This window comes from Corythoichthys intestinalis, chromosome 2, assembly GCF_030265065.1.
Source record: "Corythoichthys intestinalis isolate RoL2023-P3 chromosome 2, ASM3026506v1, whole genome shotgun sequence".
NCBI classification, from domain to species: domain Eukaryota; kingdom Metazoa; phylum Chordata; class Actinopteri; order Syngnathiformes; family Syngnathidae; genus Corythoichthys; species Corythoichthys intestinalis.
Genome location: NC_080396.1, coordinates 31,863,057 through 32,007,235, shown reverse-complemented (window position 1 = coordinate 32,007,235; position 144,179 = coordinate 31,863,057). Strand labels below are relative to the sequence as shown.

The 144,179-nt window shown below is 39.7% G+C and overlaps 5 protein-coding genes across 14 annotated transcripts; 3 read left to right on the top strand and 2 right to left on the bottom strand.

Moving 5' to 3' along the window:
- The first annotated feature begins 42,389 nt into the window (after positions 1-42,389).
- Positions 42,390-53,822, top strand: znf740b (zinc finger protein 740b). 6 transcript variants are annotated; one of them, XM_057856977.1, is made up of 7 exons: positions 42,390-42,511; positions 47,101-47,253; positions 47,427-47,648; positions 49,837-49,962; positions 50,069-50,198; positions 50,365-50,483; positions 52,103-53,822. In XM_057856977.1, exons 2-7 carry the CDS (start codon positions 47,209-47,211, stop codon positions 52,274-52,276), a joined length of 816 nt encoding a protein of 271 aa, XP_057712960.1. In that variant the 5' UTR covers positions 42,390-42,511; positions 47,101-47,208; the 3' UTR covers positions 52,277-53,822. The 6 variants fall into 6 exon arrangements, with proteins under 6 accessions (XP_057712960.1, XP_057712994.1, XP_057712986.1 ...); XM_057857003.1 differs by lacking the exon at positions 42,390-42,511 and adding an exon at positions 42,733-42,929 and having other exon boundaries at positions 49,837-49,956; positions 50,081-50,198; XM_057856986.1 differs by lacking the exon at positions 42,390-42,511 and adding an exon at positions 42,733-42,929 and having other exon boundaries at positions 49,837-49,956.
- A 25,621-nt stretch (positions 53,823-79,443) lies between these two features.
- Positions 79,444-88,696, bottom strand: copz1 (COPI coat complex subunit zeta 1). The gene is made up of 9 exons (XM_057829965.1): positions 88,579-88,696; positions 86,418-86,486; positions 86,254-86,335; positions 86,069-86,160; positions 80,765-80,820; positions 80,617-80,694; positions 80,482-80,533; positions 80,367-80,405; positions 79,444-79,879 (listed from the first exon to the last, which is right to left on the bottom strand). Exons 1-9 carry the CDS (start codon positions 88,594-88,596, stop codon positions 79,832-79,834), a joined length of 534 nt encoding a protein of 177 aa, XP_057685948.1. The 5' UTR covers positions 88,597-88,696; the 3' UTR covers positions 79,444-79,831.
- Positions 88,697-96,108: 7,412 nt separating this feature from the next.
- Positions 96,109-103,417, top strand: nfe2 (nuclear factor, erythroid 2). 2 transcript variants are annotated; one of them, XM_057826571.1, is made up of 4 exons: positions 96,111-96,804; positions 99,068-99,143; positions 99,228-99,359; positions 100,159-103,417. In XM_057826571.1, the coding sequence occupies exons 2-4, from the start codon at positions 99,096-99,098 to the stop codon at positions 101,371-101,373; spliced, it is 1,395 nt and encodes a 464-aa protein (XP_057682554.1). In that variant the 5' UTR covers positions 96,111-96,804; positions 99,068-99,095; the 3' UTR covers positions 101,374-103,417. The 2 variants fall into 2 exon arrangements, with proteins under 2 accessions (XP_057682545.1, XP_057682554.1); XM_057826562.1 differs by having other exon boundaries at positions 96,109-96,804; positions 99,068-99,359.
- Positions 101,486-105,228, bottom strand: LOC130909764 (heterogeneous nuclear ribonucleoprotein A1-like). 4 transcript variants are annotated; one of them, XR_009061794.1, is made up of 12 exons: positions 105,062-105,228; positions 104,469-104,585; positions 104,250-104,396; positions 103,958-104,168; positions 103,786-103,875; positions 103,636-103,713; positions 103,387-103,437; positions 103,194-103,313; positions 102,989-103,120; positions 102,857-102,920; positions 101,708-102,688; positions 101,486-101,571 (listed from the first exon to the last, which is right to left on the bottom strand). XR_009061794.1 is itself a non-coding variant. In XM_057826585.1 (11 exons), the coding sequence occupies exons 1-10, from the start codon at positions 105,071-105,073 to the stop codon at positions 102,868-102,870; spliced, it is 1,011 nt and encodes a 336-aa protein (XP_057682568.1). In that variant the 5' UTR covers positions 105,074-105,228; the 3' UTR covers positions 101,486-102,688; positions 102,857-102,867. The 4 variants fall into 4 exon arrangements, 2 of the variants coding, with proteins under 2 accessions (XP_057682568.1, XP_057682586.1); XR_009061795.1 differs by having other exon boundaries at positions 101,708-101,773; XM_057826585.1 differs by having other exon boundaries at positions 101,486-102,688.
- Positions 105,229-105,705: 477 nt separating this feature from the next.
- On the top strand, positions 105,706-110,635 carry cbx5 (chromobox homolog 5 (HP1 alpha homolog, Drosophila)). Its single transcript, XM_057826614.1, has 5 exons — positions 105,706-105,890; positions 106,268-106,447; positions 108,604-108,826; positions 109,010-109,110; positions 109,821-110,635. Exons 2-5 carry the CDS (start codon positions 106,317-106,319, stop codon positions 109,960-109,962), a joined length of 597 nt encoding a protein of 198 aa, XP_057682597.1. The 5' UTR covers positions 105,706-105,890; positions 106,268-106,316; the 3' UTR covers positions 109,963-110,635.
- Positions 110,636-144,179: the final 33,544 nt, after the last annotated feature.

Below are 144,179 nucleotides of genomic sequence, written 5' to 3'. Positions count from 1 at the left end.
CTTCCTGCACATCAGGAAGTCCCACAGCGACATTCCAAAGGATGCCATGTGGGCCATGGGGAGAGATGGCTGTTTGAGGACCGCCCGGCCCATCTCCAGGTCTCCCTTGTCCTCTAGACCAACTCCAGGATGTCGGCCCTGTGTTCCACCCTGCCCGTGCGACCGTGTTGGGGTTGACGACCGCCATGATGAGCCCGATGCTCTGCTTCTTGATCGATCTGCGCACCAGAACCTTCTGGGTCAACTTGTAGCCGGCCTTGATAGACTTGTAGTTCTCCCACCTGGCCACCACCTTCCGGCTCAAGAATCGGGCCGTCCTAATCCTCTCAGGCTCCTAAAAAACATGTTGGTTTTAGAAAGATAGGTGTTTTAATTCATCTGTTTTATGAAGTTAATAATGTTGGCCATTTACTTCAGCCCCAGGAAACCTGGGCAGCACCATACAGCCGTTGTTGTGAAAGCTGCTGTAGATGTTCTTCCAAAGGTGCACGGGGTCAAAGTAGATGAGGATCTACTTGTTGCCGTCGGCGTAGGGGTTAGTGTAGGACCATGGTGTTTCACTCAAAGTTATTAGATTGAAATATTACATTAAATGAAACACGTAAAAGCTGATTGTTTTTTAATATGGATGCAGAAATGTCTAAAATAAAATCTAGAGATACAAAAACCGAAAAAACAAAAAAGCAAAACAATGAGCTTTTTCCTTTAAAAATTCATGTGAACAAATGCTTAAATCCCTGAATTCTTTATACAGTAGATATGGAAGGCAAACATTCTCCATACCTAAATTAAAAGCAAAAAAAAAAACGTGCAGGTAGCATTTATTTTACGTAAATACTGCGAATGTGCGACTCGTCTTTAAGTTCACTGTGGCACCGCCTTACCACAAGTCCACAACAAAGAGCTTTTTACGTTGAAATTGTTGTGAATAAATGCTTAAATCCCTGAATTCTTTATAGATATGAACGTAAAACAGTCTTGATTCTTGGTTAAAAGCAAAAAAAAAAACAAAAAAAAAACAGGCAGTTTGAATTTACTTTACGTAAATATGTCGAAGAATAATACTAGTCTGTTAGCTCTTTGTTATGATATTTATGCAACATTTAAATTATTTATCTTGCGTTGTACAGGTGTCCCAAAAAGTTGCCCAAAAAGCTTATTGAGCCATGGTACAGTACACGCTGTATTTTACCATTTTTATGGGGAAAAATCACAGCATGGAACCAAACAAAAATAATACAAAATGTTGAACCAATATTTGATTGCTACATATTGGGAAAATATTTCATTGCTCTGCCCAGGAGCAGAAATTAGAGAGGTGTTGAGGGTGCGACCTCACCCAGGCCTGGACCTGAAAGAGGCTGTTTGTACTCATCGCATCCGGGCCCTGTTCACATTTGTTCCGCCACTGGTTCTGCCTGTCACTATATGTAGCTGATCTAGATGTAGATTTACAAGGATACAGTACTTGTACTGGATGAAAATGTTTGGAATTTATTAAGTGAAATTGGCACATCAGTTGATCTCTCATGACACAATGGATAGGAAAAACAGTATTAATATATTGCAAAAATACGTATAATACAATCTAATCACAAAAATTAGATTATGTGAAAACAAATTTGATCGATGAAAATGTGTCTGGGTAAAGCCAGTGCTGGCTGTAATACATACTAATATATGAATTCCATTAGGTCATCAATAAGGAAAACTGAAATCGTGCAAAACAGCGTAACTTAATGGCTACCAAGGACGGCGATAAACTGGGGGACTGGGAGGGTTGGCAGTGATCAAATAGTATCTGTGTCAATGGTCGCCAATAAATTATGGATACAGCTCTCCAACGAAGATTACACATGTCACATACTGCATGTCTCAGTTTTAGCACGTTTTTGGCAATTATCTTCAATCACACAAGTATAAAATGAAATCCACACAAATGTCATGTAAAGGGTTCAAACATGACCTACGCATACAACATGTGACAATACTGTAAGAGCAGACCTGTGGAGAGTCCGCAATCTTTATGATCTCACTTTGTATAGGTCATTGTTTGCCTATTTCCTCCTACCCTGATGTCAGCAACTTCTCATCAGGGAGCACATTAAAACTCCATCAGTTTTACACACATACGCTCACAGGCGCACACACGTACACCTGTCTGTGGCTTAATGGCTGCAACGTCTCCATGTGGTGCTGCGCTCATCCCTCTCATTTTGATCCCGTGGCCTTGTTGGCACTGGCATTCAATTTAGCTGTCATCCAGGCGCATGCCTTACCCACACACTGAGACTACGTACACACACATGCACACGCACACACAAATGGATTTCCTGTCAGGGCAGTTTGAGACCAATCAGAGTGTGGTATCGGAGCATGCCCTGATGGGGGGCTAAAGGCCATCAAGGGACTGACACACACAATGAGCTACTCCCTTTAATCCTCGACACACACTTACGTGTATGCCAATTGTGTGTGTTTGTGTGTTTGCTTTCATCGGCGCCATCAGGATGTCACCCAATATGGCTAAAGCCAAGTCCCGCAGGAACTAAACTATGTCTACTCAGTTTTCACGAGTTCAGCAGAGTCCAGAAAAGAGAACTGAAAAGAGTGAGACAGTGGAAGTGAAGGGACAGTAAACGGAGACATGGCATGGACGGAGAGTGAGTGAGATGGATTAAGACGTTGCCATAGACTGGGAAAGAAGAAATAAAGAAGGGAAGAGGAAAACAGAAGAGTGGTAATATAAATCGGTATTTAAAAAAATTTTTTTTTTTTTTAGATTTGACCAATCAACCTCAACTATTGGTTAATTCAAACCGGGAAAAGGTCACAAAGTGATCAGGGAAGTCCAAGGATATAAGTTCAAACACATACTCCTACTATGAAAAAAGTTTTTAACACCATGTTTCAGATTGTTTAAATCATTATATCTGCTAATCAAAAACGAAATCCAAAATACTCACGCTTACATTTTTTAAAAAATATCTTTACAGCATAGAAAGTATTTTTCCATTTTTTAAATACTTCATTCTTAAACATCAGACTATTCTTTTTTAATATTTTCAATTAAATCGGGTCCGATCATGTCATTTTCAAAGTATCGGAATCGGCAAAAAAATATCGGACATGCCTTTTTTTAATGCATATATTTTTTTTAATTAGATCGTTTTCTAATTGTATTTAACGTTACAGACAAAATGTCTTACACTCATCCAGAGTCTTTAGTCTTGGCTTTAAAGTAGGGCTATCAAATTTATCGCATTAACGGCGGTGATTGATTTTTTTTAATTTTTTTTATTAATCACGTTAAAATATTAAACGCAATTAACGCATGCGCTGCACGATTCACTCACGCATTGTCGCATCCAGTCTACAATGGCGCCAATTTACCTATATATAGAGCTAAAAGGCAGCGTAAAATGAGTAGAGTGAATTTTGGCAGACTTTGGAGCCTGATTTTAATTGGCTAAAGCTTTAAAATCCCTCTCTCAATGATTAATAATATTCTGGGAAAGCAATATGTGGAAGAAAGGTAGTCGTTAATTTTTTTCTTTAAACCCAATGTTATTTCCTAACGCAGAGAAGATATATCAATTGGTGCCAATACGCACAGTCATGGTTGCACTTCCCATCATGCATTTGGGCAGAATAGTTAAATGGCTACAGTATCATTTACTGAAAGCTCAACAAATACACTAGATGGCAATATTTAGTCACAATATACAAAGTCACATTTATCCTTTAAGAATTACAAGTCTTTCTATCCACGGATCCCTCTCACAGAAAGAATGTTAATAATGTAAATGCCATCTTGAGGATTTATTGTCATAATAAAAGAATACAGTACTTATGTACTGTATGTTGAATGTATATATTTGTCCGAGTTTTATTCATTTTTTCTTAATGCATTGCCAAAATGTATATGATCGGGAAAAATTATTGGGAATGATTGGAATTGAATCGGGAGCAAAAATTTAAAAAAGCAATCAGCTCGGGAAATATCGGAATCGGCAGATACTCAAACTAAAACGATCGGGATCGGATCGGGAGCAAAAAAACATGATCGGAACAACCCTATTTTCAATAGTCCTTTCTGTGTGTTACAGCTTTATACGCAGGTGTGTGTGCATGAATGTGTAAGCCTCAAGTCATTCACATTTGTTTTCAGTGGTGTACTAAAAAGCACCACCAATAATAGCTGCAAAGCGATCATGTATCATCCTCATCTGTCAACACAAACAAATTCAATTAGAATTCTCATTAAGGGATGATCATTCATTTCTCACAACTCAAAAAAAGGAGGAAATGAACATCTAAAATCATACTCCGAAATGGCCTACATTAGCGGCCATGTTTTTTTTTCCAGGTGTGCATTTCTGTATATTTTTCTCACACAGGAGGAGGCCAGCATGGCTGATTGCTGGTTGACCGCAGAGCTATTTTAGGGTCCAGTTTAATTTGTGGTGATTGATTGTGATAATTAATTTGCTGTGGGTAGATGATTGTAGTAATTAATTTGCTGCAGCTGGATGATTAAGGGTTGCCCATGTCCCGTTGTGACACGCACTATTTGGCCGATTAGCACCATTGCGGAAAACAGACCTCACCCGTTTTCATAGCTGCAGCTGAAGCCAAGTACCACGCACAAAAAAAAGTTTTCAAGTATTGAACTGCTGTCTTTGTAAGCCCCATCACAACTGAACCCGATCACTAATGCTGCTGACTTGGTGCTGCTATTATGGGATGGATTCCCACTCACAATAGCCCAGCAATAACTAATAAGTTTGCTGTAACCTTGAACTGGATAAGCACAATCGAATATTCAAGGGTTGATGTCTTTCATGAGAAATGTCAACAAAGTTTGCTTCCAATAGCTAACTAATGGTTTATAGTTTCTTAACAAAAATATAATATATATACAGTATACAGGAAGAGCACATTTGCTCCCACGAAGATGTCACGCAGCCAAGTGAGAGAGAGAGCCAAAATAGCTAATCATAATAACATTGCAGATTTTCAGTTTAATTCAGCAGTCTTTAATTACACTGGTCAACAGTCAAATTTGTGCACGAAATATGAATACCATTTGTAGCTAAATTAAGGTCACTGAATGCAATGAAAGTGTCAGAATATTGAAATTGGCTCTAGTCTGCAAGTTAATTCAGTATAAATCAGGGTTCTTACAGTTTCTTAAGTTGAATTTAAAACTTTTAAAGACCTAATTAAGACCATCTTTTAAAAACTTAATACCTATTTCACAGCCCTATCAACCAAGAAAAACAAAATCTGTGAATTTGTGTTAATTTATTTCTCGAAAGTGGAAATGTGGAATGTGTGTGTAAGAATCCAGCATATTGAATTGGCTACTCACGCAACACCACCGCAGCGTAGACCACAGACAACAGGCCAAGTATAGTCGTTCTCATTAGCATTAGCATTTAGTGTGGCAAACGTTATCTTAAACTCTCAGGCAACCACAACTCTGCTTTCACGGTTGCTGTGGAGCCATACGATGTGGGTAGCTCCATTCTCGCAAATCCACTAGCAATCGTAGCTGGGCTGGGATGCAGGTCGGCTGCAGCACTAGCAGCTAGCTGGCTAGTGTAAGCTTCTGTCGCTTCGCTTACATTAGCAGCTTGCTGGCTGGCTTTAGCTTCTGTCTCTTCAGGCTTATGAGGAACTGGCTGACTTAAACAGACAGACAGAAAAATGCCAGCAATGGATGGAGTTTCTTTCCTCTAATGGAGGTCATGTGCTTGGACGATTTAGCATGGGACTCTAGTGCCTTCATGCCCATTGTACCCAGCTGATTTTTTTTTTTGGGTTGGTTTTTTTTTGGGGGGGGGGGGGGGGGGGGCCATATGATGCAAAAAGCCTCAAACACACTGCTATTCACTGGTTTGAGCCAAAGGCGAAAGGATTGTTTACTCAACCATGACTCGTTGAATTTACATTTACCCATCTCGCTAATATGAGATGTACGGCTAGGTGTAAAAAAAAAAATTAAAAAATAAAAATTGCGTCAGTGTAGTGTTGAGCATGACATTTTGTTGGGATTCCCATTGTGACTCGTCATCATGCAAGAATCCTGCGGTCGGGACAGGATGTGAATAAACTCAACCGGAGCGTGCAGGAGCGGTAGTGACATCGATCTGCATAATAATAGTGATCTTTTTCAGCTGGACGCACAGCACACCAAATTGAAAAAGCAGCCATATTTGTAGTCATCTTTCAGTGACTCAACGCTATTTTGACTTAGATAAGCAAATCAAAAGAACTACACAATATGCTTGCAATTTTGACCCGTCGCTGAGTGGCATTCTCAATGATTGGCTCTTCCGCCTCATTAATTTACTTAGGCTATGTTATTTAATAAAAATGACAAATGACGCTTTTGAGGAGAAATGAGACACAGAGAAGTTATACATCATAAATTCTAAGACCTTAAGACTTTTTAAGTTATTATTTCCCAATTCATAAATCCGATGCTTTTAAGCCTTTTTAAAACCCCGCCAGATCCCTGTTAAATGTTCTCAATGAGAATATTTTAAAATAGCCGTATAGAATTTTTCCTTAAGGACACAAAAGGCGATATATCCAAGAACAATTTATTTTAACCCTTTAAGGTCTGGGCCTATTTTGTCAGATTTTGCATGCCTTTGAAGTTGCCTTTATATTTCAAAGAATTGTTTACGATGGCCTGGTTTGGTCCCATTTTTTTGGGACACTTTGAACTTCATGTCCAAACTGTTGTTTCCTTCACTGACCAATTATAAATCATCATTTTGGGCACAAAAAGACCAAAAATTCCAAAATCGTTTTGTCAAAATTTTTAATATTGATGTCCAATTGACAACCAAACATGCGTAACGAACCGTTTTGAAACTTTGCAATATTTATTCAACATGTTAGGATGAACATTCAACCAAAAAAATTTAGAATAAATAGTCTTATATTTGACAATTCAACATAAACAACAGGTATAGCCATAGGCGTTTTTTGCCTTTATACATGCTCTAGTCAAAACAGGTTATATACAGCAGACCAAACAGTGAAGAACAGTGAAAAAATATATACCATCTAACACAAAAAGTGTTTAGAGGCCATCTCTTTATGAGTTTAGGTATTGCGGCCCATCACCTGATGAAAACTATGTACACACAATCAAGCTTCTTGAACACACATTTATATACACAAATTGAGAAGACTGATTGTGGGGGAAAAAATATATATATATAAAACATTGGGAAAAAAAGTTTTCAAAAATATTTACAATAAACAAGTTAAATTTTTTTCAGGCATGCCACTCCGAAAAGCAGTTTCGTCCTGGAATTAGACACAGGGCTACATCACACAGCCCACACTTCCATGGGGTGTCGGTCCTCTTTCCACCCTTCCATTTTCATTTCACTTTACTTTCATTGTCACTATAAATGTACATGAAAAAAAGTTAGTATTCTTGAAAATAATAAAGTATAAAATAAAAATACATACAGCAATAAATAATAATGGAAATCTATATGTATGACAATAGAAAGAATACCGTAGCTGAATATGTGCTACATCCCTAATCTTCATATAGAAAGAAGACCACAAATTATACTTTGATCTGATATGCACATTTTATTATGCACATTATATTATAAAAATATATACAATAATAATGGAAATCTATATGTATGACAATAGAAAGAATACCATAGCAGAATATGTGCTACATCCCTAATCTTCATATAGAAAGAAGAACACCACAAATTATAAATTCCTGCCTGGGATACACACAGTGCACGTACGACTTTGTTCTGATATGTACATTTTATTATTATATACACAAACACACACTTATATTGCATCAAAATTAACTTTGTCTTGCAATATCAAAAGAAACTTTCAAAAGAAACTTTTTCATCATAAAAAAAAAAGTGAGTTGGCTTACCTCTGTTCGTCGATGGCGTCACCCACGTGTTCAAATCCGTCACTATCTTCACTTGAGGACTCTTCCGAAGAAGACGATGATGACGAATTTGGACCATCCTCTTCCTCAAGTTGATCAAAAAGCACAATTGCTTGCGTTTTTAGTTTTCCGTTCATTCTCAAAGTCACACAAAGTCGCTGCTCGATCCAAACGGCCGTCGCTCGCCACCTCGCTGCTTCAGAACACTCCTCCCTCTCGTTCGGTGGAACCTCACACGGCAGTTATATTTATATAAAAAAAAAAAAAAAAACGCATTTTGTGCTTCCACTGTGACTTCGAAAGGGTTCGTTTGATTTGTGTTTTTTTCATGGAGCTTCCGTTTTGAAAAAGGACAAGAAATGATGGAAATATAGACATAAACAAATAATCCATGTAGCGTTTTAATGTTTTTTTGAGAGGACAATAAAACTATAAAACTTAAATGACAATATCTCACGTTTTAGTTGGTCGATTGACTTCAAATAATAACAAGAGTAAACCGCAACTTCCGCACTTTAAAACGAGACCAACCAACGGCATGTGGGTGACGTAATTAAAACGTGAGGGCGCTTCAAAGACGACGTGCGCTGAGGACGCGCCGGCGCGTCCTTCGACTCTCAAGGGTTAATGAATTGAACACGAGAAACTTCAAATACCATTGAATTATATCATAAACATACCAACTTTAGACTTTAAAATTATTGAATAAAATAATTATTCTAATTGAGCAAATCTCTTTAGAGACTTTCTCGAATGTTAAGTAGCAGTTCCGCGCATCCACCTTGATGTAATTTTTCACCTTGCTCTTCTGAAACTGCTCCCAATATTTTCATGCTAAAATAAGCATCGTATGATCTTTTAATTAAACGCGTAATGCCTCGGCGCTGTTCTTTCAGCATATGCACTCTGCAAATGTAGCAAAGATTTATATCATTTATACACTTACGTCTTCGTTCTGTGATTATGATAACCCTATGAAAGCAGCGTAAAACATTCTAAAGAACTAAGACAAAAAAAAAAGAAAAGAAATAGACAAAATTAGTAAAAAACCAATACCACATTTGAATTCCGTTGGTTCTAATTATCTAGAAATGACTGAAAAAAAAAAAAACTCATGCACTAACAAAAAAGTTTCTGTTTGTAGGCCTGTGTTATTGACTGCCAATTACACCAATAGATGTCTCATCCATTGTAAGTCAGCCCTCTCAGCTGAGATGGATTGGCTTTCTTTCAGCGCCAATGGCAGCCAATGAGTTAAAGAAGCTAAAGCTTGTAACACATGCATTAATGATTTTGAGGAAATGTTTTGTGCTTATATGTTTTCTCTTGCAATCAATGTTATAAGAAGCTCACCTATCAGTCAAATTCATGCTGACTTGTTCCACTAAAAATCAGGCGAGTTAGTCTTGTATATTAAGATAGCAAGGGAAATATATAATGACAGTTGTTCAATATGAGAGGAAAGTTCTCACGTCAGTCAAATTTGCAATACTGATTTGTTTTCCCATCGCAGCTCCTGAACGTGTGCAAGAAATTGTGTCGCATTTCTTCTGTTTAGCCTGCAGCACTTCAACTTTTCCAGTGCGACTAACTTATTCACAAAGGTACGATAACTAGTGAAAACCAAATGACTCTAATGTCAATGGCCTGCATGCGCCTGACATACTCTGTGGAAGTAGAACGGATTAAATCTTTTTTACATAATGTCTTAAATATATTCATTCTATATATTTTATTGTCATTTCTACGCTAGGGCCCTCATGTTCTTTCCACAGGAGAAGATATTAGAAATATTGCCGTTTCCATCCTTCATTTGCTTTGCAGTCCCCGTGGTCTGGGCAGGATTGGTGAGGTGGAAAGCTACTCCATTCAAGCAAATGAGACTTGCTGCTAAAATGAGAATGAATGGCTTCTCTAACAGCGATATTATGAAACACACAGCAATTGTGTTCCAGGCGCATTAGCAAGACTGATATGACGTTATTCGTCCGACTTGTGGAAACAATGAACTACGGCTAACATTATTAATCGTTATCGCGAATCTATTTCTCATCTGCACTATCAAATAAGGTGGGAGAAAGAAGGCAAGATATTTTTATTAAGCTGTGAAAGGCCTCATGGTGCACGAATATTCGCACATTCATTACAAAAGGATGGAGAAAAATGGGAAGGATAACAGGATAAGTCAATGGTGGGTAGCTTTTTGTCACCTTTTTGTATGGGAAATGTATTAATGCAGCAATCGGTGATGGACCTGCTTTATTGAGAAAGGGAGAAAATGGGAATTGGACTCTCCAATTTGCATCACTTCATCGCAGCTGTAAAATATAAGAAGTCCTCATAATGAAAAGGACAACGTGAATGAACATTTTCACAGGACTGCGTAGGGCATTCAACTCTTGAGGAGAAAAAAATATTTTGATTGCTGAAATGTGATCCTTCAACTGCAAAAGCCTGCTTTCATGAGAGACACTTTGACTGTAATTACAGAAAATGGTTGTACTTTAGTCAAATCCTGATTTCATATATTTTATGTTGAATATAGATATTTGTCACCATAACCTCTTTGAAATTACGATAAAATATGGACTTTTCCTTAAAAAAAAACAAAAAAAACCTGTCCCCTTCATTTGTTGCATATTTGCCTTTTTTTGGGGGGTGGGGGAGCGGGATAGGAGTATCTCATTGCGAGGGAGTTCACAAGCATCATTGACTTTTTTTGATAACCTCGAGTAATGTTTAAGATACACTTCAACATTAAACAATGTAAAGGAACCTTTTCTTTGACATTTACAATTTTGTTGGTTTGTTTGTTTTGTCTTAATTCAATGAACTTCGTGCTGCACCTCGTTTTTTGTGTTGGCCTTGACCAACTTGCGGCGAAAATTTAAAGAAAGACACACAGGGTTGTATTTTGGCAGATAACTGTTAAAACCTCGCAATGGAGTTCACAAGCATCATTGACTATTTTTGATAACCTCGAGTAATGGTTAAGATACACTTCAACATTAAACAATGTAAAAGAACCTTTTCTTTGACAGTTTTACTTTTTTGGTTTGTTTATTTTGTCTTAATTCAATGAACATCGTGCTGCTCCTCGTTTTTTGTGTTGGCCTTGACCAACTTGGGGCGAAAATTCAAAGACACACATGGCTCGATTTTGGTAGATAATTGTTAAAACCTGCCTAGAAAAATGACATCATACAGTCTACGTATTCCGACCCTCAGCATAGGTAAGCTAGGCTGATGCCTAGGGCATCATCAAGTGGAGGGGGCACCAAATTGCTTTGGGGGGAAAATTACTTAGGGAATAAAATACTGTTGCCACAATTCCCGAACATTTTATAACATATAAAATATATTTCAATATGCAACATATAAATAAAAATATTATTTTCAAAATGACTTAGAACATGACCTTGAACCCTGAAACTCTTGTTGCTCATGTTTTGTTCATGTTACGCTCTTGTTGGTAGTGAAAGGTTTGGAGAAGTGTTGCGCATCACCTCCCTGTGTTAGCTGCTAGCGCTATTGATAAATAAGTCTCACATCTGTTGCTGTCAATACAACATTCAAGACTGTTAATATGAAAAGGTCCAAGGCCTCAGGTGCTGCTTTTAGAAAGCGACAAAAGGAGATGGAAGGAAAATGGGCCCAAGGTAGAGGTATGTCCATTCTTGTCTTAAAAGTTAAGCATGAAAATAGCATTAGCTTCGTAGATAGCTTGTAACCCACTCACTCCCCCATTAATACAACTATTCAGTGGGGCAAAGCTCATTGGTTTTGTAATTAAATAATTACATACTCCATAACCTATAAATACATTTATATCAACATGTTAATTCATGTAATTAAGCATTGTTCTTTAATTGAAAAGGCAGAATTTATAACAACTTGTTGAAGAGGAACCATAAACAATGACGCATTAAAATTCATACAATATTTTAAACATTTTTTTTTCCCTAGCTACACCTTCGCTTAGGGCACCTAGTCACCCAGGGCACTGCACACAGTGGCATGGCACTAACTTGCATCGATGGATAGTTGCAAGCACACATGCTCCTCCCACTTGTCAGATGACATGAATAGGTAGTTATAATTAATAGGTGAGAAAATCACTTGCAATCTTGGAAGAGCGTTGGACGCCCCTAATTCCTTCAACACACTCATCACATGCCGAGCACTCTTGTTTAATGGAGCCCTCATATGGGTTATTGATTGGGCGGACCGCTGCTGGATTAATTTATTCTTCCAATCAAGCTTTAATTAATAGCAGGACGCTGGTAAGACCTCCATTAAAAGTGGTGGCTATTACTCACTGCAAGACAATAGAGAAAACCAATAATCCAAATAGGACCTTTGCTCTCTTGTCTTTATTCATGACTTTTTTCTAGTCAAACCAAGGACAAACAAAAATTTCTTAAATTTGAGGAAAATACAACAATACTAGCTCGTGAATGTGATATTAGAACAAAGACAAATGAAGAGCAAAGCATTAAAAATTGACAGCTGGAACATTTGTCAGCTTGCATTCAGCATACACAAATCTCACCATGTACCGTTTATGTGAAAACTGAATATTATACCTTCCTTATATGGGTGCCATTAGTTGGCGGGAAGTACTCAGAAACACAAACGCAACTGTTTCCTGTGACTGAGATGGGCTGTGAGCACTAAATGCGAGTGAGGCGAGGAAGAAAGGAGGGAGAATTTAACAATTAGTGTTCCTAATGAGATCAGGGTTATCAGATGGCTCGCCGGTCACGGATGATGAAAAGAACACTAATTCAGTTTGTCTCTTCCTCTCTTCCGCTGGATCTCACTGCTTGCAAAGAGATTGGCGGGAGACAAAAGAGATAGAATAACCTTTGTCAGATGCTCTCAATTATGTCTGTAGTGTAATTCTATTTGTCATTGGGTACAATAATGGTGTGGAACAGAGGCCATTAGGGAAATTGTACAATATTTGTTTATTTCAAGATGCTTAACACTCAAAATTATTTTTGGGTGTCCTTCCATGAAAAATTACATTAGTCTTTCTAATTTTGTACATGAAAGAGAGAAAACTGCACTTCTCTCGCTCTTACAGAGGTTTGCTTTATATTCTAAGTACTACATATGACTGAGTAGACCAATCATTATTTCTTACATCAGAGATAATTTCTGGAAAAGATTAATTTAACAACAACAAAAAACCCTCCCTCAGCAAAAAAAAAAAAAAAAAAAAAAAACACTTTGACTACTGTGACATATAACGTTTATTTTAATGTAAATCTTCAACAACCGTTGTATATTAGAAGCCCGCTGGAATAAAATATCCCACAGCGTTCCAAATCACTGCTCAAAAATGCTTTGATTAGGTGGCATATAAAGTTAGTTCAAGACTAAATCATCATCACGCATTGCAATCACCATTCTACGACTTAAAAGTATTTTCAATCAGTAAATAATGCAAGAGCATAAAAAAGTCAAGCTCTCTGAAGGTGTACGATAACAGTTGTCCCTATTCCTATCGCAATTTACAATCCAGTTCTCATCAATGACCTCATTAAAAGTGCCTAGTCGTTAATATTGTTTAGGAAATATTGCACTTAAAAGGAGCACTTAACCCATCTATCACTAATTCCCACAAACGAAAGCTACATAGGTAACTACGGTTCTATGACTCTTGAATGACCGCCGCAGCATTCCGTCACTCAGAATCCTTTGGCGGTCAGCAGGGATTATAATGGAACACTGCTCACGTCATCGCATTAGCAATGAAACATAAACACACACTTATCTTGCATCCATCAGGCCTTGTGGTTGGCCTATTTGAGGTCTCAGTGATTAGTTGGCCTGCTTGGCTGAATTATGCTGTTAATAAGTCACCACTTCTTCATGTAGCCACATCCAGACTGTTTCTGTTTGGCCATTTCTGGTGTCTTCAGTAATATTAACAATTTTATTTACATGTCAGATTGTTTTTTTTTTTTGTTAGAATATTAAACCCTAAGCAAAGGATTTGTATTTGTTATTCACCTGCTTTTAGGCTATAGCCCTCATCATCAACTTGTTCTTAAAAAAAAAAAACATCTGGTGACAATAAACGTAATGTCATAGGAAGAAAACGAAAGGCTGGAACAATGCGCCTTTACTCCCTACATTGACGTTCATTGCCAAATGAGCGACAGCTACACAGCAATTTCTCAGTGTGAACAAATCTAAACAATATGGAATGAGTAAACTCAGTAAATTATGCACATAAATGAAACTGTTCTGTATGCGTGTACACTGGTAAAGTGGTAGATGTTGTCCTTGCTGGGAGGATGAGGAAGTCTTTGATTATGCTCGCAGTCAGGCTTACTTCCTGGTTCTCTTTCTGAAATTATGCAGAGTGATATCACAATTTAAAGTAGAAGTACAAAACAGTAGTTGATTTGGAAGTGTGTAAACGACACCTTAGAAATTGTTAAATTAAGTTCAGTTCACTTGACCCGAACCTCGGTACATTTCACTCAAACTGTTTTTTAAAAAATCCTGCATATGTGGAATGTTTCATGACCTTATAATATTTAGATGATGTTTTGTTAATATCAACAGACAAGGCGTCAATTTATACAGTTTAGGTATTTCAATATGAATCTAATTAATTGATAACTATAATCTCGTCAAAAGTTTTCTTCAATCCCAGGCAATAGTAGGTGGTTTATTTACCTGACATGTTTCAGCGAACACTTCCGCTTTCGTCAGAGGGTCACTGATGTTGGTGTGACGCGTCCTTATCAGCTGATGGATGAAGGCGTGACTCACCTGTCAGAATGACACTTGCGGATCTCACTGGCCTCCTTGATCCAGCGCTGATGTTTGTTTTCTACGGTGCGGATGACTCTGGCCTCTTCCCAGTCCATAATGTGGTTTTCCCTTTTTGCAGTGATCGGTGATGGCTGATTTGTGATGTTCTTGTTGTGATTGTTCTTTTATTGCCCTTTTTTGTCTCATTATTGTCTCCTTTACACATTCCTTCTTGTGTTCTGTTCTGTTCTGTAAAAGAAAAGTTTTGACGAATTAATAAGTGTAGGCAAAATGAACTCAATACAACTGATAACTATAATCGACCATGAAATTTATCCACTTATTTTTTTCTTTTTATAACACTGGTCCACAAAATTTTGTAAAAAGGTCTACATCAGAAATAAAGATGGTGAAATCGTACTTGCGATGGTGACATGTATTGGTAAATAAAAGATTTTAGACACGAGATGGATATATCGGTGTGTCCCACCGCTGATGAAATGTGTCTACATTAATGTATTTTATCTACTTCCAACACACCAGGATTTACGCAATACATCAAGAAAAAAAAAAGCATATTATGTCAAAGCTCTTGCCTGCGCGATTATAAAATGAAATCGTAGATATATTTTTAGGAAGATACGTTTACTCAGGAATTAACCATTTCCATTTCAATTAATACCCATTTTTTCCAAAATTTCACTTGGATTTTAACATTTCAACCAGATACTGTATCTAAAAAAATTTAACTTTCAGCCACTGTAAGCATTTAATTTCATTTTTCATCTCAGTTATTAAAAAAAGTGGGACATTAGCAAATGTGTGCTTTTGCTTTGGAAAATAATGATCGATACTTTCCCCCTATTTACTTGGCATGCCACGGACCAAACCTGTGAATCATAATCACTTTATTTAGGATCGAAAGAATGATCAATTCTATAAATTTCCAATAGTGACTGCCATTCTCAATCAGTGAACACAAAATACAGTACAGACTTCCAACAAGCTTTGTTAGATTTCTGGATTATGAGCTATTGTTCCACTCAATAGAAGCATAAATCCAGTAGACAGGAGGCTAAAACAACAGAGTGTACTGTCAGAGAATAAAGGACCTGGAGTTGAATAATTGATAAAGATGGGTCGATGGTGATATGTATACATCATAGTTTCTTAATAAGATGCAGTATCATTTGAAGGTAGCCCATGAGAAAATCTATTGGTAATAGTACACTATTGATCAGCACATACATCTTGTTGAAAGTTGCACTGCGATCAACAAAATCTGTGTTGTTAGAACACACACAAGTTTCCCTCACCATAATAAAAAAATCAATAACTAAAATCCTCATAAAACCAGTTTAATATAATCCAATTCTTGATTCATTATCAACAAAATAAGGTTACATTCTTTACAAATCAAGTCAGAAGGTGTATAAACCGAATTCCAATGATGTTGGATACAATGATGAATACAATGATTCACCAATCATGTTCAATCTATATTTAATTAAATACACTAAAAAGGCCTGATAATATTAAAACTGATTAACTTTAACGGATAATTATTCATTTAAAATTTTATGGTTGCATGTCCATGTCCACACATAGCGGGGAATGTCGCAAAAAGAACTTTTTCTATGGTTTGGCCTATCATCCACACAGATGCACATTGTGGACATTAAATGGTAAATGGTGTTATACTTATAAAGCGCTTTTCCACCTTTCAAGGCGCTCAAAGCGCTTTACACGTATAAATACGTTATATTTCTAATTGTTTCAGTGTCCCAAAAACGTATTTATACGTCTTTTACGTTTTTTTTTTCACAAGTGACATCTCTAGGTTCTGATGCAACTTCGCTCCAAAGCACAATGGTCAAAATTCATTTTAAAGCAATAAAACTGGAGGGCAGTAGCGCATTTGGTAAGAAGTTATATGTCAGGAAACGGAAGTCGGAAGAAGCAAGAAGCGTGAGAAAAATGTGGAGAACGACCCAGCCGGAAGCGTGCACTGCCAAACCAGTACCCCCCCCCCACACACACACACACATACACAACATGCCCTACACAAGCTCCGGTGAAAATGGCTGGGAGTGAATGAGTTAAAAACGAGGGTTTTTAAAACTCTGCCCAAAGTGAAGATTTTCAAATTTTGCGTTTGATGTGTCATCATATTTACATTAAAAACCGAAGGTTTGCATTTTTTTAACAGTCAAAACTTCACTGCCTGCGACAAAAAATGTTCAAACGTCATAGATGCAGCCCGTGTTTACATTCAGGGACTGCCCTTACGCTCACGGAGGATTTGGTATCTTACAACATCACATATACATCGCGAATGTATTTAAGACATATATAATGTACATATAGAAACACATAAGTGACCACGCGCAATAGCAACCAGTGCTGTCATGCTAGCAGTTCATGAACATCTCACAAAGGGCTGAACAGACAAAATATAATCGTTGAACCGTTTTACTTTATTTCATTCACTCTGTGCTTGAATTCACATCAAGAATTGGGTGTGGATGATATTTTTCCTACAAACAATTTGGTGTGGAGGTTGAGTTTTTTTTTTCTTGACAGATGGGGCCAAATATGCGTTTTAAAAAAGCCCTGCTACGTGTGGATATGGCCTTGAGAAATTTGAAGAATGCTAATTAAATACCTGTTTGGAACAATCCACAGGTGAACAGGCTAATTGGGAACAAGTGAGTGCCATTTTTGGGTATAAAAGGAGCGTCTCTTAATTACTCAGTCAGTCACAAGCAAAGATGGGGTAAGGTTCACCTCTTTGTCAAAAAGTGCCTGATGAAATAGTCCAAAGGACAATGTTGTAAAGGATTTAGGAATTTCGTCACCTACGGTCCATAATATTATCAGTAAGCCGAGAGAATCAGGAGAAAGTACTGCATCTAAGCAGCAAGGCCGAAAAATGGATGCTCATGATCTTCCGGCCCTTAAACGGAACAGGACTACGAACTATGGAAGTATTTTACATATTTCATTTTGTCCCATTTAGTCCTCCATATTAAACAGGAATGCTATAAAGGGAATCACAGAATTGCATGAGCAATTAATCCAGAAACCATTGTAGGTAATAACACCGTCCACTGTGTCTTGCGCTGATGCTGGATGAAACTCTGCAGTGCAAAGAAGAAGCCATTTCCAGAAGCACAGACGTTTTCTCTGGGCGGTTCTGTTCTGTGGTCAGACAACTCAAGATTTGAAGTTCTTTATGGAAAACTGGGATGCCCAGTCAAAGCCTAAGGAGACCAAAAACAACAACAAGAAATTAACAGCACTTTCAAAAGTACACTTTCAAAAGACAGGATCTGTGAGGATATGGAGCTGTGCTAGTGCCGATGGCATGGATAACTTGCACATCTCTGAAGGCACCATTAATGTTGAAAGGTCCATACATGTTTTGGAGATACATATGCAACCATCCAAGGAATTTATTTTTCATGGATGTGCCTGATTATTTCAGCAGGGCGATGTTAAACCACATTCTGCACATGTTACAACAGTGTGGCTTTGAAGTTAAAGTGATCCTCTAGTTTTAAGACAAGTAATTCTTAAAAGATACATCTTAGTATAAGTTATAATAATTTGACATTAAATCCCTCTTAATGTTTTCGTTTTAATAAAATTTGTAAAATTATTTTAACTGATTGTTCGCCATGGTTGTTGACGTCGCAGTGCTGTGACGTCACAAATCCCGCTGCTAGACTTCAGTGTGTCATTCATTAGCAACATCTCGTCAGTTCGTCCCTTCCAATTTGAACCAGAGCAGAAAAGTGAAGAGCAGGACAGCACTGTCAGTCGTTCACAAGACGAGCAGCAAAGGCGAAATGCAGAGCAAGAAATTCCTGATGAGGCAAGAGTTGGGCTAAACTTCTGGTGTACTTGCGGCAAGTGCATCTCGAGCACAACGGAGCGAGAGAGCGTATGTTGTCGAGAACTCAGGTTTTTGTCAGCAGATCTTCAAGGTGAGTTATTGCGTCATCAAACTCATTCCAATATAATTGTGTAGATTGTTAGCATCCAGAGCTGTCGTATGCTTTACATACAGTACAGGCCAAAACACATTGGCATTCGTGCCTTTTTATTTTCTTGACCATTGACATTATAAACTCTCACTGAAGGCAATAAAACTTTGAATGTGTGGCGAGCTAGGGAAGGATGCGGAGTATCAAACCACGGAGCTAATCCGCGTTGTTTTATTGACATTTAGGCTGCAAGAAATAGCAATGTCTGTCTGGCATGCGACCCGCGGAAGGTAACAGTTATTTCCAACTGTTCCCTTCACAAAGTACCCCCCCCCCCACCACCACCACACAACGTGCCAACATAATTTCCGCCGGTGAATTCTGTTATAACTTGCTACAAATGCACACGTGTGTATTGTGTACTTAGAAAAAAGGTGAAATAACTAAAAACGTGTGATATTCTAGTATCTTCAAAGTAGCCACCCTTTTCTCTGATTACTGTTTGGCACTCTTGCCATTCTCGCGATGAGCTTTCAGAGGGAGTCCCCTAAAATGGATTTTGACTTCACATGTATGCCATTCCGGCGATGAGAATTTATTGCTTTATCAATGGGGTTGGGACATTTGTGTTGCATTGAATGAATTGCATTGGACGTGCTTTGATCAGTTTGAGTGGCAGCATCACTCATATTAGCTGAATACTGAACACACACTGCCTGATGAACTGACAGTAGAGGTGAATTATTAGCTTCCTCTGTGACTAGCGGTACGCCCGAAGGTTCGCCTCCCGCTGTAGCGACAGGAGCGGCTTGGGTGCTTAAGAGGGCGGCCAGAGTGTCTCGTCCGTCTCGCTTCATTGCACGCATTTCCCTCGATATCCGAGCAGGCTGAGGCTTCTTGTGCGAGAAAATAGTTGGAACAGCATTTGGTTTTAGTCTGCGCTTATATCTAGCCGCTCCGGTGAGTTCATTAGTTGTCATCTACTAAAATCCTCAAACGCGGTAGGAGAAAAATGGCGACAACAAAGCCTTGGTTGTTTGGGAAGATTTGCTTGTCTACAGGCATTTTCCCAAACCTTTCTCCTCTTCTTGTCAACAGGAAATTTGTGGAGACTCGCATCACTCTCCTTGTTTCCATTTGACTCGAAATTGCATCCATAAGCAGCACATCGTGGCATTTTACTTCGCGAGTTAAGCCAGTAATACACAGTTGTTGTACACACGCTACACGATTGGAAAAATATCATCTACGTCATCACTCCGCGTCCGCAGAACATGGCGCCAACTATCGGTCAAAATATGCACTAAATATTATAAAATATTTCCATTGATTTAACATTTTATGTGTTTCTAACGACATATTTTAATACAAGAGAACAATTGTGATTTATTAGAGCCTACATGTCTTTAAAATCGAGGATCACTTTAAAGAGTGCAAGGAGAACTGGCCTGCCTACAGAAGTCCGGACCTGTCTCCCATTGAAAATGTGTGGTGCATTTTGAAGCAGGACAACAAGGACCAAGGGTCGGCAACCCAAAATGTTGAAAGAGTCATATTGGACCAAAAAAAACAAAAAACAAATATGTCTGGAGCCGCAAAAAATTATGCCTTAAATACGCCTAAAAATGAAGGCAACACATGCTGTATGTATCTGTATTAGCTACTGTATATTAGCCTACTATCAAAATGACTTAAGTCTGCTAAATATACATAATGACCTTTCATGATTTAATGTTTATTTTCTGTCCAGTGCATTCAACGCACCATGTGACTATTCTGTTGTATGATGCCACATGAAGTTTAACTTCATTACAATATTGATGAATTGTTTCATTGCCACATGAAGTTTAACTTCATTACAATATTGATGAATTGTTTCATTGCTCTCATGAAATTATAGAAATGCAATAAAGAAATTCGATATTTGATGTTGTTTTTATTTTGAGGTTTCGAAAAAGAACAAAATGGAACGTGCATAACATGCCCGCATGCGCAGGAGCATCAAAACAAATGACCACACATGCTGGCTAAACGTCATTCGAAAGTGATCATATTTTGATTTCCGAAAAGAGGACACAAATAACATAAATAAATAATCGACTCTTTGATCTGGGGGTGTAATGTTAGGTATTTAGTTTCTTTGATATGGGGTGGGAACTAAAGTTCACCGTCGCAATTGACAGGGGCACTATTAAGCGTTACATCGGCTTATTATCTGATGAACACTATTAGAGTACAGACAACTTTTATCGATGGCAGGCACGCACTGTCCGTGCATGGCACGCACGCATACGGACAGTTTTCCCCAATTGTCGGCCGTGTATATATTGCTCATATGGAGCAGAGAGAAAACCGAGCATTCTCAGGCTTATCCTCAACCCATCTTATTTTTTCATGACTGTTGTCAAGCCTGACCCATCCCCAAAAGCCGTGTTCAAGGCAAGCTAGGTGCTGACGCACAGCTGCACTGCTACCGTAGCGTACCGTCTCTCTCGCTCTTTGATGAGGTAATTGCTGCATGAATTCCGATTTGGGAGACTTGACAGTTCAGACCGCTGCAACATTCTGGAAAAATGTGGCCCAGATCGACTTTTAAACCACATACGAAAGTGACCCAGATCAGATTTGAAATGGTCCACTTCTATGTGACTTGTCCCGTTCAGACCGTCAAGTTAATGCCTCACTGGAGTTGGAAAAACACGAAAAAATCAGATTCATGCATTAAGACCTGCAGTATGAACATAGCCTTAGTTCTTCAGAAGTAATGGAATCGCACTTTTTCTCTCACTCCCAACTGGATACTTGGCTGTCGGTTTGTTTACAATGGGTAATGACAGACATCTGCCCTGCTGATAGAAACGAGTGTCGCAGGCTATTACGCAAATCTTCGTTGACAGAAATATTGAAATTTAATATCTATTCTACACTTTTTTACAGTATTGGAAGACGTGAAAAATGTTTGTGTCATTTTTGTCCTCTTACAGATACCATATCAAAACAAAAAATACATTTCCCTCAACCAACTTTGTCCATTTTCAAAAATTTTTGAAAATGCTCCAGGGAACCACAAGGATGGCATAAAGAGCTGCACGCGGCTTTTTGCCGACCCCTTCCCTAGACGGTTGAACAGCTGAAGCTGTACATCAAGCAAGAGCTTCAACAATTACTGTTCTCAGGTCCCAAACGAATATTGAACGTTTAAAGGTGGTAAAAATGACCATGTCCCAGCTCTTTTGGAATGCGTTGCAGTCATAAAATTCTAAGTTGAATATTATTTTTATAAAAGACTGTTTATCTGTATTCAATTACCGTAAATATAGGCTGAACATGATTTGCAAATGATTCTGTTTTTATTCATGTTTAACTAAATGTCCCAACTTCATTGGAATTTAGTTGTAGTTGTAGTCCTTTAGTCCAAGTTTACCATGGCTCATGCTGTATTCAGTCAACCCCACATATTTTCAAAGATTTCTTTTTGAAGCCTTTGCCCCATGGATGGTTTTGGGGGGTTTTTGGTTTTATTTTATTCATTCGTTTTTTGTATTATGACTTACTTACAGCGCAGTTTAAATCAGCGGTGCCCAGCACAGCATAAGCAAAAATGGTTGGTGGCCAGGATCAACAGTACATTAAGCATATCTCCAGGTCCTGTGAAACTATGTGTTTTTCTCAGTTGTTTCTCAGTTGTTTGACCTCCAAATGTTATATGTTTGTAGCTTTTCAAGACTTTGGTGCCGGTCTCATCATGAAGGTGATGAATGATGGACAAAGGCTGATCTTAATCTTGTCCTAGTAGTGGTTGTAGGACATAATATTGGAAGCAAAAATTTAAGAGGCCATCTGCTTTGTCAATAATGACCCGTTTGGGAAAGCACTTAGGGGGAATCTGGCGCTACCAACATGTAGCAGCACAACAACCTTCTGCCATCCGCATGTTAAAACAAGTCTGCTTACCAAAACACTTGCAATACCCTAAAGAAAAGGAAGTTGAGAACTTGCGTTATAAGTTTATAACTTTATGATGAATTTCCATATCAGAACCCAAAAGGGCAGCTTCACAATCATGAAATCAGTTCGATTTCTATTTCTAAAAAAAAAAAAAGTTGAGTTGAACAATAAATATAGTGGTGAAATTTTGACACTTTTTCTCTAACTTCAGTTGAAGTTGTTCTATTTTTCACAGAATGTTAATTTTACAAAACCCCGAAGTTTTTACACTTATCATTAAAGCATCTAGTGGGGCATCACAATACAATTAGCCATAATACAGTATGTTAAGTCCACGATCACATATATCGGTATTGGATTTTTGGAGTTGGACAACATCGGGTTATCGGTTATGAAGTCATTATCAGACAATTCTAATCACGCCACACAAATATAAAATTTCCACAAATCGCTACCCACCCCTTTGGACCTCAAACAATTCCATAACAACAGAATGGAACGAGGTAATGTGATAACCATTCATTTGAATTTCAATGGAGAAAGATGAAGTGTTTTAGATTTTGAGCATGGCCACCAGGGCTGCTGCAACCCCATTGAGATTTATCCAAAGTGGTCCCTCATGATACAAGCTCACCTTACTAACTTTTCATGATATGAGCATCGTCATGAGAGAAAATGAGTCTCATTATGTGAGGAAATTTTCACAATACAAGCAACAAGCAAAATCCAGAAAAGCTTCTCTCTCGCTTGACGTGTCCGACTGCCTCGGCATCCCGGTGCATACAAGCTCTCTCTTTCGCTTTGTCTCCAACTGTCTCGGCGCCCCATGAGGTGGCATACGAGCATCTCGCATCAACAGAATCCCCCATCTGCCCACCTGCCGCTCATCTCATCCTCGTTGACCCCAGCCATCACAAACAGGAGCCGTCTTTGCCTGCTACCTAAAATGCTTTGCAGTGGCCTTTTGTACAAAGTTGTTAAGTATTACTTGTTTATTTTCTGTGTGTGTGGCTAAATCATTTGCAGTTTAATTTTGGAGCAAGGTGAAGTAAACATCGAAGATGCTTTGCCACAAGCTTCAACTGCTGGACCTACACTGAAAATGGTAACGTGGATTGCTGTCTGTGGTGGTGAGCCTTATGAGCGTCCATTCCTCTGGAACCCTTCCACATCATCAGCAGGCGTCTCAGGGTCTTAGGTGTTTCGCCCCTTAAAATGAACAACTCGCCTGAGTGGGGCAGCAAAGACTATTTAGGCTTCTCCAACGGAAGGGTTCCAGGTGTGGGCTCTCCTAAGCCACAGCCATCTTAAACTGGACTCAGCTGCTGCTGCAATGTCTCCACTTGCTTTCTTCATCTGCTTGGCATCCAAACCCATTCTCTGGAGAAAGTAACGAATGGACTTTGCTTCAAACCCTCGACAACCGACTCCTATGGGGAAAATGGCTGTGTGCCAGCCTTTTAAAGCTGCTTCATCGATCAGATCTTTGTATTTAGCTTTCTTAAGTTGATGGGACGTGTCCAGCCGCTCTTCCCAAGGCACTGTGAGCTCAGCCACTATAATGGTCTTTGTGCTTCCGGACAACAGGACCATGTCTGGCCGGAGAGAGGTTACTGCCACATCCTGTGGGAAAACAAGCTTCTTCTTCAGGTCAACTCTCATCTCCCAGTCAAAAGCACGCTGCAAGACGCACAGGAAGCTTTTAGATGCTATGTTAGTCTTGGAGGCCTTGCTTCCTTCCCTCAAGAAGGCTTTAGTTTTAGGCTGTTGCGTCTGCTTGTTATTGGCTTTGACTCGCTGTTGTTCGACCCAGTTTGCGATTTCAGTGAGGACCTTGTCATGCCTCCACCTGTGGCGTCCCTCTGCCAGTGCCTTCGGGCACCCAGTTAGAATATGGTTCAGTGTGCAGGACATTGCACCACACTGATTGCAAGATGGATTACTCTCCAGACCCCAGGTTTTTAAATTACTCTGGGTGGGTAACAGATCTGCCAACGAACGCAACAGAAAACTCAATTTTCTTTGGTCGGTGTTCCACAGCTCCCTCTAGGACAGCGATCACTCCTGGGCTTGTATCCATTGTGTCCATCTGCCCTGAGCTGCAAGCCCTATTGTCTTCACCTGGCGATCTTCTGCGGCTTTGCGGACTCTTTTTACCACGAGGCCTCTTCTTGCTCTGGCCTCAGCCTTGCTCCATCTGTTTTTGTTGTTGTGCCTGAGACCCAATCGCCCCTGGCAAACGACACCCACTATTTCTTGATGTTTCCAGTAGGATTTGGCCTCCATCAGAACTTGCTGGGGCTTCCACTTTTTCCCGCACTTGATGGTCTTACTTGAGTGTCTTACTTGTGTGCTGACTGCTCTTACTTTTGTTGCCTTGAACTCCTCAACAACTGATGAAACTGGCAGGGTGAGTTTGGAGGTTTTGCTATACAATTTCACTGCGCTGAAAGATGGAGGGACTCCCAGCCATTTCCGCAAAAGCTTGCTACACATCCTTCCCAATCCTTCCACTTGAGACATGGGAAAGTTGTAGAGCAAAAAGGGCCACTGCAGTCGAGGGATGATGCCAGACTTTAAACCGCCCTAGGAGCTTGCTGTGCTCGATAGCCTTGAGCCAGATGAGGAGTTGGGCTTTAGTTGTTTTAAGATTCCCACCATCCTTTAGGGAGCTGTCATAATGCTTCCAAGCATCGAATTCCTTTGTGCTGCATCGTTGGGATCTCCTTGCCTTGGATACTAAAGGTGTTTCTGGTTAGGTTTCCGTTTACAACACTGAGGCTTCTTGACTTTTCGGGGTTTAAAATGAAGACATGACCATGTCGCCATCTTTCCTAGAGCGCCCAGGACCCACTGCGTCCCCTGGATTGATGGGGTCATCACTGTAACATCATCCATGAATCCAGGCTGGATGTCTTGTCCCGTCCTCTGCTTTTGGGCCTCTACACTGTGTTTCTCCTGCCTTGAGCAGTAGATTTGTTGCTGCTATGAATGAACAGGGTTAACGAAATCGTGCATCCTACCATGATGCATCATACAGTTTAATTTTGGAGCAACAGCAATATGTGTTCACAACCTCACAATATAATAGTTTTTATTATCGTAATTTCCGAATTACAAGCCACTACTTTTTTCCCCTAATTTTGGGTACTATGATGCGGCCAATTTGCACATTTTTCTGACAGCCGCCAGGGGCGCTCTAGCATGGAATGTGGGAGCGAGACACGTGGAATATATGTGTCCAGGAAGACGTTAGTTTGCACTATTACCGGTGATTTAACTTTCTGCTTTGTGCATGAACAGAGGTGTGGGACCCTCGTCTTTGTGCATGAGTAGAATCGGCAGACCCGCATCATGGAAAATGCTAGAAGAAATTAAAGTGGCACTCTGAGTTGAATAGTAGGCTTTGATGACCAGCGGCGAGAGATCGTTTGCCTTGACTGGCCGCATGTGAAGAGCAGCTTTGCACGGGTCTGCCGGTGGATTCTGGCAGCGTGGAGCAGTGTGAAAGAAGTCCGCCATCACCAAGAGGTTTCGATGGGCCGGTCTGCTGCGTGACGAGGAGGACGGCACGGGCTTAGGAGTGAATTTGCCTCGTTATGGGAGACATTGAAGGCGACAGCAAAGGAGAGACTGAGTAGGTGCGTGGCGAAGTCTATCTGAGCCTATTCATATCCGACACTGATGGTGAATACTTCTATGGTTTCAGTGCATAGGGGGAGGATGAAGATTACTAACACGAAGACTTTAACAAGACTTTTATCTTTCTAATAACCAGCCCAGTTAATGCTGTACTGCTGTATTGCTGGTATGTAACTTCCCTGTCGCTGCTATATAACTGTCGTGCTGCTGGCGCTGTTTGAAAGAAAAATTTCGGTATGTTATTAAAATTTTGAAAACTGTGTATTCCTTTGTAAATATCTCATGTTACTATATGGGCATACGCGGCTTACAGACAGGAGAGGCTTATGTATGTACAAAAAGGTTTTTCCTTTAAAAATGTACCAGGTGAGGCTTGTAATCAGGGGCGCCCAATAATTCAGAAATTACGGTAACTGTTTTATTTCACACCATTAATGATAAAACTATGGAGAGTAATAACAGCCCAGATTTGCTGGAGACAAAAGGTGTGACAATTTTGCCGCACTGTGAAATAAATCTACATGTTGTGAATTTCTTAGCAATGAAGCTCTTTAATTATTTGTTTGGGAGACGTATGTATGCAAACAAGAATACTCCACTTGTATAGTGCCTTTTACAGACAGAGGTCACAAAGCGCTTTTCATGTTTTACACATTCACGTATTCATTAATACACCAATGGTGCTGCTGTCATGCAAGGTGCTGCCAACCCAGTGGGAGCAAACTAGAATTCAGTGCCTTGTCCAAGAACACTTCAACAGTGGGCAATCGTAGCTAGGAATCGAACGATGACCTTCCAGTCCTAGGATGACTCAAGCTAACAACTGTGCCATCTCTTTGCATTTTGTAAGGGATTATATGACATCTAAAGGGATTTAAAGATTTTAATCATCCTCATAATACAAGGGGAAAAACTGCAAATGTGTACACAATACATTAATGCTTCTATCATGAAAATTGACCATATGTAATGAGGTGCCCTTTAGACCACATGGGGGTCCAACACGCAGAGTATTCCCTGCTTATGCGGAACGGCCGCCCCTGACATTGGTCTCGCAACAAGGCAAACCCATTGTGTTCAGTTTTCTGCACATTCAACTCCTCCTAGATGGGAATTAGCTTTGTTAATGCTTCCTTTGGAGAAAATGGAAGGTGCTGTGCTTGAGCAGCTAAGTCCGGTCAGTCAACCATTTTCCCCTCATCTCTAACTTTGTTACAGAAATATAAAATTGCAGGGCATTAGGGCAAACACATTCAGCAGCCTTTTATTGAGAGATGCTTTTAGAGCAATCTAATTCCCCGCAAATGTTATAGCACTTGAACAGTCTGTGCACACACTCACTTTTTCAAATCTGACTGGACTACGAGAGGAGGAGACGGGTGGCACGGCGTTTATGATAAAGTGGCCTCTCAAATGGATCCGTCTGTTCCCCCCACTCCTGCCTTATTAAACAGTGAGAAAGAGACTGAAAAGCAATAGACAAGCAAGATTGCGAAACAGACAAATCTGCACCTCACGCTCATTTTTCCTTTGGCCATATTTCATTTAGCATGCTCCCCCCTCGAATGCTTCCCTCCTCTGGATGCGCTCTTCCATTGCTCTCCTCCCATCTCTCTGTGAATTATTAGGGATGAGAGGAAGTCATTCTCTGTGTGTGGTTATTAGTATTGATCTAAGTACCATTCAGCAGACGTTTCTTGCTGATTTGCTCACATTGGTTCTCCCTCTCCTACTTATACACATTGTGTAATATAGCCCCTACCCCTGCTCATCCATCTTTGCTTTCCAGGCCTGCCCCCGTCAAGTTTGGACATTATGCTTTGTCTGCTGTGTCGTAGTGATTTACTGAGGATCGTGGCTACTATTAATACTGCCATGCATATGCATACACAGACATACAACTATCTGGCCAAGACGATCATTAAATTTAAATCTGACTGGTCAGAGTATTTTATTGACCTATAAAAGATTGAATACACACAGACTTCATTCTTGCTGTTTGCACGCTCTGCTCTGGCTAATATGCATACATTTATTATTAAAGGATCACCTTTTTTTTTTTTTTTTAATTTAATTTTATTTTTTTACTACGAGGTGACTGAATCGGCTCACAAGGAAGAATGTGACACTTTGAATATGTTTGCAGGTTAACTCAATGGAATAATTTGAGTTCATATTTCGTCATCCTCGTTTCTCAATTTTGCAAGATTTTGTTTGTTCGTTCGGTCGGTCAGTTGGGAAAGCTGACACATTGTATTTCTGCGTATTGGTACTTCGGGGTTGTGAATTACTGTTTGTTTTATCCATTTTCAACACCACTTATCCTTGTCAGGGTCATTGGAGTCTATCCCAGCTGACTTCGGGAAAAGAGTTTAGGTTGGACTACACCCTAAACTGTTCTCCAGTCAGTCGTAGGGCACACACAGAGACAGACAACCATTTGCGAATGTACCACTGTTTTCTGTATATTCTACTTTATAAATTTAGATGCAATATTATATAGTGTTTTCTGATCACCAGGAATGAGAAGGAATTGTGACTGACTCAGAATGTGTAGGGGCAAGAAAAAAGGAAAGAACAGAAAGGGGTACAGTGCATTGTATATGACTGCATATTACACATAGAAAAATCATAACAATCGTCTTCATAAATACCATTTTATTGCATTTTTTGTTTTGAATAATTTCAAAATGATAGGCTCCAGCACACATGCGACCCTCCAGAGTGGTATAAAATGAATGAATGAATGAATGAATGAATGAATGAATGAATGAATGAATGAATGAATGAATGCCACAAAAAGCAAAGCACAGGTGTAGTTCGTTCTTGCGCTCTGAAATGAGGTAAAACTCCAAGCTGAGGTCACCTTTTGGGAACAGTGTTACAAAAAAAGACAAAAAAACACAAAGAAGATGCAACTAGAAGGGCAGTGGAGCACTAGTGGTCTGCCTCCCAGTCACAAGGTTCTTGGTTCAATTCTTGTGCAAATTCACTTCTGTGGGGGTAACAAAACAGAGCATCTAGCGCAAAAACAGCCACCCGTGTGGCTTGATAATGCAGCTGACCAATGACAAGACAAAGTAATTAAGCACGGTCAATTTCTCCAATACGCTCACACAAATCACTAACCTCAATCCTCCCAGTCCAATATGTCTTTAACTTTGGGAAATCAAAAGTTATTGACATGTCTGACCTGCGTGAACATGTCAACTGATCTGGGCTAATGGAGCGGCCGTTGGTGATGAATACACTTTACGCTTGCACCTAATAGCTCGTAGAGAGGATAGAGACAAGGTGAACAGATAGAGGGGGGCTGCAACCAGCCTTCCAATAGCTCACTGCAACCATCTTCAAGGGGCACATGGAAAAAGGTAGAAACAAAGACTGTCTACTGCTGTCTCATCTCACAGAACAAAATATTGTGTGAGATTGAAAATCCAGTCAGAATATGATAAACAGCATGTAGGAACGCTCTTTTGAAAACGGTTAATTTATTAAGATATCCATTAAGTTTGTACAGTGACTTACTCTAGTCCAGTATTTCTCAAATAGTGGGGCGCGCCCCCCTGGGGGGGCACAGAGCGATGCCAGGGGTGCGCATGTGACCTCGGGGAACATGCTTTTTTTAATTTTTTTTTTTTGCCGCACTGAAATAAAGTGTACTTGCACATCCACTCAGTGGGTGGCAGTGACGCTCTCATTTTCAGAGTGCGCGCAGTATTTTTGAACTAAGGAAGAGCACTCAGCACAAAACCAATATGAGGAGCAGTGGGCCGCAGCCGTTTAGGAAAGCCGTTTTCCAACCGGACTCACTCACGCAGCTTCCACTGTCTTCTCCGGTTGTCACGTCTCCGCCCGAGAAGTGCCATTTTCGGCTTAGGATCGTCACGACGACCGCCCTCACCTACTCGGCCGCTGAGAATGCGCTTTTTTTCGGGCCGTTTGCCTTTTAATATAGTGGGAAATGAGGAACGACCACTGTTTACTGAGTCTAAAAATTATTATAGCGGAGAGTCTGAAGCCAAATCAATTAAGACGCCACTTAAAGACCTCAATCTCATTGATAAACCGCTTGATTGTTTTTCAGCGAAAGCGTGCCGACTATTGCCAATTGCCACAATCGTTCCGCTTTGTCAGTGTTATATCAGTAAACCAGTGAGCACTGTGGTGAATCGCCACATTATCACCACTGTGAGCAGCGAAAATAAAAACGTTCCTTCTGTCCAAAGAGACTTTTTTTCTTCTTCTATTCAGTTTTGTTTTTTTTGGTCAAAATTTTTGGCATATTGTCCTCATGAGTGAATGTTTCTAATCAATTTGAATTTGTTATTATTGACTGATTTTATTACATTTTATTTTTCTGTATCAAATGGTCAAAAATGTACCTTGAGTGTATTTTTATAGTTTGGATGTGACTTTTTTTTTTTTTTTTTTAATTCAGGCAAATTGATGCGCGTCAAGTCTTTGTTACAAACAAAACAATGTTAATAAAGTTATACTTTATTAAAAGTTGATCTATGTTACTTTTTTTCTTTATTAGAAAAAAAGGACACAATGTTAGGCAGATGCGTATTTATATTAGTAATTTTATAGACAAATGATACTATTTACAGTGGCGGCAGAGAGTTTTGGGGGGGCGCGAAACATTTACGTCTTCCTTGGGGGGGCGCAACAGAAAATAATTGAGAAGCACTGCTCTAGTCATATGACTTATGTGTTTGGAGTACAACACAGTATAGCTGAGGAACGAACAGATGTGTCCTGTACAGTATAAGGCCACCTAGCTCTGGTTTTATTTGGCGTTGTCTTTAGATTTATTTTTATTTATTCCTTACAGGTTTCCTTTCTGGCTAGATGCATGTCAATTGGACCTCAAAACATCAGAGCAGCATAAGTCGTCGGTCCGCTCCTATATGTTTTATTTTTAGGTACTCAGCCACTTGCTAAGACATACAAGATTACTGTCTTCACATATTCAGGAAATATAAAAGCTTTCTTCTATACCTGTATGACTAACAGGAGAAAATGACCGTTCAAAGGAAAATTATGTTGCAGGTGTGACCAAGTACTTGTGTCCATAGAAGACAAGCATCCTGTGTGAACCTGCATGTTTGAACCATCACTCTAATGGACATTATTGAGGCACACTGTTTTCATTTAAATCTGTTCAGAACCTGACTCAGAGGAAGCAGAAAGAGCTTCACTTCTTAATTATTGACTGACGTTGATAAATTATTAAACCAATTGAGTGTGTCAAGTAATTTGTGGGTTAACTTGGAGTTAACCTGTTTTTTGTGGGTAGGTACACATAAACTGTAGTCCATGTTTGTTCCCCCTATTCCATTTTACTCGGTGCAATAACTCTCACTCTCTCAGAGGAGTGGCGTGTGATAATAATCATTATAATGGACCATAATAATTAACCATATTAATAATATGTTTTGCAGGTGACTATCTGTTATGGGCCAATGCTGCCGTGTATGCTCTCGCCAGTCAACCTCCAGCTCCTTATGAATGTTAATGATATATAGTTGCAAGTTAATCTGTCCTGGATATTAATTACAGTCCCCATTAACATTTAATAAATACTTATAGGTGGATTTGATGCTGAGGGAACTGAGAACCTTATCAGAAATTAGGCCTTTAATTGGCCTTCTACTGCACAAATGGCTTTTTAATTAGCGTGCAGTTATCATGTCTGCACCAACCACGCAGCCCGGGTTGATCACTACATGCAAATATGCCAGTTTCTGCTGAGTGAGGGCATATTTAATGGCCTGTGGTGAGCCAATCGTTGCATAATGTTTCACTTTTATAGCTGAGGGAGGCAAACTGTGGGCTGCGGGCTTGAATTTGACATGAAGTGATTGTGCACAGTCTTTAGCGTTGAGAGCTACTGTACAGTGGGGTAAAAAAAAAAGTAGTCAGACACCAATTGTGCAAGTTCTCCCACTTAAAAAGATGAGAGGTCTGTATTTGTCATCATATGTAAACCTCAACTATGAGAGACAGAATGAGAAAATGAATAAATGTCTGATTTTTAAAGAATTTATTTGCAAATGAAGGTGGAAAATGAGTATTTGGTCACCTACAGACAAGCAAGATTTCTGGCTCTCACAGAGTTGTAACTTCTTTAAGCGGCTCCTCTGTCCTCTCTACTCGTTACCTGTATTAATGGCACATGTTTGAACTCATTCTCAGTATAAAAGACACCTGTCTACAACCTCAGTCACACTCCAAACTCCACTATAGCCAAGACCAAAGAGCTGTCAAAGAACACTTGAAACAAAATTGTAGACATGCACCTGGCTGGGAAGACTGAATCTGCAATAGGTAAGCAGCTTGGTGTGAAGAAATTAACTGTGGGAGCAATTATTAGAAAATGGAAAATATACAAGACCACTGATAATCTCCCTCGATCTGGGGCTCCATGCAAGATCTCATCCTGTGGGGTCAAAATGATCACAGGAACAGTGAGCAAAATTACCAGAATCACATGGCGCGGCCTCGTGAATGACCTGCAGAGAGCTTGGACCAAAGTAACAAAGGCTACTATCAGTAATACACTATGTTACCAAAGACTGAAATCCTGCAGTGCCAGAGGTGTCCCCCTGCTTAAGTCAGTATACATTCAGGCCCATTTGAAGTTTGCTAGAAAGCATTTGGATGATCTAGAGGAGGACAGTGAGAATGTTATACGGTCAGATGAAACGAAAAATGTAACTTTTTGGTGGAAACGCAACTTCTTGTGCTTGGAGAAGAAAGAATGCTTAATTGCATCCAAAGAACACAATATCTACTGTGAAGCAAGGGGGTGGGAACGTTATGCTTTATGGCGGTTTTTCTGCAAAGGGACCTGGAGGCCAGATCTGTGTAAAGGAAAGGGTAAATGGGGCCAAGTATTGTGAGATTTTGACTGAAAACCTCCTTCCAACAGCAATGGCACTGAAGATGAAACGTGGCTGGGTCTTTCAGCATGACAATGATCCCAAACACACTGCCTGGAAAACAAAGGAGTGGCTTCGTAGAAAGGATTTCAAGGTCATGGAGTGGCCTAGCCAATCTCCAGATCTCAACCCTATGAAAAATCTTTGGAGGGAGTTGGAAGTGTGTGTTGCCCAACAACAGCCCCAAAACATCAATGCTCTCGAGGAGATCTGCATGGAAAATGGACCAAAATACCACCAACAGTGTGTGAAAATCTTGTGAAGCCTTACAGAAAATGCTTTGCCCGTAGTCATTGCCAACAAAGGGCAATAACAAAGTATTGAGATGAACTTTTGTTCTTGACCAAATACATATTTTCCACCATAATTTGCAAATAAATTCTTTAAAAATCAGACAGTGATTTTCTGGATTCCCCCCCCCCCCCTCATTTGGTCTCTCATAGTTGAGGTATACATTTGATGAAAATTACAGGCCTCTCTCATCTTTTTAAGTGAGAGACCTTGCACAGTTGATGGCTTAATACTTTTTTGCCCCACTGTACATGCTTTTTGCAATGTTTCACTTGCAGATATTTCTGCACCTGACAGAAAAATATTCTGTGGCAGTAAACATAGAAGAATAAACTCCCTGACTTTAAAATATGTAGAGTATATTTTAAAGCTTTATGTATTATACAAAATATGATCGCTTAAAGAGAATCAGAGTTTAAATCCATGGAATTGAGACAGCACCTATGATAGCCCTATGACTTGTAGCGCACGAACACGCTCACTGAAAAGAAACTCTCGGCGGATTTCCACCGAAGATTTTCCCTGCTTTCGCCCACTGGGAAGCATCGTGATCATCATTCTTTAATCATGCATCCATTTTCTCACACTTTCAAAATTCTGCTAAGACACAATTTTGACCCCATCACTTTTGTCCAACGAGAACTAGACAACTTTTCTTAACACCACCATTCGCAGTGTGCATACTTTTTATATCTCTTCCAAAAAAAAGAGTATGTATTGTTGAAGTCAAATTTCCGTGTCTGATCATTTTAGCGAACCATTTTGAATCTCCTAATACTGTACAGTCATTCTTCTGGTTCCACGTTGTTTATCTTTTAGCCTTTATGGTTGGTTTCCAATTTTCTGTGTATTTTTTTCCAGAAAGTAATAGAAATGTTGAAACACCCTTTTCAAATGGACACCATATAATGTGTGCATGATAGTCTCACCAACAATTAACAAATGTATAACTTATACCAGGGCATGTGCATTACATTTTGTGGCCCAGTTCCATAATGCTGTGGTGCTTTCATGTATATTTCATGTAATATTTAACTTGAAATGAATTTGGTCGTCTATAGTAATCTTTTTTTTCCCCTTTTTTCCAAGAACACTTAATATCATTCCATTCCCATTTCCTGCTGTGACAGAAGGCAATTTATGTAAAAATGAAAAAGAAAAAAATAACTGGTCATTTTTACTAGCAGCTAATCTGAGTTACATAGAGGTAAAACAAAATGTCGAGAAAAATGATACAATAATTCTACCAAAGAAGAGAAGCACTTAGACGATTGGGGAAATTCTGACGTCTCCAAAGGCCACTTAAGAAGGATGAGCGCGCCTCCTAGAGGCTGGTTTGACTTTACGCAAAACACAACATCTTGTGCTTGCTATTCTCTTTGAATGATGACAATGAACAGAAGTGTACATTATTTTATGCTTTAAAATGTGCTCCTGTCATGAATATGATTAATTCAGATTTATGTAACGTTTTTTCTCCTTTCACCTTATTATGTTTCATCTTTCAAACTTTTGACCATTCTGTTTTTGTTGTATTCTGCAGCACGCACACAAAACACATTGTGTCGTCCTTGCCTTTATAGTTGAAGCCCTGCAATGTCATGTGCTCATAGAGGAGTGGAAGGAGATTCTAAGGCAACCTGAAGAACCAAAAGTCTTAACCAAATGCTGGAATGAAATTGGCGACCTCACAAATTTTTAAATTATCCACATTAACCACAAATTTTGGACAATGATGTTTTTGGTTTTGTTTTGTTTTTAATACCTCTGAAGCAACAGCAAATTTACACTGACTACTTTACATGATAGCAAAACAATACAAATGAAACATAAAAAGATGTGATTCAATTTACAATAATGTGAGATGTACATGTCTGACAAGTCTGTCTTTGATGAGCTCTGATGGAGAGATGAGGTGAGAACTCACACGCACACATAAATTATTTTCATGCCTATGCACATGCCTTAACGGGGTTGTAAGTAACATTACTTATATTGTATGTACATTCTGTATAAAAATGGATATGTATCCTGCAGTACCAAAAAGATAATAGCACCTCTCATACTATTAAGCTGAGTGCAAACTCATTTTGGACCACTTTGGAGCTCCTCTGCACTCCTCTCCTGTCGTGATAAATGTTTAACTGTCTGCTTGCAGGCACCTGATGCTCCCCACCTACTTAATGTGTTACCTCTCTTGTGTCGCTCTGCACTTCTCTCCACTCCATTCCTGCCTCACTTTACTTTTCATATTTAAAGCAAGTCAAAAAAACATGTCATGTCAGGCTCATCCTTTCAAAGCTTCCCTGTATCAATTCTGGAAAGATGGGCATCTCAATGGTCATCACAACTTGCACTGCACAAACGAACATACACTTTTGATTTTGCTCAAATGATACAATGTTTCCGCTTGGTTGTTTCTTTACGTAATACAGGAAAACCCTAGTAGGTTTCATGTCCTTATTTGTCATATAAAGCAGTGATTTTCAACTGAAGGTGTACCATACCTACTACTCATAGGCTCCAGCACCCCCACGACCTTCTTGAGGATAAGCGGCACGGATGATGAATGAATGACTAAATAAATAAATACCACCTGGGGTGTGTAAACAAAGTATCATTGTGTTGATCTGGTATTTTCTCACACAGACTAACTCACAGGTTACCTTCCAAACATTTGGCAGTGCAGCTTTGTAGCTAACAGCTAACAAAAGTGAAACCTAATTAATTAATCACAGTTCAACAACAAAAAAAGATATATTGATTTTTTTTAAAAAAGGTGGGTTTATACAAATGTATGAAATGTGTTAGTCTTTGCATAATTCACCCACATAATTTTGCTAAGTTCATTAGGAATTTTAGGCCTCTTAAATATTGTTTTTCTGGTTCTTATACCAGACGATATGATCTGTGCTAATTTTTTTGTCTTTTTTGACCATTTAAATATTGGACTGTTTGGAAAGGGGGGCGGTGAGTCCTAAAATGAACTTTAACTTCAGATATTTTAGGTTTTGCCCAGATAATAGTTTTTACTTTTTTTAATTGATATAATTGCGCTATTCCAGGATGTACTATTTGATTCATTCATCCATCGAAATCGTTTTAATTTAATTTTCTTAGCTTTTTGGGACAAATATTGCTATATGCAATTAAAATGTGATTAATCAAGATTATTTAATTACAAAGCATCTAATTAACTAGATGAAATGTTTATCAAATCCCAGCCCAAAAATAACAGTAAAGAACTGGCAGCAGAGCTGCCATTATATTACTGTAAAATTACCTTTTTTTTTGTTGTTGTTGTCACTAAAATTTACAGCGTTGTGCTGTCACTAAAAAACACAGTATGTGACTGTTTTTTTTTTTTTAATTACTATACTGTATAACAACAGTAAAAAAAATTTTTTTTTAATGCAGGTGGTTTGCAATTACGCTACTGTAAATTTAACATTTTTACTGTCACTAAAATTTAGGTTTTTTACTGCTATTGAAAAATACAGCATTCTGTGTTTTAAGATTACTTTGGCAATACCTTAGCATCAACCGATTTGTTTATAAATACATTATCAGCCGTGATAAAATTGACAAACTACAACAAAATGTTCATTGTGAATTTAGAACACATCAACCCGCAATTGCAATGTGGAAAAAACACATCCCCCTAATGCTTTTTTAAATAAATTTTAACATGAATATAGAATCTCCGCATACAGACAGCATCTTCTATCTAAATTAAAAACCGTAGGCTTTTTGCTGAAAATTATGCAATAAAAGAACCAAGCATTCAGACTTGGAAGTATTGACTTGAAATTGACCACAATATAAGAGTTCAGATAATGAAACATAAAATAATCACAATTTGGGTTCATTATAACAAGAAAAAAATCTAAAATTTTAGCACCTGGAAAATGTGCTTTCTTTGTGGAGTACTGACAGTTACAGACAGATGAGCAACAAATAAGTCATAAATTTAAAAGCTCTCAGTCCATTCCCTTTGCATCCCCTAGTAATTTCCTAAATAATGTAATGTGGTCTATGAACAAAATATCCAACGAAAGGTATCACAAGCTCTGAAAATCAAAAGTCCTGACCTAACCTGACAGTGGTGTCCAAACTATTCCACATAGGGCCACAGTGGGTGGTGGATTTCATTCCTACAAAACAAGATGACATCTTTTCACCAATCTAGTGTCTCACAAGTGTAATCAGTTGATTGCAGTCAGGTGCTGCTTGTTTTACCACAAACTACATTGGTTAAACTGTCTGTGCTCGATTGGTAGGAACAAAAACCAGGACCCACAGCGGCCCTTGCGGACAGGTTTGGACCCATGATTTAGACCAGGGGTGGGCAATTAATTCCACAAAGGGCCGCAGTGGGTGCGGGTTTTTGTTGCAACCCATTAAGAGGAAACCTTTTCACCAATCTGCTGTTTTACAAGTGCAATCAGTCGATTGCAGTCAGGTGCTTCTCATTTCTGCTGAAACCGCATTGGTTAAACTATCTGTGCTGGGTCAGTTGGAACAAAGACCAGGACTCACTGCGGCCCTCGAGGACCGGTTTGCCCACCCCTGATTTAGACAGTCAAAACATGCCAGCATGAAATTTTCAAACAGTTGTATATATAAATCAGCAAGAATATCATGGATTCAGACGTTCTACCCTGTCAGGGACAGAGAAAGAGAATGAGATTGCGAGGGAGATATAAAGCTATGAGACAAGCTGGTGTATTTGTGTGTTGAATGGAATTGAATAATCCCACCATTTTAAATGAAGTACCACTGAAAGTCCATGAGATTTCTCAGCAGAATGGATACATGCGGGTTGACTATTGTAAACTTTTTTCTTGTGTCTCTCTTCAAACTGTGTAAAAATCAAGTTGTGTAACACATTTATATTACCAGAACAATAAAAAGCAGCAAATGTGTAGCTCACAATAGCATGACATTGAAAGGGTAGGAAACTAATTTTTGTTGAAAATAACTCACCTTTGGATGAATTCAAGACTGCATGAGGCCTCTTCTTGGTAGAAGGTGGAAAATAATGCAGCAAGCCCTGTCAAAAAGGTGGGTTGGATTCCCTCCCATATGACATGTACCTCGAGGCTGACCATCCAATGCTGAATACAGCTTCTTCCTGCTGTTTCACCTGAATTTTTTTTTTTTACCAGATTTTTGGTCCGTGTTTGAAATGATTTGCGTTGCGAAAGAAAATTTTACCATCTGTTACTAGTACTGGATAAAAAAAAATCCTTGTAATCTCTATGAACATTTTATTCTTAATGGTTTAGTTACACTAACTGCCTCTCATTTAAACTGCCCCCAAGATCAATAGTATCAGTTTTATTGTTACAAAATTGTAATTGTGATATAAATGTGTGCATTATGTTTAGCCTTTTGTCAAAAGGATAAACTGCTTTGTTTTTTATGCTCCTATAACCATGTTAAAATTGTTGGAATTTGACCCTTTAGCCAGATTGCCGGGATCACGCCGGCCAAAACGCCGGAACCATGCTAGCGCAATTCCAACGGCCCGGGTCGGCGCAACTGCAACAACCCGGCCAAAAAAGGCCAATCTCCGCGCATTCACCTTAGTTTTAACCCCTTCTGCTGACTTTGCTTTAAAAGCTCGAAAAAGGCTCCGAACACAAGTTGACAATTTAATTCAAGTTGACAGCATTCAGACAGTAAGGCAAAACAGCAAACAGACCCAGACGAAGAGGAAGGCTGGATCCAGGGTCACCAAATCACATGTCAACAAAAGATTTCTGAGAAAAGACAGCGATAACTAACTCTTTTGAAGGCTCTGGTGAGGCGGGCAGTGGCCCGGAAAAAGGGCGTGTTTGGGTGTTGTTTCGGGTAATTGTCTGTTGCAGATTGGGCAGAGGAATCCGTGCATCGCTGTTGCCAAGGCAACCAAAGTTGGAGATTTTGTCAGCCTCAGCGCAAAAAGCGCTGAGTGTTCAAATTCTCAGCGGTGGAGTCTTCTTGTTATTAGGCGTTCCTTGTGGCAAGACAGGATGTCCCGCCATTGTTCTGGACTGTCCATTGTTGGCCCCCAGAAAAGCTAATGGCGGAATTTGGTGGTCCAGACGTGGGCTTGTGGATGTCTTGGCCACCTGCTTGTATCACTCCAAAAGCGTCAATCTCGCTCAGTCACCTGCATGACATGCCTGTTGGGCTGCCGTAGTCAGCAGGCTTACTATAGTCATTATGCCCTTAGCTGCCTGTTGTCTTGGCGCTAAAAATTCCAATCACTCCAACTATTCATACTTCAAATATATTCTACTTGTTTTCTTAAACTATGATTTACATGCTATTTATTTTATATTTGGTGTGTTAGAGTAATGCAAACAGTCAAACAGTAAATATGGGAAAGGATTCTATTCTCTTCAATGTCAAAGGTGCTTTTGACATTGACATTGACATTGTTTTTCGCAAATGTGAAGATTTATTGACTACTTCCAAACAAGAGAAAGTGTAAACATTTAAAACCAACAATGCATTCATATAACAAAAGAAATCAGAAAATGTTGTTGCTTGCATTAGTGACATAAACATACCAAACAGTATCAGACAAGGGGCTGCAGCAATCCAGATTGTCCTCTCAATGTCAGCTGTAGTGGCAGATACCTATGACAAAGAAAGTAAAATACAAAGTTTACTCTTGTTTAATTGAGACATGGTATATATAGAATATATACATTTTTGTTTTGTTTTTTAATGTAAACTTACATATGCGAGAATAACTATTCCTGGCATGAGCTCTGTGAAATGAGCCACCAGAAGCTGGGTGACAAAAAAGGACAGCTTGACATCTTCACCCAGAGAGAAAACTTCCTTGAGTCCTGCATTGGTGGCTTTACTCTTTAAAGAGTTCTACAATGCCTGTACGATACCCTTCCATGGCACCCTCAAGTGTATACAGCAGAGGAAAAGCTCAGAGTGAGAATTTAGCCCTTTCTGGGTGAATAGGTATGGCCACTTATATTTTATCTATAATGTTTGGTGATGATAGAGCATTTATGTAGTACTGCTGCAGATTGAACGTTTTTTTTCCATTAGCTACTTAACCTCTGCTGTCTCTCCCCAATTTATACCTTCCTGACTGTAAATTCCTTCCAGCTTTTGACGTTTGCTCTCCACAGTGTCCTCAGTCTCATCTGAGTGGGAGGTTAGGCTGGAATCTGGAACACTGATACATGTCTGGAGGTCCTCTCCTTTGTCCATGGCCATATGGTGCTGTCAAAAACAGCTGGTCCGGTTCAGATTTTCAAGACGATTTTTTTTACTTGAATTAGAAGTGATGCGTATCCTTTACCAAGAACTTGACCAATGTCAAGTTGATCGGCAAAACAATTTGGGTATTGGTGAACAAATTTCCGGTAAACTGTGAGGCACTGTGAGCGTGTCGGGTTTGTCACATGCTTCCTCATCTCATCTGCTAGCACTCTCACCATTTGTCGTCGTGTGGCAGGCAAAGGCCTCTTACCATCTGAGATGGCTGAACGAATCTCCACAGTCATGAGGTCCCATGGTACCTTAAGGGATTTTGTCCATGACTTCTTTGTGTGGGAGGAGGGATGGCTGTCTTCATTTCTACTAGATGTCGAGCAAGAGACCAAAGATGAGCTCGACAGACAGGAGAATAGTGTAGACTTGCTGTTTGTAGTAGTGGGAGAGGGAAGGTCACTATCAATATGAGCGCTACTTGTTCCACTCGCACCTGCTGGGTCATTGAAGGTAGCCATTAAATTTCCCTCTGCAAAATGGATGGATGGACCTTGTTCATGTTTTCTGGAAAAATGAGATGTAAAAGTTGATTCCACTTTAAATTTCTTTTCACAATTCATAAAATAAAATCTTACTGCTTGTACTTCTTTAATGTGAACTTAAAGTGAGAGTAAAAATCAGTCAGGGGATTGGATTTGTCCCTGCAGAAGTCAATATGGCAGGTCAGGTCCACTAGCATAACAAGCTGGGCTCATTATCATGTTTCTTATGATCTCTGTGCAGATGTGCTTTCAAACTTGCACATTTTCGAAAGGTCCTTTTGCAATTTGGTATACAAAATCACAGTACCACGTTGGGCATATTGCTATGAATTTTCATGTGCCTCACATAGGCAACTGAGTCGTTACACTGATGTGCACATATCTGACAAGAAAACATTGCAAACTTGACAGTTGTGATTCAATAAACAGTAAACTTCACTGTGAAGCACTGTGCAACATTAAAAACTCCTTTCATTGGTTCAGTTGAGTTAAAATCTGAAAAGTCATCCAATCTTACCTTCTTAACATGAAATACACAGATATTTGTTTTTATTTTGTTTTCTTATAGTACTACATGAGGACCAAAATAACCTCAAAACCTAAGTCTGTACCTGGCATTGTATCTATCTGAAAACCTAATGATTAGTGCTACATAATTAAAGCTCAACGACATGAATACATTTATATGATTTAACTAAATAAAAAAGCACTTAGCACTTAAAAGGCGATGAAGGTCTATTAGTAAAACTTAACCGAAGTTTGATTCAGTGTGATAGTTGATGTGTCAATTTAATCATAGCCGCTAGATGTCGTCAAAATCTTGACAACCAGATTATATTCAGTATATCACTGTACAGTTGTTTACGTATTTAGCTTTTAGAAAGAACACAATGCTTTTTTAACAAGTGTCAAGCGTGTTTTCGCTCCATAAACGGTTGAAAAAAACGTTGAATCCAGCTGAATATAACAAAACTGTTGAATCTAGTTGAAAAGTACCGTCATGCGTCCCTTACTAACATGGCCGCAAATTTAGGTCCGTCGGTGCTAATCACATGGCCCTGCCTCTGGCCAATCAGAACGCTCCCACGGGGAACACTTCCGGTAGCGTTTCCTGTCAGTGTTTGTAAACTGAGGGGGGAAATTGCAAGTGCGTCAAGTAATAATCTACAAAACTGTAAAAATAAATAAAAGGTAGGTAGTCACTCTTGCAGCACAGCTTACCCGTGCGCTTATAGCCCTTTCACAAGTGAGCTGTTTTCTGATTTAGGAAGATAAGATTGTAGCATAGGTTGTGCTTGTATTTTGTGCTCGGCTGTGAACCCGCACGCCCTGCTTGGAGTGCGCCTGCTCGCCCGCCTGGCAGGCTTGCTGTTGGCTGTTGTTGTGCCGTCTGGGGCGCGGGGTGGGGGAGGGTTGGGGGTCCGTCCTGCAAGAGTTCCCCCAGATCCGAACAACTAGGCTAACAGCTAACCAGCATTTACGGTTTCATTCAGCTCGGATTCCGTCCTTTGGCGTCATTCGTTAAAAAATATTTGCCTCTAAAATCACAACTGATGAAAGTGTTTTGGTAGTTACGCTCGAGTGTTTATAAACGCCAACCTGTTTTCGGGTAAGTTGCTAGCTAGCAAACTTGTGCAGTTGGAAGTGTGTCACGTTTGCTTTGGTAGGAAGAAAAAAACATTCCAAATACCAGAAAATCGGCAAACAAAAATGGATGGATGAGTAACTGGATCTGCTATTTAGTGTCTTATCATTTGTTTATAATACTGTATAATATAGGCTTAAGTATGCCCGGTTTACGATATGGAGTAATTCATGATTTACACGGCTTTAACTGGGCATGATTGTGGCATGAATCTCAAAAGGAGAGTATGAATTGTTACATTTCTGAGTTTTACCCACAAATGAGCTGAATTAGCGGAGAGCGTCATCTTCTGGCTAATCAACCATCGTCAGCTACGGGACTACAATCATTCATTTTCGGATGAATTCGATGCACAGCTAAGTAGTGTTAAAACGCGACACAATTGACAAGCGTGATTTTATTTTCGCCTTTTTACACGTATTTAGTTCAATAACCACATGTTCTTACCGTAATTCGTTTAAATCAAACATTTCTCCTATTTTAAACTACCGTAATTAAACTTTAGACTCTGATAAGTTTGGAGATATGTAACAATAAAAACAATAACCTGGCACAGTGACCACAGCAACCACACAAATTAAAATGACTAATGGCTAAAGAATTCCCATGAACAAATTTGCTAATAATAATATTATTAATGGTATTACTATCAAAACTTTAATGCAACACATAACATGAAAATCCACGAGCAGAGATTAAATGATTCATAAAAATCACATTAAATAAAAAAAACTTGAAACAAAGACTATCTGAGTAGAAAATGATGAAAATAAAGTCATGCATATGTGAATAAAAAGCAAATAGCTTGAAATGTGAAATATATAGACAGTTATGGATATGCTGTGATTAGCAAAAGCGTTTTTAGCCCTGATTTAGATGAGCTAATAGTTTGAGCACACTTGAGACCTTCGGGTAACTTGTCCCAGAGGTGAGGAGCATAATAACTAAATGCTGCCTCACCCTGCTTGGTTCTTGTTCTTGAAACATACAGGAGACTGGTTCCAGACAACCTTAGGGGTCTAGATGCTTCATCGGGATCCGTCAAATCAAGCATGTATTTTGGTCCAAGGCCATTAAGTGTTTTGTAGACAAGCAGGAGTATTTTGTAGTCTATCCTTTGACTCACTGGAAGCCAGTGTAACGATTTCAAAACCGGCGTAATGTGGTTCTGTTTCCTTGTATTTGTAAGGACTATGGCAGCAGCATTCTGTACTAGCTGCAGCTTCCTGACTGATTTTTATCAAGACCTGTAAATATACTGTTCCAGTAGTCCAATCTACTGAAAATGAATGCATGCACAAGTTTTTCCATGTCTTATTTAGTCAGACGCCCCTTAGTTCTGGCTATATTTTTTAGGTGGTAATAAGCAGATTTAGTGACGGACTTAGATGCCACTTTTTTACTCGCAAAGACTTTAGATGCCACTTTTTTACTCGCGACTGCCACCTCCAACCTAAAGCGTAACTGCAACCTGTGTTAAGCTGCATGGCGCGAATGTTTGTACGAGCACAAACATAAAGCAACGAGCGTTTGGCCCATCAGATCAGCACCAGAAATGTAAAAATGGCAAATGTGATTGTTTACTGTCAGCAATTCTTAAGTGGGTTAGAAAAGTGTTTCTTACCAAGCGGAGACTAGGTGAAGGCTCAGTGAAACAGCGCTGCTGCCACATGAACCCACATGGAGATGTACAGGCGTGTGTTTGCCAAGAGTGTTTGACACGAACACTCTATGTTGAAGGGAAGCAAAAGGGCTTTTTGAGGTAGTCTCAGTTAAGGGCTCTCTACTCAGCAAGACTGCATGGACTAGAAACGTATTTGAAATTAACACAAAAAAATTAGGGCTGTCAAACGATTAAAATTTTTTATCGAGTTAATCACAGCTTAAAAATTAATTAATCGTAATTATATTTTTCTGTAAATTATTGTTGGAATGGAAAGATAAGACACAAGGCGGATATATACATTCAACATACTGTACATAAAGAGCTGCATTTGTTTTTTATAACAATAAATCAACAAGATGGCATTAACATTATTAACATTCTGTTAAAGCGATCCATGGATAGAAAGACCTGTATTTCTGAAAAGATAAATGTTAGTACAAGTTATAGAAGTTCTGTATTAAAACCCCTCAATGTTTTCGTTTTAATAAAATTTGTAAAATTTTCAAACAAAAAATAAACTAGTAGCTCGCCATTGTTCAGCACCACCAATTCTCATGGTGCTGAAAACCATCAAATCAGTCACACCCAAGCGCCAGCAGAGGGCGACAAAACAAAAACACAAGTAACAAGTGCACACGACACTGTACTGTCATTTCAATCTGTTTGAGCGGTGCATGTGCGTTAATTGTAAGGCTGCAGCTATCGATTATTTTAGTAGTCGATTAATCGATAAACAATTAGTTCGAATAATCGGATAAGGAACATGAAAAATTAAATTAACTGAGCTGAGCCTCAAACGGTATATAAAGATAAATAAATGAGGATCTATGTACAACAAAAGAACAATTGGCTAACTTACATCGCAAAAGTCCGCTAGTTCAAATGCTATAAAATGCTAAAACTTTTTCACAAAGCGCTTAACAAATGGTTCAGACACATATTCCCACAAAAATAGGCTAAATATACCTATAAAATAAATTACGAATGCATTAGAAAAAAAAATATCCTCAAACAAAATTTTGCTATGTTGGTCTTAACAGGGAGCCCCTGGATTCAGCCATGTGAATTGAGGCCGAATAGAAGGCAGTGTATCCACCCTAATCAATAAAACTAAATGCAAGCACTTTCAAAATAAACTATTACAATGTCACTTTAATTAGACAAATACTCGAATCAGCAAAATTTAATTCGAATATTTTTTTCTAATCGAATACTCGAGTTAATCGATTAATCGTTGCAGCTCTAGTTAATTGCGTCAAATATTTTAACGTGATTAATTTAAAAAATTACTTACCGCCCGTTAACGCGATAATTTTGACAGCGGTGAAAAAAAACTGTACTTTATCTTTAAACACAATTAGATTAGAGAATGGGGATGGCTGTACTGTGGACCCCTACTGTCTACAACAGAGGTGCCCAATACGTCGATTGCTGGATCGGCTGATAAATCTCAAAGATGGTCTCAGTCAATCACGTTCTTGTTTGGGGAAGTGAGGGTGGGGTCTCTTAGTCCTTTCTTGCTATTAGAGTATTCTTTTGATTGCCATACAGGTAAACCAGTTAGTGTCAGAACGCCTTCAGTCTATCACCGACCTACCTTGGAATACAGCACACAAAAACTTTTTTTTTTTTAAGTAAAGGCCTAGTTCTGAGGGAATTTCCATTCTTCCCCAAGTTGTCAGAGAAAGTAATGACCAAAAATATTCTCAGTTTTTGTGTGCCATAGTAGTCCGTGTACCAAAATACAGTTTATTTTGTGTATATAAAGGAAACCGTATATTGTGTCTGTATTCAATACATGGTGATTTACAGTACCGTATTGCAAATGGTGTGGTCTAAGAAGATTTTAATATTTACATACTGGTAAATAATTTTGGGTTTGTCATTTGTAAAGTAGCTCACAAGGCAAAAAGAAACTGTGTAGATGTATTGTCTGTAAGCGTTTAAAATGCTATAAGTATCTTGCTATGGCTTTTGGAATCATACGTATATCCTTGATAGTTTTAGCCATACACCTGGACAGTTAAAGTCAAGAAGAGGTCCTCTCCCCTGCAGAGGTGGTAGTGAATTGTACTCAGAACACTTCTCAAAAATCATACATTTAGTATTACCTAACAGACTTGTGATTTGTTATCTGAATTTTTCTTTCTTTGACTCTCACCATGAAACTGCCATATTTTTCATAAAGAATTGTTTTCATTATTAACATATCACTAGTTTGTATGTGAAAGAAATTCTCTGCAATGTCTCATTGTATTTGTGTTACTTGGCTGTTGTGTTTTCTGTTGAGCCGCCTCCCTCAAGGAAACTGTGTGCATCAAAGCATTAGGGGTTTTTTTTTGCCTGATAACCTGCACTTTTATTCCCATCCCTGTTGTGCGTGCTGATTTGATGAACATTCTCAAATGAAAGCAGAATGCTCCTGACTGAAGCACGTATAGCTTTATGTTGTCATGCCTCTACTTTCAGGCTTTGGCCTCCATGATTTTGGTGGGTGTGGTCTCCTCTGTTAGCCCTCACCCTGACTGAGGTCAGCTCTGTTCCCCCCCAAACACACACAAATTCAAAAGCACGGCGATGACACACCATTCAAACAACTCTGTTCGAGACCATATGAAATGGGTCAGTGGAAGTCTCTTCATTTGCAGAATCAAAATCATTTCAAGTTGTATCGCCAACCTGAGAGGCCTTTCATTGTCACGTTTATTTCCATCGCGCACCTCATTTTTCCACTCATCCACTTTCCCTAAAAGGCGTTCCACAACATGCTCTGATGTTACTATCTATCTTGTTAGGCCGGTTTGCTGGGCTGCGAGGCAGTGCTTTCCAGCATGGCCCTGATGCAGGCCAACAATATTCAAGGTCAAAAGAAGATGTCATCACTGGGTCACGGGCACCGGTCAACTTCAGAAAGCCACCAAAGCCACTCGCATCATAGCCACCATGGAAACCAAAGTCACCATGCACAAGGCAACAGCCACACGGGCCATATGTCTACGGGGAGCTGTCCACCACTGGTAAGTTAAACCCTATTCTGCAAGCATGATTTTATTTTATTAGAGAAAAAAAAACCCAAGTACAACAACATAACAGTTGTAAGCCATTCCACCCCGAAGCAGACAATTTGGTCAAAAGTGGTCTCAAATATAATACTAAAGGATGGGGATGTCCCAATCGATTTTTGCACCCGAGACCAAGTCACTTAATTTTGAAAATCTGCCAATACCGAGTCCCAATCCAATACTGAGAAAAAAAAGTTTAGGTTTTTTTTTTTTCTTCTTTGAATAAAAGTCTTAAACATGTTACTGTCCCACTGTACTGCCTTCATAATGTGAATAATTTTAAAACCAGAATAACGTAGAAAAATGCTTGTCTTTATCAAATGCTTCATTGAGTGAGTCCACTCAAATCCGCTCAAGCTGCTGAGAACAGCCTCTCACTTACACAGTGAGTTACCACAGCACACTACTGCTAGTGTGTAACAAGCTAAATGATGATTGACACATCTGCGCCTTTGATCGTAGAGCTACCAGTACTGGAGCTGCCAGCTTCTCTGGCAAGATCAAAGCTACAAACCTGTCAATCATCATTAACTTTAATTAGCAAACTCCATTGCACTGCTGACCAAAAAAGCAGTAGGTGGCAGAGTGAGAAGCTGTACAAGCATGAAGCAGAGAAACATCAATATTTTTTTGTTCTGATCACGTCGGATCTGGACATCCCTACTAAAGGGGACACAATGGATAAACTATGGCTAAGCAACAGCTTGCATCATGTTATACTCATAAGGCAAAGGCAGGGCACTGCTGTACAATGTTTTGAGGTTAAAAGTAAAAGTATACTACAGTAGGAGTTACCAGGAAATGTCCCTACATTTTAATTTTCCTTAAAGTTGTCATAAATATCACAAATGAAAATTATTTTCAAGATGTAAAGAACAAAATAAGGCAAATTCTTTTCATATTTTTTACCTTAAAATGTCTTAAAATTGTTACCTTAAAATGTCAAACTTAAAATTGTAAGGTCTTAAACTGTCTTAAATTTAATGGAAAATTGCAGTAGGTATTAAATTTCCAGATGCTGCGTTTAATGCCAGGGAAACAACTTTAGTCCACTGTAAAACTTCTAACTTGGTGTATTTGTTAGGGCTGTCAAAATTATCGCGTTAACGGACGGTAATTAATTTTTTTAATTAATCACGTTAAAATATTTGACGCAATTAACGCACATGGCCCGTTCAGATTAAAATGACAGCAGTGTGAAATGTGTACTTGGGTTTTTCGGAGTATTGGCGCCCTCTGCTGGCGCTTGGGTGCGACTGATTTTATAGGCTTCAGTCTTTTAAGAACTACAAGTCTTTCTATCCATGGATCGCTTTAACAGAATGTTAATAATGGTAATGCCATCTTGTTGATTTATTGTATTAATAAAGAATTTATTATAAAAAAAATTATTCATAAATAAAGTATTTAATAAAGAAATACAGTACTTATGTGCCGTATGTTGAATGGATGTATCCATCTTGTGTCTTATCTTTCCATTCCAACAATAATTTACAGAAAAATATGGCATATTTTATAGAAGGTCTGAATTGCGATTAATTGCGATTAATTACGATTAATTAATTTTTAAGCCGTAATTAACTCGATTAAAAATTTTAATCGTTTGACACCCCTAGTATTTGTTTTATCAATGGCCGTGCACTAAATACGAGAGTGGGGGATTAATACAGTATATGTTTTATGGTACGTTGTCTGCGACCGCAGCGTACATCAGCGACTTGAGTTGTCGTTATAACGGGATTTCCTGGTTAGTCGAGGTTGTAAAGGTGGGCGGAAATATGCAGAGATGGCGAAGTGTCAATTTAATCAAAAATGGATGGAAGATAGGTTATTTAAGGGGTGGTTAGCACCTGGTAAAAATAACAAAAGTGCCCGGTGCAAAGTTTGCAAAAGAATTTTTCGTTAGGCACAGTGGGGGTCAAATCTGTCGAGTCGCACATGAGAGGAGAAAAACACCACTGGTCTATGGCAGGAACTCTGTGCACAGTAAAAAAAAAAAATGTCCTCATGAGAAATTGTTGTAATATGTTTTGGTCTTAAATTGTATCTCTAAGGTCTTAAAAATGTCTTTAAAAGCATTAAATTTGACTTTTAAAATTGTGCAAGAACCCTGGTTTAATTTGTGTTTTCATTTTCTCTCAAGCTGATCCAAAAGGATGGAGATTACCACACTTCGAGAATATTGGATGGGAAAAACATGCATACCAGCCAGAGTATGCACGTCAAGAAAAAGCACAAAAAATCGGTTAAAGTTAAGGAAGAGGTGCGGGTATGTTTGACCCTCTGAACTTTAGACATGACTGCACAATATTAATAATTCATGACTGCATTGACTGAGGTTGTGTGAAAGATAGTCATTGTGTCATCCATGGTAGCCTTTATTGCAGCAACTCGACATGGATGACGACAGTGTTCTGAAAGTCCAGAAGAACTTCATCTGTGACCACTGTTATGGTGCTTTTCGGAGCAGCTATCACCTCAAGCGGCACATACTGACACACACGGGTGAGGAGCAACATGCATTTTTTAAAGATAATTATTTAATCTCAAGTCTTTCCTCTTTGAAAATGCCTTGAGCAAAAAGGTGGCATCATTTTTTTTTTTTTTTTTTTAATTTTTATGTGCAGTCAGTTCTGAGAAATGTGTATGTACACCTTGTTTACGTCCACAGGGGAAAAACCTTATGCCTGTGACAGCTGCGACATGCGCTTCATTCAGCGTTACCACCTGGACCGACACAAGAGGGTGCACAGTGGCGAGAAGCCGTACCAGTGCGACCGCTGCAATCAGGTTAGTCAGACTCACTGACCACCTTAAATACCCCTGCACTGTCTAATGAGAGCCAATGCGAGAACTTACATGAATTGTTGGGCAACAAACAGCCCGACACCCCTGTTTTGAAAATGATTCTTTATCTGCCAAACTGCTCCTTGTGAAATGAGTTGAATTCACTGCCACCATAAAGTGCTTGCAAGCCAAGACAAATACTCATCTGAATGATGACTCATATGTCAGAAACCGGTGTTAGTGGTGAAGGCTTTCTTTAAAATGTCTTTCTCTGGGCCTCAGGACTGGTGACAATGACTTAAGTCTTGCCCTGCTTAGTTGGAGAAAGTTCTTGCCATATTTGATATAATGTGTAAGACTACGGTTCTTAACCTCTATTCATTGAATCCCAGTGGGTCAGTGAGTAAGTCTAAGGCAGACATGTCCAAAGTCCGGCCGGGGGGCCAAATGCGGCCCGTGGAGAGATTTCATCTGGCCCCCAGCCTCTGTCATAAAATCAATAACGTCTGGCCCGCACACAGACTTAATAAATTGGTTAGCAGTACTGCTACCAGCATATGAAGTAGCTTACACACTAAATGCTGCTCCTCATTTACCCACTAAAAGTCAGCAGCACTCTAAGCAACATTACCCCGTGTGACCCTTTATTTCAGATTTTCTAAAATGGCGACAATCAACTAGAAAAAGAACGTTGACTGCGATGGCCGACGCTTCTAGGATAGGTGGAAATTGGACTATTTCTTCACTAAAATACGTAACAACTGTGTCTGCCTCATTTGCAAAGAGACAGTCGCTGTTTTTAAAGAGTTCAATGTGAGGCGATATTACCAAACAAGGCACGCTGGCATGTACGACAACATAACAGGGAAGATACGCAGCGAGAAATTGAAGGAACTTGAAGCTAGTTTAATTTCACAGCAGCAGTATTTTGCAAGAGCCCGAGAGTCGAAAGAGAACACCACAAAGGCTAGTTGCGAGATTGTTAAAATTATTAGTTAAAAAATAAATAAATCAAATGTGACACACAGAATGGCTTGCTAAAATTTGCTTAAATATATTCTGTGTAAAGGACGTCAGCCAAGGTCGGCCCCCCACATTTTTCCACACCAAATCTGGCCCCCTTTGCAAAAGGTTAAAGCGGAAGTTCAGAATTTTTTACTTTAGGCTTAATGTTCAAGTTAGGGGGGTTAAGTTTGTCGGTGGAGTTGAATTCAACAAATTCTGTGCAGTTTGTTAGTTATTTATTAATTTCAGGGTTCCGGAGTGGCTAAGCTAGACTGCATTTTGTATTGCCTTGGGTTGTCTCTGTGTGTGTGATATTGAAATTGGTTTGAGGAACTGAAACCTTTGTGTGTGATAAATATGCAAAAAATAGAGAAATCAGGAAAGAGGCAAATACCTTTTTCACCACACTGTAGACGTATTAAAAAAGTTAAGTGAGGTCATTTAAAATCCATAAGTGTATAGGGTGCCAACCAGAGTGCCATCTCAATGTCATGATATTTATTTAATTGGAACAGTTCTTATGGGACCTCATTCAACTGTAACTCTTCTTGTGGATTTGGGTTTAGAAGTAGCACAACCACGATTAAACTACCATCTTTTTCTACTCGGCCCTATAGACCTTCTCACGGACAGACAGGCTGCTGAGGCACCGGCGCCTGTGTACCGCCGGGATCAGCAAAGACGACAACCAGTGTTGCGATAGTCGATCATCTGCGTACTCACAGGGCACCTCCGGCCACACTGCTTCCTGGAGTCCCTTACAGTCTTCCAACAGCCGCCTGACCGTCTGACCCCTAACCTCTTGTTCTCTACAAAGACCTAATGGACAGTTGGTGACTCAGTATAATTGATTGGCAACAACGCTGACAGCCAAACACAATTTAGATTACACAACTAGGCAACACAACCAGACTGAAGTTAGTTGGATCATAAATTTTTGTACCTTTTTATTGTCTTCATCACGGGAAATAGAATTTGTCTCTCTCAAGGCTCTCTCTTCACATTGCAAAGGCAGTAAGTGAATGATATGCACTCACATTTTATCATAGCCTACTGGAGACTCTTAAGAGAGCTGCTACCATGCGATACACTTAAGGTGTTTTTGACAGTATTGGCTACTGTGTTGGACAGCACTGATTTGATTGTCCTGCTGAGCCCAGAAATACAGTCCTGCTTCTACCTTTGGAAGTTTGGATCGGTCAAGACTCAAAACTGACACAATTTGTCACAAGAATCCCTTAGTTTGTATTAGGAATTAAGAACCCATGTAATACTGTAAGTTTTGTGTTTCAATTGAAAAGCAATGTACATTTCAATCTGTATAAATTAAAGTGAACTGTTACAATCAGCTCACAGTACATTAAAGAAAACAATTTAAATGGCAAAACTAAAAGGTTTATAAACAAATCCAAGTATGCATTTAGTCCACTGCTTGGTTAATATTTTAACCTGCTTTTTTTCTTTTCTATCTTTGTAACTGCCTTGAGGAAGCTCCTTTGACCTCCTGTGTGTTAGTCATGTTTGTGAGTCGGTGGTCAAACTTGTCAGTTGTCCCACCTTTTCAGACATTTTGGAGGAAGGTGCCAGAACAACTGTTCAAGTTGAGTTGTTGGGTTGTAGTTTTAGTCCGAGGCAAGGAAACCCTCACCTCCATCTCAAATCTGATTGAATGTGAAGACACTGTGCCATGTCCTTTCATCTGTAATCTCTAACAGTTTAGCATCTTCAGTGAAGATGATGTGGAAGTGTTTTTTTATTGTCCCTTTTTTTGGGGGTGGGGGGATGTCAATATCCAACTTTGTCCTATGCCCTTTAAACACTGAACTGAAGCAGTTCATTAAGTTGTAGAACGTGATTTTTTTTTTTTTTTTTTTTTTTGTGTCTAAACTGGGTGCTTTTCTTTTTCTATTAGACATGTAGTTCTGTTGATATATTTAGACTACAGGAAACTAGTTGGGGAGCCTATCAATGACATTGCCCACTACTTATTAAGGTAATATATATTTAAACTGTATTAGCTGTAGAAATCCGTGTGGGACCTATACATTCCAAAATTTTTCAAATATTTACAAAGGTATAAAGTGTTGGCTAATGGTGTGATTTGGAGGAGGATCACCCTTTGATTTGGTAATAGAATTGCAAAGCAACCAATAATTATCCTCTAAAACATGAATGATTTTTTGGGTCGTCTTTTCATTTGTCTGCTTTTATATCAATGTATCAACCCCACTTTTTAATAGTCATTTTTAAGGGTGAAATGATGTACATTTTATAGTTGATTATACTGCATTATGCATGGAGTTTTAGGGCCCCAAGTCTCAATAAAACTATGAATTCATATTTAATCAGTGCATGCTGTATTGAATTTTTAGCATACTGATTTTTACTTTTTTAAAGTTTTGATATATTCAATGTCAAAATATCTACTAGTACAGTGCAATAATTTTGAAATTTTCATTGACGGTCCAGGTTCCACCTAGCGACTTTAAATGTGAGTTTGAACTGTTTGTCTACGTGCCACATATAAAAGGAAAGGTTATATTAACCCTTAGATTTTAACCTTGTGAAGCAATACCAATTTGTACCACAAGAGGGAAGTGTCTTTTAGGTTTTTGTGAGGTTGGAAGGGTCTCCATTGACATTATGAAAGCAGACATTGTGCTAAATATTTCCAAAGAGTCCATTTTTGGAACATTCCAAGCAATAGGGGTCAGGAAGACTCAAATGGCTAAATATACTACATAACAGTCACACTATGAATCCTCAAAGCGAAAGATTGTCACTCCGTCTGTGTTGGATTTTAGTCTCGGTGGTGCATCTCATAGCCCTTAGCGTTATTGACCAGTTCTTTAATTAAAGCATTAGGTTTGGCTGCATGAGATCAGCCCAAAGGCTGCCGGGAATGTGCTCTCTCCCCTCACGGGAGACATTCCCTCCCTGGACCATCTGATTTACAGCACCCACAGGCCCTCGGCACTTAACAATGGACCTCTTTAAGTGAGGAAGATGGGGAGGAGATCTGAAAGGGGGTTATAACACTCCATCTTCATACACAAAGTGCAGAAATCATCCAGGTTTGAAATCATCTCAGTGAGACAGGGCGATCATGGAGTCGCTCTGGAGGTAAAATGAACGAGTACTGCCCAGTGTGCAGACTGGGGGAGACTGATAGCCAGCTCTACCTGCTCACCTCCCCTGTCAGAGATGTAAAAAATGGGCCCTTCAAAGAGAAATTCCACCCGTGAGTAAATCTCAGCTGAGTGGAGACAGCGGGCCTCAGATTGTGTGTGTCTGCCTCAGCACCAGAAATATTTGAATTGCCTCCCATGAAATGGATCACAAATACGCGGAAAGCATCCCAGTCATGGCTGTGACTATCTCCCTCGCCCTAGGTGGGGAACAACCTTTTCATCGTGGTGAGCTTCGATTAATCATAGATTGCGTGCTTGGCATAAGCATCCATCAAGCATTTGACGGCTCTCCTCACAATGTTCATTAGCGATGATATTTAAGCTCTTCTGCTGCTGCCGTTTCTGATCAAAATTTCCCTTTGTGGGTTACCCCTAAATTCCCTTCGCACCCAAGTGAACACATCCTCTAAAATCCCCGCGATCACACAAAATTCCATTACAACACAACAGTTCTTTTCACCACAACAGGAGTCCCTGAATGCAATGTAATAATGCCACCATGTCGGCGAGATCTCACATGCATTTTAATGTGAAGCAATTTTGCAAAAATTCAAAGAAAGTGACCTGCCACACTTAATCCTCAGTACTTTAAACAGCCTGAAAGATATTCCATAATTTCATGTCAAACCTTCAGCATAAATAATGTGAATGCATTACTTATTAATGATTACCAAATATTGTAATATTCTCTAATAGAAGGGGTTATTATTCAGAGATAAATTATGTATGTGATTCAATTGTGGCCCACATTATACCCCAAAGGCATAGTACGAGATATTCACTGGTATAAAAATTACAGAACAATGAAGAGCATATCTCTATGTAGTGTTGCCATTTAATCAATCTGAGAGACCTTGTAGAGGCTTTTGGCCACATTACGTTTAAGTATATCGAGATAATGATAAAGTGTTTGTGACTTCACCTGTAAACACACAAAAAGAAGTGTTGGAACTTAAACTTGATGTCTCAGACCATGGACATAATCAAATGTCTTTTACAACATCGCGATGCTTTGCTTGGCATTCACAGCTGCCACAGTGACCTGCTGCCTTCCCGTTTGTCTTCACTAAGTGAAGAACATGCTCTGTTGGCTTCAGATCAGGCCATTGGAGATTATTCTATTCCATTCCGCATGGGAGTGGGGGTAGGGGAGAGTCTCGAGGTATTCTCAGTATGTTTTATGTCTTTATTCATTTGCATGGTAAAGCACTACAGCTCAAGTTCAATAGGATTTGTTCAGATGAGAGCAGACAATTGAAGTAATGGAGCTATTTATATACCTCACAATCCATCTCTTTACTTTTATCAGATTAATCACATGATCAATAAACACCAGTGAGCTCATTCCATTAGCAGCACCTCACGCTCGTGCCATAGCTCTGCCTTAAAGATGATGCGGTATGCTTTGGGTCTTCATTCTTTAATCCAACATCATTTTCCCTTGCCATCAGGCTGATTTTGTTGATGTGAAGTCTTGTGAAGCACTTTATCATCCACTTAAGTTTATGGAAGGCAAACCAATGGAATGTTCCTCAGTGGCATTTTTTTAAATTACAGAAAACAACATTAAACGATTCAACATCAAAATACAAGGAGCATAAAACATCACACGAGAGGAAGCACAATATGTTCCACGGACAAGGGAAAAACAACGGTTATGTGTGCTGCAATTGCCAGTTGTGATTTTTTTTTTTCAATAATACGAACATCAGAATATGGAAAAATTCAACAGAAAAGATATAGGCTATCATTCACTTGAAAGCTAGACATGCTCATCAATTCCGGTTATAATGTTATAACCAGAATAGCTGGGGAAAATTTTTTTTTCATTCTCTTATGCAATTTCAGGTGGAAAAAAATTGAAATGATAAAAAAAACAGACAGATTTCAGTGCCAAATATGTTTTATATGTGTAAAAGTACAGTAGTGCAGTCATTTTCTCTTTATGACATTGTCACCGTTTAGAGTTGCCAACCGTCCCTTGAAAAACAGAATTGCCATAGTTTTACATATAGTTTATGTGTGTACAGAGATATTGGACTGTGCCAGTGATTTTTGTAAGTCTTTAGCAGACACTCTAGGGTTCTTTTTTACCGCTCTGAGTATTCTGCACTTAACTCTTGGCGTCATCTTTGGTAGACGGCCACTCCTTGGGAGAGAAGCAACAGTGCCAAACTCTCTCCATTTGTAGACAACGTCTCTGACTGTCGATTGATGAACATCCAGACTCAACAGAATCAACAATCCTTGATCGCAGGTCTTCTGATAGCTCTTTTGACCAAGCCATGATGCACATCAGACAATGCTTCTCGTCAAGACAATTCTTACCAGGTGTGTGTTTTATAGTGGGCAGGGCAGCTTTAAACCACTCAGCAGTGATTTGGCACACACCTGACTTAAATTGTTTGGGAAAATTTGGTTTCAATTGCTCTTTAAGTCTCCTTAGGCAGAGGGTTAAATTATTTATTTTTCCCCCTTCTGTCATTATTTGCATGCTATCCTCATTAAAATATGAAAACCTATACATGTTTGGGTGGTTTTAGTTAAAGCAGGCACTGTTTTTACATCTGTGTGATTTTGACAAAGATCAACTCACATTTGATGGTGATTTTATGCAGACATGTGAGAAATTCCAAAAGGTTCAGATATGTAAATGCATGTACAGTGGGGGAAATAAGTATTTAGTCAACCACTATTTGTGCAAGTTCTCCCACTTAAAAAATATTTGAGAGCCTTGTAATTGTCAACATGGGTAAACCTCAACCATGAGAGACAGAATGTGGGGGGGGAAAAACTGAAAATCACATTGTTTGATATTTAAAGAATTTATTTGCAAATCATGGTGGAAAATGTGTATTTGGTCATTACCAAAAGTTCATCTCAATACTTTGTTGTGTACCCTTTGGTGGCAATAACGGAGGCCAAACGTTTTCTGTAACTCTTCACAAGCTTTTCACGCACTGTTGCTGGTATTTTGGCCCATTCCTCCATGCAGATCTCCTCTAGAACAGTGATGTTTTGGGGCTGTCGTTGGGCAGCACGACCTTTCAACTCCCTCCACAGATTTTCTATGGGGTTGAGATCTTCAAATGCTTCTTACGAAGCCACTCTTTTGATGCCCTGGCTGTGTGTTTGGGATCATTGTCATGCTGAAAGACCCAGCCACGTCTCATCTTCAATGCCCTTGCTGATGGAATGAGATTTTCACTCAAAATCTCTCGATACATGGCCCCATTCATTCTTTCCTTTACAAAGATCAGTCGTCCTAGTCCCTTTGCAGAAAAACAGCCCTAGAGCATGATGTTTTAACCCCCATGCTTCACACTGGGTATGGTGCAATTCAGTATTCTTTGTCCTCCAAACACGAGAACCTGTGTTTCTATCAAAAAGTTCTATTTTGTTTTTTTCTGACCATAACACATTCTCCCGGTCCTCTTCTGGATCATCCAAATGCTCTCTAGCGAACCGCACACGGGCCTGAACGTGTACTTTCTTCAGCAGGCGTACACGTCTGGCAGTGCAGGAGTTGAGTCCCTAGCGGCGCATTGTGTTACTGATAGTAGCCTTTGTTACTGTGGTCCCAGCTCTCTGTAGGTCATTCACTAGGTCGCGCCGTGTGGTTCTGGGATTTTTGCTCACCGTTTTTGTTATCATTTTGACGCCACTGGGTATGATCTTGCATGGAGCCCCAGATTGAGGGAGATTATCAGTGGTCTTGTATGTCTTCCATTTTCTAATAATTGCTCCCACAGTTGATTTCTTTATACCAAGCGTTTTACCTATTGTTTTCCTAGACTGGTGTAGGTCTACAATTTTGTCTCTGGTGTCCTTCGACAGCTCTTTGGTCTTAGCCATAGTGGAGTTTGGAGTGTGACTGACTGAGATGTGGACAGGTGTCTTTTATACCGATAATGAGTTAAAACAGATGCCATTAATACAGGTAACGAGTGGAGCCTCGTTAGACCTCGTTAGAAGAAGTTAGACCTCTTTGACAGCCAGAAATCTTGCTTGTTTGTAGGTGACCAAATACTTATTTTCCACTCTAATTTGGAAATAAATTCTTTAAAAATCAAACAATGTGATTTTCTGGGGGGGGGGGGGGGGGTTCCCACATTCTGTCTCTCATGGTTGAGGTTTACCCATGTTGACAATTACAGGCCTCTCTAATCTTTTCAAGTAGGAGAACTTGCACAATTGGTGGTTGACTAAATACTTATTTGCCCCACTGCATACATGTACAAATCATTGTTTTCCTTTGTATATATTTCATTTATATCATAACTATTACATTTGCAGTGCTTAAAAAACATTGATTAAAAAAATACATATACATATTAGGTTTTTTGTTTTTGTTTTTTTTATACGGGGGAAAAAATGTCTCACATGTATCTCTTTCCAACGCTGTTATATCTTAATAAGTACATTGAACACACATTAAGAATATATTTATTCAATTTATTTATTTATTTATTCATTAATTTTAATGTAAAAAAGGTCCATCTCAACTTCGCGGATTTTCGATTTTCGCGAGGCGGTCCCCATTAACCGCGCAAAATGAGGGATCACTGTATTACATCTTTATTCAAATTGTTTATCTTACACAGACTAGTGTAATCATTTGGAAAATTTCAGGTGCCGAAAGAACATGCTCTCGAAAAGAACAAATGTATTTTAAGAAATTTATTTTGACTGACACACATCCAAAGTAAGGCCACATGAAAATAGTTAAATTCATCATTAAAGCCATTAAGCCTTGTTCAAATGACATGGAAGGGTTTATTTACAAGTGTTGCAATCGACAATCGCTTGACCTTTTGTCACTCAGAAGTACTGTACGTGTGATGCCATGGTGATGGATGAGATACTAATTCTCTGTACAGCATGTGTGTACATTGCTTCAAGGGACGGCTTCTTGTCTTTAAGGTTGTAAAATGTTTCTCATGAAGAAAGAAGTCATCCATCTGTTTCTCACATTTTGTTTTAATTAGTTTAACGCATGTGTTTTCTTTGGGACAATAAAAGAAATACCACATTCACTTTTAACAGTGGCCTCACTTGCAGGAACAATGTCACGAACATTCCCACGCAACAGGGGTGGACATGACGGCGCTCAGCCAGCTGTGTCAAAATTCACGTTCTGGAGAGGAGTGTTGATCTTTATGAACATACCTCTGTGTCACGCCACAATTTCTCATTTGTCTGCCTTAGACAGGTTTGGGCTGAGCTGCTGTTAGGATGAACAACGAGCCAGCCCTGACATGGTGGTTTACTTGCAGGGGACTTGAAAGTTCAGGATAAATGCAAAGTATTTTCAACAAGGACAATTTTCTATATTTTTGATTTAACTCTTCCTATGTTGGCTCAAATAGTTATCTGCCACTGGTCAAAACACTCCTTACAGTGGACACAGTTCAATATATTGCATGGGCCTTTTATTTGAAGTCCCTATAAAGTGAAAATAAAAATGTCTTGTAAATCTGACACACTAGAAAGACTGTTGTTAACTCAGTTGCCAAATTTGAATGACAGAAACTCGCCAAGTGTTTCCAATGATGCTTTAAAACCACAGAAATCAAGGTGTCTCCGCGTTCATGAGCTGTGTAGGTTTGCTTAACTGTGAATTGTCAATCAAATACTGTACTTTTAATACGACCCAAAAAATGGACGGTACTTCATCTCACATCTTCAATGTGCTAAAGGCGTTTTAACAGTTTTAGTTTCCACTCTGCACTTTTTAAACAGTTGTGGTTCCCTAAAGACTTATGGGGTCTAATAAGCCAAAACTGTTCTCTTTTACTAAAATATGTTATTAGAAACACAAAAAATATTGCCATCAATTTAAAAATCTTTAAGTACATGTTTTGACCTACAGAGGGCGCCATGTTTCATGCGTGCAATGGAAGCTCGGGGTGATGACGTAATTTGTCACGCACTAGATGAACTCTGCCGGGTTACTCCAGTTCCTTCAACGCGGCGAGACATCCAACACATGTGCACATTGGTTAAAAGCGGTGAGTACTTATTTACGTTTTTATTGAGTCTTTTATTATCTTTTCATTGCCTCAGAATACTTTTTGCATGTGTTTCCCTCTCTTAATTTTAAGCATTGTGTTTCTTGTGGTAGCTTTAACCCTTTAACACCGAACGTATCGGCAGCGACGCGTTTACGCATATCGTCTTTGAAGCTTCGTCACGCTGTAATTATGTCACCCACGTGCCGCTGGTTGGGCTCATTCTAAAGTGCGGAAGTCCACACCAGTTTTTATTTGAAGTCAATCGACCAAGGAAAACGTGAGATAATGTCATTTGAGTGTTATAGTTTTATTGCACTCATAAATATGTATTAAAACGCTGCATGGAACATGTATCTATCTCCATATTTCTATCATTTCTTGTCCTTTTTCAAAACCGAAAGCAGCACAAAAGATTACATATTCCAAGACCGGTTGTGATGTCAAGAAGGACGAACCGAATGTGAACATTTTTAATAAATTTCCTAGGGAGGCGCCAACTAAGGACAGGGAGGCATGCGAAGCAAGCAACGGCTGGATGGATTGAGCGAGCGACTTTGAAACGTGCAGAATGAATCTAAAACTAAATTTAGCGCAAGCTAATGCATTATTTCATTACCTCAAGGAACAAGATGAGCCGTATTTGTTGTTGTTTTCTTCGGATGAGTCAGCGTCTCGGCGAGTAGAAGTGACAGCAGCGCGCAAACGGAGAAAGAGTAGGCTGTGTGACGTTGTGTGTGAGCAGCTCCGAGACCTGTTCAAGAAGAAGCTTTATTGAGTGCGCAAAAAAAAAAAAACTTTATTGGGTCGCATGCCTGAAAAATTTGAATTGAACTGAACTACTTGTCAAAGTTTTCTCACAGCAAAGGATGATTAAATGTCAGGGTCAGAGAATAAGACATAACAGTTGCTCTTAAGATATGCCCTCCAGCAAAATCGCATTACTGAGCTGCCACTGCAACGAGAGTGCCGTGTTTGACCTGCTACACAATGGAGCTTGTGGATATTGAGCTCTCTGGATAAAATATTTTCTATATATATTTTCTACGATGAGACCTACACCAAGCGATGTCAAAATTTTTTACAAACTGTATAAAAACAAAAACATCAAGAGGGGTTTCAATATCAAATCATTTTAACTTATAATAATGTTTATCTTTTAAGAACTACAAGCCTTTCTATCCGTGTATCCCTTTAAAATATTCTTGAGCTAGTACTTAAAAAAAATATATATATATATATAATAACCACCACATACAGACTTTGTTTGACATACGTCATTCTTCTTCAACCGTAATGAAGAATAATTTCCGAAAAACTCGTGGCCCGCAGTATCTGCCCATCCTTCCACGCCCCTTTTTCGTGCCTTCTGCGTCCCATGACGTGGAAAAGACGTTAGGGTTTTTTGTGCCTTCCGCATCATATACGTAACACAGAAAAGGGGTTAGGGTTTAAGGTTAGGTTTAGGGGCTTTGAAAGCAGGGGGCAAGGATGATGAACGCTTGATCTGATTGGTCGTTAAAAGCAGGGAGCGCGGTTGGCGTATGACGAAGCTTGACCTGATTACTTGTTGAAAGCTGGGTCAGGGGGCGCGGTTAGCAAGTACTGTGGGCCGCAGCTGGAACCTTCTCAAGTCTCTGGCTGTTGATTCTTGCTGATCTCATCAAACTCACTTCTGTCACCTACTGCCTGATTTTGGGGCATTAACATTTATCTAAAGCCTAATCCTTTGTTGAGGAATAGCGTCAACACCTTATTTAGCCCGTTGCACAAAAAACAAAAAGAGTCATATTTTCACGTCACAATGAAAAAAATGGTGTCTGTAAAAAGGTCACGGATATCTACCTCGTAACTATCGCTTAATTGTATTTTTTTGGCAACGTCGCATTTTTCCCAATATTTTAGATGATAATAAAATTGATCGAAACAAAAAAAAATTGGAAGAAAAAAAAAACGTTTAAAAGTGTAAATATATGAGAAAGAACATCTCGACCACTCCTTGATGTCTGCGATTTCTGCATTGCGACACTTGTTACATTACCATGTTTCCCCCATCAAATCCCCAAAAATCCGGCTGTGGCCATTCAAATCTGTGTCTTGACACTCGATGATACATGCTACCTGGAGTTTTTGGATCGAAACAAGGTAAGTACGCGATAATATCTCGTTAAAATCATGGCGTCTTTAATTCTGCTCTCGCGTGCTCTCACCTCCAGTTAGGGTTCTGCTGTAAATTTGTTTGTTTTTTTTTTTTTAAATGCCCTCCTGTTCAAAAATTTTATTCCCCTAGAAAATTGAGATTTTAAGCTTTCCAATGATGTATCACACATGCATATAGGACAATTTTAAAATTTGGCCAAACTGGGGGTCTCAGAGCGGAACTTCAACTCACCTGAGTGTTTTCCGCCATATATTCCTATACTCCCATTCCCAGGCAACTGTAAGGGCGCTTTTACTCTAGATCAAGAGGACCAGGGTCCAGTTGGAAAGCTACCTCGAAGCAACGCTTGCAGATGAGTTGTTGAAAAAGTTAAGCATTCACACTGCGCCAACCGAACTTTCAGAGTAGCATCACGTGGACGAAAGGCGCACTCATTGATTGGACAAAAAGAAGAGGAAAATACCTCCCTCTTGGGAGGGGAGCGAGCGTGGAGTGTCACAGTGTGGTGCTGTGATGCTGCACGTAATGTAGCATAGCGTTATTTTTACATGTTAAACTGCATAGTTTATTTTATTAGTGTCTTTTATTGTACAATGATAATATAACTGTGCATCTGTATGTGTCATTTTTTTTTTGTCAACTAACTGTTTTGTGAAGCAGAAGTTTGCATGGAGGTAAGTTCGAATAAAATTCTTTTTTTAAAAACGTAGCATAGGCTAGCAAGTCGCTGTTCGGCCAGCGGCGGAGTCGCTCCATCCCGACTCAATGCCGAGCAAACTGGAGTATATAAAATCACACAGGCACGCATCACTCTTACTTTCATAACTTTTTGGACTGTCAAATTGTCGCCACTTCCAGGAGAGCGAGACTCACGAAATGGCCGCCCCGAGAGGATTTGCCTGTCTCGGCTAGTCACTCTCACACGGTACGTTCAACAACATCATGCAAAACACAATCGCCACATTAATACCCGATTCTGTGTATCAAATGCAACTGCTTAGCACAGCACAACAACATTTGGTCATGGCGAATCGTCTGTCATTTTTCCATTGTTGATTTTGAATAGCGTCCACTCTGTACTTCCGCTTCCATGGATGCCCTGCGTGTACCGTCACAGCCTAGAGCTGCACATAAGGTAGCAAAAGCACACCCTTCTCCAGTTGCATTCACAAGTGAAGCAGGGTGCGTTTAAAGCGAACCGAGACCCACAACGAGTTCGGTCGTTTGGTCCGAACTAGAGTTCGGATGCGTGTTCACATTTACAAAACTATGTGGACAATCCGAGAAAAAGAAATCTTATCTGTTTAAAACGGACCAAATAGTGCTGGTGTGAAAGTGCCCTAAGACAACATTGCAAGCACACAGAATGGATCTCCCCGCCCCTCACACACACACAAAATAGCTGTCCGTACCAAAAAAAAAAAAAGGTCCTTTCAGGGAGCTACAATGTCTTGTTACTTGCATAGTTCTCTCAAAGGTTGTTTTACACCATAATGCTATTCCTTCACAGTTTATGAACAACACTGCTGTTACCTCAGTGTCTGATATTTAGCCTATTATGCAGAACATTAGTAGAGATTGTACCTAGAGGGCCAGAAATGGACCCCTATTGTATCCCTATTTTGTAAAGAACTTTTTTTTAAAATCTTTTTTTAAGGCGGCTGCACACTGGAGTGTCTGACCTTCCATGTAATGTGAAATAGCAAAGCGAAGGATGCGATATCCAAGGGAAACGCTTAGTGAATTCACCCGGAGGGTTGATAGACAGGGCAGGGGCAGCCGTGCTATTTACCCATGGAAATTTCCACAGGTCAAGGTTACTCCAAGGTCTTGTGAGGATGGCCTATCAGGCAGACAGATGATTGCGTTTCGTGCCGCTTGCTATTTGAGCACCAGATACAGAATTTGTCTTGAAGTAGTGTGTATGGTTCTGCACGCATCATTCAGATCAAAACCCAAGGTTGAGGTTTGGTGCAGTATCGGCGGATACTTGGTCTCATGCTAGCCTGGTGCGTATTTTTCTATCCTTCTCGCATAGTCTCTTGTCCCCCTTATGACGTCAGAGCTATTATGCTGAAGCACCACCTCCCTTCAGGGATAAGACTTTACGATTGCAACCTGACACCGTTTCTGTGTCCTATAAGCCACTGAGCTGTAACTCACTTCAAAGGCAGGAGGCATCAAATCTCAGTGCTCCCATAAATTAAGCTGTCAGCTTTTGGCCAATGAGAGGGAGGCTCTAAATCACAGCTGTCACACTGGCGGCCAATGGAAAGACGATGGTAGTAAATCTGTCATGGCCGTCTCTGTTAACAGTGTTGTGGTGTGGTTGGGGAATCTATAGGGAGGGAGGGAGGGAGGGGAGAAAGTGAGCAGATGACAGAAGGAGGGGCAAAGAAAGGGCTCTGAGCTATGCCACACTATAAGATCCACTTTACATTCTTTTGCTGGTGCTGCTGCAGAAATTCGTGCACAATTGGGTCAAAACAGCAAAGGGCTCGCAAAGGATTTTTTTCTACATAAAACAAGACTAAACACAAAAGGGAAAACAAAAAAACGAACTCGAGAAATCTCGTAAAGCTTTATGACCGCAATTGTCCATGTGCGCGCGGGCGCCAGTGTGTGTGTGCTGTGTTGACTGTCTACAATGAAAATGACTGATTGTGCTTCTTTAGTACTGTTTTGCATCATCACTGGCCCAAAAGTGTTAACTGTTTGATAACAGTAGTAACCCAGGAATCCCGACCTGTCATGACACAGCACTGTCAGGATTACAGCCTTTTAGGCTAGTGGGTCAGAGGGGGCAAGGTCCATTCCAGATGTGCCCCAGGTTACCATATAGATCTGCCAATGCTGGGAAGCAAGGCTCTAAGTTTGTATTTGGCCTGTTCCATCCAAACAGCTCAAGCGATGAGTACTTTTGCATACAGAACAAATCCATTACCGCGCTTGAGAAGCATGCATTCTGGAATGGGCTGCGTTGGGGAAAGGAAAATGTGGAGAATCACGTAGAATATCTCCGGGATTAACAACACCCTTGGTGGACCACTTTAATTTTCCTATCAGAGTTGGACATTTTCATGTCATAAATCTAACATGTATCATAAAAGAACTGATCTTGCAAAGGCAATGCCATTGCAGTCCAAAAGGGGAGGGAGGGAAAAAGCTGTAACTTAACAAAGCCCACAATTTTATTTTTCACCAACCTGTAACGACATCCAATAAACCAACCACACTCACGCTGACAGTTTTATCTGACGTCAACAAAAAATAAACATTAGCATCAAAATTTACAGTCATTTTTGTCATTACAATGAATGCTCCCTTTTTTTTTGTCGGGAGCATAAACAGCTTGCTGAATTATGGCGAAGGCGGGCAAGAGTGCAGTAGTGAAGGTGTTGTTTTTGGCCGGCTTTTCCAGGAGTAGTCGTGATTCTCCGTTCTATGGGAATCCATAAAGAGACCTAGAGAGGCCAGCGGGGGCCATAAACCACGTCAGGCCGCAGAGTTGCTGCATGCAAGCCTCGGGCCCATTCCTCCTCTTTCTCCTCCTCCTCCTGCACACATGCTCAAGCGCGTGTGCTCTAGCCTAACCTTTAATGACCTTTTCATTTTAATTTTTAAAACACTACTCTTTTGCACTATATTCCTCTGTACTTTGACTTATTTAACCTCCTTTGAGTATTTCTCTTTCTTAAGGATCTTTATGTGGATGTTACCTACTACTGGACGGAGATGTCTGAGCGTAAAATAGCCTAGTTACTTTTAATACAGCCCACCATTAAATATCATGAGGGTCATACTCTTCGTCCCGTACGTGCAATATAACGGTGCTTGTTTTAATACATTTAGCGTATTAGATCCCAAATAGTGTCATTGTTGTTGTGCTCAATGTTGTTTCTCTTGCACGAGGCACACCGTCAAATGGCTGCTGAGGCTCATTGACTATGACATAACGACTTGAAGCTTAGCGATGACGATAATTTATTGACTAATTCGCACAGTGCACTCTCACATTCACACACAGACACAAAAAGAAAGAGAGGGACTGTGACTGTATGCATCGATCAAGTCGGGTCTAGCCCACAGGTCTCTGACAAGTTTACTGCATGGTTATGTACAGCGTGTCAAGCCGCGGTGTTTCAAACTGTTCTACCCATTCTTGTATAATTAATCTAAATTACTGTGCTGCTTTTTTACGATGCTGCAACTGTAATTAGCGGATGGAAGCAAGTCACTGAGCTCCCAGCGGTGCTGCGAAGCTAATCGAGATGAATCAGAAGAAGCGGCCAGCACTTGTCGGTGGGATCTGGAATTTCATCTAATCACATTTACGTCCCTCCTAACCTTCATGTCGCCTTCTCCATGCACAGGGACATGAGCTGTCCTCGTCCTACCCCCCAACTGGTGTGATAACAGTAAACTGGTGCGATAATGAAGTCCATTTAGAATGATTAGGTCTCCCCTCGTATGGCTCCTTCAGTAAAACACTTAGCATGTAGCAGCAACATAGCATCCATTCATGCTTTCATTGCTGCTCATAAAGAGGCTCTCATTCAAGCTTCTGAATCAGACTGCAGGCAAGCCAAAGAGGTAATAAGCCCCCACAGGTCAGAGCCGATAAGACTTTCATTGACTACTTATTTCTGTGGTGCAAATACATCAAGGCTTGAGAGTGCATCGGCTGCATAACATTGTATTGCTCAAAGTCAGCAGTTACTGTAAGTATATCAACTCCTCCCAAAGTAGTAGCCTACCTCTGAGAAATCACTCAAAAATGTCAATGTTATTTTATTATGAAATGAAAACATTATAATTGAGGCAGAGGCTATGTTTGCCACCCGTCCCTTCTAATAAGGAACGATCCGTATTTGGGAATTAAAATTTGCGTTCTGTATTGAACCAATACGGAATATACTAGTATATGAATAGATACATTTCTATGCATTTTAGGAGTTTTTGGGGATGTCCTTTTTTTCCCGGCTGTACAGCTTTGGCCACGGGGGGGGGGGGGGGGGGGGGGGGGCGTCCCATATTTCTGAAAGGTGGCAACCCTAGCAGTGGTAGTTCTAGGGGAGGGGACGCAGGGCCACTTCCCCACCTCTAATTTTAATGGCCCCTGAAGTACCCTTGATCCCATTTTAGCACAAAGCATGTCAATTTTTTTACACGCAAACTTGTTTTTCTGCTTCATGCTTGTACGGCACCACAGCCTCTCACACTCCCTCCTCCTAAGCAGTGCGACCAAACAGTTTTTCTTGGTCACCAGTGCAGCTGCCATTCAGAATATAAAGTTAGCGATGATTGACAGGTTTGTAACTTTGATCTCGCCAGAGAAGAATCGGCAGCTCTATAATCAGAGGCACAAATGTGTTAATTATCATTAATTCAATTCAATTTTATTTGAATAGCCCTATATCACAACAAGGTTGTCTCAGAGGGCTTTACAGAGTCAATAAGTGTGTTACACAGCCCTCTAGCCATGTCTGAAGTGTGCTGTGGCAATTCTTTCATTTTGTAAGTGAGAGGCTGTTCTCGGCAGCGTGAGCGCCAAAACTTGAGTGAACTTGGAGTCACTCAATGAAGCATTTAATAAAGACAGGCATTTATCTACGTTATCCTTGTTTAATATTAATTCACATTATGAGGGTGGCGTGCGTGGGTTCTCCCCGGGTTCCTGCCACATCCCAAAAAAAGCGCGTATGGTACGCTGATTGAACACTCCAAATTGTCTGTAGTTGTGAGTGTGTGCGTGAATGGTTGGTGTGTGTATTTGTGCCCTGCGACTGCCTGGCAACCAGTTCAGGGTGTACCCAGCCTTCGTCCTGGAGTTAGATGAGATAGGCTCCAGCACACCCGGGATAAGCGGTTCAGAAGATGAATGAATTATAAGAATGTTATGGAGAGTGACTAAAAGTATGGCATTAAAGGTGATGCAATGAAAAATGTGGGCTGCCCCTACATTTTGTGCTGGTGTCAATGTTATTTTGTTATGAAAATGAAAACATTATAATTGAAGCAGTGGCGGTTTTAGGGGTGGAGACACAAGTGCACTGGCCACACCTCTAATTTGAATAAGAAATAAAGTTAGGCGCATCAGTGCAACCAATGCAAAAAGTAAGTGTGGAGCCTTGGCAATATATATTGCGATGTATTTTTTTTCCAAGTTCGTTCAGGCCTATCCCAATCAGAGCTATTAAAGTTATCTGGTGAAAATTATTCTTGTTTTAATACCGCAAACCCCCCCAAAATCACAATGAAAGTTTTTTTCCAATATTATTCAAGCCTATTCTAGAGTATGTTAAATAATAATGCTGCTTTTCGTGTTTCAAATGGCTTTTCAAAAAAGTGATTAAAGTTTTTGTTCAATGTATTGTATTCTTACTTGCACACAGTATGATTCAATACGAATTGTTACAAATTTTCCTGATTCATCTCTGCTTGACAGTATCAAGCAAAGATGCTTTTACAGCCACATGCAGCATAATCTGCGTATTGCCTTGTTGACCAAAACAAACATTGAACAAAGATGGCAGCAACAATTGGCCCCTTAGGGGCCGTTTACATGGTGACGCTCCAAGAATACGAAAAAAATTCATGTTTGCATTTACATGGTTCTGTCTTGGTTCCGTCTCCATTCAAACGATGTCACAATTCCGCGTGAAGACAATGTAGTATTTAAGCCAGGCCCAAGAGGGCAGTGCATTTTTACAAGGCAACAGCCAATGATGCACTTCCTTGAAAACAACCTCCTCAGCCCGGAAGACAACATACCCAGCCACTCGAAGCAATGGCGTTTTTCTGTTTGATTTTTTTGTCCCCGTTTTATTTTGCAGTTATATTTATGGTTTTTCCTGTTTATTTAATTTTCCTCTCTTATTTATTGTACATTTGCTGTTCTTTACAAGTTTAAATGATTATATGACATGGCTTGTCAAATAAAATAAAAAAATAAGAAAAACTAGAAGCAATGGCATCCATGCGCTTTTTCCTTTTTTCCAAAAGGCACAAAACGCAAAAATAAAATATTTTTCAATTGAAAATAATATAAAAACAGTAAATTTAAGCCACCAATACGCCATGTTTGCTGTTATGAATGTTTACTAGCAGCGACTGCGCACGCCCAAATTTGCGTGTGCTGGTGCTGACGTCATCGGAGCAAGAGCGGTCTATGCATATGCATAGACTTCAAGATAATTGACAGGTCACGTTAGGTATTTTCTGCGCCCTGCCGGCGTGTAGGGGGCTGTGTAACTCAGCTTCATTTATTATAAGTCGTTGGGAATGACTCTCACACATGCTTTCGAACACAAAGCCAGAATTACATTCAAAAAGTTCGAAATCTGGACTGCATATTAACAACAAGGATTGTCTCAGGAGTGATTTGTTCGAGGATTCAAGGTAATTATCACATTTTTCGTACATTGCATGCATTTTGAAACATCTTGAAAAAAATCAATGGGAGCCCACACAGCATTGGCGTCATTAATTTACAAATTTATGTAAAATAACTGCCAACTGCCCAGTTTTTGCTTTTACCCACGAATCCCGTCTGTTTTACGTCCATATCTATAAGGAATTCAGTGATTTAAGCATTTATTCACAAGAATTTTGAATGGAAAAAGCCATTGTGGCAGCCCCCTTATCATAACAAAGCTAACAGACTAGCATCATTATTCGACAGATTTAAGTAAATTGAAACTGCCCGTTATTTTCCTTCTAACCAAGAATCGAGACTGTTTTATATCCAAATCTATAATGAATTCAGGGATTTAAGCATTTATTCACAAGAATTTCAATGTAAAAACCTCATGGTTTTGCTATGGCGACCATGTTGGATTTTGTATCTTTATATTTTATTTTAGACATTTCTGCGTCCATATGAAAAAACAGCATCAGGTTTAATGTGCTTTATTTTATGTAATATTTCAATGTAATAACTTTCAGTGAAACACATTGGTCCTACACCAACAGCAACAAGCAGATCTTCATCTACTTTGACCCCGTGCACCTTTGGAAGAACATCTACAGCAGCTTTCACAAAAACGGCCGTATGGTGCTGCCCAGGTGTCCTGGGGCTGAAGTAAACGTGCAGGATTATTCACTTTATAAAAAGGATGACTCAAAACGCCTATCTTTCTAAAACAAACATGTTTTGTAGGAACCTGAGAGGATGACGACGGCCCGATTCTCAAGCCTGAAGGCGCTGGACAGCTGGGAGAACTACATGTCTGTCAAGGCAGGCTACAAGTTGACCCAGAAGGTGCTGGTGCCATCTTCGATCGAGAAGCAGAGCGTCGGGCTCATCATGGCGATGGTCAACCCCTACACGGTTGCCAGGCTGAGGCTCCTCGCCATAACCACGGGCAAGGAGGAACACAGGGACACGGCTGACGTTCTGGAGATGTTCCAGAGGAGGATCTCTGTGATGAACGTGCGTGGGCCAGGGCAGGACATGTGCTGGAATGATAAGGCGGGGAAGGAGGTGTTGAGGACCAGGCAGGCTGTTTTGATGAGCAGTCGGAGGCCAACATCCAGTTCTTCCAGGAGATTGGTGAAATTTGCAAGGTACGTAACCACACTGTAGTTCACTAAATTGAACTGAATTGGAATCATCCTCCGCAAGACCCCGGGGTCAAGTATGTCTGCATGGGGAAGGCCAACTCTGACCCAACGGAGCAGTCATTTGGCAAGCGCTGCCAAATGTGCGGCACCAATTATTGGACCAGCATAAAGAACTTCATGGTCAGCAATAGGCTGGCCCAGCGCCTGCACCTGCTTAAGCTCGTCGGGTTCTCCCCCGTGGACGTGCAGGCTGGCCTGGACCGTGCCAAGGCAGAGGAGAAAAAGATGACGAGGTGATCTTGGCCGAGCTTGCCGGGGAGCTGGCCGACGATCAGCTGAACCTGCCGACGGACGAGTTGCTCCTCACTGCAGTTGGCAACTACGCCGGCTACCTGGCCAGGAAAGTCCAGGCCAACTCGCAGACTGGCAGAAAGGAGATGGCGAGGAACAGAGACTTGTACAAGTCGAGGAAGCTGACCGGAAAACACAAGGCATAGTCCAGTATTCATTTTTGCATTTAATACTCTATGTTCAATACTTTCTCACCTGCAATATTCAAAGCATTAACTGTCAAACTGCTGCTCATTTACTTCGATCATTTGCACTGCCTGAACATACAACTATCTCATACGCATTTCATATTTGTTTATTTAGATTTTATACTTGCAAGTCACTTTTGAGATTTTCATTGAGAATGCACAGTAAAGGGAAATGCTCCACAATTTTATTCCACACAATAAAGGGCTATTCTATTCTAATTCTATTCTATTGTATGATAAGTTGATTGTATATACAATTTATTAACCATTTTGTTGAGTTAATTATCGAGGGTTAATTGAATATTTGCTTGATTGATTGAATGTCTGCTTGTGCTCATACATACCTAATACATGCATAATACTATTGCATAATAATAATTTTTCTTATTGATATAACCAGTAAATGATTAATATAACCAGTAAATGATTATTGCTTGCTATACTAGGGTGTAGTATAATGTTTAAGTGTTACAAAGAGTAAAGAGGGTCGGGATGACAACTGCCTTGCTTCATGGCCGCAGCATTGCGTAACTAGACCTTCTAAGACATCTTCAGCGTCTTACGTCTAGACTTTCGTCTAGACCTTCGAGGTCAATTTTCCATCCGAGGACATCTTCCATGGCCGCAGCGTTGCATAACTGAAGTGTCTGGGTCATTTTGACCATTGTTTACATGAGCCTTTGCTTACATACGTGTACTTACTTAGTTCCACCTACATGCTCACACATATCCAACCAAAATCACATGGGTGTCTCCAGCTTGCTTCCCCCTCCCTCAGGGAGGCACCCTTTCTGTGTTAGGACAAACCCCTAAATAAAAATACCAAGGAGGGTTTTTTCCTTAGATCAATTTTGGTGGCTGGACAGCGTAATCTCTGCCTAGTCACTCTTTTGCTCTCCTTGGCCAAGAAAACTGAGTGTCTTCTTTCCTTATTTTTGGGTTTTACAAATGTCTACTAAGGGTCTATTTTTGATATTTTTCAACTTGACACATTTATATATTATTTATAATTGATTCTGCATGTTTTCCTCAAGTATTAAGTTTCTGATGTGAAAATTGAGTGATTTATTATCTATTGAAAACTTGCAGTAAATTAAAAATAATAAGTTGCTATTTTGGGCAAAAAGTTATATGTTTAATTTTGCTATTGATCATGAAAATATAGGTTATTATCTCTGCATTTGGTGATTTTTGTGAATCTGGTGCAAAATCTGAGAATTGTATTGCCATTTATGGACAACAGGAATATTTTTATTTTTCGCTACCCTGCTAACATGGAGGTGTTCAAACTATGGCCGTGGGCCAACTTTGGCCTGCTGCCTAGTTTTTATTGGCCCACAGCACATTATGAAAATAAAATTGAATATGGCCCGAACAAGAAGCTTGAGTTCAACCTACATTCTGTTGCATTTCTCAGCTCTAATACTAGAGGAAGCTAGTCACTTAAACAGTTTTTCCATTAGCTCACGGGTCAACACCTGACAACATGTTGACATCAATGTATGAAATTGTGTTTTACGTAAATGAAAAATAATCCACTGTAATAAACTGAGCTACCTTGGATGTGATTTCCTTGACTTTTTAGCTGTCACTGGAAATTTTCTCTTTTTCTGCAAAGTTTGTTTCAATAATGTAAATTTCGTTCATTCATTTTCCAAGCCACTTATCCTCATGAGGGTCACTGGGGTGCTGGAGCCTATCCAAGCTAACTATAGGCAGTAGGCGTTGTACACCCTAAATCGGTTGCCAATCAATCGCAGGACACAAGGAGACGGACACTCACACTGGTCCTGTTCAGCTGCTTATAGACCCCACTCACATGACGTCACAACCACACCTCCGCGCCATATTGTCCATCAGCTAGTCGTGTTTACGCATTACCGCTACGTAAATTCCTCCTATTATGGCGTGTTTTTCTGCTCGTAAACATTAATAATCAAAATGGTGAAGGCGTGTGTGGCGGTTGGTTGCAGTAACAGAGAACATAGACGGAAAGGCTTGAAGTTCTACCATATTCCGAGAGACCCAGAGAGGAGAGCGAGATGGACTGCTGCAATTCGACGAAAAACTGGGCACCAAACGATCACCACAGACTGTGTAGTAATTATTTTATACCTGGCAAGATGCATTTAATATATATTTAGAGGGTTTGGGGCTGACAACCACAATTAAGATCATTGCGAGGCTAATCGCCGACAACATACAGTTTCAAATTCAAGATGTTTATTTCTTCCGCCATCATTATTTTTTGAATAATATTTAGCTGGTACCAAGAGATAGAAGCTGGCCTCGTCTACGGATCATCAGTTAAACAGGGGTGTCCAAACTTTTTGCAAAGGGGGCCAGATTTGGTGTGGTAAAAATGTGGGGGGCTACCTTGGCTGATTTACGTAGAACAATATATTTAAACAATTTTTAGCAAGCCCTTCTGTGTGTCACATTTGCTTTATTATTTTTTTTTTAATTCATAATTTCAATAATCTCGCCTTTGTGGCGTTCTTTTTCAACACTCTGGCTCTTGCAAAATACTGCTGCTGTGAAATTAAACTAGCTTCAAGTTGCTATAATTTTTCGCTGCGTATCTTCCTTGTAATGTTGTACATGTCAGTGTGTCTTGTTTGGTCATATTGCGTCACATCGAACTCTTTGAAAACAGCGACTGTCTCTTTGCAAATGAGGCAGACACAATTGTTGCGTATTGTATTGAAGAAATAGTCCAATATCCACCTATCCTTGAAGCGTCGGCCATCGCAGTCAACTTTTTTTTTTATTGATTGTCGCCATTTTAGAAAATTGAAAGGGTCAAACTGGGTAATGTTGCTTAGAGTGCTGCTCTTAAAGTTTTTCAAAGTTTCGTGAGAATAGGCTGAGTTTCTGTGGACAAGATAGTTGTAGATATCAGGGTAGCAGATGTCAGGCAGAGACGGCGAAGACAGCGGGTCGAAAAATATCGATTTAGGCATCAAATATGGATCTGGCGAACGGATAGACTGAAGCTTTTCCACATAACGCCTTTTATGCAACGCATCCAATGAGTTTACAGCGTCTGAAAGCACCGGGGCTTCCATGAATTGCACTATAAATTGCACGACAAATTCAAACCATTGAGAATACGGATAAACAATGACGGACAATATGGTGGCCGGATACAGCGACATGTCATTGTGTGACGTTGGTGAGTGGGGTCTATACACGGAGAATAGGAATCTGAGCATCCTTAAGGTCTGAGCAGTGTTAATGTATCACATGGGAGTTTTTTGGGATGTGGGAAGAAACTGGAGTACCCAGAGAAAACCCATGCAGGCACAGGGAGAACATGCAAACTCCGGAAGCTGGGAGCCCAGGATAGAACTTTTTATCTCAGAACTGCGAAGCGGACATGCTAACAAGTCAGTCACCATGACACCTTAGTCTAAATATAAATATATATAGCATTTTATAATATCCTTAAACCTCTGGATCATTTTGTTGCTTGTAGCTCTAAACTCATTCACTGCCATAGACAGTTATAGACAGCAAATCCATTTCAACTAGGAAGGCTGACATTGAGTGATCGTGTTTCACTGCCATAGTAGTCCAATCCAATTAGACTGTCCAGTCAAACTGGATTGGACGTCTTTCACCATTAATGGTTGCCAATGAGTTGATACTTTTTTTTTTTTTTTTTTTTTAATTAAACTCCATCTTTTTCACCCGATTTCGATCCTGTTTAACAAATGAAAGTGGGAGGATTACAAGTTGGCCCTTGCACCCTTTATTTTTTCTGGATGCAGCCCTAAGAGAAAAAAAGTTTTTACACCCATATTATCTTTTTTTTTCATCCATTCTCTGTATTCTCTGTCACTAGGGCAAACTCATCTATACTGTATTATGTTTGTTCTTAAAAGTTGAGATTTAAGGGTTGACACTTTTTTAATGCATGGGGAAAATTTTTATTAATCATAATTTTGATATAAATCAAAATAATTGTCGGTTTGTTTTTTCATAATCGCCACACCCTAGCCAAAAGGCAAATAGGCTGTTTACAGATAATTGTCTGGTCACTAAATGTGTACAACTGTTGTTATACATTGCAAACAGAGTGGCAGAAATTAAAAGTATTTTCCTTAGATTTTCAGTATGAGACAATTCAGCCTCATACCAGTCTTTCTCGTTCTTTATGAAATTATGACAGCAGCAGAAATAATCTTAAATCTTTAGTAAACATATCAGTGTCCTCTAGTGGACAGATATGGCACAGCCCTTGACGTCTTAATCAAAAGCACTTGTATTGGTATACTGTATATCGTAGACTATAAAAAGTATTAACTTCTGTATTTATTGTCTAATCTGCCTATTTTTCGTTTTTTACACTAGTCTTTGACACTGTTTAATATTTGTGATTATTGCTTTTGTAATTCTAGGGTCATAGAATTTTTTTTTTTTTTTTACATTTATTAGGCCTTACCTGTTGCAGTCTAACGTGTTAAAATGTTTTTTCGGTAAAGTCTTCCAACATTGTAGATTTGTATTATACTTTGACGTTAAAAAAAAATACTGCACAGGACTGCAAAGGAAGCTCAGCTTCCCCTAGTGTCAAAAAAAGTGATCAAATGCACAGTGTTGTCAGTGTTGTGTGTACATAAATTTCATTTGCTAAGTATGCGTCACAACGCGCTTCACTTTTGCTCAGAATAAGCTCCTTATATGTTGTAACTGGTTACGACACGGCTTTCTTTTCAAGTTTTCATTCATTCGCGCACCTTCAGTGCTTTATACAGTGCAAACTTTGCCGAGTCTCCAGAGTTGAAAGTACACTGTTGCACTACAGCGAAACGAGACGAGTCATTGGCTTAAGGCAGTATTTCTCAAATAGTGGGGCGCGCCCCCCTGGGGGGGCGCAGAGCGATGCCAGGGGGGGCGCTTGTGACCTCGGGGAACATGCTTTTATTTATTTTATTTTTTTTTTGCCGCACAGAAATAAAGTGTACTTGCACATCCACTCAGTGGGTGGCAGTGACGCTCTCATTTTCAGAGTGCGCGCAGTATTTTTGAACTAAGGAAGAGCACTCAGCACAAAACCAATATGGCTACGTTCATACTACAGGTCTTAATGCACGAATCCGATTTTTTGTCATATCCGTTTTTTTGGCGTGCCCGTTCAGACTGCTTTTATCCATTGAGACCGTTCAAGTATTACGCATGCGCACTAATTCGCAGTCCGACACGCGCTAAGCAAGAAGACCCGCATGCGCAGAAGCATCAAAACAAATGACACACGTCATCCGTCATTCCAGGGATATCATGTTTTGCTTTTCAAAAGGAGGACACAAATAACAGACATAAATAATCCCCGTTTAGGCTTATATTCAAAGTTTATATGGATCGATAGCATGCACGCACTGTCCGTGCACGTCACACACATATGGGCAGTTTGCCCTGACTCTCTCTCGGCCGTGTAAGCAATGTTGAAATATTGCTCACTTGTAACAGAGAAAACTGAGCATTCTCAGGCTTATCCTCAACCCATTTTTATTTTTTATGACTGTTGTGAAGCCCAGCCCTTCACCGAAAGCCGTGTTCACTGCAAGCTAGGCGCTAATAACGCACAGGTGCATCGCTACGGTAACGACTCTCTCGCTATTTGATGACGTAATTGCTGCATGAAATCCGATTTGCGGGACTGGACAGTACAGACCGCCGCGACAGTCTGGAAAAATGTGGCCCAGATCAGATTTAGACCACATACGAAAGTGACCCAGATCGGATTTGAAATGGTCCCGTTCTATGCGACTTGTCACGTTCAGACCATCAAGTTAATGCCTCACTCGAGTCGGAAAAACACGAAAAAATCGGATTCGTGCATTAAGACCTGTAGTATGAACGTAGCCTATGAGGAGCAGTGGGCCGCAGCCGTTTAGGAAAGCCGTTTTCCAACCGGACTCACTCACGCAGCTTCCACTGTCTTCTCCGGTTCTCACGTCTACGCCCGAGAAGTGCCATTTTCGGCTTAGGATCGTCACGACGACCGCCCTCACCTACTCGGCCGCTGAGAATGCGCTTTTTTTCGGGCCGTTTGCCTTTTAATATAGTGGGAAATGAGGAACGACCACTGTTTACTGAGTCTAAAAATTATTATAGCGGAGAGTCTGAAGCCAAATCAATTAAGACGCCACTTAAAGACCTCAATCTCATTGATAAGCCGCTTGATTGTTTTTCAGCGAAAGCGTGCCGAATATTGTCAATTGCCACAATCGTTCCGCTTTGTCAGTGTTATATCAGTAAACCAGTGAGCACTGTGGTGAATCGCCACATTATCACCACTGTGAGCAGCGAAAATAAAAACGTTCCTTCTGTCCAAAGACACTTTTTTTCTTCTTCTATTCAGTTTAGGTTTTTTTTGGTCAAAATTTTTGGCATATTGTCCTCATGAGTGAATGTTTCTAATCAATTTGAATTTGTTATTATTGACTGATTTTATTACATTTTATTTTTCTGTATCAAATGGTCAAAAATGTACCTTGAGTGTATTTTTATAGTTTGGAAGTGACTTTTTTTTTTTTTTTTTAAATTCAGGCAAATTGATGCGCGTCAAGTCTTCTCTGTTACAAACAAAACAATGTTAATAAAGTTATACTTTATTAAAAGTTGATCTATGTTACTTTTTTTCTTTATTAGGAAAAAAAGGACACAATGTTAGGCAGATGCGTATTTATATTAGTAATTTTATAGACAAATGATACTATTTACAGTGGCGGCAGAGTTTGGGGGGGGCGCGAAACATTTACGTCTTCCTTGGGGGGCGCAACAGAAAATAATTGAGAAGCACTGGCTTAAGGCTAGGGTTTTCCCGCCCATCGGACGCCCAGCGTCTTTAGGAAGGGCTCCGCTGGCCCTTTATGCATGATGATTGGATGATTTGTCTGAGGCTGGATCTTTTTGATTGACAGCGAAAAGAGCGAATCAGCGATCATGTAAACATCCGCGGGATTTTCATTCCGTTGTTCTGAGTTGAAAAGTAGTGATTTGCCCAATAGTGTCTAACTTAATGGCTAGATCCGACACGCCACATCATTTTGTTTGGCCCACAAAAGTAAACATCATCTTCATACTTCACACGAGAATTAAATGTAAACATAATTTCTGTAATTTTCGGTACTATATATAATCAGTGAACACTTAAAAAAAAAAAGTAAATAAATAAAAATCATAACGAAATAACATTCATTTATGTGCAGTCTATTCTTCATTTGCATTCATATTATGAGCACACGTTGAAAATAGTGGAAATGGCTGCGCATGTCAGCACGAAAGGCGTCACCCTTCTAATACTGTTGCACTGGAACGAACACAACGACAGATGGCGCTCTCGCTTTTCTAAAACTGCGAAAGACGACAGATGGCGCTCTCGCTTTTCTAAAACTGCCGAAGACAAAACCCAATGGAGGGCCTCTGACGGTGCCAAACTGCCCCGTGAGAACAAGTCTGGTTCACGACAGTAACACAGTGAAATGTCAGCCGCATCAAGAGACATTTATTCTAATGGTGTGGTGACGAATGATAGCAATACAAAATTAACCTCTGCCACCAGTGATGTCATTACAGTACATTAGGATGAAGGGATGATAAAACAGGATGTGGAATGTTTTCACCAGCTTTGTTTATAAGCAATTATGGATATGCTGGTTTTCGAAATTACAAAATACAAAGAGAGCAGTCCAACCCAAATGAGGGAATGTACACCTTCTTTGATCCCATTATTTTATATCATACAGCTGTACAGAGAGGACCCCCCCCCCCCCCCAAATTAAAAAAACAAATGCAGTTGACTAGATTTGTGATTGTAGGAGAGGAATAAGTGTTTGTGGATCAGTGCCATCATGACCAAGCTGCACGGCGACTACCGTAGAAGTGACCACTTGATCTGTTCTTTTGCAGACTGAAGGACCTGAGAAGATAACCAAAGACTTGTTTAGAAAAAGGAATAAAGGGATGGACGTCAAGTTAAAAAAATTGAGGTATCAAACTCATTGACCATGTTGTCTATCTTCTTTTATACATTTACATATACACATTGTTTCAGATTTTTAGCATGTTTAAATAAAATCACATTTTTACTGAGATTTCAACATCGTAGTTTCGAAACATGTACGATGCAAAAATAAAAAATCTTTTTAAAAAACTAATCGAACAGTATAACCTGTCCACGCGCAGCAAGAATGAACAGATTTGAAAGACTGAGTAGATGAACATTGAGACACGCATTCAATGTGAACTAAATGCTTATTATGGTCCAGTTGACAACTATTTTGTAGTCTCTGTTTTTGTCTCTATCCTTATCTCCCTTTTTTGTGCTGTCAGCTAAACGATAGTTAATATAGTATAACGATGACACAAAGTCAAACTTTGAAGCGTCCATGTTGTGCGTTACCAACCTGGGTGACAGTCTGTTCTGTCAAAGGTACATCATCCCCCTAAAAGAAGGAATATTTTTCAGAATCAGAGCAACCTCGTAGTGTACAAAAACCAAAGCGGGAAGAAGACGCTTACTCGTAGTGCTACACGATGTACCACTTGCTGAGGATCACTCTCGAGGATCACCCTGCAGGAGGTAGCAAAAGAAAGTGCCACAATAATGTCAACAGTGGCGCCGCAAATGCCTGATGATGCTCTCCGTTAACGTACCCTCCATCGACAATTTCATCTACGGCGAGGAAAAGCCCCTCCATATTGTCCAACAATGCTCTGCGCTCAACATTTTTTCTGTAATTTCAGGAAAAAAATTAACATTTTTTGTAAATATTATTGTTAAAATAAAATGTGAATTGCTTACCGCAACATCTGACTGAGGGAGTCAAAAAGGCAGTTTAGAACAGCCATAAGCATAAGCTGTTGAGATAATAGATTACATTAGATGGTTTTATCAGCCCTTGTTGTCCCCCCCCCCCCCCAAGTATTATGAGCCACTGACATTTCCTTCTGTCAATAGTTAAAACACTCATAATAAATTGTCTTCCAAGTCAGTCCTTGTTGTGGTTTGTGTATTTTTTTCCCCAACTCTGCTATGTCAAAAGAAGAATAATTAAGTTGCAAAATCAAGAGGAGAGTTACTAATATTGTGGTATGAAAATGTTTGGGCACGCTTGATAATTTAAGACTTTCCTTTACAGTATAAGTGGTTTTATGGACCAGCAATTTCGGTTAAATATACAGTATCATATAGCAGACAAACCGTAATATTTGAGATGTCAAAAAAAATGTTTATCAAGAGTTACGGAACGTGTGCAATAATTATTTCCACCAAAAGAGGCCAGGTGCAAACATTTGGGCACCCTTCTTCTTTCTTGATTTGAATCATTTTAGCGTTAGTTTTGGAACACAAACTTGGTCTGTTAAGCTCATTGACCTTTGGCAAGTATTGTCACCCACAAAATGCAAACCAGCTCCTTTTTAAAACGTTTGCCATGATCCCAGTATTTGACATAACATAAAACACATGACTTAAGGCCGAGTTATACTTCCGCGTCAGACCTACGCCGTCAAGGAAGAATCGAGTTACGACCCTACGCCGTAGCCTGACGCGCGCCTCTCAATTTTTCTAACCTTCGCGTCGCGTAGACGCGTATGACGTAGCGAAAACGGACTGTGATTGGTCCGCTCAGACTGTTGTTTCCGGTTTACCGCGAAAACACCGCCATTGTAGAATAGAATCAAACATTATTTTCTACACGGAAAAATGCACCAAGCCGACGGGAGTATCATCGAAGAGCAAGTCTCGTCAAGACATTATTATTGTGATTGCCAAATGGCAAGGTCGGCGATCGGGAAAAAAAAAATGGAAGAACCACCAAGACGTGGGTGTTCGGAATCGAGTGGCCACACGAAGCGGTGACCCAGTCGGCCAAAAACTGCCAACTTTTTATCACTTTATGTCGTATTTTTGGTTTGTGCACTTCATCATTTACTGTGTACATATGTCTCAAGTATATGAAGAATAAAGCACAGATTTGGTGTCAAAAGAGTTGTTTTGATCTTTAATTTTCAATAACAGACAGTTCACACACACAATACATCATCACTGATTGAGAGTGCCTCGGTGCTTTTTATGAGCAAGCCTCCCAACACAGTTTGGGAAGTTCCCTAGACGCCAGAAATCTGCTATGGCTTCCCAGTGGCTGGTTGTAGGACACGGCAAACAAATCAGGCTGGAGGGCTTTGCAGACCTTGAACGCAGTGCTCGAAGCCAGTTTGAAGCTAGCTGCCACAGCTAGCTCTCTCCACCCGAGTCTTTAAAACTCTCTGTGCGGCATCAAAAGTCGGCCAGACCGCCTCGAAACCGTCTTCTGCGTCGCCTGCCCGTCAACATTTGTATGTTCAATATTTATTCAGTGTTGATGAGCAGAATATTTACTTTCAAGAGTGCCATCTTGCATTGTTTATTTTTTTCTCCGACTAGCGGAAGTAAACAAGCATGCCCCGAAACCGTACAAACATAACGCCACATCCCTCTAGTGGCTTGGCGGTGAATTACAGAACAACGCGTTCCCTCACCGCAGAACTATCGAATGTCGAATGACGCCGTAGTCGCTACGCCGTCACCGCAATGCGGGAGTATAACTCAGGCTTTAAACTCTTCTTCATCCGTCCAATGGTCTCTAGATTGTCGGACTTGTTTTGCGCATTCTTCGCTTTGAACACGATCTTTTGGAAATGCAGAAAGCCTCACACCACTCTCCCTGGTGTAGCAACAAAAGCCTGCAGCACATTGGACTTGCGTGATGCAAAAAATAAACAAAATAATCCGCAAAATCAGCTGAATCCGCAGTCCTTCTGCATGCTATAGTAAGGGCTGTATTGTGAAGATCATCTCTACCACTGAGGTCACATCCCCCTTCTCAACCCGAGACCCGAGGCGGAAGTCACTCATTTTCATGGCGCGGGATTCAAAAAAATTGAATAAATATATGGATCGATTCCACACACATTCAAGCGGTCAATTTCATTCAGGATTAAGAGCATAAAATACACGTGTCATATGAAATAAACATGCTTTTTTGTGTCACAGGCACTTTAAGGTGGCCAAGCGTTTCTACTCTTTGAATCTCGCCTGAAGAGTACCATCACAGGACCCTCAAAACAACTCTGAAATGTTGTAGAGGCCTGGAGTAGCAGGTCAAGAAAAATCCCAGATAAGCAGAGGCGAAGGATGGTAAGAACACTCATACTCAACCCACAGACAAGCTCTAAAGATCTAAAACATGACTTTGCCGCACATAGTGTTATTGTGCTTAATTCAGATTTTTAGTGCACTTCGCAAAGGGAGAGTAATGCGGATGAAGCCTTTTCTGTGCACATGCCACACACACACACACACACACACACAGTCGCATGAGGTAGTGTATGCTAAAATACATTTGGGCAAGCCAGCTTCATTTTGGAATAAGCTGCTGTCTACTGATGAAACTAAAATTGAGTTCTTCGGACATAAGGGGTGGCATGCATGAAGGATGAAGAATACAGCATTCCAAGACAAATACATCCTACCCACAGTAAGATTTCGGGGTGTTCTATCATGCTGTGGGTCTAAGTTGCCAGTGCAAATACTGGCAATCTTTTTAAAGTTGAAAGTTGTGTGGATTCCAGTCAGTATCAGCAGTTTTTTTTTTTTTTTTTTTTAAATAAGGTTTAAAAAAATCAGTGACAACAGTTCAAGTTGCACTAAGGCTGGATACTTCAACCAGACAACGACCCTAAAAACACTGTTCATGTACAAAGGCATCAATTTAGAGGAAAATGTACAAAGTTCTGGAATGGACACCTCAGTCCCAGACCTGAATATTTTTGAAAACCTGTGATATGATTTATAAAGGGTTGTGCGAAGGCAAGGAGCACATTGTTTCATCACTAGTTTCCGAGCATGAAGTGTGTGTCAAGTAATTACAGTGGAATCGCTGATTGTTTGGAAGAAAAAAAACTGTTGAATGAATCATATAGCAGATGAACACAGTAATATTTGAGAAGTTATGTTTATAGGATAAACAAAGTGCATAATAATTACTGCATTTAAACAAAAATAGGTGCATTGATTTAGGCACCCCTACAGAAAAACGATCAATATTTAGTATGGACTCCTTTTGCAGAAATAACAGCCTCTAAACACTTCCAATAGCTTCTAATGAGGGTCTGGATTAGAGTTGAAGGTATTTTTTTTACCATTCTTTACAAAACATCTCCTGCTCATTTAAGGTTTGATGGCTGCCGCGCATGGACAGCCCACTTCAAATCAGACCACAGATTTTTAAAAAATATTCTTTTCTGGGGACTGAGATGGCCATTCTAGAACATTGTACTTGTTCCTCTGCATGAATGCCTTTAGCAGTCTTTAGGTTTATTGCCTTGTTGAAATATCCAGCCACTGTGCAACTTACACATTTAAACTAACTCTGGAACATTGTTTGCAAGAATCTATTGCTATTGACTGGAATCCATGCGACCTTCAACTTTAACAAGATTGCCAGTGCCTGCGCTGGACACACAGCCCCATAACATGATGGAACCAACACCGAATTTTACTGTGGGTAGCAAGTGTTGGAATCTTGGAATGCTGCGTTCTTCACACATCGTGCATACTGACCCTTGTTATGCCTGAATAACAATTCTTTTTTCATCTGTCCACAGAACCTTAATCCAAACTGAGGCCGGTTTATCCAAATGTGCTTTCGCATACCTCAAGCAACTGTGGCATGTGCGCAGAAAAGGCTTCTTCTGCATTACTCTCCCATTCAGCATCTCTTTGTGCAAACAACGCTGAATAATAGACCGATCCACAGTGACACCATCTGCAGCAAGATCATGTTATAGGTCTTTGGAGCTGGTCTGTGGGTACAACTTGACTCTTCTCGCCATCCTTCGTCTCTGGTTATCCAAGATTTTACTTGGTCTGCCACTCCAGACCTCAACTTGAACTGTGCCTGTGGTCTTCCGTTTCCTTACCATGTTCCTCGCAGTGGAAACCGACAGCTGAAATTTCTCAGAACTTTTTGTATCTTTCCTCTAAACTAGACTGTTAAATATCTTCTTTCAGATCATTTGACAGTTCTTTTGAGCCTCCCATGTTTCAACTATTCAGAGATGACACAAAGGGGAGAACAATTTGCAATTTGCCACCTTAAATACCCTTTCGCATGATTTACTTCACCTTTGTATGTAGGTCAACATCAGTCAGCTTGTCAAACTAATTTTTAGTTCCAAAAATTAGTACACGAGGTTGAGATACAACTGACTGTGGTTCTATATTTAGCCAGTAGGTGGTACCGTGCACACATGAAGCTTTGAGAAATGAACCCTCTCTCCAACCAATTGGCTCAAGTGGTTCATTGCCTCTTGAGACTTCATCTCAATGTCACTATCGAAAACCATCAAACCTGACTGGATAGATTTTGTAAAGAAGAATGGTCCAAAAAAAACTTAGTCCAGCTCCAGACCCTCATAGGAAGCTAGAGAGTGTTTAGGGGCAGTTATTTTGGGAAAATGAGGATCTACTAAATATTGATGCAATTTGTCTGTTTGGGTGCCCAAATTTATGCACCTGGCTTCTTTTGTTTAAATAATTATTGCACACATTCCATAATTCCTATAAACTGTTTTTCACTTCTGAAATATTAAAATATTATTTTTGTCAGCTATATGACACATCTAACTGAAATTGCTGATCCATACAGCCAATGATTTATAAAATAAAATCTTGAAAATTTTCAGTAATGCCCAAACTTTTTCATACCACTGTAAATTCAGGCAACAGCATTATCATAATAAATATTTTTTTAATTGAAGCTGTTTGGACACTACTAAACAACAATATTAGTACTCCAAGTATGTTTTATTTGGGGTTTGTACAAATGAATATTTCTAACTAGGGCTTCACAAATATGGATTAAGTTTTGTATCCCGGTATCATTTATGTGCAATCGGTTTTCAAAGAATGCAGTATAAGTGGTAATAATAAAAATACAAAAAACAAAAGGTTCCTTACTACAAAAAATATTGCCTGTTTGAAATGTCATTTGATTACATCTTAAACATACCAATCCGTTTTGGATAAATTCATAATTATGATCGAAATGAAACATGAGCTTACCTCATTTTCATATGAACTTCCAATAACATAAAAGAAGAGGTCGATGTTGCTTTTGTAGACAACAGTGAGGCCTTCCAGTAATGCTATCTCACCTTGTTACACACATAAAATATTATTTTCAAAATAATAGATAATAATAAAGTAGGAAACTTTTTTTCTTCAGCTAAGAGTATTGTATCTCTTACTGTCTGTCCTGTGTGTCTTGTTGAATATGTTCTTCTCAAATGCCTTCTGTTCCTTCACTGTTGGGTATGTGTCGTCATAATACTGTAAATAAAAATAATAATTAAGGAGTAATTAAGGTACTAGGCATGAACTGTCAAGTTTTAACACAAACAAGTTCTCATACTTTAGCATACAGTCTGTCTCCATCGTTGTCCAGTATGAGAATTGCTTTCACGGTGTACAAGGATGGTTCCTGTTTAAATAACACATCGTCACAGTGACACAATAAAAATGTATTCACATTTCAACACCAGCTGGTTGTTACCGCTGCTCGTTTAAACGTCGAAAAATTGCCATCATTCCGTAACAGAAAACACGATACTCAAGAAAGCTTGACAAGAAAAAAATCTGTTCCCTAAAATAACATGTAGAGTGATTTGTAATTCATTGCATTAGTTAAAGTTAATTTGAAACGGTTAAACATTGACACTTCCACACAGGGGCGGACTGGGACTAAAAAGCAGCCCTGGAGTTTGACTCAGCCCAGCCCACAAGAATCGCTGTATACAGACCCTCTAGGGGGGTCCGGGGGCATGACCCCCCCCCCCCCCCCCCCGCCCGGGAGAATTTTAAAAAATATTTTATTGTAAAATGCATCAATTTCGTTCACTTTGAGAGAAAAATGAGGAAAATGTGTCTAGACCAGACATGTCCAAAGTCAGGCCCGGGGGCCAGATGTGGCCCATGGACAAATTTCATCCGGCCCCCAGCCTCTGTCATAAAATCAATAACGTCTGGCCCACACACGGACTTAAAAAATTGGTCAGCAGCACTGCTACCAGCATATGAAGTAGCTTACACACTAAATGCTGCTCCTCATTTACCCGCTATAAGGCTGCGGCACTCCACACAACATTACCCCGTGTGACCCTTTACTCCCAATTTTCTAAAATGGCGACAATCAACAAAAAAAAAAAGAAAGTTGATTGCGATGGCCGACGCTTCAAGGATAGGTGGAAATTGGACCATTTCTTCTCTAAAATACGCAACAACTGTGTCTGCCTCATTTGCAAAGAAACCGTCGCTGCTTTTAAAGAATTCAATGTGAGGCAATATTACCAAACAAGATAGGCTGACATGTATGACAAGATTACAGGGAAGATACATAGCAATAAACTGGAGCAACTTGAAGCTAGTTTAATTTCACAGCAGCAGTATTTCGCAAGAGCCCGAGAGTCGAAAGAGTAAGCCACAAAGGCTGGTTGCGAGATTGTTGAAATGATTAATTTTAGAAAAATAATAAAGCAAATGTGACACACACAATGGCTTGCTAAAATTTGCTTAAATATATTGTTCTACTTAAAGGACGTCAGCCAAGGTCGGCCCCCCACATTTTTAACACACCAAATCTGACCCCCTTTGCAAAAAGTCTGGACACCCCAGGTCTAGACTGTGACTGTCTGACTTGGGGCGCTCAAAGTACTGCAGGGATGAACTGTAGTTGGATTCATCTTCTGCCCTAGCTCTATAATCAACCTGAATAAACAAATAAAAGAATTTCTTTTTCAAAGCAAGTTTTATGTATCCAATTGATTACCGTATAATAACACCTATCCCGTGTCTATAAAATGACTTCATTGTTTATGCCATAATTAATCTTGCCACACAAATAATAAATTCCAATGAAAATACAATAAACATTTCAAGACAAATCCTGTAACCTTCATTGGAAAGTATTAACCAGAAAACAAAACGATGTATAAATGATTAAAAATATATATCAATTCAACTACCTAAACTTGAAAGTAAAACAATTCATTTTATTAATATTTTGTTATATTTCTTCTGAATTAATATTGCTGCTGCGTGTGCATACGTTGTTTTACAGCTAAAATGTTTGCCAATTGCTAATATACCTAGCAAGTAACCCTCTCCATCTCAACCCTTCGTGGGCCACAACAAGTCTTTCAGCCAGGTGCATTGCTGCCACCTGTCGGATTCGATGCGAACTGTAGATAATCACAGAGTAGAGAGGGGATAAAAACAGCGTAGTATGTATGGCGGCCGCCGGCCGTCCAGAGCACCGGCCGTTCTGTGATCCTCCAGAAGCTACAGATTACCAGTCCGCCCCTGCTTCCACATCAGCACAACCTACTTAGCCCGAACCAGAGGCTAACTAGTGAGCCAACAATTTAATCCATTCGACTCATTGTCACGCTAACAAACTCACGCTGTCCAGTAGACCCACTAGATTGTTTGTATTGTTAGACGTCTAAGTGAGAAACCGAATACTACTGTACTTGAGTAGAGGTATGATGTCAGATATAAACGTAAAGCTGCATTACCAATATGGGAGTATCCATCTTGTTTCTTGTTAGCAAAACCGTGCAGTGTGTCCGTGCACTCGTTGGCGCCCACGTGACACAAAGAGCGAATGAGGCTATCTTCTATTGGCTGTTTGACTGAAACCGGAAATCCTGCTTGCAGAGGCCAGGCCCAGTTGATTTTGTAGCACTTTCTTGCTGGAGCCGCAGGCTCGCAGCACCGCGCAGCAGCTGTTTGTTTTTGTGTTTTTTTTTTGTGTTTTTTATTTTTGCGTGGAAGGTTTTAGAAACGTCAAAAATCAACGTTTAATATTAGGGGTGCACGATATCCATTTTTTGAAACCAATATCGATAACTTCCTGCTCCTCAAAGCCGATATCGATAACCGATAATAAATATATAATTTTTAATTGTATAACCTGAGTTTTTGAACACCTGGATGTTAAAAAAAAAAAAAAAAAAACTAGTGGTGGATTGAACATAGATTTGCCTTTGATCTCAACGGATTTTTCATAATGACATGAACAAAACAGTGCGTTTCATTTCTGCACTGCCCGACAGCCCGACAGCCAGCTAAGAATGAATGCACTTCCATAAGCCACAAGGCTTGGTCTTTTCTTGCTTTTATGGGAAGACACTCGTCTTAATATTGTGAAAGTACAACAGAAAAATACACATATTCAATACTCAATATACAACAAACTGCACAATACACTTATATACACAACTATTATATGTATAGCATAGCACACTAGCTTGAGCTATTAAAGCATTAGCTGGCTTCTACAACAACTTATGAAGTTCTGTACATATGACCCTTCACCACAGAAATAAACTTATATAGACCCTACTCACCTACGTCACAAAATGGGCGTGTCACTGTCGCCGGCCGCCATATTGTACCTCTTTTTCAGACCTATTCTCATTGTTTTCAATTAGTCGAGCAAGTTATAGAGCAATTCATGGAAGCCCCGGTGTTATCTGACGCTGTAAACTCATTGGATCCGTTGCATAAAAGGCGTTACGTGGAAAAGCTTCAGTTTGTCCATTTGCCAGATCCGTATTTGATGCCTAAATCGATGTTTTTCGACCCGCTGGCTTCGCCTGACATCTGATATCCTGATATTTACAACAATCTTGTCCACACAAAATCAGCCTATTCTCACGAAAGTTTGAAAAACTTTAAGAGCTTGGAGGCTTATAAATGCTACGTTGCCGGTTGGGTGAAACAGGTCCCCGTACACGAAAATTCGGCAGGAATCTTGTGCTCGGAAGGTGAGTTACGAAATTTTCAATTCAAAATCTTTTGTTCTTGCTAACATCCACTGTCAAGTCTAATGTATTTCATATCATTTGTCAATGGAGCTAGGGCTTTTAATGTTTATATGGTTTAGCGATAGCACTCTCACTATATACATATATAATACGTAATAAATATGAAGTGCGATAGCACTACTCCAGATTGTCCCTAGGTGAATTTATTTTTTGGCTTTTGACCTCAATAGTGAAATTGTAAATTAATTGTATGACAACTGTCTGATTATCCCCTTATAATTATATATTTTCAGGTAGTTCATTCACAACGTCTGAGTGTATGTTGTCGGCGATTAGCCTAGCAATGATCTTAATTGTGGTTGTCAGCCCAAAAACCCTCTAAATATATATTAAATGCATCTTACCAGATATAAAATGACTACTACATAATCTGTGGTAGTCGTTTGGAGCCCAGTTTTCTCGTCGAATTGCAGCAGTCAATCTCGGTCTCCTGTTCGGGTCTCTCGGAATACGGTCAAAATTCAAGTCTCTCCGTCTATCTTCTCTGTTTTTCCAACCGACCGCCACACACGACTTCACCATTTTGATTATTAATGTTAATGAGCAGAAAAACACGCCATAATAGGAGGAATTTGCGAAGCGCTAATGCATTAACATGACTAGTATCCGGACAACATGGCGCGGGGGCGTGGCTGTGACGTCACGTGAGTAGGGTCTATTGCACATCCATATGTTATAGTAAACATAAAATACTTACATATATTTCCGAGGCGGAAACGTATCAGAAAGCATTCACGACTGTCAATGCTACTGCTAGACACCGCAATGTTTAAGTGATTGAACCAAACTACAGTAACAAAAAATAGATGCAGTGAATTATTCTGATCAGCAGGTGGGAGCAATGCCCCGCAAATGGTCAATTGATTAACCATACTAGTGTGTAAACTGTAAAACCAGAACAGTACATATTATCGGTCCTATTATAAATGTTATTGGATTTATCGGGATGACGTCATAATTCCTATTATCGGACCGATAATTATCGGACCAATAATTATCGTGCACCAGTATTTAATATTAAAAACCCTATTTCCTTTGAACTTTGAATTCCACACACACGGAAACTCAACTAAGCAGGCCAAAATTCACACCAAGTACATTTTAGAGTGAGTGTAAATAGAACTAATTAGCTGGCATTCAGTTCACAGTGTACCTTGCCTCGAGCTCATTGTTAGCTGAGCTAGGCTCCAGAAGCTTGAGGTACAGAAGATGAGTGTATTCAGGTCCATAGTTTTTCGTTGTGATAACTTGTCTCGTATTATGCCATAAGATTTCTTTCCAAATTGAACGCTAAACCTATGTACTTTGTTTTAACAAAGATATAAAATCACCGAGCTTGGTAAAAGAAACGGGGGGTACACAAGTAAAAAAAAATTAAGATTGTGTAAATATTGTGTACTTTTCTGGAGCCTGTTGGGGTTTCTGAAAAAAGTACACGCTCATCGTAATTGAACCAGTGGAGGCTTTATTCACACAAAAATGTTGTGTTTTCTAATAAATACTAATCAAACAGCTGCATTATCCCTAGGTGAGGTGAGGAGAAGAGAACGTCCCACATAAACCCCTGATACCTTTCTTTGTTTCTGCTACCTGGCCAATAGAATGGAGGGTGCCCCCCACACCTCAATAGGTGCAGGTGACCCTTATGCGCAGCCATAGGCTTTGCCGGCTGGATGCCCCCCTGCACTTTCTTTCTCACTACGTAAAGTCGTGTATTTCCAAATAGCAGATCACTGGAAAGACAATTTAGCCTGGGTAAACAACTTACTACAGAAGTAACAATACAGAATAATAATTGCCAAATAACAGTTAAAATACCATAATAAATAATACAACATTTTATTCATTCATTCATGTGAGAATTTTGTAAATGTGAAAAATAAACGTTTAACGTGAACACAAGGGGAAATCGTTGACATGTTTTAATTTCTAAATAAGAGAAACATTTGTTTTGTAAAATTCACATGTGGATCATTTTAGTCTGTATGTACTCATCTTTTTTCAGTACACTCCTACATTCAACCAACTCCAATTATCCTACCTCCCACTTCTGGGAAGCATTTGGGAAAACCAGGCAATGGGATTTTCCCTCTATCTCAGTCTATAAATGACATCATAGTTTGCCCCGACTGTAAGATATTTCAACTTTGGAGTTTTAAATAAAACATGGGACTATATCTTGGTAAAGACAGCGCCATTGTTTTATTGTTAAGAGCATAAGTATTGCAACTCAAAACAACAATGCGGGCAACCATCATTGTTTATAATGTTTATGTAAAGTTAAACCAAGGATTTCAAATTTGGCTGTATTGATAAAAAACACAACAAAAAAAATCCTGTGACGTGCCTGGATATGTTTGCTCTTTCAAATGTCAATACACATAAAACTCGTTGCGATTTTTGGGAGGTATGCGATATAAAAACTAAATTGTAAATGGACAGTACTTATACAGTGCATTTATCTCGATGGTTACCATGCCCAAAGCGCCTTACATTAGCACATATTTACCCTTTCACTCACACATTCACACACCAATAGTACTGCTGCCATGCAAGGCGCTGCCAACCCATTGGGGGAAAATTAGGGTTCAGTGCCTTGCCCAAAAGCACTTCAACAGTTGGCTGTCGAAGCCGGGAATCAAACTGCTGACCCTTCGTTCCAAGGACAACTCCAGCTACCAACTGCGCCACAGCCGCAAACTAGAGGAATTTGCACCAGATAACTTGAACAGCTATGTTTGGGATAGGCATAGGCCTGATGACATTAGAAAAAAAAAAAAAACCTTTTTTTTTTTTTTTTTTTTTTTTTTATAAAGGTGCACCCTAATTTTTCATTGCATCACCTTTAACATCAAACCAAACCCACGTAGGCATAAGAAGAACATGCAAATTCCACACAGGAAGGCCAGAGCCAGAATTGCACTCACAATCCCAGAACTGTGAGGTGGACATGCTAACCACTGTCCCTCCTTCATGACATGAATTATTTTTAAACGTGAATAATGTAAACAAAAATGCATGTCTTGATGAAATGCAGTTTTTAAATCCACTAAATTTACTCACGCTTTGACGCCCACGCTGCTGAAACCCCCCTTTTCTCACTTACACAATGAATAAGTTGGCACAGCACACTTCGGACTGGGCTAAAAGTTTAATAATGATTAACATGTTTGTGCCTCGTAGAGCTACCAAGGCTTCTCCGGACTGATCAGAGCTACAAACCTGTCAATCATCGTTAACGTTAAGTACCAAACGCCAGCTACACTGGTGACCAAGAAAAACAGTTTGGTCACGCTACTTAGCAGGAGGGAGTGTGAGAGCCTGTTGATATGTGCGAGCATGAAGCAGAAAAATATAAATGGGTTTTTTAACTAAAGCAACACTAGGTAACTTTTCAACCTTTATAAAATATTTTCATAACATTTCTGATATGTCGACTGGCAACTTGTTGAATGAACACATCTTTTATAAATTGCTGGGGTCTGTATTGCTTTCACCGGCACTAATTAACTTTAAGGAGGATGGCAGGAACCCTGCTACATATAAAAACTACAAATGTACTGACGGCTTTACGGCATACGTAACTTCCTCCTTTGCCCATTCATTATAAAGACAGAAACGAATGCATACGTTTTCGAGCGAATTCGGGTGGTGTGGAGGGGTTAGCCACACTATCCACAGGTTGCTAACCGTCATATGCTATTGTTTAGCCCCAACTGGATTCATTACCTGATTACTATTCATCCTCCACACAGCTGCTGGAAACAGATATGTTGTTTAATCCATCTGCAGGCGACCGGGAGATTGATTTTTGATTGACTGATGATTTTACGACACTGTGGGTGTGCGCTGGTCCTCATGGAAAACAGTCTTCCTTAAGGCAAAACACTACCACTTCTGTCCACCAGCGTCGCTAAAATCGACCAAAACTGAAAAATTACATAGTGTTGCTTTAAAATCCGAATTCTTTTCACCCGATTCCGATCCTCTGAAAAATGGCTCGATCGGCCCGATTTCCGATCACATGATCGAATCGGGGACATCCCTAATTTATAGACTGTCTTTTAATCCAGGCTTGCTGTATATAAAAGAGATCCTTGCTGTTTTTATGAAGTAAAACAAAAGCTTAGATGTTAAAAAAAAACTATTGCGCATGTGCACACTGCAATGGCGGTGTTTAAATACTATATCATGTTGATAAATTAAGATGTACTGTTAACATTTTCTGTAAAATGTCATCTTTTTTGAAAGCATGGTTTCAACTTGAAGAATATTAACACAATATGTAATCTTTTATATGTCTTATCTTACAAGCAATAAATGATTATTATTTAAGTTGAGACGTCTAATCATCATAGTAGTTCTGCTTGTTGTATACGAAATGTTTATTCTAGACTGAATTTAGCCTCTTTCTGATCACCGTACATAAGCACAACCCCAAAAGTTTTTTAGTTCCCTTTCTTCGAATCAAGTCTTAATTTTATCAGCATTAAGCAGAGCATCCGGTAACCAACATCCTCTTTTCTCTGCCTTCCATGTTTCATTACTACATATAAACATTCCATATTCACAGTCATCCAAAAGCTGGTGTATCATTGTGAACGTCCATAAACCTCAATTCTCATGAAGTTGGGCAGTTGTTTAAAATTTAAATGAACTTAATAACTGGAGCTGGTTGAAGTGGCTGGAGAGAGGGAAGTCTGGGCTTCCCTGTTAAAGCTGCTGCCCCCGCGACCTGACCCCAGAGCAAGCCGGAGATGATGGATGGATGGATGGATGGATGGATGGATGGATGGATGGATGAACTTAATTACTTAATAAAATGGTTCTCATCTGAGACGGACTGACACAATGTGGAAAAGTGTGCTGATGAGGCCACGTTTCAAATTGGTTTGGAGGGAAAAGACCATCTGAATTGTTAGTGGTGCAAACTTCAAATCCAGCTTCTGGAATGTTATGGATGTGTGGCAGGGCCCATGGCATGTATGATTGTATCGTTTCTTTTTACCTTCAACACAACATCCCAATTTAATTGGAATCGAAGTTTGTACAATAATTGATTAAAAACACTTAAAACACCCAAAAGAGAAATGCTAGATAGACAGGAGAATGGCGAGGCTTTATGATCCGAACATGAAAGTGTAAACTGTAATTAACCATAGAATGTTTTATTTTAGAGCCAACGTGTGTGAATTGCTATCTTTACTTGTAGATAAAGATGAATCTACCTTAGATGTGAAAATCATTATGAAATCAAGAAGTTGTTACAAAGCATTATCTTCATCGAAACACCTTGAAAAACATGTGGGTTTTATTGTGACATTTCGTAAACTGCACATGAGGTTCCTCATTTACTGCTATTGGAGTGCTAATGTGTGAAAACCATGCATAAAAATATATATTCTCAGAAACCTAACACAAATCGTCCTATGAAAACGACTTTCAATAAATATTTTATTCACTCAATAACGCAAAAACACACAACAACTACTGAAAGAATGTCAATTTGTCTTCAGCATTGTGTGTGTGTGTGTGGGGGGGGTGGACACTAGCATACAAACGGGAAATCAGAGATTTAAAATAATAATAATAATAATAATTGAAGCAAACAAACAAAAAGGAGGATTGTGGCTGTTGACCTGGGAACTCCATATCCAAAAGTGATGCGGTCACAGTAATAGCAGGCTTGCGTTGGCCGCCTGTGGTGGTGGTTGAGTCAGGGGCTTAGTGCTAGGAAAGCTGGGAAGTCCTTTCTGGAAGTGCTTGGGAAGTCCCTTCCTGGATTCCTGGTAGATGTTCACCTTTCTTGACTCTGTCAGCCGCCTACATCGTAGAGCTTTGAGCAGTCACCAAGAAAAAGAAAAAAAAAAAAAAAAGATACAGTATTATTGTGAACCAGGCCAGATAAAACTTTACATTTGGGATTTATTTTAGTATTTAACACTAAGTGATCTTTTGTGTGTAATAAATGATTATCGATTTTTCATTTGATCGTTAAGTTTTCTTTGATTGGTTGTACAGTGGGACATGCTGCAACCAGAATTATTAAATCTGCCGAACGGTGTTCTTGACCTTGCTTCATTCTGAAATCAGTCATTCGAGCTTACCATGTATTATGCCATGCCGCAAATTAAACAATGGATAATAATACAATTATACACCAATGTTCAAACACCAGATTCTGGTGATATAAAACGACCAAGATAAATCAAGGCTGAACTTTAAGACATAAAAGGAATAAGGACAAATTCTAATGCTATTTTAGCTGAAGGATTTTAATGATTGCTTATGTAAGACACTCTCTCACCCTTCTTCTCTCTCTCCATTGATGCTTGCTTTGCCAGGTAGAGGAACAATGCAGTCTTTCTTACCTGTCAAAGGGTGTACATTCCATTTGTATTCAACCAAGTTTTAAAGAATTCTTTTTCTGACTCCAGGTGGTCCACCTCACACATCTTCTGCCTTTCGTCTGGGAAGATTTGAAAAGACACAGTTGTTCAGTCAATTTTGTTGTTATTTTGTTGTCATCTCACCAGTAGGATCATATTTGTTAACATATTTTCAGGGGGTTTGTAAAGCTCGCTTGAATGCTGAATCATTGACATGATACATGCCAGACTATTGGTTTGCGGTTTTTTATGTGGTGTGGGCAAAAGGGAAATTTGGAGGTTGGGGTTCAAGTGTACTATTAAGGATGCAAGACCACTTTAGAGTAGCATTGGCTTTGAGTGCTCAGGACCATCCCATTTGTGCTGGTGTCTTGCTCAGTGTCTGAGCACACACAGGCAGACAGTTTGGTTAGGAAACACCACTTTAGGGAGTTGGCTGAGTTTTGTGCGAGTCAAAGAGTGCGGAGCTGGATGGCACTTCTCATCTGAAATGTTCTTCACCTGAAAAGAGAATGCTGCACAGGTATGTTAATTTGTACATTTGACATGCTTATATCACATGATTTTTATAACAAAAGTAATTTATGAACCAGCAATGCTACTTCAGCGGCATATTGCACGAGGGGAGATGAATTTTGACTACTACAATTTGGTCATTTTCAACTTTATAAATTGTCATTTATAAACAACTGTTACAATTACATTGACAGTGAACTCATTTGTGTAGGTTATTTTACAAAGGAGTATTAATGCTAAAAAAAGGCAATAAATCACTTCAAACTATGTTGCTATTTTTTAACTAGTCACGTGATATGTGAAACAATATTCATAATAAAAAAAAAAAAACGCCATATTTTGAGGGAAAAAAAGAATTACGCACAAGTGGAAAAAATAAATTTTATTTCTGAATAGGATTTATTAGCAAGTGATACATTAATAGCTGACGCTAACTGATAAGTTTGATTAAAATATAAACTAAAAAAACGATATGCAATTCAAACAGGTGAGAACATTCCTTTAAAAGTTTTGGCTACTTAGTGTACTAGTAATAAAGTTGCTCATCAAATGAGGAATTATCCATCAAGCTATCCATATCAGAAGTTGCAAACACATTGGCCAATAATTTCTACATATTTAACTTTCACAACAGTCCTGAAAGCGCCAGTCTTAAAAGAAGTATACACATTTTCCCATCAGGCCTCCACCAGTCCTACAGAATATTCTGTTTCTCTGCAGATTGTGTTATCACTGGTTGGCACAGTTGATGGGAGGAGCCAACTGTTCAGGAACCACCACACATTTAAAAGAAAAAAAATTCTGCCGGAAATTAAAGAGTAAAATTTGTGAAGGAATGGCTCCCCTGATTGTAGATAAATATACCCAAAAACATCCTAATACAGTGTGTAGAAACCAAGGGCGTAGGTTAAGTCTCAACATTGGTAGGGACGATATAACAGCATAACTTGCATGTACACTTTTTGCTGGGGACGGGACATTAATAAAACCAAACAGATTATTAAATTAGGGTCAGTCATTTCTCACGAATATGAACCGAATTAACTGCTAGGCTAAATGATCAATGCAAAATAAATCTGTATTGACTTCTACTAACTTTCTGTGTGTTGGCTAGGTGATACAACTTTAGATTCAAACCTTTGTTTTCGAAAACTGCTAAAGAAACATTTTGAAGTGCATGTCCCATTAATTAAAAACAAAACAAAAAAAAAAACAAAAACAAAAACAAAAAAAAAATGGGGAGCTGTCCAAGAATGAGTCCACTTCTGGGGGACAATGGAGCGCCCCTAGACTCAAACTAAAGTATTGTAATATAAAAGTCTTTTGGGGAAAAATTAATGAAAAAAAGTGTTGAGATTTCCAAGGACTGACCTACATGTAATACATACATCTCGCATATTAAACTACCCCAAGACTCAAACCAAAGTGCTCTCATGAAATTCTTATGTGTGCGTGGAAAATGAAAGAATGAATGAATTTCACAGATTATTTTTTCATGTCAGTTCATGTTCATGTCAGCGTCCCCTGAAGTGGACCCATTCTTGGAGAGCTTCTAGTTTTTTTTTTCCAATGAAGGGACTTGCACTCTGAAGCCACCACATTGCTATACTGTAATGCACATAATGCAAACAATGATCCAAATGACAGACGGCTAGCTTGACTTCGTTGTTCCTTGTGGAGGCTGGCCAGACTGTAGTCGTTTTGCAGGTTAGCAAGTTCACACAGTTTAATGTTATGCTAACTCTGATGCAGGTCAGACTTTCAATAGCAAAATTGGTGTTTTCCCCCACCCCAACAACATTGACGTATTTTTACATTACTTACAGTGGCTGCTGCTATCCGTAAAAAAAAAAAAAAAAAAACTAATATCCCTCTTCTTTGAAGGAGGCGGCATTTTGTTGAAATGAATCTGTTGGGGCTGTGTGTGTGTGTGTGTGTGGCTTGGAAGGGTCAAGTCATCAGGCAATGAAACGTGCATTTCAGGGGAAAAATGGACAGGCACATTCAGCGGGCGAGAAAGGAGAAATGTGTGAACCTAATTAAAAAAAAAAAAAAGCACTTAATAATAGTCAGGTCTATTTTATCCTTACAGCATATGGGAAGACAATCTAAATTTCCTGTATAACTGAAGTCATTATTTAATGCAGAGAAGGTTACTTAAAAGTTGGTGGGGACAATTTGAGCATCCTGAAAAGTTGGTAGTGTTATGTCCCTACTGTCCCTATGCAAATGTTGATGATTGAATGGTTAATTACATGAATCCTTTCAAGGTTGAACTACAACAAGAGGGTGTTTTAAATGTGTTCAACAGCCAACTACGAGGTCGCATCAAGGAGAACTTCTGAGGTAGGCTTGTTGAAGACTTTCAGAACTAGAGCACGGAGAGTAGTGTGCCTATTCTACAGGCCTAATTATTTTTGCCATTTCAAGGGATTTGACTGCACCTCAAGCAGGTTGTGTGGGGCAGTGACTGCTAATTTCCTTGGTGGTAGATCTCATGGAGCCCAGCACACGGACATGGACGCAACTTGGCAGGAACTCATGGCCATAACAGAGCTACAGGTAGGCTGGTTTTAACAATTATAATTTAAATCTTCTGTTAAATTGCAGTTTGTTGAATGGAGGCTTTTGCATACTATTCCAGATACAGTACATTTATATGAAAACCTACAGCTTTCTGGTGTTAAATACAGATTGTTAATTATCTGCCTGTATCCTGGATTTTTTTTTTAAAGAAATCAATTTATCCATTCACCTGTCACACTATGATACCCGAGTCATTCCTTATTCTGAGTAAACACATAAATTGTGCATCTTTACATTTACAGAGGTACAGTAAACGACTAAAGTGTTAGATTTTTGCACGTCTGTATTTCGTATCTTTACTTTTTTCATTATTTGTCCATGTTTTAGTTCACCATGAGTCTTACTATATTTGTGTTTCTATAAATAAAAATATGTAGTAAGCATAAATTCTTTACAATGTTTTTAAATATGGCATTTTATAGATTTTCACTTATGGGGTGGGGGGCACCGTATCATCATACCACCCAAAGAGTTGATAACTACACTTTTGATTAGATTTTTTTTCCCCCACCAAGGTTTTCTCTTTGTTAAAGAGTACATTGAGCATTTGAACTAAGCATCTTAAGGTCTAGATCAGGTAACCAAGTAAAGGTTGTTGTGCATTCCAAGTACATCCTGAGATTTCACAAGACAAAATTTCCCCAACTGTGAGCAGCGCATTACATGACCTGAAAATGTACATTATCTGTAAATTAAGAAAATAAAACTGAGCAGAAATTCATAAATCACTTAATTTATCCATGTCATTAATTATAGTGCCATATTGCTCTTGCAGGGCTTCGAGCCTCCTTGTGAAGCTTCTTATGGAGCAACACATTACCAAAGCATCGAGCCAATTGCTTCTTTGGGCACATATGGAGCCACCCATTGCCACTCCGAGCCGGCTACCTTTGAAGTGGCCACGACAGACGCATATGATGGTGGTTACTCCGAGGAAGCTGCAGTCCATCCCAACCCGGGCAGCGATATAGATGCCCTCAATAAGCAACCTGGACCACAACTGACCCAGAGAATGCTAGCCACTTCCTCTCAGCCCCACCAATCAATTCTGGCTCTTACAGAACAGAGGACCTCATCCTCAGGTACCAGAAGACCCAATGGCAGTCTTCCTCTGGGCCACGGTCAGCACATGTGGACAGCTCACAGCCAAAGTTCATTTACTCATTCAGCTGATGATCTTGAGTCAGACTCTGGTCTCTCTCTGGGCTCCAGTCCACCTTTGACTTCGCCGGAAACTTCTGCCTTTGGGGCATCATCGGTTTACAGGAGTGCAGAAATACAAAGCATGGGCGAACACTTTAGAAGAGGGCAAAATTACTCCATAGATTACCAGCCTCAGTCTGACTGTTATCTGCAAACAGGTGCACAACATTCATATTTCACAACCCAACACTTGACCCATTCACAGTACAACACGCTGGATCTTCAGGCGGGAAAGCAGACTCTGGGTGAAGTTTACACCTCCGAGTTACCCAGCAGAGGGAGCTGGCAACATGTCATGCATCCAAAACGTCAAGGAAGCAGCCAGACACCAGGGAGTAGGGATGAGAGGCGGGCCATTGCATTGAAGATCCCCTTCCCCATGGAAAAGATCATTAATCTGCCTGTGGATGACTTCAATGAGCTCCTGACGCAGTACACGCTGACAGATGCCCAACTGGCGCTGATTAAAGACATCCGGCGCCGGGGTAAGAACAAAGTGGCAGCTCAAAACTGCCGCAAGCGCAAACTGGACACCATCATTCATCTTGAAAGAGAGCTGGGTCAGCTTCAGACTCAGAGAGACAACCTGGTTCAGGAAAGATTACAGTTCCGGCGCAGCTTGACATACATCAAGTGCCACTTTACTCAACTCTATACAGAAGTATTCTCTCACCTGAGGGATGAAACTGGACAACCATATTCAAAAGATGAGTACCATCTACAACAGATGGCAGATGGGGAAACTTATTTAGTCCCGCACACAACGATGCCCAAGCAAGAATGCTGAAATGTGGAATTGGCACCTTATAGAAATAACATTCATGTTGCAGGATCAGCTACAGCGCATTCCCATTTAATACATTGTCTTGTACATTTCATGTTCAATTAAAAACACCAGATTATAAAAATAAACTTTATTTTAAAAACAAGAGAAAAATAAACTTTTCTGGGTATTAAAAAAGAATAAATAAGTTTTTCCAGAAACCTGCAAGGGAGGGGGAAAAAAGGCAGAGTTAACTTTTGCTTCCAGGGATTTGAATCAGGCCCACAATCAATTTTAACAGGGAAGAAACATCAGTGTGTTAGCCAATATACATTCGATTTCTGTGCATTAGTTATACCTGTTAGATCCACTGCCAATTATATGACGTCAGTCCCCTGATAGCGCATACACAGTTGAATGTCACCTGAAATAAAATCATAATTCAATAACCAATCTCATCACAATTGCATTTCAATTAATTCCCAGCATGCAAATGTATTGTGGAACAAGATAAAGAAACCCATTTACCAACTTAGAACTGGGGCGAGAACAGTTTAATCATTAGTCTGGGACAGACATCCTACTACCATGACTACATTTTCAAAGCAAGGTGTGCTAGCATCAGTAGTTGAGAGGGCTGGTCTTACCTACAGGCTGCATTTAAGCCTTTGGTAGCTGCTGCCTGCTAGACTCAGGTTCTGTTCTCACTCTCCCCTGCTTCAATGATCCTGGCGATGATTGCTACTTCTCTCCCTCAGCTGGCTTCCATGGCTAGCCTCAAAGACTGCATGTAAGCTAGCATCCTCCAGATGATCTGTGCAGCACTCTGGCGTAGTCTGCACTCACTGCATCCAACCCATTTGTACGGCCCCTGTCATCCCTCAACCAGTCGAAGTCTACTGCATGGATGCTCATAGCACACAGATTGTTCTCTTGCGCTCAGCTCTATGCAGCAATTCTAACCCCCCACCCCCTTCTCAGAACCACTAAAGGAGGCTAACAAGTTTGTAAAAAGACTGAAAGTTTGTTTATTTCAGCTCGACTTGGATGCAGTTACAAATAAAACCAGAGAATAAAAGGACAAAAATATCTACATAAAACCCCTCATTGGAATGCTTGCTTTCCAGACACAGACTTTAGGGAAGAAAAAAAAAAAAATCAAACACAAAATTGCTTCATTTGAACAACCCCCCCCCCCCCCTTTTTTTGTCTATTATACGACTCCTGCGGCAGCTGTAACCTGTCACATGTTTGGCTGAGCAGATTTAGGAGGTAAACCTGCAGCTGCCCTGTCACTTCCTCTCCTCTTGCTGTCACTTCCTCTCCTAAGTACTCAGCCCTGTTGAACAATACGGAACAACATTGTTAACTGTGCACTGACTTCATACGACCTGAGATCTAGTGGATTGTTGTTGTTTTTGTTTTTTTTGTTTTAAATGCGTATGAGAGCACTGAACGAGTCCCTTTTTTGCGACAGAAACTGGCAGCCATGCTATGTAATACTCACCACATGTCACTTCAAAACCGCCCTTGACGACCGTAGCCACTGTTCGAGCTTCCACCATAGCCTCCTTGAAACCCCCCCAAAAAAAACAGATTAAGTTACCATTTCTACATGATTTTGTGTCTAACAACTTACCATAGTTCCTGCCACCACCGCCGCCACCACCACCACCACCAAAGCTGCTCTTCATTGGGCCAAAGTTAGAGGACTGGGAGTCATAGTGACCCAAGCTGTAGTTGCCACTGCCACCACTTCCGCCACAGTTGCCTGCAACAATGTTAATTTTTTAACCATCATGCAGATGCATTTAAGTTCAACATAAAACGGGGATAACATTTACCGTAACCGTTGCTGTCATAGCTATTTCCACCATAATTTCCACCGCCACCTCCCTGGTTGTAGCCCTGGTTATAACCACGGTTTCCGCTATTGTTATATCCCCCGGGGCCACCTCCATAGTCTACAAACAGAATTGCCCTTATAGTACAGCAGTTAAAAAGCTCTGGGGTTCAGACTTAAAAAAACATGCTTACCATCTCTTCCATTGCCATTATAATGGTTGTCTTGATATCTACCCCGGCTACCTGTAAGAAGATGGGCAAGTCAAAAATAGATACAATGCATGTGGTGTTATAGACCAGGAGCCACCAATGGCAATAGACATCAAATCAATTTCGAGAGGGGGTCAGTCCTACACCTCTCCAACAAAATGGATTTGATGTCTATTGCAGTCAACTGGTACCAATTAGCTAATATTAATTAGGTGATTGTAGATTGCTTACCCTGGTTAAAGCCCCGGTCATAATCATAAGGTCTGCCACCACCGCCGCCACCACCACCACTTCGTCCACCTGAAAATCCTGTTGAAGTTTTACCCAATCATTAGCATGACAATGTCCTACCTAGATGCATATTGTAAAAGCAGCGAGTACCTCCTCTCATTCCTGACGATTGCATATCCTGTCGCGGGAGAGCCTTTCTAACTTCGCAGTTGTGGGCATTAACGGTGTGGTATTTCTGGACTTCATAAAGGAACAAGCATGTGTTGCGTGAATGAATGTGCAGCCATTTTCACCATCCCAAGTTAAAGAAAAATGTACTTACTGACGATTCTGTCAACTGCATCATGATCATCAAAAGTTACAAAAGCAAAGCCCCTCTTCCTCCCTGTATTGCGGTCATTCATAATTTCAATGGCCTCAATCTTGCCAAATTGTTGGAAGTAGTCACGCATATGCGATTCCTCAGTGTCTTCTTTAATACCGCCGACAAATATTTTCTTCACCGTTACATGAGCGCCTGGTCGGTTGGAATCCTGCATATCAGAGATATTGATCAAACTAAATCCTCAACCACTTTTAATTCATGACAGATATTGTTAAAACAGTGCCCTTACCTCTCTGGAGACGGCACGTTTGGGTTCAACCACTCTTCCATCCACCTTATGCGGACGTGCAGCCATGGCAGCATCAACCTCCTGTACCGATGAGTAGGTGACAAAGCCAAAACCCCTGGATCTCCTGTTGTTTGTGTCTCTCATGACCTAAGAAGGTAATTGATAAGGCATTCACTTCTATGACCCCATGAACCTAAGCAATTCAAATAATTCACTTACCACACAGTCAGTGAGACTCCCCCATTGTTCGAAATGGGCCCGCAAACTATCATCTGTGGTTTCAAAGCTCAATCCCCCGATAAACAGTTTGCGAAGCTGCTCGGGTTCACGCGGAATCTAAACAATGGGAAACGGTGACGTAAGCTTCAACAAATTGCACCGTGTTCTTCTATACATGTATTCATACAGTAACTTTAGGGCTTTAGTTTTGCTTCTTAATTCGGTCAGTAAACACAGAATGTCGGAACAGACAGTCAATATTGAGATCCAGCCGTGGTTGGGGGAGGGCATCACCGCCGCCATTACACCACAGTAAGGCTTGTTTGTTTGACGATCGAATTAGTTTACAAACTTATAAAACGTTACGAAGAGCAAACTATGGCGTTTACTGTCCTACATAAAAAAAAAAATCGTTAACAAAAATCGTGACAGTACTTAATGAGTCGGTCGACAGAACAAAAGCCCACGAGGCTCGGGTGCTTGTAAAATGGCGGCGTTGCGGTTCGCGTCGCGTATTTCAGATCGGAGTGAACATGCAAAAAATACGAAGTGGTCCAACCGAAGCATTCCAATAAATATAGCGATGTACTCACGTCTTTAGACATCTTGCAGAATAATTTTAGACGGCACGCTTGAATTTCAGTGAAGAGTGTGTACTGCGTCAGGCAAGCAAAGACTGCCTCTCAACAGTAAAATAAATAGCACCAGAGCCACGTCTTTCAGTCAGCTATTGGTCAATAGTTCCCGCTGCGACCATGCGTCACCCAAACGACAAAATTCACTGGTCCAAATGCTGTCAGTCCTCAGTAACCTCCAATCGCAAATGAGAATGAGGGTGGGCGGTGATGCCACAGAACCTAAATATGCGTATCATCGAATATGTGCAATTTTTAGAAATGTATCATTTTGATTTAAAATCACAACTGTACGTATATATGTATATCAACCAATTAACGGGACTAACTGTTTTTCATAGCAGTGCATTGATTGTTATTCATTTGAGTCGTTGGGGCTGGGCGTGGGTAAATTGCTGTACTTATTGTTCATATCGATGATTATTTATCGAAATCACTCTAATATATAATGACAAGGTACTACGTTGATAATGCATAAACTATCGAGTTTCGATTAATTGTGATAAATAGGCTGCAATTGTTGAAAGACGAGGGAGATGGGGAGAATATAGGTCACAAGTAGACCGAGGGGCGGGTACGTTCATTGTGAGCGTTTAAGGCGCGCTTTTCACGCACACAAGCAAGCGCACAGCACCTTTACGTGGTTAGGCTACATGCTAAGTTAGCAGCAGCAGGAGCATCATCCTCAGCAGCAGCAGCAGCAACAATAATAGTCATAATCATCACCACAAAACAAGCCGATACCCGCTGGTAACTGCTGCAAACGTATGTTAAAGGCGCCGACAAGGTAGGCAAATAAGTAAGCTTCGTCGCACCGAAAGCTCATGCAAGTAGCAAAATGTTACGGTGGTGTTCCGTTTGTTAGCTAAGGTCCATTTGAAGAGCTACTTAGCAGGCTCCCTGCGCTAGCACGTTTCCTTGCGCTGCCCATTGATTAAGAATTTACGCTTTTTCTAACGTTAGCTTCTGCGTGGCGAGTCTAATTCTATTTTACTCGAACGTATTGGATTTGCTCAACATCCTTGTTGTCGCAAGACTCGCAATGCTACCTTAGAGCAGTGTTAGCCTATTTTGTGGTGGCCAGAAACAACATGGAGCCGTTTTCGCCAGCTATTTTGTTGCAAGCCACTCGTGATGTTTCAAGTGCAATTTTTCCTTTTACAGGAAGTGAAAGATAACTTTGTGTAAAGCTCCCTGCGAGATCAACTTTGCAATGGGCAAAAAGTCGCGCGAAGATGAATCCTCATCATCGGATGAGGAAGAATATGTTGTAGAGAAGGTGCTGGACAGGAGAGTGGTGAAAGGCAGGGTCGAGTTCTTTCTCAAGTGGAAAGGATATTCAGAGTAAGTATTGTTGCTCGTGGCGATATAACACAAAGGGACTGATTTAGTGGACGATGCATGAGCCAAGATCCTGTTTATTACTTGCTCATTATTGGCCTCGCCAACACCAAGTTAACGTCTAAGTTGAGAAGGAAGCTACTTAATTATCTTTTCTGTTTTGGGGAGACAAAATGCTAAAATTGCAACGGTTTTTCCAATGAGATGTACTGAAGTATGTTTCAGATTGGGAGGGTACAGTTTACCAAGCACACACCTATAGACTTGTAACTAAATTTCAATAAAATAAACAAAATTATTTTGCAGGCCTGATAACGTGCGCGCACACACACGCCCCCCCCCCCCCCCCCCCACACACACACACACAAACAAAAGGCCCATTATAAAGAATCAAGCCAACTTTTCGGAGGGATTTTTTGAGAATACACATATTGTTTTGGGGTTTAATGGAGTGGTTTTTAGAATTAAAGGTGAAGTATTATTAAAAAAAATTGTAGTTCCACAAAAAATACCACCTTTCCTTGTTAAACATGTTCAAGTTTCACTTTAATATTGTCATTATGACTTCCTTTTCTTAAAATGTGCTGACAAACCTGTGGATTTTCTCGTTCATACAGGTCATTTCATTCTTCGGGCATTGGTTCAATTGAAATGGACACTTCTGATTTTCTTCAAAGAAGTTTTGTCTTATCATTCTTTTAGGCGTCCAAATTAGAACAAATGTGCTACCACAGGCTGAAGGCTGTGACGAAAAGCATGCAGGCCTTCCACTGAATAACTCCTAACTTATAGGCCCCAATAATTCTCAACTAATCGAACCTGGTACAAAAAAAACATTGGGATCCAAGAATTGTTGATGAGCCTTGTACACAATGTCACGATCAGTGTCTTAAAATACATGAACATCCAGTTTAAACTGAGTAAAGAAAATTGTTTATAACAAACATATATTGCATTAAAAAATCATTACTTGTTACAGTTAATCACCTTGGAGCTGTCATAACAATAAAATCTACCGGCTTCGCTAAAATCGACCAAAACTGAAAAGTTACCAAGTGTTGTTTTAAAAAAATACAAATTAAAAATGAAAAAAACATGCAGGCCTTCCACTGAATAACTCCTAACTTATAGGCCGCAATAATTCTCAACTAATCGAACCTGGTACAAAAAAAACATTGGGATCCAAGAATTGTTGATGAGCCTTGTACACAATGTCACGATCAGTGTCTTAAAATACATGAACATCCAGTTTAAACTGAGTAAGGAAAATTGTTTATAACAAACATATATTGCATTAAAAAATCATTACTTGTCACAGTTAATCACCTTGGAGCTGTCATAACAATAAAATCTACCGGCTTCGCTAAAATCGACCAAAACTCAAAAGTTACCAAGTGTTGTTTTTAAAAAATACAAATTAAAAATGAAAAAAACATTTTTTTTTTTAAAAATGTGATTTAATTGCAATTTTTAAATGACTGTTATTCCCATCTTTCGAATTTTAAATGTGAATACTAAAAAAAAGTTCATCTTTTCTGGACTGATCCCCAGTTGCTAATTAAAAAATATACAGTATGTATAACATATATCTCTGTCTTCAATAGTAAATCAATTCGTCTAACTAGCCTACTAAATGGAATCTCGTACACAAAAGCATTTTGAAAGTCGGTCTTAATCGGAATGCATTGTCATTAGACAGAAGCGCAACAATATTGATTCAACATCTCACGTCAATGGAATCAGTGAATTATTATGAATAACATAATGATTCTAAATGCAAACAAAATGAGTCAATGGAATGAATTGGGAGAAAATCATTTTAAATTAGGTAAATTATAATCTATGTAAAAACAGCATTAGTTATACTTTTTTGTACCTGCTCAGATGAGCCTTGAAATGTCTTTGAGGGACCTGAACAATCCGGTTGCAGTCATTTCAATACCTGGAGAAAATGAATGGGTTTTTTAAGGAGGGGGGGCTTAATTTCCTGGCATTAGGTGTGAGCATATTAGTTTTTGGGTGTTGGGTTTAGAAACCAGGATGCTTGAAAAGTTTTCTCATGTCTAACGGGTCTCCATATTCCAAAATTTGAGGGATTCTAGCGTTACTTTTTTCCTTCTTGGCACCACACTCAACCTGTTGTATTTTTTCCCGCTCAGGAAACACAACACATGGGAACCAGAAAAGAACCTGGATTGTCCAGAGCTCATTTCAGAGTTCATGAAGACCTACAAAAAAAGTGGGAGTTCTACTCCAAGTAGTAGCGGAGGCAGCAAGCCTAGCTCAGCCCCGTCAGGACGTGCAAAAGATACGGGTAGTTCGAAGAAAAGGAGCTCTGATGACGACGACGAGAGTGGAAGCAAACCTAAAAAGAAAAAGGAGGTAAAAATTACATATTGACTAGTTAATAACTCTGCTCTGGTTTAGATTGCACAGTTGTAATATGATGGGGAAACATTTTACAATTTTTGCATTATCAATTGTTACGCTATTACACTACACTAAACTACTATTACACTACACTGCACTATTACATCATTAAGTGTTTGTGGCTTTGTCTTTCAGGATGAAATTCTGGTGGCCCGTGGCTTTGAAAAGGGTCTTGAGCCAGAGAAAATAATTGGAGCAACAGATTCGTGTGGCGATTTGATGTTCCTAATGAAGTGGTATGTTATGTGTTATGTTTGCATGTTCATCTATTTCTATGCCCATTGCCTCTTTTTATACTCTGGCATTTTCAGTTGTCACTTTCACCACACATTATTCAATACATTTAAGCCACTTTTACACTGATTGATGAAAGCTCAATTCAAATGATGTTAGGACATTGTGTAAAATGTAAATGAAAACAGAATTATTTATATGAATATACTTTGCCCAAAAAGAAGAAAAAAATCATGTTCACAACATTATTTAACTGTGTATGTTTATGTACAAATCTTTATTTTCGATTCAATGCCTGCAACATGTTCCCAAAAAGTTTGGATGGGGAAAGACGAGACTGGGAAAGATGAAAAGTGAAGTACTTACACCATACAGGGAGTTCAGAGCATTGATTCGAATCCCAAATGTTGAAGCTGCGAGACACATGTTCTAACAAAGGGACAAAGTCAACCCAGAAATGTTGATGTGGTACTGGGGTGTATTTAACCCCTTCTACTCATATCATTTTGTGACGTTAATTTCGGCCGACAGCAGAGGGTGATATTGCTCAACATTATGGCTCGTCAAATTGAAGATTATTTATTATTCTGTTAAATTTATTCAACATTAAGCAGAATACCATGTATGTATTGAATGCTGACACACAGCCTTTCAGTAAAATTAAATTGAACGTCTATTGCGGTTAATGGCAGCCTGTTTTTATCTCCTACAGGAAAGATTCGGATGAGGCCGATCTTGTGCTTGCAAAGGATGCCAATCAAAAGTGCCCACAGATTGTCATCGCCTTCTACGAGGAGCGCCTCACCTGGCATGAAGACAGCGACAAGAAGGAGAAAGACGCAGTCACCGCGTGAGTGAGTCACTCACCTCCAAAGGAAAACAAAACCTCTGCGCAACAGGGATAACCTTACGTCAGACATTTTTACTCTCCTAACCATATCCCATACTCTCTACATTGTCCAACAAAGACGCTAATACAGTGGACACAGACACAGCCGAGACCCACAGCTCTCTTGAGGCTCATCCTTTTGTCACCAGGTGTTCTACACACACATACACGCGCACATTTTGCATTATAATGAGAAGCTGCAGTATCTGTCACCGGTGATTGTGGTCTGCCACCTTGTGGCTGGAAATGTCCAACTGCTTAGTTTCTTTACTTGCCATTACTGATGGCAAGCCTGCAGTTATCATTTTTAGCAATTATGACATCACAAATATTAATGAGTGGATAATTTGTCGTTTTTAATTCAAGCTTTAGAATGTTACCTCATCCGATGTTTCCCTACTTAGGGGAAATAATTTGATGAGTAAACATTCTTCAGTGCTTCTGGTCATTTTATCGTCACGGATAAAAAATGTTAATCCAAGATAGGTGACAATTTTAAATGGGTGTCTTGTGTTCCAAAATAGTTTTAGGGCCAAATATGTTTTTACTGAGCTTTATTTTGCTTAGCAACAAAACCTACTATAGTTATGGTGTGACTGTCTTTTTACATTTTTTTTTTTTTTTTTTTTTTTTTTTTTTTTTAATCATTGCAAACTTTTTAAACAAGTGAGATGTTCCTTTTGTGATGTTACAAAAAAGTATGGCAACATACTTGAATAAATTGTTTAGATGTTGAATTTGGTGTCGGATTTTATTTACCAATTAATCTCAAACGTTCTGAAAATGCGTTCACCTGGTAATTGTGCCAATGTCATAGTGATAGTTTACTAATTTGGTCGAAGTGCTGAATTAAGTAGGAAAGAAAGGAAACTCATTGTACAGTTCATTTTCATAGTCAATGTCTTGTACCAGCCTGTATCACCAGAAGGAGTCACCATTGGACAAAATAAAGCATATTCATTTTTTCTACATTTGCATTCTGGTTTAAGTTTTTGGGCCTGTATTTCAGCTGGTCACAAAAAATCGTTTCGCTCAGTCAGTAGCCATCTGACCAATACAAAGGCTAAATAGCAGCAATACGATCAGTGCAATTTGGGATTAGCAGTTTTTTTTTTTTAACTGAGCTTTTCGCAAAGCCGCACCAAATTCAAATTGCTGCCTTACTAAAATATACATGTCCTATTGTCCTTTAAAGAATTCTTTTTTTTTTTTTTTTTTTTTTTTTTTTTTTTGCTTTTTGGTTAAACAAAAATGAACTGCAGGTATTGTAGAGTCTATTACCCTTCAGCATTTCAACACATCCCCCTACCTTCACTTCTCTTGCCCTTTATCATGACTCTTGAGCCCTCACACAGCATTGAAAGAGCTGCTCAGCTACATCAAAAGTAATGGAATTTCCCAAGCAAAAAACCCTGTTATGCTGTAACTATAATGCAAAGGTCACAAGTAAATTTCCAGCCCAGGGGGCCATTAAGATGGGCAAAAGGATGAAACGGCGGGCTGTTTTATGGCGCTTGGAACTGTCTGCTCACAAACCCTCACTGGTAGGTTTGGTTGGGGGAAGACTACAGTGGCATTCAGGGGAGGGCTGCTTCCCATGTGTGGCAACATGGAATGGTGCTGAACAATCATGCAGAGGGAATCACTGCACTATAACCAAATGTCAAAATGAGGAAAATGTGGCGAAGATCCCGCTGTGCACTAGCTGGCATTGGAGGATACGTTTGGTATTTGGTAATTTGTTAATGCATATATTTGTGAAAATGGTCATTAGAATAAATAAAGTTACACTCACGGTTGACAATGAGGCATTAATAGGGGGCTAGGAGAACTGAATTCACTTTGGTGTGTGTGTTTTTTTATTTTTATTAACTTTTACGTCTACAGTGGTCAAATGTGGACAATACTTTTTAGGTTGTGTAACCACATTCATCAAATCTGCTTATATGCAACCCTTTGGCCATGGTCAGGCATTAAGAGGTTCCAGGACATACATTTTATTCCAGATGTTGGATAGATTTAGATAATCCACATTTAAAAGGAAAAGAAATAGATTTTATATTAATTGAACAATGCATTTGTGAACTTTGTTGTATCACATGTGCTAATACATTTGTCCACCGGAACAAACTACAGTGAATAAAAAGGCTATATCAAAATTACAGGCCATTAAATTCTTTTTTGGTGGAAAACAATTTCTCTGTTGCATAGCCTTGACTAAATGTAACATGTAGCCATGTCAACAACCTCATGGACAATCTCCTTGTCTTGAAGCTTGCTTAAGGAACGTTAACACATGTTCACATGCCTGAGACTTCTATTAGATTTCACAGCAGCCTTCACACTTCAAACACACTCCCCGCCCCCTGTTCCTAACTTCCAGCACAAATGAGTTCCACAGGGTATTATCCATTGCGGCAGAGGAGTCTCCTCTTGCAGCACATTACACTAAATGAGTGTTGGGGGAGCTACTGTGCAGCTGTGCTATGCCGAGCCACTGCTGCTAAGGGCCTAATCAGTGTTCAACAGCATGTTCAAGGAGTCCCAAAAAACAACAGAGGAACTCCGTTGCACCCTCACTGCGACACAAAGTGCCGGCCATTTTGTGTATAAAACGTGGCGGTCAGTGTTTGATACAGTGTGCTTGTCGATGTTCCCTAATGCAGTGATCATGCAAGCACATCTTGGTCACAGCTGTGTGTCCATTACCTTGTTGCTTCTTGATATAAAGCACCGATGATGATTGGTGCACTGATCTGTGTGAAGGTGATTGCGATGTGATGCACTAATTTGGGTGGCTATCAGGCTTAATGTGCAGTAAAGCACCAGACACAAAGCTGGTTCATTCCTAATGCCCACCCCCACAACCCACCCCATCCGCTTCGCCAGGGCCAACCCTCAGCTGGCTCCATTCCCCTTGCACACTCCTAACACCACCCCCACTCTCTCCACCATGGGAAAAGAGTTATAGCTGCCATAAAAGGCAGGTAATGCATTGTTAACTAATTCTGCCTGCTCAGAGCTGATATATCCTCTGCTCTAAATCTCAGCGCTTCCAATAAAATGCAAATGCTAATGCTTGCCCTCTATGAGCTGATATCATTTTTAACAGGCCAGAGGTAAATGCTCGAGACAGGCGGATGGGCCTCGTGAGGTGGGTGTGCAGGATTTTTGGCACCCTGTCAGGCAGGAGACCACCAGACGCATCCGACTGGTCATGTGAGTTTGAGCGTGCAGATGTGGCTAAAGGTGCTCATGTGAGACTGAAACGGCACATATTTTACAAACTAGCTGTCCATGTGCAGCATGTGTTTGAAATGTTCCTTTCAAACCTGGATGGGTTTGAGGGGGGTGGGGGGATGCAAAGGCATTTCCAGCCAAACTACATCAAATAAGCGCAACCAATTTGCCTGCATATATGTAATGCATCATATTTCCATCTTAATTGTAATGTCGCACTTCATGTAACCTTGGGCTTCTAAATATTGATCCACTTCTAGATTTTCAATTATCTTGTGCCGTTTTTCTGCACACCGGTAAGGAGCGGTGATTTGTGTTCCGTCATATCTGGAGGCTTGTCCAGTAATTAGACCATAAATTAATTTGCAGAAACAGAGAGAGAGAGAAAGAGAAAGATTGAGCGTATTAACTCAGTCCACTCCAGCCATCACGCAGTCAAAGCGAACCACAGCAGTGTTTTATTCAGTAGAAGATAATTGGATTACAAATTCCTGCGCCATAACTTTTGTGTGCCTCCCTCTTTTTTCCTTTCAGTGCTGCTGCTAATGATGGTTGGTAAATCTACTTCTCAATACATGTACAGAAATCATCCACTGGCATAATTGTGTGTAATTACTGGCTGAGCCGCAGCAAAAGGATCAGGAAAAAATGGCTCTGTTAGTGTCAAAATGTGTGAAATCTGCAGTAAAATGTGCTGTGGATCCTTTAAACGACCCTGCACATGCACACAGACGACAATTGTGCGATCAAAACTTAACTCTTATTTACTGCACAGCTCGAGTGGCAGTCCTATAAAAAGCAAAGGCATCTTGATTGGTTTTAAATTGCAGGCACGTGGTCTCCTTTGTGATTAGCTCATTGTGCCCCGCTGCCAAATTACACATTGTGATTCAGGCTGTTGCTGTGGCGTGCCTGACAACTGTGACTACGGTTGGAAATGCCTATTAGACAATCTCAACATCCTCACTCTTAGCAATTAGGAGTAAAAATGATGCAAAACAATGGCTTCCACTCAAGGGTGGCAAATGTTAAATCAGCAGGCTCTGTTTTTAAAGCACATGCAATAAAGTTTTGTTTCCTCCAGGGAGGACACTTTTCTTTGGTTCGGAATGCAATTATTTGGATTTCTGTTGGTAAAAATAACCATATACTTCTAAGCACCCTTTCACTGCAATTTCAAAGTGTCAAAGCTGCTTTTGGATGTTGTGTGTGTTTGTGCACAGGCGTTGTGGTCTCGCCAATGTAGCGGTCAATGCACTCAAGTACAACAACAAAAAAATGCTGTTGATTTTATATCCGAGTGAGTCTTGATGGTGGGACAGCGGTGTGTGGTTTCACACACCACAAGATTGTGTTTACAGTAAGTGTTGCTAATTGGGTAATTTGGTAATAGTATTTCACATGTACATCACACCTGATGCTGCTGTCTAATTTATTGCAGAATGCTGTTGCCTTCAAAAAGTGCACAAATGTGACAATATTCCAAATTTTGATCAAAAAGTGGTATTATTAGTCATAGTCATATAGTGGCACACCAAATAATCACTACTCCACTATAGTTGACTTGTATTTATTTTAAATATTAAGTACATTTGCATTTTCCTCATAATATTTTGAGGTAATTTCTATAAACTATTCTCTTAATATTGTGACCTTAATTATCCTCTATGTAACTACTTTTTCATGTAAAATTTGGACTTAATTCCTGGAAAATTACTTTTTTCCCCCTCTTTGTAATGTTGGAGGTTGTATTTAAAAAGCTCCATCTAGTTTAAAAAAAAATATTATAGAGAGTCCTTAAAATATCCCGTATTTTGATACCGGTAACTATAGTGTTGTTTATATGTTATTTGCTGTAAAATGTTTAAGTAGGAAAAAAATAGTATAGAACATTAACATTTTTTGCTGGACCTTGTGTACTTGTTTAGATTTGGATGGTCTGCATGGTGAATGTGGCAGAGGCATTTGCGAGTGAGACCCATTCACACTCATGTTTACACCCACTTGCAATTTAGGGTCTTTAATGAAGCTAAAAGACATGGTTTTAGTCTTTGGAAGCAATAGCCCCAGAACCCCAAACCATACACACACAATTTAGCATTGAAAGTCCTCACAATGTAGCACCCCTGCAAAAACAACTGTGATTCCTTAATTTTTTTTCTGAAAAATATTGTATGAGTCATTCTTCAAAGATAATCATTAAAAGGATTTTCCAGGACTTAATCCAGCTCAGAAAATAACATTTTTTGAAATTCCTGCTTTTTGGCTGCTCTTTTAGATGCTCGACATGAATGCACATTCAAAATCTTTGGTGATGAACATTATACACTCAACAAGGTGAAAAGGATCGTATTAACAGTTAATGTAATGAGATGCTTAAAGCTGTCAGATTTCAGAAGACATTTTGGGAAGTGAGAATGACCAATAATAAATTCAAGGTGAAGCATGTTAAAGTGGTCTTAAATATTTCGATTTTTCTATGCAGCCCTTGGTAGAAAAGGTTTGGGCTCACCTGTTATGGGTGCAAAACTGAAATAATCTACGGATTTTGGATGATACCTTGGCCTTTACTGTTTCAGGCCCCAACAAAGTTTGATCATACCTTGCTGGACTTGATAAGCGAGGTCCGCCAACGCAGGGCCCACCTGCTCCCCTTTTCTCCATCACGCCATCCCTGTCCAGAGTAAATCTGGCTGCCTCAGTCATCATGTGTCCCTGAATTTATGACAGCGACTTATTGGCGGCCTTTGACGTTAAAAGTCTTCTTAAGTTTCCCCGTGCGGCCGTATGTGTGGCCTGTGCTAATCCATTAGTATTCGGCGCGGACACGTTCAGAGGCTGGCTTTCAGCCATGCCTGTATCCTGACAGTCTTTGACCCACAGCTGACCACCACTCAACATCACACAATGCTGTAAACGCTCTAATGTTACACTGCATTTGTATTATACAAGCTTGGGGTCTAATATGTAGAGGGGAGAAAAGTCCAGCCGCACATCTGTCTCCTGTAAAACTCGACACATGTAATATTTAATCAGACAGCATTACATGAGCATTCCTTTTTTTTTTTTTTTTGAATAGCCCTTTTCATCAAGGATTAGACATACTACTACTACACCATATTAATAACTGATACTGAAATGCTGAAAGCCTCACAACAGAGTTTCCACAATAAGTGTCTAGCTTCTAGACTTTATAATTTTTAGTGGCTTATAAAGGCTTGATAAATACTTTATAAGCCACATCGCATAGGAAATCTGAGGCATAAAATATGGCCTGGCAGTCGCACAGCACGGGATAAAGAGGATCTTGGCAGGTTCTTGAAGAACTTTTATATTTCAATATTACAACCACCATCCTTGTTCGAGGCACGTCATTACCAGGGTTTCACAGGTTATATATAGAGTATATATAAATATACGTTAAAGACGTATTCAAGCGCTCACAGTCTAGTCCATTACGCTGATTAGAAGTAAACACATTTGTAATAAAACTCAGTGAAATAGAGGCCGCGAATGATTCATGGTGGGATCTTGTTGTAGAATGTCTCATCGGTGTCGTACTTCTGAGGACACACGGATGATACAGAGCTATACACTCAGGCTCTGGAACGCATATGTCGCCATTTATCCAAACACTTTCTGTCCAAACATTCAGTTCTTCATACCAACTGCTGAACAGAAATAAATGGGACGTGGCCTGCAAATGTCTATGAAACAAAAGAAATAACCGTTTTGTTTCTTCTTCTGGGAAACTCACCTTTGCTGCCTTGGAAAAAGTTCAATGCTAGCAAAACATTTTGCAGTATATTGATGAAGCAGTATGTAACTTGCTAAACCACAAATATACTAGTCCAACCCACTCTAGATCAAAGTGGAGTGAATGTGGTCCCTTGTACTACAGTAATCTCTGCTGCATTCGCTCATGGTCCCACATATTAACAAGAGACAACTCATGAAAATGGGAAGTTATTACACTCAGTTTCCAAACATAACTACCCTGTATTTTATGCTTACAAAAAGCAACGACTTTGAGTTTTTTTTTCCCCATTATTGATACATAAGTGAGGGGAGATAACTGTATGTAAAACTCACTATTGACAAAATTCATGCATTAATCATCAATGAGGCACTCACTGACTTCTATAGCCCTCATTATGAGCGCTATAGAATTCAAATATCCAGTAATTATGTTAAATAGATCTTTTATGGCAGTTTTTGTGCAACAATTGATTGGTCATTGTTGTGCCCTTTCAGATTTACAAGCATTGGCCGACTGGTGGCAGTAGAAGACACAAAGGCTGATATACATACGTAATGTCTTTGAAAACTAATATTAGTCATTCTTCACAGGGGATAAAGGTACACAGTATATGACTGTGAAGACTGTAAGACTGTCAACATTTGTTGCTGAACCATTTATGGTAAATCCGTGGCTGGAATTAATTTGAAAGCCTATTTTGGGAAGGTTTATTGGTGATACCACAATGCTGCTTGAAGTGAAGTGAGCTATATTGAGTTTTCTGTCATATATGTATATATTTTACTCATTAGTTGCTATTGAAAATGATACATGTCAAATATACTGAATATACAGTATATTTCAACTGGGAGGGCCAGCATTGCATGATCATGTTTTAGAGCAATTGAGAGTGATAGGCATCAAGAACTTTTCTCCAATCTGGAGTTAAAACTGGCTGTGTGGTAACAGTAGAAATACTGCCTTTTGTCATTTATAATTTCCCTACAAGTCGAAATTTGGTACTTCCCAATGGCTTTCATTTTTCACACATTATTTAAAACCCACGTAGTAGTCATTATTACAATGAGAAGAAAAAAGCCTAGTCACGTAGTGCCACTTTGACCTCGTCCGCTGCAACATGTGCACACCTGGTTAAGTTTAGAATTATGCAGAGGAATCGAGGATGACACATTCAATGGTTTCATTTGCAGAGTGGAGGTGTACATGATTCAACCGCAAACACTCCCAACCCTTAAAAACAAAAAACAAAAACAAAAAAACCCATAAACCTTGTTTGCCTACTTTTGTTTTCATGTCTGGGCAGTCTCAAATGACTTGGTTCAAAACAATAAGCAAGGCAGCCAGTGTGACTCCATGCTGAAATTTCAAGTGAGATTTTGTTGTTGTAAACGGGCCAAAATAATCTGCTTGTAGCCCTTTTAAGCAAGAGTGCTTTTCTTCCAAAATGAACGTGTTAAATGAGAACATCATTTATGTGAAAATGTATGTCAGATGTGTTGCCTTGATGGTGAGCAGTGGTAACGCATACTTCGAGCTACTCATCTGTTTCCTATTGGGGTGCAGTAATTCTGGCAGGAAGGCACAGGCAGCAGATGAAGGCAGCTAATGTTGGAACGACCAGAGTAAAGGGGCAGAGAAACAGGAAATGACAGTGTGACCCAATGGGTCCACTTACCAGCTTGCCAGAACCCTCTGGCCATAGCCAACCTACTGGCGTGACCAGTTTCCATCACCTGCTGCTTTTGGTCCCCACTCCTGCATAAAACCAGATGGTCCTGAAAAAAGCTCTTTTGTCTGCAGGGGCCACGACAAACGAAAAGGAGAGTTGAACTTGGTGTCGATGTATTCCAGTTATTGTTTTTAGTTTATTTGTTCTACAATCAAATGTAGTTTATTTGTAAAAAGTGGTGCAATTTGTGGCCATGTCCCTAATGCACAACACGTACCTCAAATTATCATTTCATTATAAAAAATTAATTAAATGCCATGAATTTGTTCCAAGTTCCCCACAAACAAATATACATTTTAATAAGCAAAGCAGTACTCTTCTGTGCCGTTTATCCATTGCATGAAATTGCACTGGGGCGTTAGAATTATATGGCGCCCTCTCCTGGTCAGGTCCCCCCCCCCCCACACACACACACACACTGCTTTGAGCCGCCTGTACTGACGTCACAGTGCTTCTGTCCTCTGATTGGCTGGTGAGAAAAACTTTTGTTTGACCTTTTCGATAAATATTCATTCTGAACTGCTCTTGGTGATGGAAGTGGCACAGCTACAGGCGGGTTTAATGGCGTAGCATATGTTATTAATTATCTGTAAGGTAAGTGGTGGTTTTCATCAAGTAGTAGTTATATAACTAACTGGATGTGGTTGAAGGTGATAGTTGTCCAATGTATTTAACGTGGGAGTGTTGGCAGTGATCATTCACTGTAATATCTTCCTCTTCTTTTCCCTTCAGGGCAGGGGCGGACTGGGACTAAAAAGCAGCCCTGGACTTTGACTCAGCCCAGCCCACAAGAATCGCTATACGAAAGGAAACACAGAACCCCTAGGGGGGTCCGGGAGCATGTCCCCCCGGGGAGAATTTTTATTTTATTTTATTTTTTTAACATTTTATTGTAAAATGCATCAATTTCGTGCACTTTGAGAGAAAAATTAAGAAAATGTGTCTATACTGTGACTGTCTGACTTGGGGCGCTCAAAGTACTGCAAGTCTGAACTGGAGTTGGATTCATTTTCTGTACTAGCTCTATGATCAACCTGAATAAACAAATTAAAGAATTTATTTTTCAAAGCAAGTTTTATATATCCAATTGATTATAATATATCTCTATATATAAAATGACTTCATTGTTTATGCCATAATTCAGTGGTCTCCAAACTATTCCACATAGGGCTGCAGCGGGCGCAGGATTTCATTCTAACAAAACAAGACAACACCTCTGCACCGATCTGGTGTCTTACAAGTGTAATCAGTTGATTGCAGTCAGGTGCTGCTTGTTTTAGCAGAAACTTCATTGGTTAAACTGTCGGTACTCGATCGGTTGAAACAAAAACCAGGCCCCACAGCGGCCCTTGAGGACCGGTTTGGAGACCCCTGCCATACAAATAATAAATTTCAATGAAAATACAATAAACATTTCAAGACAAATCCTGTATACATAACCTTCATTGGAAAGTATTAACCAGAAAACAAAACGATATATAAATTATTAAAAATATACTGTATATCATATCAGTTTAACTACCTAAACTTTAAAGTAAAACCATTCATTTTATTAATATTTTGTTATATTTCTTCTGAATTAATATTGCTATGCTGCGTGTGCATACATTGTTTTACGGCTAAAATATTTTTTCTTAGGAGTGGGATAGTAGGACTAGCCTACTGTAACTTGACACGATTGCAAACGGGTACATCGACTAGCTGGCACTAACCCTTTAATTGTCATTTATTTCATTTAAAATGTAGCTACCTGGTGGATAACAATTGCCAGTATACCAAGCAAGTAACCCTCTTCATCCCAATTTACTTGCCCTGCGCTTGTCTGGGGAACTTCCACCAGCTTACCCCCCTCTTCTTTTCTCTCTCCCTGCACCGGCTGCACGTCAGAGCAGCTGCCGCTCCCTCTCACCATCGCCGGGAGCTGGGCTGTTGTTATCCGACGTGGCCGTTGCAGCCAGACTGCTGCTTGCGAAAATATTTGTCAACTTATGACATTTTAATGCTTCACTCTCCAGTTTAATTTTTTTCTCCCTAACCTTCTCCGCACCATCCTGCTCTTTTCTGTTTTTTGCCACCACCATCCATATTGTGCATTAACGCTCGTCGCTATTTTGCTTCCACAAGGAAGGAACCAATGAAGGCTACTCTGTGCTTTCTTCGTTCCTAGTCTATCAGATTGGCAGTGAACAGCCAGGCGCATTGCTGCCACCTGTCGGATTGGATGTGAACTGTAGATAATCAGAGGATAGAGGGGATAAAAACAGTGATGCATAATGAATGGCGGCCGCCGGCCGTCCAGGGCACCGGCCGTTCTGTGATCCCCCAGAACCCACAGATTACCAGTCCGCCCCTGCTTCAGGGGTCTCCGCAGCGAATCAGTTGTCTCCATCTAACCCTGTCCTCTGCATCCTCTTTCATTACATCCATTAACTTCCTCTTTGGTCGTCCTCTAGACCTCTTGCCTGGCATAAGGAAATTCAGAATCCTTTTGCCAATATACTCACTATCTCTCCTCTGGACATGCCCAAACCATCTCAATCTGACTCTCTGACTCTTATCTCCAAATCCTCCAAAATGCATGGTCCCTCTGATATGCTCATTCCTGATCCTATCCATCCAGGTCGCTCCCAAAGATAACCTCAGCATCTTCATCTCTGCAACTTCCCGCTCTGCGTCCTATATTTCCTCAGTGGTGATGTGTCCAGACAAAACAACATAGCTGGTGTCACCACAGTTTATGTACAGTATGTATAGGCAATGAAAACACACCTTTATTATGATTTTCTTTGTTTGTTTGTTTCTTTGTATTATTATTATTATTATTATTTTTACAGCTTGCGATCCATTTGATAGGAATATTGACGCGAGGACTTCCTGCTCCGTACTGCCCCTGGCCTGCTGAACGAGTATTACAGCCACCAAGCTCCTAAAGCTAAGAAATCATTCCTGTTTCCATCCATAGCTCTTTACAATACCTTTAGCGCTCCCTGGTGATGGATTAATGCACTGTTGTTGTCATTTTATTGCCATTTTATTGCCCTGGTGCGATTTAGCAGGCTTTATGTGCCTCTGCTGTCCGGACTAGCAACGCGCAGGCGCAGAAGGTAAACACATTCCTGGCTGGCCTCGCAATTGCGCATGCACACTGGATTGCCAACATGATCTCACACACATACACACACACACCCACTCAGTTGGTTTAAATCAAACACACAATTCATTGAAACACAAATGGGCTGCTATACAAGCAGGAAGATGAAAGCACGAGTAGTGAATCTTTCATCTGGTTGATGGACTTAAAATGCTCACTCACTGCATTGCTCCTCTTGCGCCACCTGAGGGCACATGACTCACGTCACGTGGACTAAAGCTTCAACCCTCCCACAATGTTTCAGAATACTACTGCACTTTAGACACTGACCTTTTCCTGTCTACACAGCTCCACAGCTACAAAGAGCAGAGGTCTGTATGCAAATGTGTTGGCTATATTCACATGTCAATAATTTGGATCAGGACCGCTGTAACACCTTTGGGTGCCCTAATCTGAAAAGCCTGTTGGTTCCCCCACTCCACCTTGATAGTACACCACAAAGTCACAAAATAACCTTTTAAAAAAAGTTTTTTTTTTTTTAATTGTATTTTAATCTGTGTTTTTACTACTAATCATTGCACACATAATTTTATTATTGTTTCAAATAAAGTCAATTCACATTTAAAAATATCTGTAAATAAGCAGTCATAGGCACTTATACACGATATCGTTTACTGAAATTACTTAACTTAAATTGGTATTACTTATGGTACATAATTTAAAGTTGATAAAATTGAGAGACAATATAATTGAAAACGCCATGTTTGAAGTAACTTATGGAAGATGAATGAAAGCTGTCTGTTAAATGATTTATTTATTACCCTTTTAGTTTATTGTCTGAAGAATAGCATAGCATGTTTGGGGGCTTGAAAAAAAAAGGGGGGGGGGGAAGCTGATGCCATTTGACCACTACAGAGCCCGACACATGAACCATCATTTGTTTATATAGTGCAGTGGCACTGGTTTGGACCAAAGGAACTACAGTGTATTGGTTTTTTCTATACTGTATACACAATTCCTAATGGTCCATAACCATTCAATTTTTGTAAATGATGTCCATCCTAATCTGGTTTATTTGTTAATTCTTCACGATTTATAATTACAACACCAGTGTTATTTTTTCCACTCCTGAAATTCCAAACCTATTTGTACCCGCGTGATATATTCTTATAATTTTATGTTTGAGTTCTCTGTCGATTTAATAGCTATAATTCACATCAGCTGATCTATATCTTGAATACTTGCAAACACCGCAGAAATATTTGAAGCTTTCATGAGTCGTAGAGGCACCCACACCCACAATTAAATCAACACAGCTCATCGCAGGTGGCTGTTGTAACATGTGGGGAATATTTTGTCACAAGTCTTTCCAAAATGTTTGCTCTCTTCTGTGGTTGGGGAAAACTCACAAGAGACAACCTCAGTCACAAATATATATGGGGGGAAACACTCAGGTGACTTGAAGTTCCGCTCTGAGACCCCCAATTTGGCCAACTTGCAAAAGTGTCCGATATGCATGTTACCTTGTTTTGATCCAAAAACTCCATGTAGCATGTATCACTGAGTGTCCAGACACAGCTGTGAATGGCCACAGCTTGATTTTTTGTGGATTTTATGGGTGAAACATGGTAATATAACAAGGATTGCGATGCAGAAATCACAGAAAACAAGGAGTAGTCGAGATGTTCATTTTCATATATTTACCCTTTTAAAAGTTTTTTTTTTCTTTCAATTTTTCTTTGTTTGGATCGATTATTTATCATCTAACATACCGGAGGAAATGCGACAGTATAAAAAAATACAATTAAGTGATAGTTCTGAGGTAGATATCCGTGACTTTTTTACAGACATAATTTTTTTCATTGTGACGTAATTTGTTTAAAAGTTTAAAATCTGCGAGTGAATAATTTTTTAAAGTCTTTTTTTTTTTATGCCATATTAGACGTCAATTAATGATTCTAAGCTAAAAATGACAGACATTTTAAATAATAAATATAATTAATTACCTTCGTTTTATAGCTGGGTTGAAACAAAAGCGGTTGCGCGACGTCTGTAAACTTGGGTTTCTAGGGTAAAACGGACAAATTAAAAATAGTTCGGGGGCTTAATGCGCCATGAATCTGGTATTACAGCATATCAACATATTGTTATATCGAACACAACAGTTCTTTTGGCTTAAAATACAGCAGTTTATTTTGAAGAGGTGTGCAAGAGCAGACACTGTCTTTCTTTTTTCTTTCTTTTTCAGTCTTGTCGGTTTTTCGCCATATACATCTTGGTATGCAGTTATGCCTTCTGTTTTCTTGCCTTGATGTGCGGTTTATAATTTATGTGCATATATGTTTGTAAAATTTATTCCTATTGTAACATGAATTATTTTTGTAATAGTAGGTTATGTGCACGATAGACAAAGGAACTTACGTTTGAGTACAAGATAAAGATTTCCTGTACATTAACATACAAAACACTCAAAACCCACGAGAATGGGGTTACCATAGGAGGAAAGAGACACCAGGGGGCGCACATACACTTTATACTCCTTCGAAAATCTCACTTGTGCCAAAATTAGTCAGTAAAATTGTTATTGCTGTTCCCACCTGTAATCAAGCAAACCAAAACAAAACGTGTGTCTGTGTGTGCGTTTATAATGATTTAAAAATCATCCCTTCTATGAACCGTCTCCTCTTACCTTTCATGTGTTGGAACTTATAGGCCTAGTACACCTGTGTGTACGTTTCACATTTGTACTTTTTTTTTTTTTTTTGCAAAGGTCTGTAACCTCAGAGTCTCTTATGCCCTGAGAGCTGCTTATCCATCACTCTTAATGGAAGAGGATAAGTTTCAGCCAGTGAAAGAGAGATCAGACAAAGACAGTAGGATTTATGGCAGACAGGGAAGTGGAACAGGCTGTGGGCCTTGATCTCAGGCTGGGCTTTGGCTAGCCGAGGTGAGGCATCGCCTTGGGCCAGGGTCATTCTCATGCACACATAGTGTACATGCATTACTGCTGAAATTCCCTCACCACTTCACAAAATCCAAGCTTTTGAAGTCCCTGCCCGCTCCCTTCATTAGGCCTAACTTTTGCACGTCTCTCTCTCATCTTTAGATCCATGTGGTAAAATATGGAGCGGGGACCTGCTACATGTTAGCTTAGGAGATGGCCGAGGTGTAAATTATATGGGAGTCCCCGGCCAGCCTTATTTATGAGAGGCCTGTCAGGTGTTTAGGTGTTACAGTGAGATGTGCGGCTTACGGCGTTTACTTTGGTGTAAATCAGGTCATGCGGTTTGTGTCTGCTTGTACGGCTTGTTTACATGCGCTGGTGTTTGAGGCGCCCTTGCATGTCGTTTGAGGCCTCGCCGTTGATTCTTTGTTACAAGCGGCAGGGCGTGAGCCTGTGTTCGTCAGGGTGTGTTATCTGGAAGCCATCGTCGTTTGTACAGATGGCTTGAAACACTAGCCCCAGTTACAACAGTGTCAGGCCAACAAAGATGTTTTTTTGCAACACACCTGTCGTTGCCGGTGTACATAATGGGCCACAGGCGTGCCAAAAACTGTCGGAGCAGGTGGTCAAAGTGAAAATGAACCAAATGGACAACACAACCAGCGTTCGTGTTCGGCAACTGTACGGCCACCAGATTCGGACTGAAAATATAAATGTGCAAATGCTGAGTATGTAGCTATAGCATTAAAGCGGAAGAAAAATTGGGGGTAAAAATTTAAATCTTTTTGGAAGTAAAACAAGGCTTTAGTCCACATTCAAAAAAACAAAACAACAACAGAAATCATGTTAAAAACAACAACAGTTGGGAAAGTCAATGAAGTTTATGTAAATAGCCCTAAATAATCAAAACACCCCAAAGAGTTTCACAGAAAAAGTTGACAGTTAACATTAAATGTGAAATAATTATTTGTAAATTAAATAATAAAATATTAGAAATTAAAATGTATAATTAACATAATTAATCAAGACATCCCCTGATCTAGATCAATCAACGGGCAATGAAAGACCATAAACAAATGTACACAAAAATAATTTTTAAAAACTATATTTGAAAGGCCACAAATTGTCTGACACATGCAGCCCCCCAAAAATGAAATAATTTTTAGAAAAAAATATTTTTTGTCAGGGCATACAGGTTTTGACATACACCCAAAAATAGATTTCAAAAAAAAAAAAAAAAAAAAAAAAAAAAAAACCTTCAGGAAAGTCTTTCCCTAGCACCTCTCAAAAACAAATTCTAAATGTTTTCATAGTATCCAAAAAAACAAACAAAAAAAAAAAAAAATCTGAAACATTTTTGGGCACGCCTCACATGCACCAAAACATTTAGTTTATAGACAACAACAGTCTGTAAACAAGTTTGCATCCAAAAAAGGAGGGAAAAGAAATAACATTAGAATTACGTATATACTTTTAAAAGGTCAAACAGGCTTTCCAACAAACCAAAACAACAACAACTAAAAGAAAAAAAAACATTTTTTAAGGCTTTCACATCCACAGAAAAATAAAAAAGAATATTTAAAAAAATATCATTTTTCAAAAAACACAAAGGCTTTAACATGTACTGTACCAAAAAATAAAAATGAAATAAAATGAAAATCATTTAACCAAGGTGAACATTGGCCAAGCGCCAGGACACCTACACCCCCCCCCCCTTTTTTTTTTTTTAGCACCCCTGTTGTGAGCACAATGAAAGCAAGCCTTTTCCTGTTTCGTTTGTGTTTTCTTTCATGAGGTATCTCGCCACCTTTATCCCAGACATATCATGCAGTGGTGTAATTCGAATGTAGCCCCTGGTTCAACATCGGGTATCACTCAGCAGGTAGTTCCAGCTTTCACTCCATGATTGATACCAGCTCTCAAGCACATTGGAAGTGTTGCAAATAGGTTGGGCCGATCTGTATTTGTAACTAGTGCGATCCCATTGTCTCGTCCTCTTTGGATGAGACTTTTTGTTCCTCCTAAGTGGAAAAGGGAGTGATATTGAGACCTGAGCTGAGCTGAGGGTGAAAGAGGTTAAGAACATGAGACAATTCTGGAGAGAGATAGAGGACGGAGGATGATGTGCTGGAGGCAGGTATACATCTGCATTCTCTCCAAACACAGCATCGGCCTGTCTTCGGTATCTCCATCCCAGCAGCACTCAGTGGCAGATTTACAGCCTCTCTTTGTGCATGTGTGTCTACGTGTGGCTCCATGGGATAAATTGAGAGCGAGGAGGGAGCGGGTGAGCATGTGAGTGGAGGTGAAGGGCAGCGAGCAAATAGCAACCATGTTGCATTCCATCGATATCGCAAACCCCCTCCGCCATATTTCATCATTCCTCTCCAAGCTTTTGCTCTGTTTCATCTCTTTTCTTCTTCTTCTTCTTCGGCTGGCGCTCACTCGCCCCTTCCATTGCTCAGCTGGGTCCCAGGCCGTAAAGCCATCTCAGGGGGAAGGGTGTAAATCTGTCCCCCCACCCCGTCTCAGGAGATTTCCTGGAGCTCAGCAGACTCAACAAACCCTGGCTGGTGAGGAAGGCCGAACATTTGAACACCCAAAGACACACTCGCTTCAGTGCTGACTTGCAAAAATTCAAGCCGAACTCTTCGTGGTCCAAACATTCATTTGCATGCAAAAAAATATCCCCCATACCCCTGAGGCCTTCTGTCCAGGTTGTGGGGGGGAGGGCGTCCAGACAAGCATGTTGTCTCTCTTTATTTTCTCACCCTCCTCCTTCGTTTCTTCCACTTCCCACTCTGGTTTATTGCACTTGATTCTAAGCGTGGCCATTCCTGAGATGGCTCAGATAGCAGCTGAAGCTAAATTGCCCGTCATAAAGTATCTGCAATAGCAATGCAGAGCTGCAAAGGCGGTTAGAGACCGCTTGGAAAATACGAGGTCCTCTTTTTAATCTTTAAATGTGGAATATGAACTCTGTCTCAACATCCACAAATCAGGAGAATCTTCTTTAAACATTAAACGATTGGGTTGCATGATCGATTTGCTAAGTGGCTCCTAAATCACTTTTATGCATACGATTTTCAGGAACATTTGGCTGTTTGAGCGTGAGGCTTTGGGAGAAAAGTGAGTGAAAATCAAAAGTAAATGATCTAATGGTATTTTGGGACATTAAAATGTTTCTCTGTGATCCTACTAATTACTCAGACAAGACAGGCTGGTTAAAGTGAGATGTGGTGATTTATGAGGCTCTCATATATTTGGTTGTGCTATGTACCTGTCAGAAGGCTGACAGATGGATGACTGCTGGGCTGTAATTTCCCTTCCTGTTTGTATCACTTCTCCGTGGAACAACAACTGCACTGGCGGGAATTTGACAGTAGAGGGAGCGCGTTTAAACATCTTTACATTCTGTCATGACAACAACAACCTTTTGCACGAGAAGAAGACACAAAGTCTGACGAGTGAGAGCAATGCATGCTGAGGTGAGGGAAGTCAGACAAGACGGTCTGTGGGGAAGGTTAGCAGGTCGGGGCAGTTACAGTATGTTGCTTCGGGCCCTGTGGCATTTCTAGACAGCTCATTCGTTCTCGTGCTTTGATTGAAAGAAATTGTTGCTGTTCTTTGCCAAATGAGTGGCAACAAAGATTGTAAACACAACGTCAGGCCAATAAAAAGATCTGTCATGTATTCAAGGGAAATTATCTCTCATTGCTGTTTACTTGCCAACACAGATTAAAGTTGTGTTTTGTGCCTAATATGAATGGCTGATACAGTTGTCATTTTATTTGAATGTGTGATACGAAATCTGCTAACTCGTCTAATACTTACCCAAATTCAAGTAGACACACTCCTAATACGTCGTACTACTATACTTAATATCCAAATGAATTCTACAATATACCCATGCAATTTCTTGTAGTTTAAAATATTTCATCTATGTATTTGTATTATTTTTATCATGTCATTCATCAGTCGGGACAGAAACATTTATATTCTGTCCAGAGTCAATAGCCAAAATCCTTCAATCCTAAATTAGAGTTACAACAAATATTCTATTTGTCATCCGAAAACTTGGCAATGGAAATGTTGCTTTAGCTATGGCACAGATGCTGCACTGTCATAGATCAACATAACACTTGCTCACTTTCTATCCGAGGATGTTGGAATGGAAAAGTGAGTGGGGCTGACAATGGTGTGCCCCACGATAGGGTGCTGACAGGAACAGGAAGTCAGAGAGACGCTCTTTTGACTCATTCTCCACCACTGACCACGATTGATGTCCAATGCATTTGGACTACTAGGGCTAGCAGTTAATGATCACCCTCCCACTTCACATGGATTGGGTGTCTATCACTGAGTGAATTCCAGCAGAGCACATGCAGCAGTGTTGCAGGCGTGTTGACGGGAGGCCGGAGGAGTGACAGCATTCATGCCTGCCTCCTAGCCAGCCTCGCCCTGTGACAAATGAGCCCAATGACAGCAGGACGCCACAACCTGCAATTGAACATTCTCCCATAATCTGTCATTGTCGCCGTGGTGTTTCGCTCACAGGAAAACACACACTTGCAACCGTGCATCCTCTCACACACCCTAGCGTGAATTCACCACTCAAGTATTAGAAGAATCGGGGCCTGAAACGCCTCATTTTTGCCGCAGGCGTCAGGTGCTTATTGCAGGTGTTTTGTTTTTTGAAGATCTGTGAGTGCTTGTCTAACTCTTGATTGCTTGGTACAGTCTTTGACTGTTGGTCCACAAGAACTGTTTTAAAAGAATGTTAAAAGCACATATCAATAATCATCATATATAATTAAAACACATCGTTAAATTTAGGACAAATGATACACTGTTCTGCATGAGCTTCTACAGCGCAGAAATGTGATTGCAATTGATGTTATATATCGGTATTGCTGTATTTTTTGTAATATTTTTAATATACCATTTTCATGGATCCCAGGAAGAATAGTCCCAATTGATAAGCAATATACAGTAAAGGGCTAACAGTATACGTGTCATGCTTAACGTGTAGCAAAACTAAGCGCCAAAGTACAGTTCAGATGTATTTAATGTGTCCAAATTTTGTCAATGCCATTTTCCCCCCTTACAAAAAACAAAATACTTACCAAATATTTTTATTATTTTCTTGGCCAATATAAAGTTATGATAAAGGCTAGCTCTCACTGCCGATTTTAAATATGTTAGTTTCCTAAAAACGGACGGTTTAGTTTGAAAGATTTGAGGATTTCCGAGCAAAACCTCTTTTTAATTGTGCATCGATTTGCATTCTTTTTGCGTTTGTGACATTTAAAAAAAAAAAAAAAAAAAAACAGCAGGCCAAAGCACGGTATTTGGGGTCACAGAGGGAGGGAGAAAAGAGCAGAAATGAGCGTGATAAAATCATATGACAACTATAGGTGTTTTCTGTTGCCATTTATTCTGTCATCATTTAGGCCTACTTTATTTATTCCTTCTACTCATTGATATTTGGTGCGATAAGTTTGAGAAGCACTGGCCCCACTACAGGCTTGTGGCGTGTGGGCTGATTTTTTCAGGTCCTACAGTTCTGCACTTTGACCACAAGGTGTCACCTCATTCACAAAGAGAAAATCTTTTAGCCAGGAGGATTCTATTTTCCGCTTAGATGATGATGCTGTGGTGTAGCAAGGCAATATAAAATGGGGAAAAATGAAAAGAGAATAAACATAATTAAGTCAACATACCAATGACATCAGGAACAAAGACACCAGAGAAAGGCATTGAAGGACCAAGTGCAAATACTTCCAAAATGTCTTAAGAATGGAGATAGCAGACATGTGACTAGTCTGTTGGGTGAAAAGCAGCTCACTGATTGTCAAAGTGGAGATTTACATCCAGTGCATGTAGCTTTTTATGGTTAACTTTTTACACAATGGCAGCGGTTTGTAATGTGGCATGTATCCAACGGCACTCATTGAAGCAGTCTACATTTGTCATATTTAAGCGCATGGAATAATGACCATTGACCGCTTTGTGCTTGATTCACTCAAACTGGCTTCTTTTGTGTGTGTAAAATGCAGGATGAAGACAAATGGATTTCATCTATGTCTTTTATATACTGACTGTCCAAGCAATCATAACATAACTCAAAGCAGCAGCCGCTGCCTTATCATTACACTAAGCCTGAAGCATTAACCTGCTCTTTGTTATGTATCAGTGGAAAATATTAAATAAACCAGCTGTCTTCAGTTGCTTGTTGCAAAGTAATGATCGCTGGGCTTCACTGACATAAAAGTGTATGGCAAAATGAATTGTCCCAATCAATCAATTGGTCAATTTCATAGCCATCATGCTTTCCCCAAGATCATGTGCATCCTTTTGCCTTTTCCTTCAGGATGTGCTTGGAGTATGCTACATAATTTATGGCCCCTGTGTGTGTTGCATACATGCACAAATAGTGTATGCACTTACTGACAAGCACATTCGCTAACATGTATTGTGTACGCACACATTCTAGGAGGATGACACACAGCGGGGAGCGTGCCATGTGAGGAGACAGGATGAGCGCAACAACTCGGGTGGCTAAATATAGTACCTGGAACGCCAATTACGTGGTTACCATGTAGGCCACAAACACGTGACTGTCCAGTGTCCTTGTATACATACCAAATATGTATACACGCAGGCACACGCATGTGTACAATGAGGGCCAAGTGCGGCGGCTTGTTGTTTGCGTGTTGTTCCCGTGGTTTGGCTTGCGGGCCTGTCTACGGGCCTGATCGATGGTCCTTTACTGCTTCCCCAGGATTATCGGTCGAGTTCACCGGGAGGGGAAGGCAATTCATCAGAAGACAGGGAGAGAGGAGAGGGGACGAAAAGAAAAGGAGAGAGGGTTGCATGTGAGGCATCTTTGTGAAAATGGAAGGAGATATAGAAAAAGGTAAAAGTGTCGCGGGGTGGAGGGACAAGAAGAAAGGAAACGGGGGTGCAAGATGGAGATGGAAGGGTGGAAATGTGCTTCGGCATCACCTGGGATTGTATGTATGAGGTGCAGACTGATGAATATATGAGATTAGCTGAAGGACTGTTAGTGCAACCTCACGCTGAACCCTCTTAATATTGTTTCCTTAACATTAAATGCTGCCACATTTAGACAAGGCAGGAGTTTTATTGGACTTACTGTACTGGGTAAAACTCTGGTGCCAACACCAACAATTTTTCGTAGTTGAAGCTATTGCGATCAAAGGCAAAGTCAATTCATCGAAAATGTCTTTGGTCTTTTTTCAGAACAAGACAGCAGTTCTTGACTTTCCAAACTTTTTTGTGGTTCAATGTAAAGACACATTTAGGGGATCTGTTATACACATAAAAAACATAATGATGTAAATCATGGTAGTCCACCTTTTTTCATGAGGTTGCTACTGTATAGAAATACACCATTTACACAATTTTTTCCCCCAAACTAATTTTAACTCATTCATTGGCAGTGTTGTTAATAACGGCGTTAGAATATAACGGCGTTAGTAACAGCGTTATTTTTTTTCAGTAGTGAGTAATCTAATTGATTACTTTTCTCATCTTGGCAACACCGTTACCGTTACTGAGGATGGAAAGGCATGCGTTACTATGCATTACTATTTTGGTTGAAAAGTCTGAGGAAGACGGACTCACCGAGACGACTGAGAGGAGTGGGGAGGAGTCAAAAAAGTTGTGACGCCGAGCAAACGCAATGCTAGGTGGCTCCAGTAATACCTGACTGTAGCCGATAGCCTACAAACTACGCCCACATGATATGGTAGACATGGTAGATATCACATATATATATAGAACTAGATGCGAAATGACAGACACGGGGGCGTTAGCAACATGTACAGTATAGGAACTAGATATGTTAGTAAACAACCGCCATCTTAAAGCAGTAGACTTCAAGGCTCTGTTGTAGAGAACCTTCCTAGAAAACCTAAGTAACTTTTATCTAAGATACTCCTAAATCGGCAAAATCTTGACTTGAATCTATCTTTAAATGATGAAACAGTTTTAAAACTTCCACATGTCCAAAGTAGACAGAAGGGAACTAATGCAACAATGGGGGCAATTTTAACAACTTTAACGGTTGATTCAGGGTAAAGGGTAAATTAGGGTAAAGAATTGGGATAGGGCCAATTGTCCCAAAAACCTTAAAGTTTTTTTTTTTTTTTTGGGGGGGGGGGTCAAAACATGAAAATTATCACTAGTTACTTTGCCAAGTAACTAATTACTCTTACATTCAGGTAACTGAGTTACTAACGCAATTACTTTTTGGGACAAGTAATTTGTAACTATAATTAATTACCTTTTAAAGTAAGATTAACAACACTGTTCATTGGCATTGATGGTGATAGATGTTCCCACCATTTGTATTGGGCAGGCTGGCAGTGATCGCAGTCACAACTGAAAAGGATCAATGGCAGCAAATGAGCTAAATTATGCCGCAGTTGTTGCTCTCCATAGGTGTAAAATACTTGATGTTTTCCTGTTTTTATTCTTCTTTAGTCGAATTTACAGTGTTAGTCTTTTTCAAATACATTCCAAATATATTTGAGGCAAAAACAAACGGCTTAACAAAAGTGTACCCAAAAAATCTGTTGCATATCGGGAGAGGGAATCTGGGACCTGCAATGGCGGAAAGGAAGGAGCATGGGTTACAGCACTATAGACCCCACTCACCAACGTCACACAATGACGTGTCGCTGTATTGTGCCGCCATATTGTCAGTCATTGTGTGTCCGTATTCTCAATGGTCTCAATTTATCGTGCAATTTATAGTGCAATTCATGGAAGCCCCGGTGCTTTCAGACGCTGTAAACTCATTGGATGTGTTGCATAAAAGGCGTTATGTGGAAAGGCTTCGGTCGATCCATTCGCCAGATCCATATTTGATGCCTACATCGATATTTTTTGACCCGCTATCTTCGCCGTCTCTGCCTGACATCTGCTACCCTGATATTTACAACTATCTTGTCCACAGAAACTCAGCCTATTCTCACGAAACTTTGAGAAACTTTAAGAGCAGCACTCTAAGCAACATTACCCCGTGTGACCCTTTACTTCCTATTTTCTAAAATGGCGACAATCAATAAAAAAAAAAGTTGACTGTGATGGCCGACGCTTCAAGGATAGGTGGATATTGGACTATTTCTTCAATAAAATACGCAACAACTGTGTCTGCCTCATTTGCAAAGACACAGTCGCTGTTTTCAAAGAGTTCGATGTGACGCGATATTACCAATCAAGACATGCTGACATGTACGACAACATTACAGGGAAGATACGCAGCGAGAAATGAAAGCAACTTGAAGCTAGTTTAATTTCACAGCAGCAGTATTTCGCAAGAGCCCGAGTGTCGAAAGAGAACGCCACAAAGGCGAGATTGTTGAAATTATGAATTAAAAACAATAATAATAAAGCAAATGTGACACACAGAAGGGCTTGCTAAAGTTTGTTTAAATATATTGTTCTACGTAAATCAGCCAAGGTAGCCCCCCACATTTTTACCTCACCAAATCTGGCCCCCTTTGCAAAAAGTTTCGACACCCCTGCTTCCCAGCTTCCCTGCTTCTTTCACTTGGTACCAGCTAAATATTATTCACAAAATAATGATGGTGGAAGAAATAAGCATCTTGAATTTGAAACTGTATGTTGTCGGCGATTAGCCTCGCAATGATCTTAATTGTGGTTGTCAGCCCAAAACCCTCTAAATATATATTAAATGCATCTTACCAGATGACTATAAAATGACTACTACATAATCTGTGGTGATCGTTTGGTGTCCAGTTTTCTTGTCGAATTGCAGCAGTCTATCTCGCTCTCCTCTCCGGGTCTCTCGGAATACAGTGGAACTTCAAGTCTCTCCGTCTATCTTCTCTGTTACTGCAACCAACCGCCACACACGCCTTCACCACTTTGATTATTAATATTAACGAGCAGAAAACCACGCCATAATAGGAGGAATTTACGTAGCGGTAATGCGTAAACACGACGAGCTGACGGACAATATGGTGCGGAGGCGTGGTTGTGACGTCATGTGAGTGGGGTCTATACACCTCACCGTTATGCTGAATGTAGTTGTAAATACTGGGAGCCCTGACTTTATTTATTTTACTTGAATTGCATCAGGCATCAAATTTGACAGGATAATAACGATGAGAACAAATTCAAAATGAACTACGACCGCCTGTCTCGCTCCCTAAACGTCTTATCAGCCCAGAGGCATCAAAAGCACAGCCGAAGAGGGCAGATTCCCTCTACTGGTTAACCTGGAAGCTGCAGGCAACAATAAATTCACAATTAATCAGTGTAATTAATCAGCCCTGAGACAAAAAAGTAAGAATCGGTCTGTAACAATTGGTGAATATACCTACCCTTTAGTAGCAATTTTAATTCCGCAAACAATTAATTCTAATTAATGAATCCTGAGAAAGAAATTCAAAAATCGAGGCTCAATGCGCGTACATGGCTAACTATAGCTACTAAATTTAATTGTGATCTGTCCACAAATGACGGAGTAGTAATTTTAATTTAGCAATTAATTAATAATTAATTCATTTGAACGTGCGGAAGTTGAGGTCCACTGTCGTTTTTACTAGAAGTCAATCGACCAAGTAAAATGGGAGAAAATGTCATTTGACTTTTATAGTTTTATTGCCCTCATAAATAATCATAAAAACGCTGCATGGACCATGTGTTTATGTCCACATTTCCATCATTTCTTGTCCTTTTTCTAAACTGAAAGCACCACGAAAACTACATATCCCAGGAGCCATTGTGAGGTCTAGAAGGATGGACGTAATGTGAAAATGGGGGTGGGTGGTGAATGGGGGGGGGGGGGGGGGGGGAGAGAAAGCTACTTTGCTGGGCTGTGGTAGGAGGGATAAACTGCGCAATGAAATATAAAGACAATATCAAAGGCATGCAAATTCCAATAAAATAGGCTCAGGTGGGGTTTGGGAAAAAAAAAAAAAACAGAAATCCGGCTTGGAGGATTGATGCACATACGTCCCTAGAATATACTAGTATGTACTTACCAAATTCCAATGTGATCAGTCCATGCATAATGGCGGAGTAGCAATTTTAATTAAGAGTCCTCACCAAGAAGAGTAAGCACTTAGAGTATGTGTTACTATGTGTTGAAAGCTGCCATCTACTGGCTAACTCATATGCTAACAAGCAACACTGGCACCAATAAATCCATGTGCTTTTTTTCACATTCCTTCAACCAGCAAATTCCTAAAATACAGAAGGCTGCTCTTAACTGGCTAACTCCTAATTCTAACTCAGCAACTAATTAAATAATAAGTATGTAGTAATATCTAATATGTTGTCAGACATCTGTCATAAACTGGGTACTGCATATGCAATATTCATATTGGTACATTATAGCATTTTTGCATTGTTACATCAATATCTAGGAACAAACTCATATCAAGTCAGCCATAAGCCTCCTAATCTAAGTACTGTACTGTAAAATGTCATACATGCACTGTTATATTACTACCTCACCACTTGCTGCTAGTCACTTATGCACTTTATTCCTAATCTGTGTACCTGTAACCTGTGTTTTTATATGAACCTTATTGTACTGTTGTTTTATGTGGTGCTTTTGATGGTGAAGCTTTTAATCTTCTCCATTATGACAATAGAGTCTTTCTATTATATACTCTTCTGTTCTGTTCATTCATTCATTCATCATCTGAACTGCTTGTACAGCGAGGGTCGGGGTATTCTATTCTATTCTATTCTATTCTATTCTATTCTATTCTATTCTATTCTATTCTATTCTATTCACCAACCCTAATACAGAAAAAAATGGGCTCAGAGGATCGATAGATACTGTCCAAGGCTACAGAGCTACCAAGTTTCAAGACGATGGGTTCACGAATGACGAAGGAGTAGGTCTCAATTTGTAACAAAGTGAGAGAGAACTTGATAACCTCCCTCCAGGTGGTCAAATAATAAAAGAATAAAAGGTCCGGTTCCGAGGATCAATGTGTATAAATCTTTAGAATACACCAACCAAATTTCATTCTTATCCATCCACCAATAATGGAAGAGTAGCAAATTTAGTTAGTGTCCTCCCCAAGAAGAACAAGAACAAAACAAGCAAATTTTTGAGACCCCCCCCAATCGTGTCAAAATATTTCAGTTTCACAGTATGACAGTTCTGTCATTAAGCTGTAAGTGTACTTTTTGTCAATGTTTTGGTAAATAACTTACTCCCACTGTGTAGGTACTGTACAGATTCATCGAGGAATAGGTTAGCGCTAGTCAGTTATTGGCCCTCATTTTGAAGCATCTATTCTTATTTTTTGCTTGCCTATAACAAAGGTTCCAACTCATTCAGCCTACAGGAAGGCAATGGCAAATGGGAAAGGCGATTCTACACCATTGACTCAAGCTCTAGTGCGGAGAAGTGTGATGAGACAAACTGGATGAAGTATGAAACTGCTATGCACTCTCTGCACATACTTGTCAGCTCCAGCAGCAATATGTGAATCATCACTTATCTCTTTAATGGCTAACGGTGGCAATAAAAAGGATCTTCATACCACGCAATGGCGAAATGAAATGATTTTCGAGTCAAATGTTTAAATACAGTGAGGTTATATTGTTACGTTTTTAACATTGTTGTCCTTCAATGCATATGTTTGTTTACACTCAGAAAATGACATTCCATTGCACTCTGTCTTGTGGCATCTCTCTCCTAACAGTCACCGCCACCTCTCTCTGATTCTCTCCACCTCTACCTCCATCTTGCCGCTGATGGATGGACGGATCATGTATATCCAATCTAGCAGTGCCGCTGATGCGGTTAGGGGCTGTGACAAGTCTCGGGGCGGGAGAACCGAGTGGAGCGAAGCGAGGGAACGGGGTGACGGAGAGGACACCACATCTGGTGCTGCCGCGGAAAAAAACGAGAAAATGCGACAAGGACAACAGTGCGCAAAGTGTCGTGCCTGTTTTGAGCAAACCCCTCTCGGTGCTACGGTACGCCTCAGTGGGGGGCAAACTGAACTCGTTGGCTGATGTGGTGCTGTAATGATAAGAGCGATCAAAGTGTTTCCTTAGTACCAGTGACCTATTGCATACGGATAGAGTGAAAGAATGGGCCTTTCAAAGCTACTGTATGGAACACACAGTGCTGCAGATGGAGATAGATTGTGTGACTGGCTGTTGATGCTCAGTCATAGCTGTTTAGAGTGCACTTGCAAACATTGACCACTAGGGGGTAATGTTTTCCTCATTGAAGGTCAAAGTACACTGAACTCACCATGAAGAAGCTTGTCAAATTGATAGGCAGCAGTTTCTGAGTATGCGTGTGCCTCATATTTTGTCAGGATTGTTCAAACTTCATTGGAACAACGAAAAATCAAGCTTGGGCAACTGACATTTATCACCTAATCTATCAGTGGAGCTGGTTTATTCAAAGCAATAATTTACAGTATTGTTGATATCAAGGGTGTAAATTTGGTCTCAACATTGGTAGGGATTATACAACAGGATAATCTGCATGTACACATTTGCTGGGGACGGGACATTAACAAGACCAAACAGATTGGATGATTGGGCAACATTTCTCATGAATATGAACCAAATTAATTGATAGGCTTAATGATCAATGCAAAATAAATCACTATTGATTTATACTTTCATGTGTATTGGTTCAGACGATACACCGTTCGATTCAAACCTTTGTTTTCAAAAACTTGTAAAGAAACATTTAGAAGACTTCCACACCAAATTTCTGAATTTTATAAGCAAATTTAAATTGCAATATTTGAACCTTACTTAAATTATATTAACATACACAATAAATATGAACTTGTTGCTCGTAACTATATACAGTAATGCAAAAAATAAACATGTGTCTCAAGACCACGCACTCAACATTGTCTGTCTAAATAAATAAATTAAATATCACTGAAAAGACTAAATATGGAGCCTTCCGTCAGGTAAAACACTACTGCTTTTGTCCACAAGCACAGCAAACTCAACAACAAATGAAAGCTTCTTACCTCGACTATGATTAATGTTTGATTATCTGAATGAAATTTCTGCATAGACTACAAATAAAATATTTTAAAATAAATAGTTAAAAAAATATTTTGAACTATATATTGTGGAAAATATATAAACACATTTTAAATAAATGCAAGTCATCAGCCAATCAAACATGCAAGGGGTAAATGTAAATCTGAACATAATGAAAATAATTCTCTCAATTCTATCCTTCTATTCTATCTGAATTACCTACATAACTGAACTCATTATGTAGTGCAATTAAGGTTGCTTAAAAGTTGGTGGGGACAACTTAGTAGTGTTATGTCCTTAACGTCCCTATGCAAACCTACGCCGTTGGTTGATATATTTATTCATTTTCCAAGCCGCTTATCCTTACGAGGGTCGCGGGGCAGCCGGATCCCATCCCACCAGGTTGCTAGCCAATCGCAGGGCACAAGGAGGCTAACAATCACTCATGCACATGCTCAAACTCACACACATAATCATTTTTTCTACACTGGGTCATAAACTAGGTGTAATTTTCACCAATAAATAGATGGCTAACATGATCAAAATAATAAATATGTATAAAATTAGAGGAATTAAATGGCGTTTAGGCAGGAAAAAAAGATGATTGTGATGAAAGCAGTGTTGTATTTAATCTAATTTCTGTTCTCTTCATATGCATTTTGAAAAATTGTTGTAGCTATCATCATTTTCAGGATTTTGTAGGTCTTTAAAAAAAATTGCTCTTCCCAAATCGAGCCTTCCTACCCCTCAGCTTTCTGTAACTGCGTCCTAAGGGGAGTGGGTTTAGGTAGGTGTTTAGTAGATGGCGGAAAACACTCAGGTGACTTGAAGTTCCGCTCTGAGACCCCCAATTTAGCCAACTTTCAAAATTGTCCGATATGCATGTGTGATACATCATTGGAAAGCTTAAAATCTCAATTTTCTGTGGGAAGAAAAATTTTTGAGCAGGAGGGCATTAAAATAAATAAATGAATAAATAAAATAAACAGGAAAACCCTATCTGGAGGTGAGAGCACGCGAGAACAGAATTACAGACGCCATGACTTTAACTTTAACGAGATATTATCTCGTACCTACTTTGTTTCGATCTCCATGTAGCATGTATCACTGAGTGTCAAGACACAGCTGGATTTTTGGGGGATTTTATGGGTGAAACAGGGTAATATAACAAGGGTCGCAATGCAGAAATTGCAGACATCAAGGAGTGGTCTAGATTTTCTTGTTCATATATTTACACTTTTAAATGTTTTTTTCCCCTTTTTTTGTATTTATCATCTAACATATTCGAGAAAATGCGACAGTAACAAAAAAAAAATACAATTAAGCGGTAGTTATGAGGTAGATATCCGTGACTTACGCCATTTTTTTCATTGTGACATAATTTGTTTAAAAGTTTGAAATATGTGAGTAAATAATATTTTAAAGTCGTTTTTTTTTTTTTTTTAACAAAATATGAGACATCAATGAATGATTCTAAGCTAAAAACAACAGACATTTTGAATAATAAATATAATTAATTACCTTTGTTTTATGGGTGGGTTGAAACAAAAGCGGTTGCACGACGTCTGTAAACGGGGGTTTTTCAGGGTAAAACAGACAAATTAAAAATAGTTCGGGGGCTTAATGTGCCATGAATCTGCTATGGCAGCATATAGACATATTGTTCTATCAAAGAACAGTTATTTTAGCTTGAAATACAGCAGTTTCTTTTAAAGAGGAGTGCAAGAGCAGAAACTGCTTTTTCAGTATTGTCTGTGTTTTCCGACAGATATAAAATTTTCATTTTACATGACAATGGAGTGTATATATTTGATAAAATATTAGTGTGTTTGCTTCATATTACATCCTGTATATGAATAAATTGCACTCATCAACTCAAAAAGCCGGAGAAAAACCAAGTCAGGAACGCGTTTAAAGTGCTGCCGTTGTACCTTCAAGGTGAGGAAGTTGTGATCTGAGTGAACTCAAGACTGTCTGACCCCAGTGGCAATGAGGTCGGGGGTAATGTTACTTGACCCCTCCTTCTCAGACATTTTCAAGAATTCCAACTGCAAGAAACATGCACATAACTGCTTTGGCGCACACCTTTACACTTTCAAGGCAGTCAAGGATTTGTATTTATTATCCATCCCGTTTTTCCTCATAATTTTCGTGAGGATGCTGGCGCCTATCCCAGCTGACCAGGGGCGGGAGGTGGGGTGGGGTGGGGTGGGGGGGGGGGGGGTACAGCCTGAACTGGTTGCCAGCCAATTCCACAGCCACAAAGAGACAAAATTCTATTAGATTTTTTAAAAATGAAATGCTGCATAAGTTTACAACCAAATTTTGCAGCTGTACCTTCAGGTCCCAGTGCCCTGAATGATGAGTTTTCTCTGGTTCAAACAGGACATTCTGAGGACTTTATGCTTTGACTTGCAAGTGAGATATGAGTGCTACACGTTGGTGTAAACAGTAAACAGAAGTGAGGTCTGTCGGGAACAACGACAACAACAAAAAAGAATCTTTTTTGACAATAGAAGTTTCCTGCTAAATTTAACTTGGGCAAAATGGTAATTACCATACTTGCCTAATTTTATGCTCCTTTCAATTCTGCGTTTCTGTTTATAGAAGGGGAATGAATAATGTCTGAGTATTGTTTTATTTAAAAAAAAAAAAAAAAACCTTCCCCTATTTTTATATCGTTTGTGCATTTTCTTTTATTTCATTATATTGATCTTTACAACATTCTGGCTTCCAATTTGGTTGGTAATTTATTTGTACGGGTGAAATGCATCCCCAACGCTCATTTGAAATCAAACACTTTGAAACTTGAGTTTTGCTTCCCCTCTTTTTCCTTCTTAACCCTCACAGTTCCGTAAATCCGCATACACGGAAACATTTACATGCCACCTAATGTTTTACAGTAAAACAACAAATAATGGGAATTCCAGCGCCATTTCACAGACAAAACAGCAGCCATTTTGTTCCCCTCCCTTCACCTCTTGATGGTAGTCAAATTTGTTCTCATCGTTTCATTTTCTCATCTCTCCTCCCCATCTGTATGCTGTAACTCCTCTCGTTCTCATTCTCTCCTCATCATCCCTCACTGTCACTCGGCAGCTCTCAGCCATTGACCTCCGACCCCCATCCAGGTTCAGCGGCAGGTCAGGAGCCTTGTTTGGGGGGTGGGGGGTTACATTACAGGGAGACGAGAGGGAAGAGTGGGAGGTCTCTTACCGGGGGATGCCATCTTCTTCCTTTGACCGCAGATACGAGCCTTCGCCACTGCTGCCATAGCAACTGGCCGAGATTGCAGAGAGAGCTGCTTGGATAGAGCTCTAGCGTCTGAATTCACACACAACGGCTAAGGAGCGCACACACATTCTCATTTGTGCATGTTGAACCTAATCAAATTTCTTATTTGGGCTGGCAGACTGTGCCAGAAAAGAGTTTCTGAAGTTTCAAGATTGATGAGAATCCGTTTGGGGCTGCAATTAATTGCTGCATAATTAGACTTACAAGTTATTTATCGTAGCAATTTGGGGAATACAAGAGCCTAGGGAAGTATAAAAAAAAACAAGCACGAGCTGCATGCACTTGAAAGGCATCCCGTTGCAAGATGTTGTATTTTTAATTGTCGATATAAACGAGTTGCGCTCACTATGTTTCCCAAGTTAGTAAAAATATCAATGATGTGAATTCCAGTTTGTGAAGTGAGTGACATGATGAAAGCTCCTATGGGGTCATATAGAGGCGAGTGCTACCTTCCATAAAATGTAACGACGGAAGAGGAGATGTGTAGTATTTTGTACATTTTTGTCTGCACACAGGTGTATGACGCTAAGAGGCACACTTCGTCTTCACTTCAGTTGGTGTCCAACTACAAACAGAAACTGCTTGCTATTAATTATCTCCCATATTTGACATGACCCTCCTTTGTTATAAAGTTAGCTATTTTTCAGTCTCGCATAGACGTTTCTTGTCTGTGCGACTCACCCTTGTTCTTCCACTTTATGTCAGTGTTCTACATGGTTGTCTTATCTTTAGTTTGGACTTTTTGTGACTTTTCCACTTAGCGCTGGCCTCTTTCGCTCTCCGTTGCTCTCGTCATCTTGTCTTGCCGTTCTCTGTCTCTTGTTGCTCAAACAAATATGATGAATGAGGCTATTTGTGTCTTGGTGAAAAATGAGCTGTGATCACAAAACTTTTGATGTTTGACAGCTTTAATAATACATCCTGATAAATCGACGTACAGTCATTTTTACTGCATGGGACTCACTGTTCCATTCTGGCCCTCTTACTGCCATTGAAGGCTGGTGTGTGTGTGGGGGTGTGTGTGTGTATGTGTTTCCTTCCATTTTTCTGTACTTGCATACAGCCAGCTTACATGCTTGGTGACAATGTCAGCACACTCAAGCCAGAGAGCTTATCTCAAGTGTTTCAAGAGGCTCTTATCAGTTTTGAGGTAGTAATAGCGTAAAATAGTTTTGGTGGCACGTCAACACCACACACAAACATGTGGGTTGGCAGATGATTAATAATATGCATTGTGTGTCTCTTTTGTGCACGATAGCAACCAAGCAAATTTGGCTTTCTTTGTTTAAAAAAAAAAAAAAAAAAAAAAAAAAAGATATGTCAGAGGAAAATGATACATTATTTTTTTTATTTAAAAAAATCCCAAAATGATACATTATTTTATTCAATTAAAAAAAATCCATTTAACAACATGGCAAAATAATATTATTTCTCCACATTTGTGTTTTTTGGCTATTGGATATGTGTAATACTGGAAAGAATTCCAGTCAAAATGTGCGTTGCTGTTCTCCCTTTTTGGCAATAGGTGGTGCTATTTGCATTAAACAGGACTCGAGGCTGCCGTTACCAAATGCTGTCCAGTTGTGTAGACCAATTCAAATTGCAAGTGTGTCGGTGTCAACAGGAGACCAATTTAAAAGAAAAAAAATCCTGGTTCTACCTATATTCCCCGAGCAACTACCGAGCTTAGAAACCAGCCTGGACCTACAACTTATGATCAGATATTCAAACTGATAATCATATTGAAATGAAGGTTTTCATAAACACACCCAATCTTATGAGATATCGTGCTTTTTTTTTTTTTTTTAACCGATAGATAAAAGCTCCCATGAGGCCACTGTGCACATGAAGGATGAGCTCAGCTATTTGTAGATCTTGGTGAGATGAATAGCGCGGTGCAGGCTGGTACTCCAGGAGTGCACGGCCACTATCTTATCGCTTCCTTTAATCGGCCTGATAAAGTAAATGAGTTTGCTCTATGTGTGCAACTCTTCTGATTCATTATGAGCTTGCTCAGCCTGGAGACTATTTATTGACAAGACCGAGGAGTATGTGATGAATGTGAGGGGGTCTGCCGA

Excerpts from the sequence above, each read along its gene's own strand:
- nfe2 (XM_057826562.1), top strand. The coding sequence starts at position 99,096 with ATGTGTTCAACAGCCAACTACGAGGTCGCATCAAGGAGAACTTCTGAG. Across the intron at positions 99,360-100,158 it reads TGGCCATAACAGAGCTACAG|GGCTTCGAGCCTCCTTGTGA; the intron begins GTAGGCTGGTTT and ends TTGCTCTTGCAG.
- cbx5 (XM_057826614.1), top strand. The coding sequence starts at position 106,317 with ATGGGCAAAAAGTCGCGCGAAGATGAATCCTCATCATCGGATGAGGAA. Across the intron at positions 106,448-108,603 it reads AAGTGGAAAGGATATTCAGA|GAAACACAACACATGGGAAC; the intron begins GTAAGTATTGTT and ends TTTCCCGCTCAG. Across the intron at positions 108,827-109,009 it reads AACCTAAAAAGAAAAAGGAG|GATGAAATTCTGGTGGCCCG; the intron begins GTAAAAATTACA and ends TTTGTCTTTCAG.
- znf740b (XM_057856977.1), top strand. The coding sequence starts at position 47,209 with ATGACACACCATTCAAACAACTCTGTTCGAGACCATATGAAATGG. Across the intron at positions 50,199-50,364 it reads GCACATACTGACACACACGG|GGGAAAAACCTTATGCCTGT; the intron begins GTGAGGAGCAAC and ends TTACGTCCACAG. Across the intron at positions 50,484-52,102 it reads AGTGCGACCGCTGCAATCAG|ACCTTCTCACGGACAGACAG; the intron begins GTTAGTCAGACT and ends TCGGCCCTATAG.
- copz1 (XM_057829965.1), bottom strand. Across the intron at positions 86,336-86,417 it reads GAGACAGACTGTATGCTAAA|TATTATGACGACACATACCC; the intron begins GTATGAGAACTT and ends TTTTATTTACAG. Across the intron at positions 86,161-86,253 it reads CAAGACACACAGGACAGACA|GTGAGATAGCATTACTGGAA; the intron begins GTAAGAGATACA and ends GTGTGTAACAAG.
- LOC130909764 (XM_057826585.1), bottom strand. Across the intron at positions 103,314-103,386 it reads TAATGGCAATGGAAGAGATG|ACTATGGAGGTGGCCCCGGG; the intron begins GTAAGCATGTTT and ends TTCTGTTTGTAG. Across the intron at positions 103,121-103,193 it reads CTATGACAGCAACGGTTACG|GCAACTGTGGCGGAAGTGGT; the intron begins GTAAATGTTATC and ends ACATTGTTGCAG.